The sequence below is a fragment of the Blastomyces dermatitidis genome (genome assembly GCF_000003525.1).
Source record: "Blastomyces dermatitidis ER-3 genomic scaffold supercont1.5, whole genome shotgun sequence".
NCBI lineage: Eukaryota > Fungi > Ascomycota > Eurotiomycetes > Onygenales > Ajellomycetaceae > Blastomyces > Blastomyces dermatitidis.
The window spans coordinates 2,556,082-2,694,289 of record NW_025544778.1 but is presented as its reverse complement, the minus strand read 5'-3'; the positions used below and the strand labels follow the sequence as shown (position 1 = coordinate 2,694,289).

Here is a 138,208-nt window from a genome sequence, read left to right as displayed (position 1 = left end):
TACAATGTCTATCATTATATCACTATATTGCTGTATTGTTATATTACTATATCATTCTATTACTATATTGTTATATGATTTCTGTTATTATTGTACAATTTCAGTGATGGCCACTCTCTCTTTTATCTCTTTGAGTGAAGAGTAGTCTTCTTTGAATCTGATTCACTGCTCTCATTTCTTTTCTCACATCTCATCTATTCATGTCTCATACATGACATTCACCTGGGCATGAAGTTTTCCCTCAACAAGCAAAGCAGCATCAATCAGATACTCTTTCACTCACTGCTCTTTGTACACTATCTTTTGAGATGTTCTAGAATCACACTGGTATGATAACTATGAATCACTTCATAGATGAAATTATCATGTCCTGAAGAAGCCTGCACTTCTCACTGATTTTGAGACATGCTATCAGATGTGATTCAAAGATTGCTTAAGTCAGTGTATGATTACAGGCATACACTGGCTTCTTATATATTGTAATATTATACACTAATCTAATTAGCGGCCGCTATGGCCCCTTTACACTCATACGCGTACGCTAGTAGTTCGGAAGCGGCCGCGTTATTATCCGACGGTCGTACGTTCTTCCGAACCACAATATCACCCACCAGAATATCAGGGTCAGACATGATATCAAATCTTAGATTAAATTGATATCTTGATCTCTTTCTTTCATAGATCACTACTCTTGACTTTATCTCAGACTTTTGAGGTAAAAAGCAGTAGTAGCTTGAATGAGAAATGACATATTTTTGCTCAGCATCAAAATTCGGCTCCTAAAGCAGTATAAAATCAACTTTTTATTCAAATGCAATTTGAAGACAAGAATAAATGCAATTTGAGTTTCTATTCACATTATTTTGAATAAATGTGATTTTTGAAGAGTTTTTAAACTTTTTTTATTATTTTTGTTGTATATTCATACTAAAAGAGAGTAGAGTAGAATCTAATCACTATTATCAGATAGTAGATTATAACTATTCTGAAAAGTAGAAATCTCAACTGCTTGTATTATATCTAGTTTATTATCAGAGTCATTTCTCAATTCTCTAATCTTAACAGAAGTTTGAGAATTCAAATTCTATTTACATTTAACTGAAGTATTAGAGTTTGAAGATTTAGATAGTTGAGAGTTCCTTCTTTTTAAGCTTACAGTTGTGAGTTTACTGGCTTGACTATTCTCTTCAGTTTTAAATTTGCTTTGAGTGTAAGAATAAGTGCTCGCAGGCGATTATTCGGGTGTTTGCAGCTTGGCGTGATATGTACTGTTAACTACTAGAAGTATTTGCAGTAGAAAGATAAAATGTAGAAGTCAAATGTATAATAGCATTCAAGCTGAGTTGTGAATAGTATTTGTGAACTTCAGTCTATATAGTTGTGTGTAGCCAAGGGCTGCTAGCTCTATTAATTACATGAGAGATAGAAATAGAGATAAAGAATTCATAAGAAGCAGAATTTCTTACATATTCTTCCCTCTCTAAGGCTTTGTTCACAAAGCCTTTCACTGAGTGACTTTATAGAATCAGCTCAGCACTGTAGTGATACTCACTAAAAACTCTTCATATCTATAAAAAACCTCAGTGAGGAAAAATCTCTTATTACTATAAAGAAAAAAGAGTCTGTCACTCAGTTTCTTGTTCTGTAAGATTCTTTGTGATCTACAGATTTTTCTCTGACTATTACACAGATTCATCTTACATCTTTTATATAGAAGAGTTCTGATTGACTCTCAATTATTTTCATAAGATTCTTGTGTGATTATTACACAGATTCATCTTGCAGATGAATCACTCTCTATGAGATTATTCTCATCAAAGAGAAATATTCATGAGTTAATCTTTCACTTATTCTTATGAATCATTATTCTTTAATACTGTAGAATTATGAGGAATTTTTCATTCTTTCATTAACTCTGTAGAATTGTAGAATCAAGATATTCATAGTCTGCAATCACTCTTTGTAGTCACATAGAAAGATTCAGATCTGTAATTCATAATTACTCTTATTTACTAGAGTGATCTGGCTGTTTCACAGAATCACTCACAGTGTAAGTAAATCTCTTTAGAGTAGTATAAATATCTCAGATCTGTCTATGAAATCTCATCTTCTTTTCTCTTTTTCTGTAACAGCTCTCATTCTCACAAACTGTGAGTATTCTTATTTATTCACAAAGTGTTTTCACTCAGATGATAGAGAGAGAGTGTTTCTGATAATATTCATATATTGATTTAAGAACTTCTCAAGAATAAAAATTTTTCAATTTCAATATCTTTATAACAATGTCTGATCACTGCTGAGCTTCTTGTGAGTATTTCTACAACTTCTCTGATCATTTTTTATCAGCTGATGAAGCAGAGACACTGCTGCTCACAACTGTATCTTCACTTCTTTCAGTCTCATCACTGCATCTGATCTTCAGGTCAGTGACTCATCTCATTTCTTTCTCAGATCAGTCTCTGACTTCAAGCAGTGCAGTTCTCTTCTTTACTGTAAGTCTTCTTATAAGTAATTTCTTACAGACTCTAGCTAACAGTTCTTGTAAAGCTCTCAGTGTTGTCAGTGTCTTCTGTGATTCTGCAGGCCTATGATCATTCTCTCTCTGCCTGCACAATCTCTGACAAGGCATATGTGAATATGTCTAGATTTTCTATCAATGATTCTCGTTATTATTATTATTATTATTCTTCAATTATAGATGTATGCAGTCAGAGACTATGACATCTACCTGAGAACTTTAGTTCTCAGGGTTTTTTCTATGTCTGTAAAGTTAACTATTGTACATTCATCAATTTCAGATATGCAAAATCAGAAAATTCCAGCTCAGAATACAAAAACTGTTTACAAATTGCAGTATTTTAATATCTTTTGATACTTTGAAATCATTTGACAATATCATGACAAAAGAAAAGAGAGAAAGAACACAGTCTCAAAGATAGACACATTAAATAGATAGATAGAAAGAAATTGAAAGAAAAAGATACAGAAAAAGATAAAGTAAAGAGAGACTATAACAAAATAAATTATTAAAAGAGAGTGTATAGCTGTTTTAACAGACTATATTTGATTAATTTTCTTCTCTTCATATTCAGATAATTCTGAATTTAGTCATTTTCTTATAGCTGCTTGAGTTTCTGATAGAAAGTCTATTAAGTATTTAATTCCTGTCTCAGTTGAGAATAAGAATCTCATATTTAATTGATTTAGATCATACTTCTCTTTCAATCTGGCTCTGAGACTAGTGTATAATGCACAGTGTATTATAATGTGCTCAGGATTTTCATTTGTATTGCAGAATGAGTATTCTATTGAGTCAAATCTATCATCAAATCTTTGTATATAAGATTTGAAATAGTCATATTCTAGTTTCAGCTGTATTATAGATGAGAATATTTTCTTTTTACATTTAATTAAACAAGATTTTCACTTGAGTCTTGTTTCAAATCTTGAATAATGTATACTCTTCTTTTGTTTCTGCCAGCTTTCATTTCACTTGTCTAAACAAGATTCTTTTATTTTTCTCTTTATAAAAGATCAGAACACAATTTTTTGAATAGATCTGCTTAATTCTGCACTCTTTTTTGCAGCTGAATCAGTCAATTCATTATCATGAATATTCATATAAGCAGAAACTCAGTGCAGATGAATTCTCAGCTTTGATATACTTCTCTTTTGAATTTTTAAAACAGAGTTTAAGATCAGTTCAAGATTCATTTGATCATTATAAATCTAACTATTTCTAAGTCTTTTTAAAGCAGCTTGACTATCAGAGAATATTTATACCTCTTTTAAACAATTTTCTCTTTTATAAGATTTTATTTCAATGAGTTTGAAAGCTTTCACTATTGCAAATAGTTCAGCATCAAAGACTTCACATTCAGAGCCTAGATTTCAGAAATCTGAGACAAAATTAATATTATCTTCAGTAAAAGCAATGTCTAAGCCAGCGTGACTCAGTTGATAAGACTGGTAATCAAGGCCGCACACATTAGAGATGCGTGAGTTCGAATCCCACTGCTGGCACCTGTCACTTCTTACTCATAAAAGCCCTCATGTAATAGAGGCTGAGCTTAATTAGTAAGACTTGATGCAGGGTAGAACTCTCTACTGCAAGTCAAGTTACTAGTTAAGTGAGATTCTGTGAACACTCATCAGAGCTGATATGAGATGTCAATATCTCACTATTCTACTGTGCACTCATCAAGGTTCTAATGATATAGAGTCAAGTCTAATGTAGTGATTATACACTACTTAAGCAAGTCTCTAACTAGAGCTGTCATCAGAGCCTAGCTTCCTCTTAAATACAGAGAATGATTTTGAAAATCACTTAACTAGCAGGTCTAGATACATATCTAGACTCTAGACAGAGCACTCTGATAGGCTAGAGCCTGCAAGCTCTCTGTCAAGCTCTAATACTGACAGAGAGAACTGCAGTCATCAAGTCTATGATTAGTCTCTAACACAGAATGAGGTCATGATGACTGATTAGTAGGTCTATGAGCATCTAATAAGACCGAGATCAGCAACCGGAAGCTTGATGTGTATCAAGTGAGCAGTGACAGTCACTAACTAACACCTCTGGAAATTAGTGGCTGGCTCGAGAGGACAGACACAGTGGTCGGTTAATTATAGAGGGTTAAATGTAATTAGCTTAAAATGCATTCTGCGGGTGGCTAGCATCTGTAGTCATCTTCTATTAAAGCAATGAAAATTGAAGCTTCAATTTCTTCTTCTGCTATTAGATTTGAAAAGGCCTGTATGAACTATGCTCTGAGAGTTGTAAAGATGAGCTCAAATCATATAATCAGAGAAAGAGTCTCTTCTTCATTTTTATCAATTAACTCTGAAAATGAACTGAATTGAAATAGATTTCTTGATTGAAATGAAAATAATTCTTCAAAGAAAATGCCTTCTCAACTGTACAGACTATGCTCTCTGATTAAAAATCAATTTTCTTCTTTAAATGTTGAAAAAGTTGATCATAAGAAGTTATCTCTCTGGAGAGAAAAGCTTGAATCTCTTATAGACTTATAAATAAGTGAACTATTAAAAGAGAAAGAATATGAACAGCATTTAAAGAGAATTTCTACAATCAATATAAAAGACTCTATTCTGGTTTATTCAGATGACTCAAAAAATGAGAACTTGAATAGATTAGATGCAGGCATTGCTTATACTGAAGATAATATTAATTTTATCTCAGATTTCTGAAATCTAGACTCTGAATGTGAAGTCTTTGATACTGAACTATTTGTAATAGTGAAAGCTTTCAAACTCATTGAAATAAAATCTCATAAAAGAGGAAATTGTTTGAAAGAGATATAAATATTCTCTGATAGTCAAGCTGCTTTAAAAAGACTTAGAAATAGTCAGATTCATAATAATCAAATGAATCTTAAACTGATCTTAAACTCTGTTTTGAAAATTCAAAAGAGAAGAACATCAAAGCTGATAATTCATCTATACTGAGTTCCTGCTCATATGAATATTCATAGTAATGAATTGACTGATTCAGCTGTAAAAAAGAGTGCAGAATTAAGCAGATCTATTCAAAAAATTGTGTTCTGATCTTTTATAAAGAGAAAAATAAAAGAATCTTGTTTAGACAAGTGAAATGAAAGCTGGCAGAAACAAAAGAAGAGTATACATTATTCAAGATTTGAAACAAAACCCAAGTGAAAATCTTGTTCAATTAAATGTAAAAAGAAAATATTCTCATCTATAATATAGCTGAAACTAGGACATGGCTATTTCAAATCTTATATACAAAGATTTGATGATAGATTTGACTCAATAGAATACTTATTCTGTAATATAAATGAGAATTCTGAGCATATTGTAATGCACTGTGCATTATACAATAATCTCAGAGTCAGATTGAAAGAGAAGTATGATCTAAATCAATTAAATATGAGATTCTTATTCTCAACTGAGACAGGAATTAAATACTTAATAGACTTTCTATCAGAAACTCAAGCAGCTACAAGAAAATGGCTAAATTCAGAATTATCTGAGTATGAAGAGGAGAAAATTAATCAGATATAGTCTATTAAAACAGCTATACACTCTCTTTTAATAATTTGTTTTGTTATAGTCTCTCTTTACTTTATCTTTTTCTTTATCTTTTTCTTTCAATTTCTTTCTATCTATTTATTTAATGTGTCTATCTTTGAGACTGTGTTCTTTTTCTCTTTTCTTTTGTCATGATATTGTCAAATGGTTTCAAAGTATCAAAAGATGTTAAAACACTGTAATTTGTAAACAGTTTTTGTATTCTGGGCTGGAATTTTCTGATTTTGCATATCTGAAATTGATGAATGTATAATAGTTAACTTTACAGACATAGAAAAAACCCTGAGAACTAAAGTTCTCAGGTAGATGTCATAGTCTCTGACTGCATACATCTATAATTGAAGAATAATAATAATAATAATAGCAATGCCTGCGCTTAATCTATTCAAGTTCTCATTTTTTGAGTCATCTGAATAAATCAGAATAGAGTCTTTTACATTGATTGTAGAAATTCTCTTCAAATGCTGTTCATATTCTTTCTCTTTTAATAGTTCACTTATTTGTAAGTCTATAAGAGATTCAAGCTTTTTTCTCCAGGGAGATAACTTCTCATGATCAACTTTTTCAACATTTAAAGAAGAAAATTGATTTTTGATCAGAGAGTATAGTCTGTACAGTTGAGAAGGCATTTTCTTTGAAGAATTATTTTCATTTCAATCAAGAAATCTATTTCAATTCAGTTCATTTCCAGAGTTAATTGATGAAAATGAAGAAGAGACTCTTTCTCTGATTATATGATTTAAGCTCATCTTTACAACTCTCAGAGCATAGTTCATACAGGCCTTTTCAAATCTAATAGCAGGAGAAGGAATTGAAGCTTCAATTTTCATTGCTTTAATAGGAGATGATTTGAATGCTCTCAGAATTCTTCTCAAGGCTCTGTTTTACAGACTTTGAAAGAGTTCAGTGAAATTCCCTTGATTATTTCATCAAACTTGAACTTCATAATCAGCTACTGATGTAATACAGGCTATATATAACTGTCTCATAGCCTGGAAGAATAGACCCCTCTCTGTATTTGATAGTCTGATTATGTTATTCAATAGTCTTTCTGCCTTGACAGTTCTTTGTTGAATGTGATATTTAAAATTCAACTTGGAGTTTAACCATACTTCTAATCATTTGACATTTACACTGGGTTTAATCTCTCTATTTAAAAGAGTTAGAGATAGTTCTTTCTCATTGAATCTAGGAAAGAAATGAATTAACTCAGTTTTATTCATATTAAATTGAATTTGATTGATATCTGCTCTAACAAAGATTTTCTTTGCAGCTTCTTCAATTACTTTCAAATTCTCTTTGATAGTTTTTGAGCTGTAGACTAGATCAATATCATTCACATAACTCAGAGATCACACTATTCTCATATTTCTATTTTTGAATAGATATGCAGTGTATATTGCAAATAAAATGAGTGAGATTGAAGATCTCTGTGATACTTCTATTTTTATCTCAGTCTTGTCTTGTTTCATTCCATCAAAGAAGAGTTGTGTAATTCTTTTAGACATAAAACAGTTAACTCATTTTATTAGAGAAAGTGACAGTTTTAATATCTTCAATATCTGAATTAACTTTGACTTTGAAATATAATCAAATGCTTCTTTTATATCAATAAAAACTGCAGTTGAGATCAGACTCTCATGCTTTGCTATTTGAATATCATGAACAACTGAGAGAACAGTGTCAATTGCAGAACACTGTTTTCTATCTCTCATTTGTTCACTGAATAAAAGAGAATCATCTATAGAGCTTATAAAAGATAGTCAAGTAGCTATTATCTTTTCTAAAACCTTTTCTAGGCAGTTCAATAGAGATATTACTCTATATGACTTAGAAATTGAAGTTTTTCTATTAGGTTTTGCAAGAATCACTTCAGTGACTTCTCTCCAGCATTCAGGATGATATTCATTTTTCAAGAGATTAAAAAAGAGCTCAAAATATTCATTCTTTAAGTAGAAATATGTATTTTGAATAATCAAGTGATTAATTGAATCAGGACCTGCAGCAGTTTTAACAGAACTTGAGAAGATAGCTGACTCTAATTCATCTTGTGTAAGATCAGGTCATTCCCAGTCATTTTCATCAATGTAGTTAAGAAGTGATATATTCTCTTCCTCTGAATCTGAATCTGAATCTGGTGAGTTCTGAAAGAGAATTCTTATAAAAGCTTGACATTTTTCCTCAAAAGAGTTTGCTATATATGATTCATTCTGAAACTCATATTCTAGAGCTGGAAGTTTTGCTACACTTCTTGTTTTAGTATAGTTAAAAGCTTTAAAAACTTCCTTTTCTTGTGCTTCTTCAAGAAATTTATTTCAGCAGTCTGTTTTAGCTCTTTTAATATCTGAAAAATACTCATTTCTGACAGCTTTGAACTCTTCATCAGATATTATATCATTCTTTCAATCTCTTCTAGCAGTAGCTAATTCTTTTCTTTTAGATGAGATATTCTCATTTCATCAAGATTTTGAATACTCAGAAGATTTTCTTTTTGAAATATTATCTCTAATACTTGTTAGAATAATAGATGTAATAAGCTTCACTCTATTCTCAAGCATTTCATTTGAGATATCTTGATCAGAATTCCAATATAGCTCATTCTGTCTTTCAGATTTTAACAGTTTTATGCTTTCTTCAACTGCTTTTCAATCAGCTTTTTCAAAGTTATACTGATTAGAGAGAAGAGGATTTTCACTCATTTGTTTTTCACTCAGTTCAATATCAAATTGAATAATCTCATGACCTGATCCTGATGTCTCATTTGAATTAATAAACCAGTTTACAAGTCTTCTTTTCATTAGATTTTGTGACATGAATGTTAGATCTATAATAGACTTCTGTTTCATGTCTTTTCTAAAGAATGTTTGTTGATCAGACTTATTAATCAAATCTATTAAATGTTCAAAGGTTCATTCAATCAGATTATCAGCTCTCACTGCTCTCTTGCATTCTGAATTTCATCAGAGATGATATGCATTGAAATCTCCTGCAATTATAGAGTTTCTTGATGAAGTTATGTTCAGAAATCCTCTATCAATTGTTCAGATATTGTTATTTTTCTTCAATGACTTTTCATTATAGATATTTATGAGCTGTATAGTATCAAACTCATTTTCTTTATCTATAATATCACCCATCAGAATATCAGGATCAGACATGATATCAAATCTTAGATTAAATTAATATCTTGATCTCTTTCTTTCATAGATCACTACTCTTGACTTTATCTCAGACTTTTGAGATAAAAAGCAGTAGTAGCTTGAATGAGAAATGACATATTTTTACTCAGCATCAAAATTCGGCTCCTGAAGCAGTACAAAATCAACTTTTTATTCAAATGCAATTTGAAGACAAGAATAAATGCAATTTGAGTTTCTATTCACATTATTTTGAATAAATGTGATTTTTGAAGAGTTTTTAAACTTTTTTTATTGTTTTTGTTGTATATTCATACTAAAAGAGAGTAGAGAAGAATCTAATCACTATCATCAGATAGTAGATTATAACTGTTCTGAAAAGTAGTAATCTCAACTGCTTGCATTATATCTAGTTTATCATCAGAGTCATTTCTCAATTCTCTAATCTTAACAGGAGTTTGAGAATTCAAATTCTGTTTACATTTTGCTGAAGAATTGAAGTTTGAAGACTTAGATAATTGAGAGTTTCTTCTTTTTAAGCTTACAGTTGTGAGTTTACTGACTTGACTCTTTTCTTCAGTTCTAGATTGACTTTAAGCTTCATCTTTTCTCCAGTTCTTTTGAGTTCTAGAAGCAAACATACATTCTTTTGAGCTAGATGCATGTTTTTCTTTGCAATTAGAGCACTTAAGCAGAGTATATTGACAAATTTCACCTCTTTTTGAGCATGTTTCACATTTATGCTCACTAGTTTTATGATCTCTGGCACAGAATGCACATTTTGAGTCTCTAAAACATGAGATTGCAAAGTGTTCATATCTTTGACAGTTTGAACACTGTGTTTGAGCTTTGAGATTCATTCTCAAGTCTTTGTATTCATGAACTCTCATTTTCAAACCTGCTACTCTTACTTCAGAGATCTTTGACTGTTCAAGTGTTTTTATATATACTAGAACAGAGACATTTCTTCTGCTTTGTCTGAACTCAATTGAATTTAGTCATACAGGCTTCTTTCTCAGTTGAATGAAGTTGTATTCTTTCAATTCATTTTTGAGAAGTAGCATTTCTTCTTCACAGTCAAAAATTTCAACTGAAATATCATGAAGAATGAATTTGTCTCACTTTTCATCTCTTTCAGATAGAATTGTTGTGTTTAGCAAAGATTCTACTGCTGACTTTCAGAGATTCTCATTCTGAATAAGGAATTCAGCACTGAATTCAGACATTGTAGTCAGAATGATGAAGTTTTCAAAGAATGATGGCTCAATTGAAGCTATAACTAGTTTTTGAACTTCAATATCAGTCATTAACTGAGAAAAGAACTGCTGATTAATTTCATTTCTGATTCTGAAAATGAGATTTGAGTTTAGCTTGTTTCTTTGCAGAATGTCCTGGTTTGAGACTTTGAGAATAAGTCTTCTATTTCTGAAGATTTGAAAGTTTTTCTCTTTTTACACTTTCTTTTTCACTTTTCTATGAATAGAGGCATGAGCAGTATTCTTCTCAGTTTTCTCAGGATTTTGAGCAGGTTTTGAGACAGTAGGTTTAGAGACAGCAGATTCAGCTGCTTGAGCATATGTTTTCTTCTAATTCAAAGAAGAAGAAGAAGTAGAAAGAAAGAAAGAAGAAGAGCAAGATGAAGAGTCAGTCATTGTACTGGAAATTTTCAAGGTTTTTTGAACTGTGTTTGAGATTTCAAGTTTGAACTTGATCATCTTCTGTAGTTGTCTAGTCTGAGCATGAAGAATTAACAGAACTTCTTCATTCATCTCACTCAGACACTGCTTTTCAAGAATCTTGCTTGCTTTTTCAAGTTTCTGTATTTCAAGAACTTGTTGTTTCTCTATTTCTTCTTTCTTTCTTCTCTTCAGAACTTCAATCTCAGAAATAGCATTTGAGAAAGTATCTTTTTCCACATTAACTGAGTGTATTTTTGAACTCATTGTTTTCACTTAATGAAAAGTTGATCAGACTGTTTCAATTGAGATATTTCTAAGTCTGTTTTCAATTGAAAAGTTGGTCAGACTGTTTCAAAAGAAGAATAAAAGACTTTTGTGTATAAAACACCTGATTTTTTTCACACTAGTTCAGTAACTAGGTTAGATTTTTGAAGAGAATCTAATAAACTAAAATTGATTTTTAAGATAAATTAATAAAATCTTTACAATCTCTTTCTTGAGATACAGTGAGAAAAAGTATGATATCAATTGATAATAAATCAGATGATATGACAGTTTTTAAGAGAAAAACTGACAAAAAATAAATCAATTTTTTGCAGAGAAATTGATTAAAACTATTCAATTTTATTCTAAATCATCCAATTCTTCTCACACAATAAGTGTGCAACTCAAATCAGTTAATAAAGAGTGTAAAAAAGAATTAAGTATTAATGAAAGCTCTTCAGCCACTGAAAAAGTAATTCTTACTTAAAAGAATATGAAATTATGACAGAAAATAACTCTGTTTTTAATTCTTTATAAGAATATTGTGTAAAACTCAGAGAAAAACATCTTACTTTTTCAAGAGAAGTAAAAAACTATTTCTAAGATCTTTTTTTTTTGCATTAACTGCTGCAGAAGAATGAGATAGAAACTGCTAAGATATGCACTACTGTATACTCTCTATCAAGACTTTCTCTCTTCAGAGTCTTGATATTATAGAGAATATAAGTCTGTTTCTATATAATAATATAAATATTGTCAGCGGGATGTAGAGGAACTGGTTATTTATATCTCAAAATAGAAGACTTTGTCAATGATTATATCAATATAGAGTTAATTCTCAAATTCAATAGAAATCTAGTGTTGCTGTTCTCAATCCCTTGCAGAATCTATTGAATATTGAGATATTAAAACTAGATTTAATATATCTCACTGTGCAGGGATCAAAGGCTCAGTCAGACCTTGAGATATACTGATTTTATAGTTGTTGATGTGCTGTTGACTTGTTGTCTGTTGATTATGTGCTTGATATTATCGCTGAGGTATCTTTTTGTATTTTTCTGCCGGGGATGGGCCAGATTGGGAAGGGCGGTACGAGGGTGGGACTTGGCGTTGATGTTTTGGAACATCAAAGATGGACAGGGTTTTCGCGAAGGTCGCTCCTCAGATATCTCCACAACCACAGATCGGGAATCTTCCAAAATCGAGAAGATTGGTGCATACGGCTAGGTCTCTTCACCTTACAATTTGTATGGCGATTTGGCCCGGGGTTGTGGTGTGGTAGGGGAGAATGGGGGGATAATCCCACGCAGGAGTTCCGAACGACGTCTGGTTCACGTTTGGCTGGATAACTCCACCACCACACGGGGTATGCGGTCGGCGATGGGGTCAAAATGCTCGTATGATCGAGGGCTTTTCGATGAATCTATCGGCGGGTTCTTGTTCGAAAAATCGAGCGAGTTCGTGGTGGAGCGGTTGGTTGCAATGATTCTCGTGCCACAGCGCATTTCTGCAATCTCATTGTCAATGAGAGATGAGTTCTCAGATACTCATAAAATCTGAGTAATCAAGACAATACAAATATCATGAATTTGTGATGAGAGTTGATCTGAATAGATGAGTCTTCTCTCTGTGTCTCAATTGTTTTCAGGCTGAATACTTCAGCATAACTGAGAGAGTGAACACAGCTTTATAAGAGATATCTAGTCACATGCATAGATAACCAGTCTTCAAGACTCTGCTACAACTATATACACTCTGATATCTGACTTCTCTGAAGTCTGTGCATTTCTGATAGTTTTCATATTAAATGTAACAATTGTCTGTACTGCAGACATGATACTCTCTGCTTCTTTGAAGAAAGAAATTAATAGTTATGAGAGAATTAAGTATCACAGATGATGAGAATGTAGATTTGAGTTTTCTTTATTTTTTCTATATTAATCTTCAAATTGTGTTCACAGTTCTGTTTATTTTCTTATTTTTTAGCTTTAATAAGAATATGATTTCTTCTTCTCTTATATATACTGTAGACTGTTCATCTCAGTAGAAACTCATTATCTTATAGACTAAAATTCACAAATGACAGTGTTAATATCTTTATCACAATCAGATTCTTAGTGAAGACTGTGTCATTCTGACTTATTAGAATTCATAGTATAAAAGTCATGTCTCAGCTTCTACAGATGTCTTATCTGTCTGAATAATTCTTAAGTGAACTTATTCATCTTATCAGAATATTCTTATCACTGAATCTTGAATCAGAGCTTATAATCTTGCTTCTCTGAGTTAATAATCTCTTTGATCTGATATTCTCTTTCACTCTCTAGTGCTTCATAGACAGAGTGATGAGTCACAGAATTCTCTTCTAAGAATTTCTTATATTCACAGAGTAAAGAGATATAAAAAATATTATATATCTATAACTCAGATAACAGTTTTAATCTGTAGAATTATAAACTAACTTTCTTTATAATCTTATAAGACTCTGTCTGTAAGAGATTCAGCCTCTTACTAGATCTCTATATAATAATATTTTCTAGACTTAGTCAGACTCTATTATCTTTCTTAAAACTCTTTATAATATGCTTAAAGTCATAGTATCTCTTCTGATACTCTTGAGTCTTTCTCAAGAATTTACAGACTTTCTTCTGAATCTTCTGAATTCTCTCAGTCTATTCACAGACATCATTACACTCTATAATGTACTCTTATAAGTTCATCAAGATTATCTGCAGATGAGTCTCAGTGAGTATCTCAAAGAGAGTTTTATCTGTGTTAACATGCTTTGAGTTATTATATACAAACTCTGTGAGTGATAATTAATGTACTCAGTTATTCTGATTGTAATTAACAAAGCACTGCAGATACTATTTTAATATACTTATCAGATATTCTATCTGATCATCTGTCTATTAATAAAAAGTCATACTTAGATCTTATGAGATCTTTAGTATAGTTATCAGATCAGATCAGAACTCTTCTATAAAGATTAATTCTCTATCTGAGATAATATTTATAGATAATTCATGCAACTGAATCATATTACAGATAAAGATATGAGTTAAATTCTTTGACTTCAAGTTCTTATAAGTGAGTATAAAGTGTGTTATCTTGATAAAGTAATTCACTATCATCAGCACACTGTCAAAGCAGGTATTATATATATTCTTACTTTCAGAGAGACTCACAAGAGCATTTATTTCTAGCTATTTTCAAGATTCTTATGAAATGAGTAGAGAAGTAAGTTCTTCATATAATCTGAACTACACTATCTGTGAATTCTGATAAACAGTACAAGAATTCACTATCTTCTTTACAAGTTCTTACATCTTTAGTCAGAAGTATTTTCTTATAAGCAACTCATGAGTTCTAGTATCTATAAAATGATCTGCTAGAGAAGAGTCATGATATCTTTTAATAAGTTCTATACATAGAAACTTATTCATAGATACATAAATTCAGCTCTCTCTTTATAAGAGATTATTTAAGTCTCTTTAATTCTTTATTTCTGCAGGATTGATCTCTGCTGTAAGCAGTTTCTGAATATACTGAGTATATTCATTCTTCAGTTGCAGTTCAGATAATCTGAATAGAAGATCTTATAAAGACTTATACTCTGTTTTCTCTTACATCAGATCTTCTATAATGCTTCTTAAAGTCTGTAAACTCTTCAGATTATAGATATTCTCTTCAAGAATTCTCACAGAGATTCTCAAAGTGTTAACTCTCAGTGTTGTAGAGAGTAGTTATATAGACTTCTTTTCTCTCTTCTCTCTCTTCTCTTATAAGAAATTAAGAAACTCTTCAGTCAATCTCTTTGTAACACTCAGTCTGAGTATCTTATAAAGCTTTTCTGTCTTCTCTAGTCTCTCTGTGTCTGTTGTCTTAGTCTTCTTAACATAGTCTGATCTGTGAGAGAGTCTGTCTGCTGAGTTCTTAGTTTCCTTGATATATTCTATCTTGAATCAGAACTTACTCAGTCTCTGAGCTCAGTGAATCTACTGCTATGAGAGTTTCTTAATTGAAGTAAACTGTTATAAGCTGTTATAATCAGTTCTAACAGTAATCACTGTTATAAGATTCTTAAAGTAGTGATATCAGTGATGAAAGAATTTCACTATTATAAGAAGCTTCTGATTATAAATGTTATAGTTGATCTCTGTGAGTTGCATCTTCTGTAAGAAAAAGATCACTGAAACTCAGTTTTTATTTAACTGTAGTTATAAGACTATTTCTGAAATTATAAAGAAGAAGATATCTGTCTTTAATCTGATTAAGAGTAAGAAATTAAAGTGAAATAGTATCACTGTGTTTATAAATATCTGTTTCAATCTTACAAAGACTCTGTAAGCTTCTGAAATAAGAAAGTTCTTACAGTTCTTTCTTCTTAACAATCTTTTCATTCTCTGTTTATAGAATGACTTCTTCTTATTTTCACTCTTCAGCATGTCTATAAGAATCAAGAAGATTCTTATGAATACAAAGATAAATTATCTATAGAAATTCACAAAGCTCAGAAAGATCTGAATATCATGAATACTAGTTAACTTCAGTTATAATAGAATAGTCTTAATTTACAAAGATTTCATCTGAATATCATCTGCAGTAATTACATATTCTAGAAAATTAATCTGATAGATACTGAAGTTGCACTTTATAAGCTTAATATACAGTTCTATCTTATCTAAGATCTTTAACACACTTCATACATGCTCAGTGTGTTCTTTCTTCTTCATAGAGTACATCATCACATCATTCAGATATATTACTATGAAGATATTCAGATATACATGAAGTGTTTTATTGATGAAAGACTGAAATACTGTAGAGATATTAGTCAGATCAAAAGATATCACTAGATATTCAAATAATCTCAGTGCAGTTCTAAAGACAGTCTTTCATTCATTCTCAGACTGTATTCATAGCTGTGTATATACATTGATTATATTCAGTTGTATGAATATGATAGCTTCTGTGAGACAGTTGATCACATTCTTAATCAGAGACAGAGAGTAGCAGCTCTTTATTATCTTGAAGTTTAGATTGCAGTAATCTATATATAATCTGAGATCTTTATTCTTCTTCTTTATAAATATCACAGAGACTTCTGTGAAGATCTGTGAAGATCAGATAAAGTCATTCTTTAGATTCTTCTTCATATAGATCTGCAAGATCTCTGTCTTATAGTGAAAGAGCTTATAGATTGATTCTTAGAAGAGTTTCTACTCTTCTATTAAATCTATTATCAGATTCTTCTTACAGTGAGAGAAAAGCTTAGCTGTCTTTACTGAGCTGAATATCTCTGTGAGATCTCAGTATTTCTCTGATATCTGAAGCTCAGTTTTCATAACTGTAAGATTCTCAGACACTTACAAAGTTATTATATAGATAAGCTTATCTTCTCTAATTAACTCTACAGCATCAACTGATTCTATCTCTGTGAGTGAGTCTGTTAATACTGATTGAAAGTATAAACCTGACTCACAGACAGCTATGTGTGAATTATATCTTTGAAGTTATACAAGTCTCAAGTACATGTCATCTGTAATATTCATAATAATCACAGTTTCTACAAATCTTCTTCAGATTTCAGAGAGATCTTGCAATTCAAAGATAACTCTTATGAGTTTCTCAGTTCTTAGATCTGAGTTCTCACATTCTACTTATTATAAGAGCAGGTTCTCAGTCTTCATCTTTCAGCTCATTCACTCTGTGAGCTTTAGAGACATTATAGTGATCTGAGATTCTGAGTTCATCAATATTTCTCATGCTTATGAGACAACAGTATTACAATGTAATCTCTCTTCATAAGCAAGCATTTTCATCAGAGAAGTAACAGATTCAGATGTCAGCTTTAAGACTCTTAAGAAGACTGTTGCTGTCTCTGTCTACAACTTCTCAAATTTCTATTTTAATTTATTCAGACAGTTTGTGCAGAGATATTCTGATTTAAAATAGATGAAGTAGAGTCTCTTTTTCTTAGTCTTTCTATTATACACTCTGTTTATGAAAGCTTGTGAAGCTCTCTCTCTCTGCTCAGCAGTTAGACATGAATCTCTCTGTATCTTATCATCTTTTTCTAGCAAATCTGTTCTCTGTTATTCTGACTCTCACAGAGCTGATTAATGATCTGCTCTTCATAAGTCTGTGACTCTTACAGTAATCTGTAAGTGATGAATGAGAGTTATCAGTTTCTTCAGAGTCAAGAACTTAGAGTCTTACTTAATGAGCTTGTTCTGTATATCTTTATTCAGTCTCTTTATAAATATCATCATTCAGGTCTTGTTTCAGAGCTCTGTTTTCACAGGTCTCAATTCATGTCATAATTTCATGAAGCACTGTGAGTAGTCTTCATCAGATTTCTCATCTCTTTTTCTAATATTAATAATCATGGCTCAGATGTTCTCTGTTCAGCTCATGAAGTCTCTTAACTTATTCTCTAAATAGGTCTTGAGAACAGATTAGTGAGATCTCTTATAATCATTTTTTAGATGATTCAGCCAGTTCTTAACTTCAGTGTAATAGAGATCTGTTATTGTATAGATAACAGCTTCTTCATCTTTTATATTACACAGTCAGGCTTGTAAGTCAATTTTAAATACAAACTTGTAAAAGCTTTTATAGATTGTGATTTGATAAGTGATCTTAAGTGATCACAGCTTAAGAAAGTTTCTTTTCAGTTTGCAGATGTCTCTGAAGATCATGTCTAGAGACTCAGTTTAAGAGTGTTTACAGACAGTAAGCATTTCTTGTAGAAAAATAGCTTAATTTCACAGAAGATGCTCAAGAATGTTTTTCACTGAGATTGATTTATTCATGAGTTCAGAGAGTTCCTCTGTCACAGATGCAGAGAATAATATCTTATAAGTGATTGATAAGTTCTCTGAGACTTCTTTTATAAAGATTATTCATGATTCAGGTGACTGCTTCTGAGTGTCTGCAGTAGAGTTCACAGAGATTGAAGCATGTGAGTTTCTAGTTCTTTCAGTCATAATGAGCAGTTGCTGACTGACTGAGCTTGAAATGTAAGAATAAGTGCTCATAGGTGATTATTTAGGTGTTTGCAGCTTGATGTGATATGTACTGTTAACTACTAGAAGTATTCATGATAGAAAGATAAAATGTAGAGGTCAAATGTATAATAGCATTCAAGCTGAGTTGTAAATAGTATTCATGAACTTCAGTCTATATAGTTGTGTGTAGTCAAGTTGATTACACAAGAGATAGGAATAGGGGTAAAGAATCCGCGAGAAGCGGGATTTCTTACATTGAGCTTCATCTTTTCTCTAGTTCTTTTGAGTTCTTGAAGTAAACATACATTCTTTTGAGCTAGATGCATGTTTTTCTTTGCAGTTAGAGCATTTAAGCAGAGTGTGTTGACATATTTCATCTCTTTTTGAGTATGTTTCACATTTATGCTCACTAGTTTTGTGATCTCTGGCACAGAATGCACATTTTGAGTCTCTGAAACAGAAGATTGTAAAGTATTCATATCTTTGACAGTTTGAACACTGTGTTTGAGCTTTGAGATTCATTCTTGAGTCTTTGTATTCATGAACTCTCATTTTCAAACCTGTTACTCTTACTTCAGAGATCTTTGACTGTTCAAGTGTCTTTGTATATACTAGAACAGAGGCATTTCTTCTACTTTGTCTGAACTTAATTGAATTTAGTCATACAGGCTCTTTTCTCAGTTGAATAGAGTTGTATTCTTCTAATTCATTTTTGAGAAGTAAATTTTGAGACATAGATTAACCTGGCTGAGAGAAAGCAGCAGAAACCCTTTTCTGAGAAGACAGTGAAGAGAGATTTTGAGATAATTATCATCTCAGATAAGAAGAAGAAGAAGAAGAAGAAGAATAAGAAGTGAATTATAAAGAATGATAAGAAGAATGAGAAAGAGAAGAAGTAGATTTTTTTCTTTTTATATTAATTAGTTATAAGTTTAAGTTTTTAATTATTAATAATTAAAATTGATTTTAAGTTTTCAAAAATTATTGTACAAGTTGTAATCAAGTCAGAAATGATATATATATATATATATTTTTTAATATTTAACTATCATGATTCATAAATCACTATAATGTATAAGTATCAACATTTTTTCAATATTGATATTCATAATATTAATATATTTTTAATAATATTATCTGATAATATAATTTGATAATACTCTCTTTTATAATATTAATATATTTCAAGAAATATGACAGAGATTAATCAAGATTATTTATTTACTTTTATATATCAATGATATTCAATCTGAGTTAGTACTAAAATTATAACTAAGTTAAGAAATAAGATTATTTTCTCTTATATTAATTCTTCTTATATATATCAGTGATTAGTTATTAAAAATAAATTATTATCTTTCTTAAATTATTATTATATCTTCTGAATTCACTTCTTTCACTTCTTTTACTTCTATTAAAGATTTACAAACTCTTTAAGAAATCACTGTGAATTACAAAGTCTATATTATTTACAATTTAATACAGAATACTCTTTTTCAATTATAATAAATAATCACTTCATTTTTCACATCTGATTTCAGGTTATGAAATTTATGAAAAACTTAATATAAATATTAAGATAAACTATGAAATAATTATTAACAGATTATATTATAGATTACTGAAGAGTTATCTCTCTGCTGTAATTACTATAACTTTATTTAGAAATATTTATTATAAACTGATTATAGCTCTGAAGAAATTTTCTAATATCTGAAGTCATCAGAATACAGATAATAAAAGAAAAATAATCAGAAAATTACTACTGAGCTGATAAGTTACTCTATCAGATAATAATTTTTAATAACACTAACTTTCTAATTTAAAGAAAATTATGTGAAAATAATTATATATTAGTACTCTGATTTTATAACTCTTATATGATAACTTCTGTGAATAATTATTTTATATATATATATCTCTGAATCTTTCTCTTTAATTAATTGAAAACTCTGAATTCTGAATACTTCTTTAAATACTTAATTTAAATCTTTATATTTCACATTGATTCTGTCTTCAGTTCAATCTTGAGACACACTACAAAGTTAATATATAATATCTAGAATCAGAGTTGAAGAATCATCAAAGAGTATCTCTCACAGTGAATATATAAACTAGTATAAATAATCTTATATTTATAAGAGTTATATATTATTACATTAATAAGAACTGAACTTATTAAGAGATATTAATTGAATTTGAATTATTAATCAGTAATTATACTGAGAATTATATAGCAGAGATATTAATAACTGTGATTAAAAATAACTATTAAGATATTAGTCTCAGTCTTCTTATAATTATAACTGATAATACTGTAAATAACTATACTATAATGAAGAGCTTGAAGTAAAAATTAGCTTTGTATTTCTGAAATAATAAATAAGATTATATTCTCTGTATTACTTATATAATTCAACTTGTAATACAAACACTGATAAAGAATTTTAATATTAAGATAAAGAATAATAAGATGACTGATTCTTAAGATGAGAATGAGATGAAAGTAATTACTTAAGTAACTTTTATATTCATTTTATAAAAGATAATATTTTTTAATAATACTTTTTAATATTACTTTTTAATAATATTTTTTAATAATACTACTATTAATTTTGAATAGATTAATTAATAATTTAAATATCACAGATTTAAAATATTATTAATATAATTTATATCTTCTTTAAATAATAATAATGATTTTATAATATTTAATAAATAAATAAATCAGTTATATCACTGAATATAATACAGAATATTAGAATATAGTAAAGTTTAATATATAAAATAACTATTCAGACTCTTCAATTATATCAGATAATTAATTATTAAGTATAACACTCTAATTAGAAAAAGATTCAGATATTGAAACTTTCTAATATAAAGTAAACTCAGTTAAAATATGTGATTGATTTACTGTTTCAGTTTTATAAGATAATAAAGACAGTTTTAATCACTTATACATCAATACTGCAGTCAGTCTGATAAGTGTATAACAGTTTATTTACTTATCTTAAGAAGCAGTTGAATCACTTAAAAAGAAATTCAGTCTGAAATAATGCTATAGCACAGACTATTATTACTGTAAGAAATAAACTGATATATTATTACAGTAAAACTGAACAATCTTTTATAAAGTATTATACTGTAGCAGCTCTACTAGATCTCTTTTATTAAGTTAATATTTATACTTCTCAAGATTAAATAGAGAAGAAATAAGACTTATATATTAAATTAGTCTGAGACTACTATAATATCAACTATCAGAGATTTAAATAAACAGATATTTAAAATATAAAAACAGTGAAATATAATTCTCTAATAAGTAATAATCTTTAATAATACTTTATATCTTATAGAACTATAATACTAACTTTGAAACAGAACTTATATATATTAATTATAACTGAAAATCAGATAAAACTATATACTTATAAAACTGAATTTAACTGCTATCTTCAAGATAATCTGATGAATTTATATATTAAATCAATTCTAGAGTTATAAAAAATTATTAAGAGTATATATTTAACTGTTACACTGATAATATATAATATTCTGATAATTTCATTGATAGAGATAAGAATAAAGTGAAAATTCAACTTAAGTTGAGATATTTATTACTATCACTGAGAATAATTATAAGAAGAAATAATCAAGAAACTCATAATTATAAAATATAAAATTATCAGACAGTTTAATATCTCTGATTATAATATATCAGAAAAGTATAGTTTTTATAAGAAAGTAAAGAATAAACTTGTATAAGAATGTATTTAATTATTTTATAAGTATTATTAATAATTATTACTAAATTCTGATTATATAAGTAATCACTGAATAAATTAAATGAGATTGATTTTAATCTTCAGTCTCAGTTTTATTCTGATTTTAAAAGAATAATTATCTTTCATAGTTTATTCTGAGAAATTACTCTTATTTCACTATTCTTGAATTAAATCTGATCATTTTTCATGTCATTTCTCTCAGAAATGATTCATTTTCAGATTTTTTTGAGACTTGGTTCTGATGAGACTCACGCCAAGAAATGTATGAGACCAGATCAAATGGAATCAAATGTGAAATTCATGATCCTGCTGGCCAGTCTAGCGGGATTCATATCAAGAAATGTATAAAATCAGATTAAATGAGATTAAATGTGAAATTCATGGTCTCAGCGGCCAGTCTAAGCATCACTGTGCTACAATGAGGCTGAGCATTGATAGCTTGCAGATACAACATCATGACTATCGCTGTCTCCGAGTATGTATGTGAAAAATGGTTGTTAAAGAGATTTGAGGTGTGATATTGAAATAAAAGCGGCGTAGGTTTTGAGTCACGTGGCCAGGAATGAGCTTAAAACAGCGACGAAAATGGGATGCTCTGAGTGGCCGCACCCCCATCTTACAGACTATAGAGGTATAACTATCCCTAAGCCAGAGTACAAGGTGATACGATACGTGATTATATGGCCACTGCTTCAATCTGTACGGAGTACAAAGACCAGAGGAAGGAAACTCTGATATTGGTGTATTACGTATTACAGCGTACTAGGTACAATACAAGAGACGCCATCCCAGGTCTACTACCTGGACAACTAAGAAGAATGGCGGTGGTTCTGATATTCCCTCAACAGTTCTGATATTTATCAATAACTAATAATCCCTTGATATGATATGTATGTTACATACAACTCCGTCATTAGTAAAAAACGTCATTCCCGTGCAAGCAGAGATTTCCTCAAAAGGCAGCGGCAGGCCTAGTAGTAGTGCCCAAACAGGCTAGCCCCCTCCGCGCCCGGCATTGGCCAAGTTAGTGAACGGCTGTTGGTTGGCTGTGGCTGTGGCTGTGGTTGGCTGATGCTTCCTCTTCCCCATAACATCCCCATCGACAATTAATAATAATAATCGACAACATCACACACCCTTCTCATCCTCATCCTCGCATTGAGTCGCTTGTTCTTCCCAACACATATACTTGACTCTAATACTATATATAACCCCGCTTCTTATTCCCCCTCCACGTGTTGTCCTTATCGCCGACTTACCCAGACAGCCCAGGCAGAGACAGCTTGTGGAATTGGACTAGGTCGCCTTACTCCTCCAAATAACTACCCAATCCAGGCCTCTCTCTCTCCGCACTTCTCGAACGATCCAACCCCAGCAGTTCTTCCCCTGCCGCCAACCTCTATTATAAATCCCTTCCCGCCCGTCCCCTCCCTCTCCCTCTCCCCCTCCGCTTTCCCTCTATTGTGGTGTACATCCTCGCCTGAGCGGTTACGTCTGAGATATGGCTACCCGAAAGAAGCTCCTCTTGAAGGTTCGTTTCGTTGGCTGTTTCGTCACAGCAAACCGCCTTCCAACTTGCCACCTTACTAACTGTGCTCTCTCTGTTCTTTGGAAATATATAGGTCATCGTCCTTGGTGATAGCGGCGTGGGAAAGACGAGTTTGATGAACCAATATGTCAGTTGCACTGAGCTCCTTGTCTACCATCTGCGGCAATTTCCGTTATGATATATGAATATTGGATGACTATGGGAAGAAGAACATGAAGCTTATTTATTTCATTTTATGTTGGGAGCATGGCAGGTCAACAAGAAATATAGCTCAAGTTACAAGGCGACGATCGGGGCGGACTATCTTACAAAGGACGTTTTGGTGGATGACCGATTGGTGACACTGCAGGTATGGCCTCTCCCTTGTTTACCTGTTGTCTCGCCGTCCTGCCTGGCGAACATGACTCCCTTGCGGTATGCAAGAGCTATTGCTGACTCCTTTGCTATCTCTTCTCTGAATATAGCTTTGGGATACGGCCGGGCAGGAGCGATTTCAGTCGCTAGGGGTGGCATTCTACCGCGGAGCCGATTGCTGTGTTTTGGTATACGACGTGAATAATTCCAAAAGCTTCGAGACCTTGGATAGCTGGCGGGATGAATTCCTCATCCAGGCGAGCCCGCGGGACCCTGAAAGTTTTCCCTTTGTAAGTAGTTCCAAGCAGGTCACACATATATATTATTTGCCGGTTCTTTCTACCTTCTCAAGGGTATGCGCTTACATGGTCACCGGGTTATAGGTCGTGCTGGGGAATAAGATCGACGTGGAAGAAAGCAAAAGAATGATATCTTCAAAACGAGCCACGACATATTGTCAGTCCAAAGGGAATATTCCTTACTTCGAAACTAGCGCCAAAGAGGCGATCAATGTCGAGCAGGCCTTTGAAGGTAGGTTTTTATTAAGGAGCTGCATTCCTCACGAAAGCGTTTTCATCTCTATGATCTAACTTATGATGCTTCTGAAAATAGAAATCGCGAAGAGCGCTCTGGTGCAGGAAGAATCAGAAGAGTACAGCGGAGATTTTGCTGATCCCATTAACATCCACCTTGATAACGATCGTGACAGCTGTGCCTGCTAATATTTTCCATTCCATCAAGTCTTACCCATACCCCCCCATGCCTGATAACCTTAGACTGTCATCTACGCATCAATCACCCGTTGGAAAGTATCTTGTTTTTGCACCTTTCCCAAAGTCCTGTGGAAGATGTTTTTTCAGTGAGGCGTCCTCCCTTTGTTACGTGGAAATATTGTTCTACTTTTCTCCATGAGCATTTCTCATCTTTCTTCCGTCTTTTCCTTTTCCCCTTCCCCACTTGTTCTGTTCATCTTGGTGTTCCTGGCGTTTTTGTCAATACTTTTTGATATTGCTACCTATATAGTTTCTCGCTATACTTAATTCATTCCCACCCTCTCGAGAAGTTGACAGAGCGGGGTTTTTTCTGAACATACATGTGGATATTGAACGGAGCCAGTAATGTATTGAATTTTTATTCTTTATTTTGGAAATATAAAGGCCCAGCAGGCCATGCCTCGAGAAATAGAGTTTGGAAAGTTAGATGTCTAGAGTGACTAAAGGAAACTTGTTGCTTAACAACAGCTATTTACAACGAGGGAACATGTTCCCGTACATACCTATCCTCCACTCTATTCCGTAGATGAAGGCGGATCTTTTTGCCAGTTGTTTATGAGACCTCTATACAGATTGGAGTTACAAAATACGGATCCCCGCAGATGGTTCGCGTTTGGTCAGATCTTCCCGCGCTAGTCCCAGTAGTAAACCGGGGGACGACGGCCTGCATTTTAACTCAATTGCTACAACTTTGTCCGTCAGCGTGCAACAAACAACCATGCAAGTTTTGTTGATGCTGAACTTTTTCAGCTCTGGCTAAAATCCCCACGAGCCACGAAAACAACAAATCCATTCCTCTCTTTCCCGGTGGGGAGACCAAATGTGGCATCCCTCCTCCTCTGAGAGCGATATATCTCCCCGGTCCCCACGCATTCGTTATAGCTCACTATGCACATGGCAGAGATCCCACGACCACTCACCATAGCTCTTTCTGGAGGAGTAGTTACTGTGATTCACCCTATCACATCCAGATCATAATATTGCCCACACATCTTAAACAAACGGGGGGGCGGAAGCTGGAGGGTTATTTCCATATCCCGAAACGGAGAACACGCGAAAGGAAAAAATGCAAAGGAGTACGGAGCGGCTGATGGACGGAGGAGGTGATGGAGGAGAGCTGTTGCAACAGCACCAGCAGCCGCATCACCACCATGATGGGACTCCTGTTGAGAACATGCAGGTCGATGATGAAGCTTCGGGAAGCGTCACGTCATCTGTGTCTGCTCCTGCGCCTGCACGGCCTAGGTCCAGATCCACATCCCGGTCACTGACTTCAGAGCGGAAACGGAGCGGTGCGAAGAAGTTGCCCCTGGGGATCGCCAGGCGGACATTGGGAATTATATTGCTTCTGATTGTGGTTGTGCTGTGGACGACGTCGAACTTTTTGGCCAGTGTGAGTTTTTTTTTCTTTTTCTCTTTGTATGAATGTTGCTTGCTTGCATATTTATTGCATATTGAACTGGCCGTTTCTGAGTCAGTTTAACATGTTGGTGTCGGGATTTATTTTATCTCTTCCCTTTTCATTTTTGCATACATAACAACACACCCCTATGGAACCAAAAACCGGGACTCTAACAGCTCCTTTCCCTTCTCCACGCAGACTATCTTTTCAGACGATACCTACTCCAAGCCATTCTTCGTTACATACGTCAACACTACCTTCTTTATCGTCCCCCTCCTCTCAATTCTCGGCCATAGACTCTTCCGCATATGGAGAGCCGGGAAACTATCCAAAGACACTACATTCCGCGCGCTTCTCGAGCAACTGGATTCACACGGGGCCGCGCACGAATATCGCCCGTTTCTAGCAGCGGATGATGATGTGAGTGCGCCCGGGGATTCTGTGCCGGGGGAGAGATACCAGCGGGTGCTGCAGGCGGATGATGGCGCGCTGGGTGACGACGACGATGATAAGATGGATGCTCCTCCGGAGAGATTGGGTTTTAAGGCTACGGCCAAGTTGAGCTTGGAGTTCTGTTTGGTGTGGGTAAGAAATGGCCACCCCCTCCTTTCTTGTTTTGGGTTTGATTGTTAGAACGGGTTCATTCACTAACATATCTGTATAGTTTATGGTATGTGGGAAAGCTTCTATGTATTCTGGGCTCCTTTGTTGAAAATTGGATTATTTACATGAGATAAATCTCGCAAAAATAGGCAAATTACTTCGCCGCAGCGTGTCTTCAATTCACAACCGTCGGAAGTACGACCATATTAACATCCACAAGTGGTATGAACTACACTCGTTTCCTCTAAGCTTTCCACTTTCTAGCACATGCTCTGGCTGTATTCCCCCCCCCTTCTTCCCATGCACCTTTTTCTTTTTTTGTTTTCAACTAATCTCACCCATGTATCCCCGCAGGTGTATGGACCCTGATATTCGGCGCTGTCCTGGGCGTGGAGAAATTCACCATCCGCAAAGCCTTCGGCGTCTTCGCCTCTCTAACCGGAATCGTCCTAATCTCCCGCGTCGACCTATCCGGCGCCAACAACGATGAAAACCGCGGCTCGTTCCCGCACAAATCGGCCACTGAAATCGCCATTGGCGACGCCATGGCCGCTTTCAGCGCCATCTTATACGGCGTGTATACGATCGTGATGAAGAAGCAGGTTGGAGATGAGAGTAGAGTTAACATGGCGCTGTTCTTCGGGCTGGTGGGGTTCATCAATACTGTCCTACTATGGCCGTGTATGATCATATTTCACGTGGCGGGCTGGGAGACGTTTGAGTTGCCGCATACGGGACGGATTTGGTTGATTGTGATTGTATGTGTTTTATATACGCACTCCTTTCCTCCCCCTTCTTTCTTTTGCCTTCCTGAAAAACATTTTTATGGATTTAAAAAGGCTAACGATATACCCAGGTTAATTCCCTAACCTCGCTTGTCTCCGACATCCTCTGGGCATATGCCATGCTCCTCACAACACCGCTGGTGGTCACCGTCGGCCTCAGCCTGACCATTCCACTTTCGCTTGTTGCGCAGATTTTCATCCAAGGACAATACTCTAGCGCGCTGTACTGGCTTGGTGCGGCGATTGTGTTCTGTTCTTTCCTGGTGGTTAATCATGAGGGGAAGGAGGAATCGTGACTTCCTTTATTTTGTATTTTTCCCTTTCCCTTGATGGTCATCGGTCCCTTTCTTGCGTTTAGAAGAAAGATTTTCTCACGTACATATATATATATATTTTTCTTTTTCAATTTCTGTAGATGATTAGAGAAGTTCGGGATAAAAAATTCGGGCGGTTAACTTTATACCATACTTCAAAAGTGTTTTTGATGGCTCTTCTCTTCTGCCTTTTTTTATCATTTTCGATTTTTATTTTTATTTTTATTTTTTATTTTTATTTTTATTTTTTTCGTTCACATTATTCCCCAATACTCAATCCTTGCCAAGACAGTTATCATGCCCTGCGAGGGAACACAGATGGTTTTTGATTTTTTGATTTTTGTGTCTTAATGGCTGAAAATTCGGTCCCTATATGGTCTATGGTTGTTGACTCGAGGTAAAGCCTGCTTTCATGATAGATGCCTAATGCCTATCCTTGCTTGAGTTCGTGTGCTTTTTCTATTTATGTCGCCCGTAAGCGTAATAATACATACATGTATAGGGTCGATGCTCAAGCACAAACAAACCCATAGCCTCAAAATTGAGAGAGGCTATTCCACTATGCCACACAGATATTCTCATTATGAGAAATGAAAAGGAGAAAACGCAGCGAGAGCAACTGGAAAGGGCTGATGAAAGCGCGCACACACACATATATATATAGGGGTCTATCGGTTAGCGAAGCCTTGAGCCCTGGCCTGGAGCTCTATATTCCCCTACGTGTTTTTCATGATAGGATCACTTGTGTCTGAAACCGGAGTAACTATAGAGTACTCTGTACGCTTCATTAAAAGTTCATAGCACTCGTTGGGTGGGATAACTAACACCCAACCCAACCTCCAAGATCGACTTGACCTAGACTTGGGCCTGCAACCAGATTACGGGAATAAGTCTCATCCTCCTCCTCCTCCTTCTTCTTCCTCATCCTCTGCTTCCTTTGCCTCCGAGTACATATCATCTTGCGCGCGGATTTGTGGCCCTTTAACAAGTAAACGATAATCACCAGGGCAGTAGGTGCGGCACAATTCCTTCATATCTTCGAATACCCTACAAGAGAGATATATATATACATATGTATATATTTGAGTATTAATTTCGGGGGAAAGGATGAGCGTAAGACTTCCACTTCTCACTGGTTGCAGCCTGGAATCAAGATAGCGGTTCCAATGTTGAATCCCAAGGAATTGAGCAGGTTTCTGCCACCCCAATCATCCTCTTCGCCGTATTATTAGCCTTCGGGGAATCACAACAATTTCATGTCAAGATACATACCGGCAAAGTTGCGCTTATAGGCCCTTACATAAGCCTTAGTTACTGCTCAACCGATGTCGAGATGCTCTCCAGGTTCCCACCACCTCGTACTCGTTGTGGCCGTTAGAACGAGCCGGCATCGAAGATAAATGGTTCTCCCGTCTCCACGTATCTTGCTGTATTCTCATCCCAACAGTCTCCATGAAAGGAGGCACGGCTTTATACTTCTGTCCTCGCTCTGAAGAGGATCTAGAAGTCTTGAAATGACTTTACTCAAACGTCAGATCGCAGAGCCGTTCGAATTCAGGCCAGCGTCCGTTTTTGTCGAGATCCGTCGTGAACATATGTATGGACTAGTTGTTTTCGATAAAGTGCGGCCCATGAGTCCTTCCATCTCGCAGTGACCTGAGTTGCTGTACCGTGACAGGTAGTGTGGTATGAAAGCCAAATTTGCCAGTTGGGAAACCGGACTTCTTGTGCAGCTTGGGCCAAACCTTGCTGTAAATTTGACCGCTGCTCACCGCCGACCTTCCCTGAAGTCTGTGAGCATGAAGTAACGTTCTTTCTTCTTATATTCCCCCCAGGCCCACGGCTTCGGGGTAATGGTTGGCATGACATTGTGAAGAGACTTCATGAATTCGAATTCTCCCTCGCACATGATCGAACCAGTTGGCCCCTTGAAGACCTGCATAGCACGTTCATGTCAGCAAGGAAAATAGCCTCTCACAAGAGAGCTCCGAGAACACCACTTTCAGGAAATAGTTTTTGGTGGTTCCGTCAGGCAGCTCTGCGATGATCTTGGCGCATCTTTCCCCACAAAGACCTGCCATAGGCGTAGGATGATACAACCTTAGTCCCCGACGAGAGGGTAGGCATGCTGAGTTTATCTCACTCTCTATCACAGCCTCATCGAGAAAAAAAAGTTTCCGTATGTACTAGGTTTTACGATATCCTCCTGGGGCCTCACATTGTTTGGCCGGTTAACATGGGGGGGGGGGGGGGCGGGGTGATTGGTTGACATTCCTACAATGAACGATAGGCAAGTTGTTGATGTCTTTCATTTTGTCTACCTTCTTACACTTTGAATTTGATGAGTTCCTCAGCACTTAGGACCTACTGAGAGCCGCGGGGAAGCACTCTCTGCTGAATTTATACCCCCATTAAGGAGGGGCGGGACGAGCGGCGTAATGGCAGGCTAAACTGGAACTATTAATAAATAGAGCAGAGACGGAGGTTCATGCAAGATCCCCCGCTTATTTATTTAGCTCGGACCGGGAGCACAGCTGTTCCACGGTTTATGGTGTTCAGTCCCGACTTAGAACAAGTTGCGGTTGCTTATTTATCGTGGTCAGCCCGTGTTTGTATGGTGCATCAGCCGTTACAAACGGCTGCTGCAACAGTGTATCCAACAAGGGGATGTCTACAAGAAAGAGAGAGATGTGTGGAACTCACTGGATGTGGTCATTTTGCAGACTGAGTGCTCCAATGTCTTGATCTTATTATACCAAGATACAAAGCTTGTGGATTGGAATATTCACTATGACACTCAGACTGAGCATTCTCATAGCAGGGTTCAAATGGCAACAGAGTAACTAACTACTATACTATCACTGAAGTTTATCACTTCAGTCAATCAGGACAAGTTATTATTCTTTGATAATTACAGCAGCCAATAGTGACATTTGAGTCAAATGAATTTTTGAAATGTTTTTCAGTGTAAAAGCTTAATTCCACATAATACTCAATACAGAGCAGAGAGTAACTATATATTTATTGCCGTAGATGATGAGGTTGGGTCAAGCGAAGGCAACGTCCATCCATCTCTGCTGAATCACGCATCCCTAGCCTCATTCATCAAATCAAGAATGGTCAAAGAAATGAAGCCTTTTCTCGAAAACTATAATATATTAACAATCATTGATCATTAGAATTTTGATCAATACATTTAAGATATTGAAACTGAACATTAGCTCAAACAAAAAGAACGACAAACTACGTGGAGAGCAGAGGGGCAAAATGTGTGTATATATAATCTGTACATTGGTAACATAATCCACAAGCAAGTGAGTCACTCAAGCAAGCAAGCCCACCTTAATACACATATAAATGAGTTATTTAGGAGGCTGCACCAGCAAGGAAGCGCGTTCACCAGCGACGACGCTATCTCGAACTCGTAGCGACTGGCCCAACATCAACACACGCATCACACTTTCCGCCGCATCCGTTAAAAGCCGCTCTGCATCTGCAATAGCGACCTCAAGAGGTATCGGCCCTTGCATTATACTCGCAAAAGCGTCGATGCCAATCAAATAATTGGCCGCAGCATCGGGGCCAACTGTACCCGCAAGCGCAATGACGGGCAACCCATGCTTCTTCGCACGCAAAGCGACCTCTGCGGGGATCTTGCCCTGCGGCGTCTGAGAGTCAAGGCGTCCCTCCGCAGTGAATACTAAATGGCAGTTTCTGAACAGGTCGTCGTTGATGCCGAAGTATTCTGTCACTGCCTCGTAACGGGGCCGCAGCTTGGCACCGAGGAGTAGGAGGCCGGTACCCATTCCGCCAGAAGCTCCGCTGCCAGGGACGGTGGATATGTCGCGCCCTAGCTTTCTGCTGACGGCGGAAGCGTAGGCATTCAGTGCGGTGTCGAGTAGCTCGACCTCGGCGGGGGTCGCGCCTTTTTGCGGTCCGTATACACGTGCAACGCCCTTAGGACCGCACAGGATGTTCTGGCAGTTGCACGCGACTTCAATTTCAACGTATTTTAAACGGGGATGGAGGCCGGAAAGGTCTATATCTGCAACTGTGCAAAGGGCTGCGCCGCCACTTGCCGGCGCAAGCTCATTTCCGTGGATATCAAAAAAATGTGCACCCAGGGCCTGGAGCATGCCAGCACCTCCATCGTTGGTTCCTGAGTCGCCGCAGCCGACGATGAGTCGCTCCACTCCTTCATCTAGGGCTGCGCGCATCAACTCACCGACTCCGTAAGTAGTTGTGATGGTTGGGTCACGGGAGTCTTTGGGAACCAAGCGCAACCCTGCGGCAGCAGCCATTTCTACAACGGCAGTTTTCTTCGACTGGTCCCCACCAAGGATACCATAATGCGAGATGAGAGGAATGTTAACAGGGCCGGTGATTTTCAAATGTCGAAGTTCTCCACCAGTGGTGGCAACAAGGGCATGGGCGAACCCCTCTCCTCCGTCGAATAAGGGGGCTTTCTGCACGATTACATTTGGGAGGACGCGTTTGATTCCCTTTTCGATGCAATCAGCTACGACAAGTGTATCGAGACTCTCCTTGAATCCCGATGGACAAACAAGGATGCGCAAGGGTGATTGCACTTCTGGCGGTGGAATTGGGATATTGATGGGATCATCGTTGCGCATCTGCATGGGAATGACCTGTGCTATCATTTTTGTCTTGGATCGCGGTTTCGAGGGTGTGCAAACGAGCGTATAAGATTGCTTGATAAGGGCAAATATGGGTATAACGAGAGAATAAAGCGAATGTATGATTTGTTCATGGAACAACATGTTTCAACGAGAGGATACTGATCTACTCTATGCAACAATATGCGTCCTCCGGCTCTAATTTATGTTCCTGATGGTCCTACTAGCCCTGCCACCACCGGGCTGCGTATGCAAAAGTCATCTTGCTGCGGCCCGATCTTTCGATATCAGTGTCATTTGACTTCATGTGAAATCAGTCGTACTAACTACCGTGCGCCTTGCGGAAATGATGTCTTGATAGCCTGGTTCACTCCGTTCTTCATCGATGGAAGCTTTTCACATTTCTGTTCGACGTTTAGCCTATATTCTATTCTAGCATGGAAACGGCCTGCGCAAAAGATACACGTATATAGTGACGCGTATCCGACTTCCTTAAAACCAAATCAGTCAAGCAAGTCGATGAACCAACAAAACGAAGGATTATCACTGCCAATAGGAGGAAGGCCTTGGGAATCACGCCGGGTTCGCTACCGGCTTCGGGCATGGAAGAAGAGAATTTTCAATTTTCCTTCATTGGCAGGATAACACCGAAAGCCCTACTTGAGCAAAAAAGGAAATCTATAACGTGGCCAGCAACCGAATTCGGACTCGGCCCGTTGGCTCCATCACCAGCGGCTACCTACCACTGCCCCTGCCAACCTTCTCCTCCAACAAATCATGGGCAATCTAGCTCAGCATGGGATGACACGGGAAGGTTTCAACCAGGGCCTATGCAAGGCCAGTCACCCAGCAACGCTTAAGGGTGCAGACTCACAGGTAGCTCTGGTGTTTTCGGTTGTCTCACTCGAAACGTGGGCAGTGCAATGTCGGGATCTACTGCTGCAGTTTTCTCCGAGACAAAGGTGTCTCTGACTGTCTTTTAGATACCTAGAGAGTAGCCCTTGAAGGCAGAAGTTTCCCGTTGTATCAAGAAGTATATGCTCGCAGGAGTGGTCGTCATCGCCATAGGGCTACCACTAAGGTGGACGTCCGATCATAGCATGATACTCTAGATACCAGCAAAATCTAGGGCATGGATTTCGGGTGGCCGAGTTCAAGGGTCAACTTTAGCCGAGCATCGCCGCCGGGGAAGAAAGGTAAGTCACATGTACATTACATACAAGGATAGGGCTGAGGGATGAACAATGCAGAATCCGTTGTCGCTAGCCTTGTACTAATATGAATTGCCTTGCTTCGTTACAGAGTACGGAGTAGTTGCTCCTCCATTCATTCCCAGGCTGTTGGTTAGCTGCACTGGCACAGCCACAGCCTCGGCCCCATGTCTTGCTCCACAGTTGCCCCACAGTTGCTCCACAGCTGCCCCATAGCTTGATCCACTCTAATCCAACGTCGGCTGTGGCTGCTTAACCACGTCAGCCACGAGTCGTCATCAGTTCGATGCTTTTCTAACTATAGCATGGCATGCCGCATGTCCATACATCTTCTACACATTATTATTCTCCGCACAGTCTCCGTGGGTGCTTCGGGATGTTGATTGGTTTTAACTTGCATGCATAATACGAGCGCTAGCAGAAGCTTAGAACCATTTCACCTAAAAAGCAGTGTCACCGTTGATCCTGACATTCAGGGCAAAGCTCCGACCGAGTATAGTATCTCTAATTGATCAGGTTTCTTGTTACTTGTTACAATGTGGGCATAGTAATGATGATGAATCAATTCCTAAGGCTCTCTTATGCAGGGTTACCACTCTTAGCAGTGCAGAATGTCTTTGAATCCTGCATGGTCAGTCAAATGATCGTGGCGGTGTGGAACAGTTTTCCTAGGTTCCTGAAAAGTGTCTCCGATATTTTTCGGATGTTCTGATGTCTTCAAAATGCCAGATGGATCTGCATTTTATGCCTGATCTCATCTAAGATCGGAACGCCATACACTCGTTTACTTTCACCATATTCTATTGTTGGGGCTTCTCGCAAAATTTCAATGGAAACACGCAATTCCCGCAATGGGAGGATTTCTCCTTCTATCCCGTCCGTCATTTCTCGCACTTCTACGATTGTAGATGAATATCAACTCCCACCGTTAAGCTTCACACCGTTTGCGGAATACGTCTATCACTCTCCCAACGGTAGATTCTCAAGTGACAATTTTGAAGAATGTAGTGAGTAGCTCAACCACAAGGAGTTCAAGCCTCAAGCCGTTTCCTTTATTATGAGACTCATCCTTTTCTGTATCTAAGATCCGACCCGATGTGGACAATATCAAGGATACCAAGGTGCTGAAGCCGCCAGGCTGGCATTAATACAAAGCTCAAGTAAAGATCCAAATCTGGTAAATCCCCCGACTCTTGTTTCCTCAATGGTCTAGTTTGCTGAATGGGACAGGTTACTTGGTCTGGTCCAGAAGACCCTGAAAATCCTCTCAATTGGGCTCATTCTGCGAAGTGGGCTGCCGTGCTTATCGTCTCGTCCTTCACCTTCATCTCGCCTGTGTCATCCACCATGGTGGCACCGGCGTTAGCCACGATAGGGAAGGAATTTGACATTACTTCGTCTATGGAGCAAGTCTTAGTCATGTCAATATTCCTCCTGGCATATGCTGTTGGCCCTTTTGTACTGGGCCCTTTGTCAGAGATATTCGGCAGAGTAGCCATCCTGCAGCTGGCAAACTTATTCTACTTGGTTTTTAACACTGCATGTGGTTTTGCGCAAACCAAGCAACAAATCCTGGCGTTTCGGTTTCTTAGTGGTCTTGGAGGAAGCGCACCACAAGCTGTACGTCCGTCCCTTAAAAAAAGCATGCATAATTTCCTTTCGCCCTAATTTTCTGGCAAAAATAGCTGGGTGGAGGAGTCATTAGCGATTGTTGGAGAGCTGAGGAGCGTGGGAAATCCATAGCTGTATATAGCTTGGCTCCTTTCATTGGCCCTGCTATTGGCCCTGTTGGTGAGTGAAATACACTTGACACGGCACAAGCCCTTCGAAGAATCACGCTTGAAACTAACTACCACAAAGCTGGGGGGTTTATAGCAAAACACACTACCTGGCGCTGGATCTTTTGGTCCGTCTCCATTGCTGACGCAGGTGTCCAAGTTGTGGCTTTTCTTTTCCTCAAGGAAACCTATGCACCTAAACTTTTGGCAAATAAAGCTAAAAAGCTACGACAGAGCACCGGAAATAATGCTTTGCGGACCAAATGGGAAATGGAAAACAGTACATTCAGTATCCTTTTGCGCAAAAGCCTTGTTAGGCCGTTCATTATGCTGGGCACACAGCCAACAATTCAGGCCCTCGCGTTATATCGAGCATATTTATATGGGCTCATGTATCTGGTGTAAGTAGTACTGTTTAATGAATATTTTGTTTCTCCCATACGTGAGGGAGACAAAACACATAACTAACATCTCTCTACAGCCTTTCATCTTTCCCCCTCGTTTGGGAAGGAGTATACAAACAAACCACCGACATAGCAAGTTTAAATTACCTGTCTCTAGGCGTCGGGTTTGTGATAGGCCTGCAAATATGCGCTCCAATCATGGACAGAGTCAGTAAAGAAGTTGTATATGCTTCATCTACCCCTGGTTAACCCAGATCTCCCACCTCAATCCATCCCTAACTTCTAGCGGAATCCCAAAATCTAAAATCAAAGAAGCTAACCAACCCCAAGATCTACATACGCCTAAAAGCCCACTATAACGACCCAGGCCGTCCCGAATTCCGCATCCCCCTCATGCTACCCGGTGGACTCCTAGTGCCCATCGGCCTCATGACTTACGGCTGGACCGCGCAGCCGCACATCCACTGGATAATCACCAACATCGCATCTGCCATCTTCGCAACGGGCCTCATCATCGGCTTCCAGTGCGCGCAGGCCTACGTTGTAGATGCATACACCCAATATGCTGCGTCCGCGACGGGCGCGGCTGCTTTTTTGCGGACGTTGGCTGGATTTAGTTTCCCGCTCTTTGCGCCTACTCTGTATGCTCGGTTGGGTTTGGGCTGGGGGAATGCATTGTTGGCGTTCATTTCGGCGGGGTTGGGGATTGTGGCGCCTGTGTTATTGTGGAGGTATGGGGAGTTTTTGAGAAGGAAGAGCACTTATTGTGCCGGGTGAGTGGGACTTTCGGGAGGGAGGCAGATGTGGAAAAAAGTGTATATATGGCTGATGGAAGTAGTCTGAATGGCAGGGATGTATGTATGTACATTACTATCTCTCTTTTGCGCTTCATGATGATAAATTCATTGTATCTAATGACATTTACGGAGTAAACAATGACTGAATAAGGATGATATGTTTTTTGATTCTAAGTATATTGGGCGGGGAAATTATCTTAAAGTGGAGAAATGGATAAAGATGATAGCATCCTGCGCTTAAATTTTCATTTTTCTTTTCAAACCGTTCGACCAGAGCCAGCACTTAATTAGGATTTGAGAGCATCATTTCGAGCTTGAAGCCCAGCTGAAGGAGAGAAGTAGCATAGTTATTCTCTTTGATCTTATTTTTATCCATCCCATACTCTAAACTCCTCCCGCAAGTGAGCATAGAATGTAGGCCATATACTAAATTTAGACAATTAACAAAACAAAATCCCCATCATCCTTAAAAAAAAGAAGAACAACCCCTAATTCTTCTTCCTCTTCTTCGCCAACCTCTTCTCCGCCCTAATATCCTTCTTCATCCTCGAGTCCACAATCTTATACTTCCCCTTGACCCCCCTGGGCCTGCCAGAATACCCTTATTGGCCCCCTTCGCCACACAAGCTTCACATTCTGCTTTGGCTTCTTCTTCATCGCGCGACTCATCATGCGCGCAATCGTCTGCGCATTATCCTTCTCGCTCAGCGCCTCGTCTTCAGCCAGCAACGCAGACTTCTTGCGCAGTTTCTCCAACCGCTGTGCAGCCCTGAACTTTTTGCGGCCCTTGGCTTCCAGCACCTTCTTGATAGGGCGCGCGTTTATGGCGCGCATCTTTTCGCGGATTGCGGCCGCTGCGGCGGCGGTGATTGGTCGTAGGGGTTTGGAGTGCTTGCCTTCATCATCTAGGAACCACTCGGGGAGTCCGTCGTTGTCGCGGAAAGTGTACTTGTTGAATCCGTCGTCGACGACGTCTTGTGTTGTTTTCTCGCCCGTGACGATTTGTTGGGCAAGAGCCATGGCTTCCGCTGTTATTATGTCGATGTCTGACATGAATTGTTAGTGTCGATTACTTCTAGACCCAGGAAATAACTTGAGAAGGGCAAAGGTTTACCAAGTTGTCCATTTTTCTTTCGGGGATCTTGTTTCTCCTCCTCTTCAAAGTCAGGGGATATATCATTTCCCTTCGGGTTCATTTTACTTTTGGATTCACGTTTCTCGGATGTTTGTTTCCTGTCAAGCTTTGGGGGCTGTTGGGTCTCCGAATTATCATCGTCGCTCTCAGAAACATCAGAATACTCATCATCTTCCGCTCCATTTTCTTGCTGCTGAGCTGCAGTCTCTCCCTCAGAACCTGTCTCACCTCCCTCATCTTCCTCATCTTCATCACCCAGGTCTCCTAAGCCCTGGAATATATCTTGATCGAAAAACATCGCAGCTTTGTTAGACAAGCCCTTGCTATCAACAGCAGGTCGCGGAATTGCATCGTGCAACCTAGTATCGTCGCCATCTGTATCCTCGCTACCCTCTTTATCGGAATCAGAAATCCCTTCCCATTCCTCCGTTTCAAAGTCTTTGCGAGCTTTTTTGGCGCGTAATTTTGCATCCCGATCCTCCCGATCAGCTCTGTATCGTTCGTACATGGAATCTAACTCGCGCTCTAACCGATCTTCCTCTTCATCTGAGTCCTCATCAATGGTTGACGAATCGTCCTCCTCATCGTCACTTTCAACAGGCACCATCTTGCCGCTTGTTATTTGGCTTACATCACCGGCACGGTTAACGGGCTTAAGTGCAAACATAGCGCCTTCTCCAATAGGTCCAGATTGTTCGATACCGATCTCCATGGGGGTTGTCATATGCATCTGCATCCGTACTATTTCCTTTTGTTTTCGCTCATTCTCCTTTCTTCGTTCCTTCTTTTTCCTCGACGTCTCCTTGTCCCGCATCCGTTGTAGATCCTGTTGGATTGCAAGCTCCTCATCCATTGGTTCTACCTCAGCTACCTCTTCGCTCTCATCTGGTTTACTAGGCCCTTTTTTCACAGCTAATCCAAACTTTTCCCGCACTTTTATTCGCCATCTCAACAAATTACGGAACTCTTTCTTCCCCAAAACTTTGAGATCTTCGCAACATAGTTGAATTTCCTTTGTGGTTTCTGGAAGTCGCGCGAGGGTTGCCAAAGCAAGGTCTCCACCAGTTGACTGCTCAAAGCTCAACTTGTTGTATTCTCCCAAAATTGAGATTGGATCAGTCGTGTTTATGAACTCGCTGACGGGAATTTCTTTGAATTGAGTGTAATTTCCTTCCTCGTACCCATCTCGCTTCCGCTTCTTTTTCTCAGGATTAAACACTTTTGCCTCGTGGTTTGGAGTAGGATCTTGCAACTCGGCGAAGACATGTCTAGGATCAAGGAATTTTGGGTCGATGTGTTTGGGGGCCTTGAAACCTTGGCAGACAACGAAAATTTCGGCAGAAACGTTTCGTGACGAAGGGGGCTTTGTGGCCTCCACGTTGTTAAAAAGCTGTTTAAATACCCACAATAACGGATTATAATCTTTTGACCTGAAGACTTTGGTAACGAATGTTCCTCCTGGAACCAGGAATTCGGTGGCGAGCTTCAGAGACTGAAGTACGAGCTCTGCTTGAGAGAAAGCATCTTGAACCCACGCTACACCAACGTTTGGTGCACCATCATGGAGAACAGTATCTGCTTTCCACGTTTTAAGATGCTGACGTATCGTAGCACGACATTTATCCGTGGTAATATCGCTCTGGAAAGTAATGACTTTGGGAATCGGTTTTATGGGCGCCAGGTCGACGCCGATAATTAGAGACTGTGAGGGCATGCATTCTGCAGCAACTTGACACCACGACTACAATGGTCCAGGAACATTGATCAGTATACATGGAGCAACAGGGAGCCGGAGGGGCATGGTTACAGGAACTTACGCCAGGTGCAGCACAAAGATCGATTACAACTTTGCTCTTCTCCAAGAACCCATACTTTTTGTTAAGCTGGATCAACTTGAAAGCAGCACGAGCTCGATAGCCCTTCTCCTTTGCTAGCTTATACCACTTGTCCAAGCGGCCTTTGCCATGCTAGTAGTGACTGTTAGAATGCGATCAAAAACTAAATGCGCGAGGAGCTTTCGCATACCTACCTTCTTCTGGATGGCCATGGCTGACCTTTGCTAGGCGGATCAATTAAACCGAAACTGCAGGGATTGGAAGACAATCAGGAACATGAATCCAACCAGTGCTGCCGAACAAATTGGCCGTTGCGGTATGTTTTTCGACCGTTGTGGCTGCTGTTGTTGCTCTCCCGCATTTCTTCCGATGTTTTTTTCCAGATGAGGCTGGTGCCTGCCAAGACATCTCGCTCCAGCCACAGCCCTCAAGCCCGATCACATGACAAATGCAAACATATTACATCATGGTCATTCCGCGCCAAGCCCCTTCCTGAGCCACGAATGCGGCGCAACAGACAACAGACAACAGATCGAACAGCTTCCACGACTCTCCTCCAACGGTTCTTTTCTCGCCCTCCTTGCCGACCCCAACACTGCCGCAATAGTTACTTGTCATATTGACTGTTTTCTGTGTTATGAGTTCCCTCTCCTATCGATGGCGCCCGCGGGACCGCGAAAGCGGGTGAATCCAAACGACGAAAACGGCGAGCCAGCAGCCGCCTCTCAGGCTGGCCCCGTGGACTCTGACGCTTCCGCAGAGACGCGAACGCTAGACATTAAAAATGATAATAGGACGGTAAGAAAGCCAGATTTTGCTACGTTGTGTAGGAAGTTCTGTGGTAATTTTTGAGTAATTGATTAGACCTGGTATAACCCATCCTGGCCCCGCAAGCCCAAGGCACCCGCGGTCACGGAAGTTGCTCGTGAGAGCATTTCTGCTGAAGCAGCTTTGACGCCGGAGCGGAACTCGTCAGTTTCAACGCCTCATAACCAAAGTCGACCTGTTAGGCCGCCCTCCATCGGACTTACGAAGAAAATCGGAGGATCCACGAGGTCACTGCCTGCGGAAGTAGCCACCACACGGATCAATATTGCTTCAATTGGCTCCGCTTCCGTTCCGGATATGTCGATATCCGACAAAAAAGTTGAAGGCGACACACAGCATAGTATAACTGGTGGCTCAGCGCCCATGTTACCGACTGTTTCGATAGACGCCCAAAACGGCAAAGTTACCAAGAAACTCAGTGATCCGGCGGACACCATTCCGGATAGTAATCAAGATAAAAAAACAAATCAAAACACACAGCCTACTCAGACGTCAGGCTGGCTTGGTTGGATTCCGCTCCCAAGAATCGGCGGCGAATCCACTCCGAAGCCAGGGCAAGCAGATCAGTCGGCCAATGCTGCTGGAGTAGCCATACAATCTAACAAAGATGAACCGTTACCCCGTGCAGACGAAGAAACCGAACAAAATGATACTGAACAGCCTACAATTACAATTGAGCAAAAATCTACTGCCCCTGAGGACCCAGCTCCTACAAAGCGAGCCTGGTTCTTGTGGGGTGGTAAATCCGCTTCCTCGCAACAAGCGGAAAACTGGCAAAATGAGAGTCATGCGCAAGAGAGTAGAACAAGTGCGGACACTCAAACTCCCGCTGCAGAGTCTAGTGATATAGATCTGCAGACCGACCACAAGGCACTCCTATCGGACAGCAGCAATGTTGATATGACAGTCGCTCCTTCAAGGGCAGCATCGTCATATAGTTGGTTCTTTTGGTACAGAGAGGTACAGACAAGGCCTGCTGGGACAAGCACTAAGAACCTAGAACGAACAGAGGATTCAACTGGCACTGCGGAATATCAAAACCAGGCATCGGCGTCGATTAGGGTTTCGGAACCTGAGGTAGCGACGCCAACTCCAGCAGAAGCAGTATTGCCCGGCCAACAACCCAACTCAAGCATTAAAAAGACCACTGCACCTACGAAGGAAAGGTCTCCTGCTGCTTCGACAACGAAGATTTCGTTCCCTAACCAGGTGCTTCCCACATTAAAGGCTAGCTTCCCTGTACCCGAGCGGCCTAGTATTATTCGGCAACTTGGTAGTTTGCTCTTCTCTTACAACTACCCCGAACCCCGCCATGTAACACTGACAAATGACCCACCACGTGTGAAACGTGCGCTTGCGATCGGGGTACATGGATTATTTCCAGCACCGTTAATTCGCACTGTCCTTGGGCAACCGACAGGCACATCCGTCAAATTTTCAACTATGGCAGCGAAGGCTATTTCCTCATGGACGGAGTCCCATGGATATTCGTGTGAAATCCAGAAAATAGCTCTTGAAGGTGAGGGGCGCATCTCAGAACGTGTAGATTTGCTTTGGAAATTGCTCCTCAATCATATCAATGATATCAAGAAGGCCGATTTCATCTTGGTAGCTTGCCATAGCCAGGGTGTTCCGGTCGCGACCATGCTGGTTGCGAAGCTGATAGCTTTTGGTTGTGTGAGCTCTGCACATATTGGCATATGCGCCATGGCGGGTGTCAATCTAGGGCCATTTCCCGAGTATCGATCTCGCTGGATTAGTGGATCAGCTGGCGAATTATTCGATTTCGCGAACCAAAAGAGCAAGGTCTCACAGGACCACTTGGCAGCGCTTGAAACTGCTCTTGACTTCGGCGTGAAGATTGTGTATGTGGGAAGCATAGATGATCAACTGGTGTCATTAGAGGTATGTACATTCTTGTAGGAGTGTTGCTGTGCATATGGGAAGCATAGAAAATGCTGATTTCATTCAATTCCAGTCATCTATTTTTTCAACTATTTCGCATCCCCATATTTACCGAGCGGTCTTTGTGAATGGCAGAGTCCACGCTCCCAGTTTGTGAGAAAATATCTATATCCTCGGTCAAAAAGGCAACATTTTCTGACAACACCCCTTCATACAGCCTATCACAACTCGTTGGTTTCGCGATGAAACTACGTAACCTTGGAATATCTGATCACGGGCTTATTCGGGAGCTTAGCTCTCCCCTTGCTGGAAGTTTATATTCTGGCGAAGGCCATTCCCGTTTATATGACGACGAAACACTTTACCGGTGAGATTTTACAGTCTCCTCTCTTCAAACAAAGCGCCAAAAAAAAAAAAAAAAAAAAAAAAAAAAAAAAAAAAAAAAATACATGAGATACCCTCAGCAAAATGTGCAATCTATTGACAATTCGTTTTCTTTCAGACTCGCTATCGAGTTCACGCTCGAAACGCTTCCCGTTCCCAATGCCAAACTAGAAATAAACACATCGAGCCGTTCACCAAACGGAAACCCATACATCCTCCCTTTCGCCATGCGAGGTGTCCTGGAGGAAGAATACGTGCGACGCGAATTATCCGAGGAAACTTCGGAGCTCCTGAAGCTGTTTGACGACTGGAAGCCTTCCAGCAAGGTACTGAAAGATGTCAAGTTTCGCCTTGAAGGGATTAGGTCTAAGCTTTGAGCGATGCCTCTTTGACCTTCTCCTGTCTATATCTATTTTACAGCGTGGTCAGTGAATGGCGTTGTTCTCGTTTCCCAGGAAAAGCGGTGCGTTTGGAATGTCGCTGCTTTCTATTCTTCTGAATTCTTCATTTGCCCACTGCTTCTTTCTTTAGCGGCATTATAGATAGATTTTGTCCTGTGTACGCACACGTTCTACTATCTTGTTGATGTGTGTCGTTTATTCCGTCCTGGTTCCTGCCTGTCTTGGATATGATATTCCTTTGTCGAGCTGTTCAACGCGGGGGGGGGGATGGTGATGTGATCTAATGTAAATAGATAATGTAATTTAGTAACGGTAACCAAATACGCATCTTATAAGTTACAGAGGAACATGTCAGAAAGTGAAGAAGCTACGTGGAATGTGTTAGGGTTAAGGGAAACAAGGGTGTATAATAAGTCCGAAAAAAATACGCCACGCATTATGCATTGATTGCTAACTGAGGGACTGTGGCGACTAACGATATTGGTATATAGACGAGAAAAATTGCAAGAAATAAAAGGCAGAAAGATGTGTAATATACAAGGGAGAGAGGTATCCGGGAAGAAATATGACCTCTAGGCCAACCTAAATAAATGGACAGGCGACATCCCAAACAAAAAAGTGAAAAACGAAAATGAAGACGAAAAAAAAGGGAGGTGGTAAGGAGAAGGAAGAAGAAAATTGGCGGGTATGATGAAAAATGAGGCTAACATATCCAGAAAGATTATGTATATGAAGGGAAATATATCCTGGAAATAAATATATGTGAAATCAGGCGTAAAGTGAGGGTGGGTCATGGAATCATTCAAATCCGCTGCAAGTGAGGAGAGAGCGAAAAAAAAAAGAGGAAAGAGAGAGAGAGGAGATAAGTGAAATGTATCCGCTGCAAATTTAGCATCCCGCTTGGTCGTTCGCGATAGCCAGAGAGCGGGAGCAGAGGCTTGACGTGATTTCCGAGATGGGAAGACTAGATTTAAGATAGTCGAAGAAACTCTGCGGGCTAATTATGGCTGCGGGAAAGCTGTCATGAAAGCGCCTTCAATTTCGTCTAGCACGACCAAAAGAGGGCAATGATTAGATTTATTCCAACAAAGGAGCTTTCAACAAAAGTGTAAACTACTAACCTCTCATTCCATCCAGCGCCTCAAACGCTATTGAATAGTTTCTAACGGCAGATATCACACACTCCAAACCATACTGAAGCTCATCCGCTAAGTCGTCAGAGGGTTTTAGTGGGTTTCCTTCTACACTGCTAGTGTGGTCTATGACTCGAGATTTATAATAAAGCATGAGCATGGCATAGCTGCTCTGCATGGCACAGCAAGCAAAAGAAGGCATAGTCCGTGGAAGGGCGGAAGCAGGATCATCCGAAGGCGATCGCGACCTTGGGGAGATACTTACTAGATCCTTATCATCGTATATTGGGGTCGGATACGGGAGGGTGCGGAACATGTGAGCGATGGTGAGAGCGGAGTTTAAACAGATCTCCGTTGATTCGTGATTCGTGAATGGAAACGCATCCTCGTTAACCCAAGTTGAGGAGGATGTGGTGGCGCCAGAGACATCTGATGTTGTCGAGCAAGAGGATGGAGATTGACCCGACGGAGGTATTGTAGGAATATTAGATAAGTTGGTTGAAGCGCAGCAAAGCTTTGAGCTTCCTTGTGCGTCGGCCTCATGCCCTAGGTACCCTATGCTGGCGCAAGTGAGGTCGCAGTGTTTTTTGATAAAAATGGGGATATCCAAGAATGCACGGAAACGGTGAGTTTTGATGTGGGCGCTGTTACCATCAGTTCCGCTGTTCATGTACACTAAAAAAAAGGAGCGCAATTATACGGAGTGATCTTACCTCGAAAGCTTGAGAAGGGATATTTTTCGGATACTTTGCGCAGTTATTGATTCAGAATCAGTCATCCCATTCAAGGGAGGCATAGATGGGGTAGTCGTGGCGTGGGCCAAAACGGGCCGAATCCAAGCGTCAACTTTTTTCATCCGCTCGTATATATATGACATGTTGCCTCGGGCTTTTAGGGCTTGATTAAGATCAAGAATGAATTGAGTCCCAGCAACAAGAGCGTGCTGGGCTCGCATTAGGATTGACCAACCCTAGACGGTAGATGAATTAGATCACGGACCTGGGTATTAAAATATGAATTAATCTTACCTCTGGGTCCGAAGCGAAACGCGGAAACGGGGTCACAAATCGCGGGTCGTTGAGAATGATTGTAGGAGGCTTTCATCGAAAGATAAATCTCAGCCACAGCATTCGAAAAATATATATCCTAGCGTCTTTAGTAAAACTTACAGTCGTGCTCACGATTGAACCTTGGCAAACGCTGTAATACTGCAGGGCCATATATATATTAGTTCAATGGATATGATAAACTTCCATGGGACTAGAGTTTTGCATACGGTCATCCACCAAGCGCGTCGTTTCGCTTCAGAATAAATGTTATCTTCAGGTGGCAACGCATGCAACGACATATTCATTGCCGTAACAAAAGCCTGACCAGCACGGTGCCGCATTTTGACAAGATTTCCTCGCTGGGCATACTCGTAAACACTAAGAATTAGAAGTGCTAGAACGGCTTCTAATTCAACAGGTACGTGCGGGTGAAGCGATGGTCGTTTAGGGACGGGATGTTCATTGAGAAGGGCCTGAGAAGGGTTGGCGGCGGACTCCGCAAGATCGGATTCCGCCTCAACGCTGTCCAAGGAGGCTTTAGAAAACCACTGAGCATACGACCTTCGAAGGAGCACTGACTCTGGTGAAGAAGGATTTGGGTCTTTTGGATGGGGAACGAGTGCAAGAATGGCTGATATTGCAAGGCTTATGGGCGACTTCGGTATATAACCCAAGGGTGTTTCTGTGGCCTGTAATTTTGGATTAGAAGATTTCCCTGGGGAATCCAGGGGGCGGTCCACTGCGATGGGAGCATGTGCAGGAGGGAATATCGGAAAATATTGATGGATAAATATGTAATATCCATTTAATCTGCAAACCAGATTAGCAAAATTTCTATGGCGCCTAGAAGAGTGAACGCTGTATCATCTATCATTCCTACATGGAAGGCATGGAAACACCTACATGTCATGTTCGTTACCGTATACCCTTACCCGTGAGGGATCCTGGCTAGGCATATTAACGGGAACGGGCTCTGTAGCTAGCGTAGCACGCGATACATCTCCACTAGCAGGTACCATTAAATCTTCAAACATCGACTGGACTTCCGGAGAAAAGTCAAGATGTCTCAATCCAGCTCCTGGCACAGCAAGGGAGTCGAATTGATCAAACACCGCTAATAAAGATAGGTCCATAAGTACTTTTAGTCTTCCGGCCACAAGTAAAAAAAAAAAAAAAAAAACGCAAACATAATAGTTAACTATCAGATAGTGCTCATTTACCTTCATGTACGCGGGTAAGAGGGAATGTTGACACCCATGACTTATCATGGGGTTCCAAACCCAGGGACGAGGGCTGTCCCACTTTTTTTTTCCGTGGGCCTCCCCGTTTGCTAGGGAGATAGCTGCATTCTTTCCCCTTACTGGCGCACTGGGTTTAAAAATAATAGTGTTTAGCAAAAAAAATGCTTCCGCTCTGCTTGTCCATACATCGCTGGGACTGGGGGCAGGGATTGGACATACCCCTGAACATGTCTCTTTTCCATCGCATCTTACTCTGGAAGCGCGGCTAATGGCGAATTTCGGGTTATTCATGAGAGTCCATCAAAGGTCATCAAACGTATGAAGTGTGAGCGGGGGGGGGGCAAAAAAAAAAAAAAAAAAAAAAAAAAAAAAGCAAACATGCATCATCCACACTTTGAAAAGGGCTGGATCAAAATGCCCCAAGTGCAAGAGGAGGACGAACACACTCACCAGGACAGACAAGCTACCTTGACAGGCGGTTTGGCAAACTTCTTGCGCGCCGTTTGCTTTTTGATTTTTTCAAATTGGGCCTGGCTATTCTGGTGGTCATGGAGTGAAGCCATCACCATGTCCTTGCCGGTGCCGCTATCCATCAAGGAGCTAAGAGGCACACGATATGGCAGTCAATGCAATTAATTGTAGCTTTTCCTCCCCCCTGGAAAGCAAGCCAAATCGCTGCCCAACTATACCCGGTGAATTCTGACTACACTGAGGCCAGTAGAGATGATAAAAGCAATAACCTCGAATCAGAAGAACAGCGTATGTATACTGTTTTTTCCTGTGCAAGCACTGTGGGTGGTTATGGTATGTATGGTCGATGTTAGCCTGCGGGAAGGTCGAGCGTTGGTCACGGTCATGTGTTGGCGGTTTGCCGGCTTATTCAGCAGCGCCGAAGCCATGGGTGCTGCAAACCCCGATGTGGCTGATCCGGGGTTTGCTCTATACTCTCTGAAATGGCGGACGCTTTTGTGAACAACAACAGCTCGAGAGCACCATGCTTGAGCAGAGGAGACGCGGGCATTGAGAGTATCCATAAATTGATGTGTACGGAGTACAGCCCGTAGATTTCTTTATGAACTCCTCGACCCGACCCGAGCTTGCTATTATTGGTTATTTTGCAGAACTACATCCCATAAGAATACATCATTATGAATAGTTACATGTAATAATAAATCAAAGGTATCGGAATCTAGCTAGTCCCGGGAATGTGAACACTATCCCATACACTCTGGGAGACGTTAATTGGAAGCTTTCGTCCTTTCAAACACTGGTCGACTAGCCACATGCCCACCACGAATTCCTGGCGAGTGAGCATCCTCCTACTGTCGTGGCAGACAAGATCCCAAATTTGCCCAAGGATGATGGGCTGTAGTCGGCTCCGGGACCATATATCCTTCACCACGAGATTCAACACCATATCTCGTAGCGGGGCCCCTGAGGCCCCAGGGAGGCTGCGTTCATCAATCAACAGGCCTCTGTTCGCAGCCCATACCCCTTCATACCGTTTCCGCTCGCGGTCCGTAATTCGATCTCGCCACCGTTTTCGATCGCCCTCACGATGCTTGTTTGGATGCGTTTTGATTATACGATGACGGTGGAACTTTTTCAGCCGTTTGGCTTCATCGTCATTTTTTGGTTCCTGGCGCAACGTTTGTCTCATTCCCTTGGCGGGACTGGACGTACGAGACTCATTCTTGTGAGGGCTATGTAGGGGGTTTAGTGAAGCGCGGGAGCGAGAACCTCGATGTGGTGGTGGTGGTGGAGGAGTCTTTTTGGACGGGGATGGTGCTCTTGAGGATGCTAAAGATGAAGCTGCTAAAGCACCAGCCAATGAACTTTCAGACAACCCTGAATGGTGGGGTCGCAGGCTCGATCGGGAAGATCGGGAAGGTAACAATTGGGATCTTGGGTCTCCGGTGTTTGTAATCGCGGAACGGATACTCATAGGTCTTGCTGTGTTGGCAGAATTTGGCTCGTTTCCAATGGTGATGGCGGCCTTGGTAACTAGATTCTTCGCTGGGATCTTTTGTTGTGATGGGCTGGGTTTATTCGCAGTAGCCATTGGCAGCCTTGGTGGTAACGGAGGGCCATGGTTGCCCGGAGAAAAAGAAGGCCTCTTTTGTAGGTCTTGCGGTGATGGCTGTGATATCTCCCTGTTAACTGAGCTGGAAGGTAAAGAGGATCCCGTAGGCTCCTTCCTTGGCAGGCCATCCGGTCCCCCGGGGCCAACATTCTGAAGCCCGCGAGGATCATTAGACTGCTTGTTCTTATCTGCAACGACTGGCGATGCCCTCGTAGGGCTATTCTGTCCACCAAGGAAGTCGTTTCGGCTCATCAGATCCGGTAAAATACTTGAAGCAGATGGTCCATCATAGAGACCTTGGCTGTGGTCGTTTTGCTGAACTGGTGAACTAAGTCCCCGATTTCCCCTAGCCGGTACTGCTGGTGAAGTCCGCGCTGTAGATTTGCCTACAGCCAGCTCGGCAGCGATCTGCTGGGGACCAACCGTTCCTGGGCGAGATGTGTTTGAGTCGCGATTGGATCCAGTCTGTGATAATGTGGACTCTTGAGCTTCGCTAAACAGTTTAATCCGGTCCCCGACTATCCCCGCAGAACTTTGGGGGAATGTATCCTGCTGCATATCGTCATCCTGTGTTTCGAATCTATGGGGGCCCAGATCCATCGCGGCAAGCCTTCTCGAATTCCTCGTGCTGTTGGCAGATTGTGTTGTTGTGAGCTTGCCTGATCCATTCGCATCAAAGGCTAATGACGCTCCACGCAGAGCGGCGGATTGAACATTGGGTTTGGATGGGACTGCAGGTGGCTGTTTGGGCCGTTGAGACCCTGCTCGTGAGCCCAAGTCGCGATTGAGATCGTCGTCCGTCATGGGGGCATCTGATTGGTGGGCGTACTCGATGATAGGGCGGTTCCAAAACTTGAATATGTATCTTTCTACTGGCTCATCATAGTTGTTGATGTGCGCTTCACGGCACTTGATCGACCGGAAGGAATTCGCGATGTGAAACGCTCCACGGTATTTGATATTAGATTGCTTGAAACTGAGAAGTTTGCACGGGCTATATATAATAGGTAACTGCTTATGTGAGGCTGTATGCTGCCTGAAGGGACTCGACAAGCGTATCATACCATACCGTCGAAGCAGTCAAGCTATCTTGGGAGGTCGCATTGAGCATTGTTGTTCAGGGGTAGGATGGGACGTTGGTTAACTCAGCTAGCCTGGCCTCTCAGCCCTATCCCATACCAGATCGGGTAATCCATGAAGTTTCACGGTTGGATTATTTTTGGATCACCCGTAACATCCGTATTAAATAATAATTTTACCACCATTGTTCCGCAATGATAACCTGCGATTTTTTTCTCTCCAATATAATTTACTTCCTCTGCTCTATTTACAAGTAACAAGAATGAAGGATCGACAGAGTGAGTGCTTTCGAAATAAAAGCACTGAGGAAAGAGGAAAAAAAAAAAAAAAAAAAAAAAAAAAAAAAAAAAAAAAAAAAAAAAAAACCGAAACTTAAAGAAGACAAAGGATAACAAGTGCTCAGTTATAATGATTTGATGCAATAGAATAGGTGCCGTTATTTTATATATTTGAAGTTTTTCCTGAGACAATTAATTGTGAATTCATGTGGATGACATCAGATCACGTGCGTTGGCGCGACCTTCGCGATGTGCTGCCTGGAGACCATGTACAGAGTATATATAGAGGGCGCCGTCGTCCACGGTCATTGCTCCATGGCAATGCTTGCCAGAAACTCTGTAACCCAACCATCAACATATCCTTTATATTTATTCTCTTGTTTTCGGGATGGATTCGGATGGAGAACAAGAACCAGACGGTCTACGACAGGCAGACCCGAACGGCGAAGCTGACCTGGACGAGAGGTAAGCCTCATTAAATACACATAAAAATAGGCACCCCTTGAAAATGACTGATAACACCTTCCTAGATATCCCAATCGCCCTCGTAACCACTCACCCACCCTACCATTTCATGACTTATTCCTAACCCTATTTAACCCTCTCAATGAAAACAAAAAGCGTCCAACCGGCCCGGCGCTTGCGCGAAGAAAGGTCGGCCCTCATGGACATGGTGCTGCCGTCCATCTAAGCCCACAAGAGCGGCGAAGGGACATAATTCAGAGGTTCATTTCGCGATGGAAGAAAGAAGTGGGTGACGATATATTTCCTGCATTTCGCTTGATCATTCCAGAGAAAGACAGAGATCGAGCTATGTATGGATTGAAGGAGAAAGCCATCGGCAAGTTGCTGGTGAAAGTCATGAAAATCGACAAGAACTCCGAGGATGGGTTTAGCTTATTGAACTGGAAAGTTCCCGGGCAGATTTTTGCGAGCAGAATGGCTGGTGACTTTGCCGGACGCTGTTTCGAAGTCATATCAAAGAGGCCGTTGAGGACTGAGGTGGGCGACATGACCATCGAAGAAGTTAATGAGCAACTAGATAAATTGTCCGCAGCTTCAAAGGAAGATGAGCAGGTGCCTATTCTTGCATATTTTTACAGAATGATGAACCCTGAGGAGTTGATGTGGCTTATCCGGATTATTCTACGACAAATGAAAGTCGGTGCCACAGAACGGACACTTTTCAATATCTGGCACCCGGATGCAGAGGCATTGTTTAGTATTTCTAGCAGTCTTCGCCGAGTCTGCTGGGAGCTTTATAACCCAGATATTCGCTTGGAAGGGGATGAAGCCAAGGTCACTCTGATGCAGTGTTTTCAGCCTCAGCTCGCTCAGTTTCAAATGCAATCGTTTGAACGTATGATCCAAAAGATGAGGCTGGCCGAAGACGATCCAACTTTTTGGATTGAGGAGAAGCTTGACGGAGAACGTATGCAGCTCCATATGGAGTCCGACGATTCGATACCTGGAGGGAAGAGGTTTGTATTCTGGTCGCGAAAGGCCAAGGAATATACGTATCTGTACGGTAATGGATTCTTTGACGAGAACGGGGCGCTCACGAGACATCTCCAGAAGGCCTTTGCGGATGGTGTTCAAAGCATCATCCTGGATGGAGAGATGATTACCTGGGACCCTGAGCATGATGCGATTGTTCCTTTCGGGACTCTCAAGAGTGCCGCACTAGCCGAGCAAAGGAATCCATTCTCGACAGGGCAGAGGCCATTATTTCGTATATTTGATATCCTTTTCCTAAACGGCCAACCACTCACGAGATACACGTTGAAGGACCGCAGAAGAGCACTTGAAGCTAGCGTTATTCCTGTGCATCGCCGTTTCGAAATTCACACTTACGAAATTGGCCACAGTGCCGCTGATATCGAACATTTACTCCGGAAAGTCGTCGCCGAAGCATCTGAAGGCCTTGTTCTGAAGAACCCCAACTCTCCATACCGTCTAAATGAACGTCACGATGACTGGATGAAGGTTAAACCCGAATATATGACTGAGTTTGGTGAATCTCTCGACTGCATCGTAATTGGCGGATATTATGGCTCTGGTCGTCGAGGCGGCGCTCTATCAAGTTTCCTATGTGGACTAAGAGTAGATGAATCACATGCCAAAAAGGGGGATCATCCTACAAAATGCTATTCATTTTGTAAAGTTGGAGGAGGTTTTACTGCTGCTGATTATGCAAATATTCGCCATCATACCGATGGGAAGTGGATTGATTGGGATCCAAAACGACCCCCCACTGAATACATTGAACTTGCTGGAGGTGATCTACAATACGAACGACCTGACGTATGGATAAAGCCTGAAGATTCTGTTGTTCTCTGCGTAAAGGCCTCATCAGTTACCCCAACTGACCAGTTCCGCCTCGGCCTGACGGTGCGGTTCCCGCGCTTTAAAAGGCTACGCATGGATAAGGACTGGCATAGTGCCTTGTCGATCCAGGAGTTTATGGACCTCAAGTCAAATATCGAAAGGGAAGTGAAAGAAAAGGAATTCAAGGTTGACGATTCTCGCAAGCTACGGCATAGGAGAACTACGAAGAAGCCCTTGACAGTTGCCGGTTACGACGGAGGCAAGAAGACTAAATATGCGGGTCCATCGGGGAAATTGTTTAATGGACTCAATTTTTGTAGGTGGCCCCAGTTCCTTGCGTTTGGATGATGTGCTCACAAGCTCATTAGTTGTCATGACCGAATCGGTTCACCAGCCTAAGAAAACCAAGGCGCAGCTTGAACAACTCGTGAAAGCAAATGGCGGCAAGATATATCAGACAAATACAGCCGCAGAAAATACAATTTGCATCGCTGATCGCAGTAAGTAGAAGATGATAATGTAATCTGAACATGGCATGCGGGAAGGCTTATGTTAACGTATCCCAGGGACTGTTAAGGTAGCTTCACTTCAAAAGAACGCGAAGGAGAACGTCATCCGGCCATCATGGCTCTTCGACTGCTTATCACAAAACGAAAGGGATCATGGCCTTCCGGACCTGCTTATTCCGTTGGAACCAAAGTTAGTTCATATCCGCTCTCCTTCCTTCGTTTCCTGCCGTACATATTACCTGACCAGAAATTTATCAACTCTGGAAGACACATGTTCTTCACAACGGTAGATCAAGAGGAAGAAATTGCCGGAAACGTCGATAAATACTCCGATAGCTATGCTCGAGATATCGATGCCTCGGAACTCAAAAAGGTCATTCCATTCCTTATTCATGTCTTCCCGTTTGTAAAAGATAAACGTCTCCCTTCACAAGGAGAAACAATAATATGTAACTAACACCCCCCACAGCTCCTCGACGCTATGGCCCCAGCGCCAGGTCTACCCCCTTCCAATATATCCCAACTAGAATCCCAACTCGAATCCCACAGCCTGAATGAACAAGAATCACCAACCGCAACAGTATCGAACAACCCATTATCCCCCGGCTGGCTTTTCAAAGGACTAGTCATATACTTTGCCACGCCTCCATCCAAGTCCAACGACGAAAAAGGCAAAAAACCACATATCCTAGCACAGCGCCTCCAGCTCGCTTCCAACCTTGTGGAGTTCGCCGGCGGCGAAGCCATCACGGACGACAGTGACATGAAGGATCCACGTATCACGCATATTGTAGTCGACAGCAAAAGTTCCGGCGATAAGGCTGGCATGCTAGTGACAAACGTTGCTGAAATAAGGAGGGCGATTTCATCCCTGGCTGGGGTTGGGAAGCAAATTCCGCATATTGTTGGGGTTGAGTGGGTGGAGGAGAGTTGGAGGGAGAGGACGTTGGTTGATGAGGAACGTATGTAGAGATGTCACTTAAACCCCCCCTTTTCTTTTGTGTAGAGATTTTGGAAAAGTGGGATACTAATATATTGGTGGCAGTTTATTCAGGATACGTACCAAGGTGAAAATGCAGTATATCCATTAGAGGTGCTGAACGCATGGACCTTTGGGATCAAGAATAGAGTGCCCCTTTACGAAGATTTCTATGCTCGCTTCATGGCCTACCTCTACTGGGAAGAGAAAGAGAATGAAACGTTTCATTCGAGCTTTACAAAAAACCTGGATACGCATACATATCTCGATGGCTAGCTGATGGCCTGAATTATGATCTTATGATGTGATGAAAATCTTTTGAATACAGTTATATTTTGAATTCTCTATGGTCTTTAGCAGCTGGAGCAGTGGTTAGATGACTCTTGGGAATGAAAAATTGTACCATTTTACTCATAGCATGGCAGTAAACAGGGTTCATATTCAAGTTGAAAATTGCTCGTTTTGGGGACAGCTGAGCCGATGTAGGAGGTGTAGAAGGCGTATGGCAATAGCGGAATGAAGGAGTGAACGGGTTCCAAGTTTTAAGCATCTAAACGTACCCGGCGGTTTGGCTTGGGTGGGAACCCTGTATATCTATGAGCTTTTGATTCCTTTTCCTCATTTGCCTTGTCCCTTGTTACAGCTCTGTATGGCGATGGTCGTGGTGGTGGTAGTTATCAAGGTGCTTTAGAATCCTCCTAGTGGCGGTCCTCTGCCTCTTTCTGTATTCTTTACGGGTTTCATTCATTTCTACTGCCTATAGGAAGAAGATACTAGGTATCTTCAACTCCGTAGCTCCCGGAAGTTGACAAGTGGTGTGCTGTCATGGGACTCTCTTGCTCCCTTTATAACATGTGGAAGCTGGATTGGATTGTGACGGCGGTCTCCTGTACTTCAGCTGGCTTGGAACCAGGACTGTGGCCATGAGTTCAGTCGGACTCGGATTAACTGCATGCGTAGTCAGTCCATCGTGGGGCAGGGTGCCCGTGATAAGGAGACAAAGTTGGATAGCAGTTATGCAATGGCTATTCAGACGTACATGTACATGAATGAATGAAATGTTTTTACTTCACCTCTACCCAACTAATTATTATTATTTCAATTTTTCTTTTTTCTTTTTTCTTTCCCAGACACCTTATGGCCATCCCTGTTTTCAACCGTCCAAGGAAACACCTCAGTAAAATAAGGGACTCACAAAGATAAGTCAGATTGTAAGCTTGTCTATGTAAATAGAGTTGTTCCGCGCGGTGCCTTTAACCTCCACGTTTCATGAAAAAATCGCTAAAATACTAAAATAGCATGTCCTATCTATCACCACAGAAAAAAACCCCAAAACCAAACCCTCTTGAACACCCACTATAACCCAAAGAAATGTATATAAAAAAATCCAGCCTTGTAGTATTCGCCAACCCGCTCGACATATGAAAACGTCAAGGTAAAAGTGAAAAATGAGTTAAAGGAAAACAAGGGAAAGGAAAATGCGCATGGGCTGCGCGGCGTATGGCCAGTCAAGCGAACGAGGATACAAAAGTAAGGGAAGAGGAGAAGAGAAAATCAACATAATTCATCTGCAGATACTGCAATCCACCTTCGTGGAATCTTGCAGCCAGCGCATCCACCACCACCACCACCACCTGCACTCATATAAACAGTCACAGCAGATGATGATGGCGATGACGACACCACCGTCTTCCTCGGCGGAAGCCAGACTTTGGCTCGACCGGGGATATCACTTCGAAGTTTACCACGACGCCGCATGTTCATTTCTAAGACGACCATGCGGAGGAAATCGCCGTTCTCTCTGGGCTCGCGCTGGCGGTGAGCCGGGGATTGTGGAGGGTCTTCTTCGCCTTCCTCGTCTTGGTAGTCAGAGTCGTTGTATTCATCGCTATTCTCAGCGTGCGAGCCATCTGCGCCTGTCGGATTAAGAAACGGGCGATTTCTGCGCACTTTATTGACCACTGGAGAGCTGTATGTCTGCATTTGAATGGAGGCTGTGCATCTGAGCGGTTGGACGGGAGTTCCTCGCGGGGATTCGCTGTAGATGTGAATATCAGCTGCGGAGATGGTCAAGGGGTTTAAATAGCGACGGAGTGCCGGTGAAGGGGGGTTCTTCATTGGAACAGGATGTTTATCGTCGGTTAGCTCGGGAGAAAAGGAGAAGAAGGATCGCGTCAGAAAATCTTCGGAACGGACTGAGGGGGCTGTGAAATTCGAGACGCTTTGGGCGGCGGATCTGAGTGCTCGAAGTGAGGCTGTGAGGTTTGACTTGACTGTTGCTCCAAGTTTTGGAAGAGAGCGGAAGGAGTTTGAGCCATATGCTGGTAGCTTTGTGGGAGTCTCATCGATGTGTATGTGATTATCTGGTATAGACGAAGAAAGGAGTGGGTGGTCCTGAGGGCAGGCTTCACAGGGCGAGAACAGACGCTGTTTCCGAACAAACGGCAATCGTTGAGTGGGAAAATATGGAGTTGCCGGGTCACTGAATGGGGTGGGAACATCATCATCATTATCTAAAGAAGGAACAGAGTCCAGCGATAAGGATTCTACTGAATCCGGAGTCTCTGATCCGGCCGGGAGGTTGCTCTCGTCATCCGCCAATTCGTTTGGAGGGCTCAAAAGAACGTGGAGAGAGGATTTTCTTGATGCTCGAACCATTCTGCCAGACTCGTTTCCTGCTATACCCTCCGCAAACAAGCCACCCAGATATTCTGCATTGTTATAGTCCAACAAACGACGCTGTTTCCGACCAGCCCAAGTCCGCGGCACCGGAATTGCCGTCGCTTCTAACAAGTTCGAAACATGAAGAGGAACAGAAACTTCCGGTCTTGTCGATGAACTGGAGCGCATTTCCGCGTTTCCTTTTGGAGGATTTCTTCTTGGTGTGGTTTGGAGAGGGCGGATAGATGGTCTTTGGGTTTTTCGCTGCGGAGCGATGAAAACGGGATTTGTCGGCGGGTCGAAAATTCCAGCCGAAACTACGGGAGCGGCCTTCTCATCCTGTAACTGGACGTTCGTATTTCTCATCGTAGAGTTGAATCGAAAAGTCTGGGGAGGCATCGCCGCGGTTCATCACCTTCGCAAGGGCTAGAGAGTAATGGGAGATAGTGAGTGGTCTTGGTGGATAGAGGTTGGAGGTAAACCGTCAACGCAAACACAGAGATGCAGGTAGTCAATCCTAAAGCACAGTTCCCTATAACCTTGGCAGACTGACTGCCCACTCTACTTGTTGTGCTTGTGTCAACGATTGCTAGATCAACTCTCTAAGCCTTGTAAACGGATGTCAACGACAATGAAGCCAATATGATCTGCCAAGTGCATAAACATAGCAGGCTTGTGAACAAGAGCGAATCCTAAGAAGGAAGAAAAGAGAAAAGAAAAGAGAGGACAGGAGTCGAGAGAAGGGATGGGGAGCGAAGAGGGTTGGTGATGAGATTGAAGAGATCAGGTTTGCCGTGGGTATTGGGAAGTCGGGATGTTCCTGTACATGTATTATTATACTCCGTACCTCACCGCACAAAAACGGTGGCGCGGTACTTCCGCTCTCCAGAGGACGGAAACGGCTGACGGCAACCTGCGCTGGTTGGTTGGGCGAGACTTGGCGCTGCGACGTCATCGCCGCCAATCGTTGAGCGCGAAGAGTTTCCGTTTGCTGCCCAACAACTTCACCATGTCAACAACCAGCACAGCACAGCAACATCGCCAGGATGGGATCGGGGGCCACTTGGGGACGCATGCGTCTGCATCGTTGGAATTATTATTATTGGCACGGGAACCGTGTCACGGGCTAGCTAACACAGGTTCCACTGGCTGGATCGTGGAGACTGGAGACAGCTGTACAACCCATTCCTCATACTACTGCGTAAGCTGACGCCGCTGGTCCAACCACGCTGCGTAAACCAATTACTCTGCATAGAGGTGTTTTGAACGTCCGGATTTCCCTCTTGAACGTGTTTTGCTGTCCGCAAATCATCCCTCTTTGCATGTCACGCGATTCGTCCCGTGGGGGAAATCAAACCACCGCTAACGGGCCGTGCAGTCGCTCTCACTAACGCTGAGAAATGTCCGCGTACCTGCAGGCACCCTATTTTCGAGAACCAGGAAAGCAGCATTTGCTTGATCGGGGGTCAATAAGTGCGACGTACCAAGCTAGCCTTCAGAGAGTACGGAGTACAGCGTACGGATTGAAGACCCCATCGACCTTGTTCTCAACAAGCATTTTTGACAGGATAGGTCAAAAAGTACGGAGATACATGTTGTGCGAATGGCTTAAACTACGCTGCACATGCCTGCCTGTCCACTCCAATATTATTAATGAAGACATGAGCCTCTTGCTTGGTTCAAATGCTTTGGCTAGGATTGAGGAGCACTGAGGGCATTCCATGGAAATCTTAGAGTCGTTTAACGAATATTCATTGTGCTCTACAACACTTTAGGTAACGCTTGAAGGAATCTAGGCGGGCTAGAGCGTTTGTTGGGGAGTTAAGTTCGGGGTAGGGTAGGATCTTGAACATCAAAATCTATCTAGGATATCGAGAGGACCATCTCAGAACAACCGACACTTTGCTCATGGGAATGACAAGTAATTAGTTATGTAACGCTACCACCTCATAAAAGAGGAGGTTCTACAACACCCGTCTGCGATGAGAGGATCCCATACGCTTCGATCCTTCGATATCGGTCGAAATCAAACGACTACAATTGTACAGCCCAGCACATTAGCACACTATTTCCTCCCATCGGATAAGTATTATTAGGAAGGGGGGTAACCGAGGAAGACCCAAAATCATAAGAAAAAAAGAAAAAAAGAAAATCACTCACCGCCTTCTTCCCATACCGACACATCGCGAGATCAATTTCCGCCACAACAACCTCGTCCCCCGTCCCCTTCGCTTCCGCAATCGTCTGTCCCATCGGATCGACAATCGCCGAACCCCCAATAAGCCCATACTTCCCATCGTCCAGTCCTGCACGTGCCGCCGAAATAGAATAGCAGCTATTGGCATAACTATTATACTCCATGACGAGTTTATGATAGAAATAAGCCTTCCGCTCCGCCGCTTCGCGATCCATTTCTGGGTCACCGTATAGGTCTGGTGCGAAACTGGGCGTGTTGTACCCGCACAGCACAAGTTCTACTCCTTGCAGCCCGTACGCGCGCCAGGACTCGGGCCAGCGGCGATCATTGCATATGATCATTCCGACAATTGGGTCACCTTTGCCGGCGATGTCTGTTTTTGTCATCGTCGTTGCGGTCGTGTCACTCTTTTTGAGTGCATCCGGGACAAGATCTGGGACTCGGAACGCCATGAAGCCCAGATTCCCCGGTCTGAAGTATCTTTTTTCCAACTGGTTGATTGCGTTGGGGTTCTCGTACGGTTCACTCGTGCCGGGAAGGTGGATTTTGCGGTACTTGCTGAGGACTTTCCCTTGCTTCCCTGAATAGTAGACGCATGTGTTATAGTTTTCTCCGGCACTAGTAAGTTCCCCATATCCAATGCAAACATCTATGCCCAGTGAGGTGCTGCGTCAAAGAACTCCTTGACATTCTCGCTCTGGGTTATGTCATCACCCTTCTCGAAGAATCTCTCCACCTCCGCCTGGCTCATTAGGTGGCGCGGGAAAAAGGTCGTGAAGGCAGTTTCTGGGTAGACGAGGAGTTGTGCGCCGGATGATGCGGCAGTTTTCATGAGGGCGATGAGTCGTTGGAGTGTTTCTTTGCGGTCAGAGTCGATGTGGACTGAACCAACTTGGGCCGCTGCGACTTTTATTTTTCGGGACATTGTCGATGTAGGATTGTACACGAACTGCTGATACAACTGCTTCGCACGTACAAACTTAGGTTACAAAATTCCGTGTTCAAAATAAAGAGAGAATGGATTGGTAAACCATCGTATGTTAGGCGGGACTCCATTGCTATACTCATTTATATAGCCTTCAGCAAATTCCCATTCCCCGACACGATTGCATGTGTATCAGAGCACTAGCGCTCGCTGGAGCACAAACCAACACAACTGTATCCATTCTGCAACTGCCCGAGCGCACCCCAAGACGTAAAATCTTGCTCCATAACTGGGCAAAATACAGTGTTTACTTGCAATTCCTGCGAGGAGAGCGGGGGCTATGCGGGGAAAGCCGGTTGGGGGTGGTATATGATATTAGCAATTAGTTGTGGATGAGGCCATAGAAGTAAGGACCCCCGCCGAGAACCGATGTTCTTAACTAGTTCGGTTTCTCAGCGCTCCCACTCTTTTGCCAAGCTCACAGGCACAAAGTTTGCTATTGACAGAACTTGCAGATGTAAAGCTTTGCTCCATAATTGAACAATAGAGTGTTTACTAGCAATTACTGTGAGGGGCGGGACGGATGCATGGAGAGCTGATCGGAGGGGTGTATAACATCAGCATCTGGTTGCAGGATGCGGGCGGTAGGAGCAAGAATCCCACTGAGAACTGATATTCTATGATCAAATTGCTATCATCTGGAGTGGAGGGAGACATGCGGGGGACTCCGACACAAGTAGGTACATACCGTATGCTGTGGACCTGTTATCTAAGTTAATCGGGACGTTGGACAGGTGTCGGCTATGTAGTAATTATGATTCTCCGAAGCTCGGGCTGCCGAGAAGAGACATGGAACTCCAGTGCAATTTCTACGTATGAAACAGCAGATAGCACGTGGCATTCGCAGAAGAATTTGTGATCTGTCTCCTTACCTTGAGATAAATGGTTCAGACAACGAGGCCTCCTTCTTTCCACGCTGCCGTAGATTCTCTGTTGGATTGTCCCTGGGGGGATATTTAAGATAGGATCCGCGGGGTAGGCGGGATAGGCAGCGCTACGAGCCTGGTGCAGATCTTGTATGATGTAGTAGAGTATTTAGTGGGCGGACGACCATGTCAATTATCACCACCCTTCTCACCAATAATTCTTATTTCTGTTTGATGTCTCGTCCTAGAGATCATAAAGGACCCAGTGTCACTCTGCTGCTGGTTAAAGGGACTCTTCTGCAAGTTTCAGGCCGGCTCATCACCATAAAAGCTACTCCACTCCGTGGGTTTCCTCTGTAAAGAAGCCACAAAATAGCAAACTGCACTATCTGATGGGAGCCATATTTCATGGCTCTTCCATCCTAAATATTCAGCTTGTAGGAGAGCGAATTTGTGCTTGTCCCCATCCATGGTCATCGACCTTCATTTTTTGTATTTCGCCATTCACGATGCTTCTCTAGTATGGCATTGACGGGTATCCAGTATTCCAATTTTAAAACTATGTCCCCGGAGGAGGGGGGTTGTTGAATGCGGAGCAAGGCATTTTCTGATTCACAAACAGATCTCTCACAATGGATGGCCAGGAGTGAATTTAGACGTACTGGCTGTCATGCCACCAACCCAGATCTCTTGCGGTCCTTTCTTTCGCCTTCACAGCGGCGTTCACCTTGGTTTGCTCAACCTCCAAAGTAAATCTCTCCCACGTCAACGCACCGTCCGGCCCAGCATTTCAAGACAGATTTACCCAGAGCAAGTTGTAGTGTGTCAGGAAAAGCCATTATCACAAACAAGCCTTCCTTTTCATGATCATATTTGTCAAAAACTGCCCTCACTCAAACCAAGATAGACCTCCAAAGCCCCAATATTTGAAAGTGTTCTCAAAAGGTCCTCTTACTTTCACTTCATCTGCTTCATTCAGTCTGATAACCAGTACTCCTGCAGAATGGAATTGATAGGATAGGTATGATATCATCTGGTTCTCTCTGGGAGATCAGCCTTGGAATTTGTGTGTTTGAACGGTATTTTCTTCCAAGCGCTGAGAACCATGACTGTGAGTTTATATTAGACTCAAGGCCCGCATAAAGTTCCCTTGTTTGCAGAGGTCTCCTGAATACCATTATCCTGCACCGGAAGCATTGGCAGTTTAGATCCCGGAAATGCGGAGCCCATGCAAGCGAAAACCGGGGCCTGGGGAATCAGGCTGGGATAGCTCCAGCCTAGCATGCAGCACCAATGTTGGTCGCCGCCAGGAATGCCGATCATGTAGGAGCTTGACGACATATATACCCCTGGGATTAAGCTGTGTGTACTGGAAATTCTAGGTTCATAGTCCACACACAAAATGATATTGTGTTGGATAAGCAGAACGAGGCAACTTGCACAGACGGCAAGGCTCCAGCGGCATGGAACTCGGGTAGTCAACTTCACGAAGCAATATTTAACGGAATTACGAGCTTGAATGCTCAGAGCCAGAGTTTGATGGAGGCTTCCTAGGCTGCCGGCTTTCTCTCGGACGCTGGAAAGGTTTCCAGGGTTGAACTGGCGGACACTGCGAAGTAGCAATAGTTAATAAGTTAATAACAATAATCGCACACTTAACTCTGTACGCCGCATGGCCGCATGTCACCTGACTGCTGCTGCTCGGTCAGGCAAAACCACTCGCGACAATAGTCTTATTATTATTGCGGACTACAACATCACCCGCTTCCGCCGCAGCAGACTCGCATCACCGCTGCATACCCCCAGTCATTGTGGGATCTTTCCGCCCTTCTCAAACAGCCTGTTTCCATGAGTGCAGTTCACGTGGGAATTTGGGTCCGCAGCGCGATTAACTTACCAACCATCAATTCGAGCAAATCTGGGGTCTATCTTCCGCCCCCCGCTCTCTCTAGATTGCGAGATCACGGAATCCCTCGCTGATCATTTTTCATAACCTCTTGCCTTTTCTTTTGCCCTCAAAACTACCAATACTACTACCAGTTCTCAATTCCGCAGCAGGGGATCTTAGAAGTTCCGCCACCTACCGAGCAGCTCAGGGTCTCCCGCGCTTAAATCAACAAATATTTCCCACCATATGCGAGCTCTATCCAAGCGGCCCTTTGCTCCGTAGTCCATCTTGCGCAACCGAAGGTCGGTGTTTGCGCCCAGTAACTAATTAGGGAGGTGAGGACGTGTGTGACGGTGTATTAGGCCTCAAGGTACAGACAGCATTTCATTTCCTGTCATCATTGAGCATGTTTAAATTTGACACTGGAGCGAATTTGTTCTAACCATGACTATAAAATCACGATTAGATTGCCGTTGTTCCTTATATTCACGTTTTGCATCCCGACCATCCTTTCCCCCCTTACAACCCCACCCTGGTCACAATCATCCGGCACCGCGCGCAAATTACACCCGCTGCATGATTGTGCGCTAGACGATCTTGTTACAGGGTTTCTTTAATTATGTCACTAAACCGTTGACTTTATTCTACGTGCACTTCTGTCCCCGTGGTGGAAGCTTCAAATGGCCGGCGAGCAGCCCGCCCGCCCGGATTCCGCTACTCAAACCGGCAAGTCAAAATCCAGGTTAAAGTCTCGAGACGGCACAGCGGCGGTGAAACGACGATGTGTCAGTACTGCATGCATTGCCTGTAGGAAAAGGAAATCTAAGGTATTACCCGGCTTGCGTTGATCGTATAACAGCAGTGAAATCTTCTGGCTGATGGGGTACTTACACAGTGCGATGGAAATACACCTACTTGTGCTGCGTGCGCATCCGTCTATCATACACCATGTTTGTCTCCCCTCACGAAATTCCAAGATCGAATACTAATTCCTACAATCAGGTATATACGACCCCAACTCAGATCACCGTCGAAAGGGCGTCTATAAGCAAGACATCGACAACTTGAAAAATCGCAATACCACTCTGCAGACGCTAGTTCAGGCAATCCTCAATTATGATGAAGCCGACGTGCCGGAGCTCGTCCGGCAAATACGGTCATGCGAAGATCTAGAGCAAGTAGCGGAGTCTATTATAGCGCGAGAAAAAACGTCGGGCAAAGACGTCACTCGGGAGGTGTTTACAGAAGACGATAATGAACAGTCCACCGAAGTCCCCCAATTCGAGTCTGAACTTGCGGGGAAGATGAGCGAACTGATAATGGATGGTACTGTGAGGTTTGTTGGAGGCACTTCGAATTTAATATTCTTGCCCGCTGAGTTCTACCTTGAGGAGCCGGATGCCTCGTTCGCTCTTGTGGAGCAGAATCAAGACACGGGCGATGCTATCACTGGTTGGACCCGAGTAACGAAAAGTAAAGAACTTATCCGCCACTTGTTGACCATGTATTTTACATGGCATTATGCATATTTTACGACAATGTCGAAGAAGCTATTCTATCGCGATTTTATTAAAGGACGGTCGACCCAATACTGTTCATCGCTTCTTGTAAATGCTATGCTAGCGCTCGGTTGCCACTTCAGCTCATGGCCTGCTTCAAGGAGTGACCCGAACGACTCCGCAACTGCTGGCGATCACTTCTTCAAAGAGGCTAAAAGGTTGATATTGGAGAATGATGAACATGAAAGGGCAAAACTATGCACCGTGCAGGCTCTTGCCTTGATGTCAGTGCGGGAAGCTGGCTGCGGGCGAGAGGGCTCCGGTTGGGTATATAGCGGAATGAGCTTCCGAATGGCTTACGATCTAGGTTTGAACGTCGACGGTACTGGGATTGCTTCTTCCCACAGTCTGACTGAGGAGGATATCGACGCACGAAGGATGACGTTCTGGGGGTGTTTCCTTTTTGACAAGTGAGTTGTCTTTTGTTATATCTTCCTAGCTTGTCGTTGCCGTTGGCTAATAATCTGTATTTGTAGATGCTGGTCTAACTACCTAGGACGTCAACCCCAGTTATTAGGTTCCAGTATCTCCGTTCCCAAATTTGATGTCTTCCCCGACGAGGATGCGGAAACATGGTCCCCGTACACGGATTCGGGAGTTACGCGTGAACATATACAGCCTTCTCGAACAAGGGCCATTTCGCTTCAAATATTACGTCTGAGTGAGATCAGTAGCGATTTACTATCGTACTTCTACCATCCGAAGCCGCTCGAAAGACATATTGGAAAGCAAGAGGAATTAAAGCGGCTAAGTCAGCTTCACACGAGGCTAGAAGCCTGGCGAAAAGGCCTTCCCAAAGAAATGGAGCCGAAGGAAGGCCAACTACCCCAAGTCTTGCTTATGCAGTGAGTCCTTCGGAAATGTCCAAATTCCAACTAAGTAATAAAAGTCTCCGACTAACCAAAAACTCCAGCATGTTCTTCCAACTCCTCTTTATACACCTCTACCGCCCATTCCTCAAATACACAAAATCCACTTCCCCACTTCCCGCCCATGTCTCACCAAGAAAACTGTGTACACAGTCCGCATCTACGATATCCAAATTACTTCGACTATACAAACGCACCTATGGATTCCGCCAAATCTGCAACCTTGCCGTGTATATTGCACATTCTGCTTGCACAATTCATCTGCTCAATCTACCAGACAAGACTGCGAAACGAGACCTCATTCATGGTCTCAAAAATCTGGAGGAGATTTCTGAAAGCTGGCTTTGCGCACGTCGGACTTTACGGATCCTCGATATCTCAGCGCAAAAGTGGAATGTTGACTTGCCAAGTGAGGCCTTGGCAATTTTTGAGCGTTCACACGCCAAGTTTGGACCTTGGGGTTCCTGGGACCAGGTACATTCTCCCTCGAATTCGGACGCATCTGACAAGGACAGAGGCCACAGACCAAGATCAGCAAATTCTCATGTAACGCCCGAACCTATTTCACGTCCTTCGAAACCCAGTATGCGCGCACGCGTGAAAGAGGCCACTACTCATGTACTCAATCCGTCATTCTCGCAATATCAGTCGTTCCCTACCGCAACCCCTCAACTTTCGCAAAAACAGCCCATTCTCCCAACAAATTTACCATCATCTCTACTACCCGATCATGCCTTCTCTATGCCAGTATCAAAAAGATCTTACCGCGCTAGTTTCGATACGGTTCCAAAACACTATGCCTGGACAAGGTCCCAGCAGGCCCATGTGGACATGTCCACTAGTAGCAACAGCCTGTCTAATATGAATGCGCCGCAGCTGGCAACTATAGGAGGTATGGAAAATTTAGTTGAATCAAGCCAAGATTGGTGGCTAAAGGATCAAAATGCGTTAGCATTGGGACTAGACAACTGGGGCGAGAGCTGGAATAGTCCTGCTGGACCGGTCTGTACTAGTATGGATTTTGAACACAGCATACCAGCGGTTGCTCTCGGGGGTAATAGCGAACAAATGATTGGCAGTAGCAGCCACAGTCTGGGCCCCAGCCAGCTGTCAGATGCCACCGATAGCATGGGAATCAATATGCCTTTAACCCTACCGGGATTCGACGCTGAATATACTGATGAAAACGGGCTGTCCCAGACGAGAACGGGTGTGGATCAGGACACCACGCGGCCGGACCAAACATCGACGGCGGATACGGGATCCGGGGCTCTCGGTCAAATGTATTACTAGTCATCACCGACCCATGATGCGATTAAGACCCAAGTAGATGGAAGCGATTCCGAAGGAGACTCGACGGCAACTTATGTCCATACTCATCGCTGGCCCTGATGAAACGCTTCAATGTCTTATCATCTAAAAATACGACGTCACGTTCATTTTCTATTCTCTCTTTTCATCGTGAGCTATAGCGTACCCACTTTTGCCTAGAGGTAGAGATTCTCCGCACCTAAATTTCAGCCACCTTTTATCGACCCAAACCTGCATTGTGTATTTGTCCTATACACATGTATCTGCCCTCACATTCCCCAAATAATGGAACCGGAAAAGAAAACAGAATCCTTTTCCTGGAATTCCCCCTCATCTCTCTACGGATGAACGATTTTCAGTGGCGCTTCATCAGCTACGTTTCCTACTGCCAACCCCAACCAAGACTTATCAGAAAACAAGGGAGTGGGATTTCATTTTGCCTTGAACGCGCCAATAACCCGCCAACGAAGAGAGTTTCAAATCTTCTCCCCATCCGTCCTTCCCTGCTGGAAGCTTGAAACTGGCGACTGGTTGGCGGAGAGGGCGGAAAGGACGTCAGAGATATGGCGTAACCTCTTCTGGCGCTCTACTTACGTTTGTCATACATATATCTACATAATCTTTTTCCTATTTTTCCGTCGCTGGATCTCGAGATACATACAGGGATACAGGGAAAGGTTCCATGACCACGGTCATGATAGAGTCGGTATTTACGTTTTTTTGCGATATGCTGGTATTTGGCTATTCTTTTCCTTCCTTTTTCATTCTTTTCCTTCCTTTTTCATTCTTTTCCATTATTTTCCGCTTTTATTCTTTATTATCTTGTCTATTTGTCGTCTCCCACCTCAGTCAACTGCTTTTGTGTATCCTCTGGATTTCGTCAGCATCCATTGGGGGAGCCTGGTTGCGGACAACAGGGTGGTGATTTCTCATCCTTCCCTTTTTTTTTCCCGTTTTATTCTTTCATTACCCCTTCAACTTGAATAGCTGGCATAAATGTATATAGATATAAGTGTATACACACAGAGGTAAATAGACAGGTAAGTTTTTAGGTTATATTCTATTTAGTTGGGCTTTTGCATTCATGCTGCTAGAGCAGATCTCAATGGAGGTGCTCTGGATCAAGGGGGCTGGAGGATGATTAATTAGATGCGGAGGGTGAACTGATGATGGCGGTTTGGACAGTCACACAACACGGTCTTAGAACTTAACGTGACAAGAATACAGGCACAGGCACATTTCATTCTGCCTGAGACACCAAACATGTTTCGCAGTTTAACATGTAGTTGTTTCGAATAAATTGGGGAAAAAAAAAAAAGAAAAAAAAGAAATTAAATGAACATAAGAAAAAGACCTAGATCCCGTTTCGTTACGATCTATATATTCGCTCTCTTTCTTCTACTAGCGTACAACCCCCGTTGTTATGCGGACTTCTTTTCCATAAGCAAATTGTATATACCAAATATTTCATCCCGGTATGCGCCAACGAGGATAACAGGCTAGGCCTTATTAGAATTTAGCAGATGGTACACGGAGAAGGGAGTGTGTGGGTGGTTGAGGGAAATTGAGTGACGGCCGGGTTGGATATAATGAGATTTGTATTTGATGGTATAACGGTATATGGTATCACTATTTATTAGGTGTCCGTTAGAGAGCTGTTCCTTCAAGGATAAAAAGGTGGGAGAACGAGATAGGCCAGTGGGATGTAGGGACCAGGATCACAATTAACAAGGTTGCAATAACCGAAAAGAAAAACATACCAGAAAGTAATCAGCAACCGGTTTCTTCGCCGGCATCCCTCTTGTATCCTGCGCCGCCGCATCGAACACCCTATACCTCCTTCCAGGACCTAGTATCCCCCCCTGCTGACCTTGCTGCCTCATATCAGCAACAGCGCCAGCACTCCGTCCATAGTCGCCATTGCTCCTCGCAATTGTTCCCCCGTTGCTCACATCCTCACCCAGCTCCAATATTGCTGCCACATTGCCGCACCTGTAGCAATAATTCGGCGCAGACCAGACTGTCACAATGCCACCGTCGAACATCTCTTTGAACCCTTCCATGACGAGTTGATGTGCCCGCGCGATGAGCGAGAGGTCGTTTCTGTGGCTAAAATGCTTGACGATGTCACCTCCGAAGAGAAAGCCTGCTCCCCGTGGAGATAGACCCCAGCCTTCAATTTCGTCTGGATCGGACCAAAGAAGGTCGCACATGGCACCTTCGTGCGGCACTTCTTGTTTTCGGTCGATAAGGCGGATTTTATCGATGCTGTCCACCAGTGGGGACAGCCCGCCATGAACGCAAAAGACAGCACCGGTACTACTTCCAATACTGCCCATGCTATCAGCTGTGGCTCCGGTGCCTGCGGGGCCAGATCTCCTGGGGGTACCGGTGGGTCCCGACGAAGATGGGTCCCTGGAGGGGGACACATCCCGAATATCAGTTGAGCTATCTTGTGAGTCGCCGTCGCTACCGCCGCCCCTTCGTCTATATGTCGAAAATGTAACTTCGCCTTTTGAATTCAACACTTCAGACTCCAGCTCTTCATCCCCAGTAGCCGTGGTGGATTGGGTGTGATCGTTTATCACGGGGCCTGATGGTTCCAATTCAGAGCTGGCACCCAATACCAATGCGCCCAAAGCCAAATAATCAAATACCTCGCAACAATAACGCCAAACATTAGCACTGCCATATTTCCGAATACATTCGTCGTAAAAACCATAAACGGTCGTGATCTGCCTCGATTCGTGATTACCACGAATCAAGGTTATGCGGTCAGGGTATCGAACTTTGAGACAAAGGAGGAGAAGGAAAGATTCGAGAGAGTAAAAGCCGCGATCGACAAAATCGCCCATGAACAGATAATTCGTATCTGGCACATCACCGCCCACGCGGAATAATTCCATCAAATCATGAAACTGGCCGTGGATATCACCGCAGATGGTCACCGGCGCGTCGACGGAGACTACATTTCCCTCCTCGATGAGAATCTCGCGTGCTTTGTAGCAGAGTTCTCGCACTTCGTGTTCTGGGATAGGGCGGCAAGCGCGGAGCTGCGCGATAGCTCTAGACGCAAGAAATGGCTAGTCAGTAAAATGTTTTGATAGGTGGTGTTAGGAGACGGAGCTCCCTTCCACTGACTTGTCTAGATCACTCATGGTGAAACTTCCTCCGCGCACACAGAACGCACGCCCTAGCCACCCGCCTTCTCTTCTCCAACTAAACCGCTGGCGTTAAGAAGCGTACCAAGGGAGGCGGACCAGGTGGCGGAGGGCTTGCTGCAGTATCCAAGAAGCTGATGATCTAGCTTGGCGGGCGCGATGAGCTGACGGATCTGCGTGTTTAGGGCCACCGGGGAAACGAGCACTGGGTTATCTCAGTAGGACAATGAAGGTCATCTTCGTTAGAAAACTGTACTTGAGGGCGTTAATGAAGACTCTCGGGGAGGTGGTGTGTTTTTTGTCGTTCGGTCCCTCCCTCGTTGACAAAGGTTGTTTGAATGCGCTTGGGCTCCAAGAAGCGGAAGATCGCTAACTAAGCGCCCCACACGACAGTGTTATGTCAGCATGTCGCGCGGGTGTTGGCCTGTGCTCGACGCTCATCGAACTAGTAAGTATTGGTTATTTATTAAGAGCGTTTTATGGTAATGAGAAGTTCATTTCAATTGTTTAAAATCTAAAATATACATACTTACATATTAGAATACAAACTTCATAGAATTCCAATTTACCTGGAAGCGGCCACTTCTATTGGCCTGAGTTCAATTTACTCAGCTCATGCCAGCAACCACATCATACTAGCACTCCGTATCTGTCGTGTAATGCGCCGTAGCGCTCAATTCTGAGATCAAGTTCTCAATGCAATTATGAACACGAGTTTCACATCCAGGATGAATACTTTCAGTCCGGGTAGAATATCACTTTGTTGCTTGCAGATGACTCTACCGGGAATCAGAAGTGCGCACAAGGACGGTTGCGGAACGTCTTGCACGGTTTATACGGTGGGATGCCAGGGAAGACGAATTTTCGAAGAAATGAGAATGTCCACGGTGAAAATGTGGATATTATTTTCCTTATCACCGGCATGGGTCAACCCTGCATGCATGGGTCTAAATATAGATATTATTAGACTAAAGAACTATCAATTGCGAATCATACCAGGAAAGGTAGAACATGTATCTCCCTCCATGTGCCATGTCAGCCGCAGAGCAGTCCGTTGTTGATGGGGCCACAACTATTAGAAGTGCTACAATATATGGGTCCTGTTGAGGATCTGAGGGAGTGACTATCTTTAACTTGAGTTTGAGTAGGGTACTGGTGGGCTTGCTATACCGCCATTTTGATGGGATGTCTTCTCACGACGTAGTCCGTGTATAACTAATTTGCGGAGCGAAGCGAAGCAAATATATGATGAAAACCCTGGTCATTAAAAGTGGAGAATTTCCTTTTTGGGGTTCTTGGCGCGAATACAGCCCACTGATTGGTGTAGAATTAAGCGAAGCGCAATCCCGTGACATTGTACTATCATATCATCTACCTACTCTGTACAGATTCTTGAATAGATAATATATCTGATCAACCATCTCTCATAGATTCTCAAGAATGAATAATGTGTCAAAAGCCTGTGTTCACTGCTTATAAAATCAGTCTCTTGATTAATTCATTTCTTTACAGTATTCTACTACTTCTACAGCTGTCTGTCTTCAATACTACATTCAGAGAACTCAGATATTATAATCTTCTCTTATTATATCTTTTCTATTACTGTGTAAGAATAAGTGCTCACAGGCAATTATTCAGGTGTTTGTAGCTTAATATGATATATACTGTTAACTACTAGAAGTATTCATGATAGAAAGATAAAATATAGAAATTAAATGTATAGTAGTATTGTAAGAAATCCCGCTCCTCGCGGATCCTTTACCCCTATTCCTATCTCTCGCGTAACCAATAGGGCTAGCGGCCCTTGGCTACACACAACTATATAGACTGGAGTTCGCGAATACTATTCATAACTCAGCTTGAATGCTATTATACATTTAATCTCTACATTTATCTTTCTACTGTGAACACTTCTAGTAGTTAACAGTACATATCATGTCAAGCTATAAACATCTAAATAATCACCTGTGAGCACTTATTCTTACATTTCAAGCTCAGTCAGTCAGTAACTGTCTGTTATGACTGAAAGAACTAGAAACTTGTATACTTCAATCTCTGTGAACTCTACTACAGACACTCAGAAGCAGTCACTCAAACTATGAATAATCTCTGTAAAAGAAGTCTTAGAGAACTTATCAATCACTTATGAGATATTATTCTCTGCATCTGTGACAGAGAAACTCTCTGAACTTATGAATAAATCAATCTCAGTGAAGAACATTCTTGAGCATCTTTCACAGAATCAAGCTATTTTTCTATAAGAAATACTTACTGTCTGTAAACACTCTTGAACTGAGTTTTTAGACATAATCTTCAGAGATATCTATGAACTGAAAAGAAACTTTCTCAAGCTGCAATCACTTAAGGCCATCTATTGAATCACAATCTATAAAAGCTTTTATAAGTTTGTATTTGAAATTGACTTATAAGTCTGACTGTGTGATATGAAAGATGAAGAAGCTGTTATCTATGTAATAACAGACCTCTATTACACTGAAGTCAAGAACTGACTGAATTATCTAGAAAATAATTATAAGAGATTCTGATAATCTATTCTCAAGATCTATCTAGAGAATAAGTTGAAAGACTCTATGAGTCAGACAGAGAACATCTGAGCTGTAATCACTAATATTAGAAAAAGAGATAAGAAATCTGATGAAGACTACTTACAGTGCTTCATGAAATTATAATATAAATTAAAATCTGTAAAAATAGAGCTCTGAAATAAGACCTGAATGATGATATTTATAAAGAGACTGAATAAAGATATACAGAATAAGCTCATTGAGTAAGACTCTAAGTTCTTGACTCTGAAGAAACTGATAACTCTTATTCATTACTTATGAATCACTGTGAGAGTCACAGATCTGTGAAGAGTGAACTATTAATCAGCTCTGTAAGAGTCAGAATAATAGAGAACAGATTTGTCAGAAAAAGATGATAAGATATAGAGAGATTCATGTCTGACTACTGAGCAGAGAGAGAGAGCTTCATAAGCTTCTGTAAATAGAGTGTATAATAGAGAGACTAAGAAAAAGAGACTCTGCTTTATCTGTTCTAAACTAGAACATCTCTGTATAAACTGTCTGAATAAATTAAAATAGAAATTTAAGAAGTCACAGACAGAGTCAGCTACAGTCTTCTTAAGAGTTTTAAAGCTGACATCTGAATCTGTTACTTCTCTGATAAAAATACTTGCTTATGAAAAGAGACTGTGCTGTGATGCTGCTGTCTTACAAGTATGAAAAGTATTGATAAACTCAGAATCTCAGGTCACTGTGATGTTTCTAAAGCTCACAGAGTGAATAAGCTGAAAGATAAAGACTGAGAATCTACTCTTATAATAAGCAGAGTGTGAGAACTCAGATCTGAGAGCTAAGAGACTTATAAGAGTCATTTTTGAATTATAAGATCTCTCTGAAATCTGAAGAAGATTTGCAGAAACTGTGATTATCACAGACATCACAGATAATATGTATTTAAGACTTATATAACTTTAAAGACACAATTCATACATAGCTGTCTGTGAGTCAGGTTTATACTTTCAATCAGTGTTAGCAGACTCACTTACAGAGATAGAAGCAGTTGATACTGTAGAGTTAATTAGAGAAGATAAGTTCATCTATATAATAACTTTGTAAGTGTCTGAGAATCTCACAGTCATGAAAACTGAGCTTCAGATATCAGAGAAATACTGAGATCTTATAGAGATATTCAGCTCAGCTAAGATAGCTGAGCTTTCTTCTCACTATGAGAAGAATCTAATAATAGATTTGATAGAAGAGTAGAAACTCTTCTGAGAATCAATCTATAAGCTCTTTTATTATAAGACAGAGATCTTGTAGATCTATGTGAAGAAGAATCTGAAGAATGACTTTATCTAATCTTCACAGATCTTCATGAAAGTCTCTGTAATATTTGTAAAGAAGAAGAATAAAGATCTCAGATTATATATAGACTACTATGATCTGAACTTCAAGATAATAAAGAGCTGCTATTCTCTATCTCTGATTAAGAATGTAATCAACTGTCTCACAGAAGCTGTTATATTTATATAACTGAATATAATCAATGTATATACACAGCTGTGAATACAGTCTGAGAATGAATAAAAGACTGTCTTTAGAACTGTACTGAGATTATTTAAATATCTAGTAATATCTTTTGATCTGACTAATATCTCTGTGATATTTCAGTCTTTTATCAATAAAACACTTCATACATATCTGAATGTCTTCATGATAATATATCTGAATGATGTGATAGTGTACTCTGTGAAGAAGAAAGAACACACTGAGCATGTGCAAAGTATGTTAAAGGTCTTAGATGAGACAGAACTGTATATTAAGCTTATAAAGTACAACTTCAGTACTCACTGAATTAATTTCCTAGAATATGTAATCACTGTGAATGATATTCAGATGAAACCTTCACAGATTGAGACTATTCTATCATAGTCAGAGTTAACTAGTATTCATGAGATTCAGATCTTTCTGAGCTTTGTGAATTTCTATAAACAGTTTATCTTTGTATTCATGAGAATCTTCTTGACTCTTACAGACATGCTGAAGAGTGAAAATAAGAAGAAGTCATTCTGTGAATAGAGAATGAAAAGATTATTAAGAAGAAAGAACTGTGAGAACTTTCTTATCTCAGAAGCTCATAAGATCTTTATAAGATTGAAACAGATATTTATAAATACAGTAATACTGTTTCACTTTAATTTCTTACTCTTAATCAGATTAAAGACAGATATCTTCTTCTTTATAATTTCAGAAATAGTCTCATAACTACAGTTAAATAAGAACTGAGTTTCAGTGATCTTTTTCTCATGAAAGATACAATCTGTGAAGATTAACTATGATATTTATAATTAGAAGCTTCTCACAATAGTGAAATTCTTCTGTCACTGATATCACTACTTTAAGAATCTCATAATAGTGATTACTGTTAGAACTAATCATAACAGCTTACAATAGTTTACTTTAATCAAGAAACTCTTGTGATAGCAGATTCACTGAGCTCAGAGACTGAGTAAGTTCTGATTCAAGATAGAACATATCAAGAGAACTAAGAACTCAGCAGACAGACTCTCTTACAGATCAGACTATGTTAAGAAGATCAGAGTGACAGATATAGAGAGACTAGAGAAGACAGAAAAGCTTTATAAGATGCTCAGACTGAGTATTATAAAGAGATTGACTGAAGAGTCTCTCAATTCTCTGTAAGAGAAGAGAGAGAAGAAAGAAAAGAAGTCTGTATAACTACTCTCTACAACACTGAGAGTTAACACTCTGAGAATCTCTGTGAGAATTCTTGAAGAGAGTATCTATAATCTGAAGAGTTTACAGACTTTAAGAAGCACTGTGAAAGATCTGATGCAAGAGAAAATAGAGTATAAGTCTTTATAAAATCTTCTATTCAGATTGTCTGAACTGTAACTGAAGAATGAATATACTCAGTATATTCAGAAACTGCTTACAGCAGAAATCAATTCTGCAGAAATAAAAAATTAAAGAGACTTAAATAGTCTCTTATAAAGAGAGAGTCAGATTTATATATCTGTGAATAAGTTTCTATGTATAGAACTTATTAAAAGGTATTATAACTCTTCTCTAGCAGGTTATTTTATAGATATTAGAACTCATGAGTTGCTCATAAGAAAATACTTCTGACTGAAGATGTGAGAACTTGTAAAGAAGATAGTAAATTCTTATACTATTTATCAGAGTTTGCAGATAGTGCAGTTCAGATTATATAAAGAACTTACTTCTCTACTCATTCTGCAGAAACCTTAAAAACAGCTAGAAATGAATACTCTTATAAGTCTCTCTGAAAGCAAGAACATATATAATGCCTGCTTTGACAGTGTGCTGATAATAGTAAATCACTTCATCAAGATAACACACTTTATACTCATCTGTAAGAACTTGAAGTCAAAGAATTTAACTCATATCTTCATCTATGATGTGATTCAGTTGCATGAGTTATCTGTGAATATTATCTCAGATAGAGAATTAATTTTTATAGAAGAGTTCTGATCTGATCTGATAACTATACTGAAGATCTTATGAGATTTAAGTATGACTTTTCATCAACAGACAGATAATCAGACAGAACATCTAATAAGTATATTAAAACAGTATCTGTGATACTTTGTTAATTATAATCAGAATGACTGAGTATATTGATTATTACTCACAGAGTTTATATATAACAACTCAAAGTATGTCAGCACAGATAAAACTCTCTTTGAGATACTCACTGAGACTTATCTGTGAATAATCTTGATAAACTTATGAGAGTACACTATAGAGTGTGATGATATCTGTGAATAGACTGAGAGAATTCAGAAGATTCAGAAGAAAGCCTGTGAATTCTTGAGAAAGATCTAAGAGTATCAGAAGAGATACTATAACTTTAAGCATATTACAAAGAGTTTTAAGAAAGATGATAGAGTCTAACTAAGTCTAGAAAACATTATTATACAGAGATCTAGTAAGAAGCTGAATCTCTTATAAACAGAGTTTTACAAGATTATGAAGAAAGTTAGCTTATAGTTCTATAGATTAAAACTGTCACTTGAGTTATAGATATACAATGTTTTTCATGTCTCTTTACTCTGTGAATATAAGAAATTCTTAGAAGAGAATTCTGTGACTTATCACTCTATCTATAAAGTATTAAAGAGTGAAAGAGAATATCAGATTAAAGAGATTATTGACTCAGAGAAGTGAGATTACAAGCTCTGATTCAAGGTTCAGTGATAAGAGTATTCTGATAAGATAAATGAGTTCACTTGAGAATTATCTGAGTAGATAAGATATCTACAGAAGCTAAGACATGACTTTTATATTATAAATTCTGATAAGTCAGAATGATATGATCTTTACTAAGAACCTGATTATAATAAAGATATTAACACTGTCATTTATAAATTCTAGTCTATAAGATAATAAGTTTCTACTGAGATGAACAGTCTGTAGTATATATAAGAGAAGAAGAAAACATGTTCTTATTAAAGTTAAAAAACAAGAAAATAAACAGAATCATAAATACAATTTAGAGATTAATAAAGAAAAAATAAAGAAAACTCATACTTATATCATTAATATCTGTGATACTTAATTTCTTCATAACTATCAATTTCTCTCTTCAAAGAAGTAGAAAGTATTATATCTGTGATACAGACAATTATTACATTTGATGTGAAGATTGTCAGAAATGCACAGACTTCAGAGAAGCTGAACACCAGAGTATACACAGTTATGACAGAGTCTTGAAGACTGATTATCTGTGTGTGTGATCAGATATCTCTTATAAAGCTGTGTCTGCTCTCTCAGTTATGCTGAAGTATTCAGTCTGAAAATAATAAAGATATGAAGAGAGAGCTTATCTGTTCAGATTAACTCTTATTGTGAATTCATGACATTCACATTGTCTTAATTATCTAGATTTTACAGGTACTCAGAGACTCATCTCTTATTAATAATGAGATTGTGAAAATGCACTGCAGTGTGAGAATCATTGATAGAGAACCTAGACATATTCACATATGTCTGATCAGAGATTGTATAAGCAGAGAGAGAGTGATCATAGGCCTGCAGAACTGCAGAAGACACTGATAACACTGAAAGCTTTATAAGAACTGTCAGCTAGAATCTGTAAGAAATTACTTATGAGAAGACTTACAGCAAAGAGAGAGACTGCACTGCTTGAAGTCAGAAGCTGATCTGAGAAAGAAATGAGATGAGCTGCTGATCTGAAGATTGAGTGTGATGACAGAGCTGAAGAGAATGAAGACACAGTTATGAGCAGCAGCACTTCTGCTTCATCAGTCAGTAAAAAGTGATTAGAGAAGTTGCAGAGACACTTATAAGAAGCTCAGCAGCAGTCAGACATTATTTATAAAGATATTGAAATTAAAAAAATTTTTTATTCTTGAGAAGTTCTTGAATTAATATACAGATATTGTCAGAAACACTCTCTCTCTATTATTTGAATGAAAATACTTCACAGATGAATGAGAATACTCACAGTTTATAAGAATAAGAGCTGTTACAGAAAAAGAGAAAAGAAGATGAGATTTCACAGACAGATCTGAGATATTTATACTACTCTAGAGAGATTTACTTACACTGTAAGTGATTCTGTGAAACAGTCAGATTACTCTAGTAAATAAGAGTGATTATAAATTATAGATCTGAATCTTTCTATATAACTATAAAGAGTGATTGCAGACTGTGAATATCTTGATTCTACAATTCTACAGAGTTGATGAAAGAATAGAAAATTCCTCACAATTCTACAGTATCAAAGAGCAATGATTTATAAGAATGAATAAAAGATTAACTTATAAATGTTTCTCTTTGATAAGAGTAATTTCACAGAGAGTGATTCATCTGTAAGATGAATCTGTGTGATGATTATATAAGAATCTTATGAAAATAATTAAGAGTCAACTGAAACTCTTCTATATAAAAGATATGAGATGAATCTGTGTGATAGTCAGAGAAGAATCTGTAGATTATAAAGAATCTCATAAAATAAGAAACTGAGTGACAGACTCTTTTCTCTTCATAGTAACAAGGGATTTTTTCTCACTGAGATTTTTTATAGATATAAAGAGTTTTTAGTGAGTATTACTGCAGTGCTGAGCTGACTATGAAGTTACTCAGTGAAAGGCTTCACAGATAAAGTCTTAGAGAGAGAGAAATATGTAAGAAATCCTGCTTCTCATGAATTCTTTACCTCTATTCCTATCTCTTGTATAATCAATAGGGCTAGCAGCTCTTGGCTATACATAACTATATAGACTGAAGTTTGTGAATACTATTCATAACTCAGCTTGAATGCTATTATATATTTGATCTCTATATTTATCTTTCTATTATAAACACTTCTAGTAGTTAACAGTACATATCATGCCAAGCTGCAAACACCCGAATAATCACCTGCGAGCACTTATTCTTACAAGTATTTAAGCTGAGTTATAAATAGTATTTATGAACTTCAGTCTATATAGTTATATGTAGTCAAGGACTACTAACTCTATTAATTATACAAGAGATAGAAATAGAGATGAAGATAAAGAATTCATGAGAAGTGAAATTTCTTATACACTGATTATCTCTTTACACTGTGTAGAACTGTAAATAAATATATACAGTAAAATCAGATTCTTCTACAGTTATAGATTCTGTGATAAATAAGTCTGAACTCTCTCTATTATTCTAGATATATTAATACTTTATATAATTAACAGCAGTCTCTTAAGTCTGTGTAAGAATAAGTACTTACAGATAATTATTCAGATATTTACAACTTGATATAATATATACTATTAACTATTAGAAGTATTCATAATAGAAAGATAAAATATAGAAGTTAAATATATAATAGTATTTAAGCTGAGTTATAAATAGTATTCATGAACTTCAGTCTATATAGTTATCAATCTTGCAGAGTCTTCTGTTTTGAGCTTAGCTCTGCAATGTCTTTGTACACAGAGGCTCGTGTGCATTAAGATATTTTAAATGCAGCGCCCGCATGGCTAAACGAATCTCCCTGAAGAAAGTACGAAGTTTGGCAACACAGCGTTCATCGAAGCAAAACCCAGGACTTTGAATCAAAAGGAGAGTAGGAGAACAACAGCACAACAGGGCTGCAAATGGACATTCGGGAGCTGAAAGATCCCTATGAATAATGTACTCCCGCCCTGGATAATTTCTAAGGTCAAAAAGTCGTTAATTACTAAAAGCATCCAATTGTGCTATTAGGCATTCCAAACGTGGTGCTTCGAAAGAGCATCATAATAGCTCAACATTACGGTTTGTCCACAACAGAGGGTGAATGATCAGCTGTTCTCGACAGGAGAGTAGAGCAAGTTGATTGATAGAAAAGACTGCAGTGTCTGCGACTGAGGTAGAACCATTGGAAGGCCGCCGAAGCCGAAACATCTACAGCACATTCATTCTTGCACTGTTCGCTAACAGGGTCATGAATAAGCGCGTCCAGCATCCGGCATATTGGGACGGTCTTCACTATCTTCCTCCACACCTGCGTCCTATATACATAGAATGCGTAGATATCGAGGAATACAGCTTTTTCCATCTGGTTTGCTTCAAAATAACATGAGGTGAGATCAGAGATAAGATAAGATTAGATCAACCACAGAAGCGACTCGCTTGGGGATCAGGTACAGTACAATAAAAAACCAGCCAAACATGTTCAACTACCAAAAAGGCTTCCGTCCTGCTCTCTCGCGTCGCTGTGCCTAGGTATATCTACTGACCAAGGCAAGATAGACACATAAACTCTAAATCACGTATCTAACGAGATTTTTTGCAAACTACAAGTGTTTCTAAAGAGGTATTGGAGTGGAGCAGGAGAGAGATCCGGGTTGATATTGCAAGGTTTATCTCTCCAGAGACTGGGAACCGCCCACAGATATCCATGGAAATAATCTTTGGCTGGGGTCCTGCCACTTGTCTGTTCATTTCGAGAACGATCTCCAGCCCCGGGAGAGGTTCCTCGGCCAAGTCCGCCAAGTCTTTAACCACGTGAGAAAATAATCTGCGTGGTTTGATTGGCCATCGACATGACATAATTCCCGGCCGCCAGATCCCGCTCACACACTTTTCGGGATTGCTGATATTAGGCGCAAAAGAGGGCTACCAGTGTCCGATCGCGCCATTGAACAGTATGCCGATCTAAGAAATCCCGTCCGGACAGCCTAATGGATTTAAAGGTATGCAAGCCATTGTCCCTTTCAACATTGGGTCCCAACCCGCAGCCACTAACATTCTAAGTGCGCATCTTCCAGGGATAACAGAAAACGAACAAAAGAAAGGCATTTCGTACTAGCTGGGCTCCTCTCACGTCCCTCCCTCCCCACGGCCCCATGACGTCTACGCCCCTTTTGACATTACAATAACAAGGACGAAGTAACCTATTGGGCAAATTCCCTTTCCAACAATGCCTCCTCATCTCCATCCGCGGTCACGCTCGACCGTCTCCCTCTTCACACTTACCCTCATGTCGTCTCTCGTCATTGTGGGCATACCACATCTCTTCCCCTGCCCCGTGCCACGACACGCATACGCCGACTCCGAAATGATCATGTCCGCCGATGGACAGCAGAAGATGGTACGGAAACGAAGAAGAAAGCCTGTTGAAGCCCAGCCGGCCGGTGAAAGTGATGTGAATTCAACTATGATAAATACCACCCCACCTCGCACGATGAAGCCGGGGTATTCGTCACGACGCCAACAAGAGGGACTTTTAGATGATGACATTGTGAAATTCCGGCAGATGGAAGAGGAGGCAAGGAATTTACAGAATGTTAAGAGGGAATGCCCCGTGCCGAAGCCCGGGGGTATGGTTGGGGAGCTGCTGGGTTTTAAGAATCAAGATCAGGGGAGAGGGAGAGATGGGATCCCAAGAGCGGACATTCCGGGGCGGGGGAACGGGTCTTGAATATTTGATTTATTAAAAAAAAAATTCATTGCAGGCAGGAGGAAGGATACTGTAACATATAGACATCGCGATATGCGGGATTGCATGTGGACCCTTGGATATGTCTTTATATGGCTTTGTTGGGCTTATTCTCTGCTCGTGTCTTTATTTATTTCGACCTTGAAATGGTGAATGGGTAAACATGGATTGTATAGTTAAACATTTACATTGTATATTAATATTGCATTTACTGGGGACTGGAAGCCATGCAAGAACTCGAAAAGGCACGGTATTTTTTCCCCACTCTCTCACTCATCAGTGATTCTTCATCTCTAACCAAGCCCGCCCTACTGGTGATTTTTATATACTTAGACATTGCCTCCACCAATCTGCATCGACCCTAGCTTCTATTTTTAGAGTTCCCAACCAAAACTTGAAAATTTTGTGAACCGGTGTCCAATATCTGAATCTCCGAAGGATGGTCAAGCTTTCTCTTCGGGCGCACACGAAGAAGGGGGTGAGTTTCAGAGTTGAAGATGTCCAATTTCATTGATGGTTTGTATGCCGAGTTCACCTGGGCAGACTTTGGCTTGCCGGAAACTGAGTCAAATGGCTGGGTTTGTTTTGGAGGAGACGTCATCAACACAGTCCGCTAAATAAGGCGGGAGGGAAGCCTTGTAGACAAAGCTATTGGGAGGTTTGTGTGCTCTTGTTCGCGCAGGATCTGGGATGGGGCATGAATTTCAACGCCAGCTACCGGTTAGCGCATCTAGCGGAAATGACCACGCTCGTAAGATGACGAAGCCTAAATAAGCTTCCATTCATGCTCTCGACTTTGAAATACGACGGAGCGCACAGTACGCCAGATGAAAAGAGGAATCAATCAACGGGTCCACTTGATAGGTGACGAATCGATCTTGGTTTCCAATGCTGGATTTGGGATATCCTCGCAACAATTGGCAATTGGCGCCATCATGAGGGGGAGAAATGATCTCTCCATCGGCCAGAGTGCGTGCCCGAGACAAAATCTGAGGCCGAGACCTGAGGCTTGTTGCTGCCGGGTTGCTTGGGGGCTGTGCCATCTTCACCATCCCAGTCTGGATGAAAAACTGTCAAGGCCTTATTCTAACTTAGTCATTTAGGCGCTCGAATAAGCATAAATAAATCTATGCCTGCTCCCGACTCGCGCTCCGCGTGGAAAATTCAACTCTCATTACAAACCAAGAGTGAAGTTTGTTTTGCGCTGGATGCAAATGAGACTAGCTAAATATCCAGTCCCACCTCAGTTCGTACAAATAAAGCGGCCAAGCCTGTAGCTCTTTCGCAGCTCATAAGCCTTATTCTTGTACCTGAGTCGTTGTCCACGACCGACAGCAACCTTTGGGATTCACCGAATGTGCAATTGAAACGTAATTGTGCACTTTTCCCAGGAAAAGTCTACAAAACCGTTACACCCTTGAGATAGCAGCTTGAAAGCAGCCTGCGCTGCTTTGTCCAGCCGTCAGCCTCGTCTTGTTCGCTGAACTCAATTGATATCTCTCGAAATAATGTATCAAATCCCACGGAAACCGGTGTTGTCTGCGACACAAGCCTCCCCAACAACTTCAATTTCACCAATTGCTCCCCCCGAGAGTAATGAAGGTGACTCCTCAATCCACAGGCAATATTCAAGGTAGGCACTGAAAATGATTCCCGCCCTTTCCAGTGCCATTGTTAAAACGTTGACTCTCGATATCTAGCGAAAACAGCAGCATCCAACCACATACCCCCGCACAAGCAGAGCTGTTCTCGACCCTTGAAGTCCCGACCAATGGACCAGAAATCGCCTCAGGCTTTCCATATAACCAACGACTCTTCCAGTTGCATGTCAGCCCAGACGAATGGACGCAGTTCTGCGACGAGCTGGCGTACGCAGTGAGGCTTACACTTCTAGAAAAATGTGCTGTCTGGTCAGTGGGTGTTGGAGTTGGGATAGTCGCCACAGGTGCATTGGCTATCCTTGGGCCAATCCCCGCATACTATGCTGGAAAGAGCGTCAAAAAGAGTCGCGTGGCGAAGAAAGTGAGACGGAGTCAAAAGGGAAAAGGAGATCTTGAAGTAACACTGAACACCTGGAACGAGAATGTATTTCGAGACAAGGGCATCAGAATATGGCTCCGTTTACCTAGGCGCAAACAGGAGAAGCTGGAGCACAAGATGGAAAAGAGGGAAGGAAAAAAAATGAACAAAGAAGACGGCGACGACATCGGTGACGACGTTAACGGCAGCACACCTTCACTCTCCTCCAGAAGCAACCCTCACGCCGACTGCAGCCCCCTCAGCCGGTCATCTAACTCGAAACTAGGCTTCAAAGTTGAGCCGAAGGAATCGATGGCTGCAAGGAACAAGCGAGAGAAGCTGGAGGCGAAACGGTTGGAAACACATTATACATTAATGGTGGAGGATATCAGAAAACCTATTGGCGAAGAAGAATTACTTCAGATTGGTGTTATAGAAGTCGAAGAGCCTGAAAGCGCCCGCTCCTCAGCTTCATCTCCAGTATCTTCTCGAGGGGATCCACCCGACTATGACTCTACTACGGATAGTCGCGGCTCAGTAGCAGAGCTAGAAGAAACATGTCTTCCTACGGGAGTCGTGCTACCCTCCCGAGGTGTCTATGAGCTTGCATCGTGAGCACTAAGGCCGAGCGTTTCTTTGCTTTATGACAGGGGAGTTTAGGAACCATGATACCATTGTCTTCTTCTTTTTTCTTTTTCTTTTTTTCTTTTTATAATGAAACGGACGTATTTGGGCAAAACATGAATGATATTCCCCCAACTCTTCTCCATTTCTCTTCTTTCTAATTCTCTTTTCTCTCGGTTTATTTTCCACACGCTATCCAATGGGCTTCTATGCCGGCGAATAGTATTAAGTTGGCTCCTATTGTCGAGTTCCTGGAGAGTTTCTACATCAAGTATTCTCCTTGCCCTTTAATGTAAGCAATGAAAATTCATAATTATAATCTTCGAGAAATAGATAAATAAATTAAGTTTCTGTTCATTACTCCCAGTAGGTGTGCAAAGTAGCTGGGAGCATGAGCACCATAGCATAGCGGGATGCCTGCGCTAAATATTTGGCTGAGTAATCTGTCATGTTGCCAACGTGAAACGCGGCGCCCGATGAAGCTGCGGTGATTCCCGAAATATGACAGGTTAGAACGAAAGAGTTGGAAAGATAGTAGAGAGAATTCGCGGCAAGGAGAAATGCTGAGTGTTGAATTTATTTTCCCGACAGGAGCTCAACACGCCCACACCGAAATATGAACATCTATGAACGCGCCGTCGACCTTGCTACAAATCCAAAATACTCAAAATGGATCTGGCCATTGCTTCTGCTCGCAGAGCTTTTCCTCTGCACAGTCATTGTTTGGAAAGTCCCGTGTATGTATCAAAAACGCATAAATGGAGCATGCGGTTAGGAACGACAGCTTACCTCTTTTTCCCATCGCAACAGACACGGAGATAGACTGGTCAACGTACATGCAACAGGTATCACTATTTTTGTCCGGTGAACGAGATTACGCCCTCATTAAGGGTTCCACGGGACCGCTTGTCTACCCTGCCGTACACGTCTACATCTACTCGGCCCTCTATCACATCTGCGACGATGGCAGGGACATCGCCTTTGCACAGGTCATATTTGCGATTCTATATCTCGCGACGTTGGTGATTGTGATGTGGAGCTATCGCTCTGCAGGGGCGCCGCCATATCTATTGCCTCTGCTTGTGTTATCGAAGAGACTTCATAGTATATTCCTTTTACGGCTATTCAACGATGCAGTTGCGACCTTTTTCCTGTGGGCGGCTATTTTGATGCTACAGAGGAGACAGTGGGCTGTGGGCGTTGTATTGTGGTCAATGGGTGTAGGGGTTAAAATGACCGTGCTACTTGTCGCACCAGCTATTGCAGTGATTGTGGTGCTGGGTGCTGGTATCATTAAAGCTGCTGGCTCTGGTGTAACGGCGTTGTTACTACAGGTATGTTTCCCAACTTACGGCTGGAAGTTACCCATACGAAGGCTACTTTAACTACCCATTGAAAGAGGCTATTGCGGATGCGACAAGTCTCCATTTTTTGCGACTAACAAGAGCTATATATAGGTGCTTTTTGCAGTCCCGTTTCTTCAAGACCATCCCAGCAGCTATATATCAAGAGCGTTCGAATTCACGCGGCAATTCCTTTTCACGTGGACGGTAAACTGGCGATTCGTTGGTGAAGATGTCTTTCTCTCCAAATCCTTTGCACTTGCACTGCTGGTTGTGCATGCATCGATACTTGGGGCATTTTTCGTATTTCGTTGGATTGCCCCATCAAACACGAGTTTAACACAGTTTATCAACAACATTGCCCGTGGAAAACAGTCGCCAACCCAAATCACAAGCTCCTTCATTGCCACGACCATGTTAACCTCTCTTGCGATAGGGCTCCTCTGCGCCCGCAGCTTGCACTATCAGTTTTTCGCTTATCTTTCGTGGGCAACGCCTTTCCTTCTCTGGAAATCTGGATTCCACCCGTTGCTTATTTACTTGCTTTGGACCGCGCAAGAATGGGCTTGGAACGTCTATCCAAGCACAACTATAAGCTCGATCACTATTGTCGCGTGCCTTGCAATACAGGTTCTTGGGGCATTTTTGAATGGGTTCGAGCGCGTGCCAAAAAGAACACGAGGATTAAAAGGTGGCCTGGCTATGAGTAGACGATGAGATGGTGACGGACCGGTCGATGTATGCGATTAACCTTCACGATCTAAAAATCCTCCTGTGCGGTAGTCCTCCAACCCAAAATGGCCTACACAGCTTTGATCAGGGTTACGAGACAAAAGCTCTATCGCCCTGGAAATCATGCGGACTGGAATACCACTAGTCCTGATCATCATCATCATCTGAAGGCGGCAACTTGCCCGCAATTGAATCTTCATCATCCTCCCTCGAGGGCTTTGCAAATTCCTTTGGCCTGAACAATACGATCAGCGAGAGCACACATTATTGGCATGCGTGAAAAGATGGGATAACAAACCAATAAGACGCTTTCCGCCATGCCTTTTCATCTCTGACAATGTTTATGATTTCCCCAGACAATTTGTTCCCCCTCTCCTCAAGCGCATCCATGTCGACAAGCACATAGGAGCCCCGCTTGACCCAGATCGTCGAACGAAATTTTGCCGCCAGCTCTACTAATATGCTCTCTTTAGAGGGTAGCTCTACAGAGTAGATATTATTTCCCGTGGCCCTGACCACTTTGGCGATTTTCTGACTATCCGTCAATGAATCCGGTGCAACTAAAGTTTCCTCTACTGTCGCTAGTAGTTTTCTTCTTGGAGGGGCCATCTCGAAATGACTTTTTCCACGTAAAGGAGTTTCTTTAGATTGCAAGTTATTGTTACGCTGCGCTGTTGGTTTCGCTAGATTGCGGTTGATGTTTGTTTTGAATGTGGTCTGCAAATTTATGCTGCTCATGGAAACGTTGGAGGTTATCTCAGCATGCTCAGCCTCTCTTCTCGATATTTTCGGATTAGCGCGACCAACTAAACTCCTTTAGACTTCTGCCAAGTCCTGCTAACTTCTGAACCAATAAGAGACTTCACATGTGCTCACAACCTAATATCTCATAGAGAGTCTGAGAAGAAATGATTTCATCATGTATGAAAAATCAACTTCACTCATATAAAATATTCAATTGACTTTGAAATCATACATCTACTCTAAATATCTGCCTGATCATCATCAAATTAATATTTTTTAAATCCTCAGTCATTCTGCTATCATCTCTGCTATTTTACAACTCACTACTTCTTCTCATTATATTACAATCATTGATAAAAGACAGTATGTCTTTTGAATCTCAAGACACTCAATGTCAGATGTGCTTTAGTCAATATTCTTTATCACTTAAAGATGAATTCTCTCTACAATCACTACAGTCTCTCAACAATATAGATGATGAATATAATACATCAGATAGTGATTTAACAGAGCTTAAATCTATTAATACTTCTTCAGAATTTGAGATCACTGATACTGATATCAATATCTCATAAGCTTGTTCACAATTGAATCACTGTGACTCACAGCATCTGTCTACAATGCCTTATAACTGACAGAAAAGACAGTTAAAATTATCTTACATTGTCAGAATATTACAGTAAAACAGTTGAGAAATGAAGATTTTTATAGAGACTTAAATTCAGAGTTCTGATATCTTGACTTATCAATAATACAGTACTTCTATGAAGTGATGAAATACACTATATTCAGTACTTTTCAAAGTAGAGATATTCAATGATAATTAATATTATACTGTCTTACTTAAACAGAAGCTGAAATATCTTATTAATACTCTCTTCTTTGTAAAATTCAATCACAATTCTGATCTGAATATCATCAACTTTCAGGCTGCTTTTAAGATTATTCAAACTGATATGTCAATCTGGTTTAATCTACTTACTCCTGTTCTAAAAAATAAATATATCAATTGAAAGAGCTATGAATAAGACTCAGATAAAATAACAGCTATCAAACAGCTGTTTATTATTATGAGTATTATATATTACTCTTATTTCTTGAAAAACTTGAACTTCTTCAGCTCTATTCTCTCTGCATATTTTCATAGCTCAGAAGTAAAATGATAAGTAATAGAAATCATTTCTGACTTTGAACTCTGTCACAGCTATGTGATGAGAAATAGATTGATAATGAAAATTACTAAATAAGAGAAGATATGACTTAATATTCTTAACTTATTAATATTTCTATCTAACATCTCAAACTTCTAGTAATCTCTGATAATATCTGTCATTTTCTGATATATTCTTTGAACTTCTATCAACTTCTAAGTCAATCACTTGACTAATTCTTACTGTTAGATTAAACTTCAGCAGCTTGTCAAAGATTCTTGAGCTGTTATAGTCTATGATAATATGAACTTCAAGAAGACTGTACAAGATGAGATAATCAGATATAATAATTTCATAACTGCTGTGACTACTGCTGCTATGATTATTTTCTCTGATATTTCAGAAACTGATCTAACTCAGATTATGCATGATTTCACAAGACTGCTAACATTGTAAGAAATCATTGATACATCTGATATGACAGACAATGATAATAAGCTTTGAAAGCAAATAACATTATGTCTTATTTCAGATGCTGTTTGAAAGATTTATAATGATGAGATTAAAAGTGTTTTCAGTACTGTAAATAATTTATTATCTCAAATGTCTGTTATTAATACACTTTCTATGCATAGAACATATTTTCAGCAGTTGAGTACTATTTTTGAAAATGAGAACATTATTACAGAAACTATGAGAGTTTATGAGAAGATATTTAATGATTTTCTTAATTTATTAAGAGATTATACAGCATTTTCAACTCATCTCTTTTCAGTGTATGAAGATGCTTTGACTACAAAACTCATTCAGTTAGTCAAGATAAAGTAGTTAAAATCTACAGATATCTTTGAACAGTGCAACTGGCTTCATTCTATTTCTGAATAATTTTATATTTAAATGAATTTACTCTTTATTATTATCTGTACTCATTTTGAAGCTGAAGTCTCTGAGAAGACTTATCACTGTATTCAGTTCAATCTCACTCATTGAAATCAAAATTCTATGACTATCATCAATCTGAAATATCATCTTCTTAAGTCAGTGATTTCTCAGAGCTTTGTATCTTGAAGTCTTGCTCTATTTTATACTGTCATACAATATCAAGATTATTCAGTTAGCAATCTTAAGCACTCAGAAGATATTGATTCTATTATATAATAGCTTAGTTCTTCACAGTATCTTCAGCTTATTGAAGATGTATACATTAAAACATTTACTCTTAATATCTGAAATGAAATCAACTCTCAAATCTCTCAGCTCACTCAAGATATTAAATTCTGTATCATATGTCATCTTCTCTGAGAATGTGAATTATTCATTCAAATACACTATACTGTTAAGTATAATGATATTGAACTTCTTAAGTACTTCATTTCATCTCTAATTATCTTCTTTCTTAGTGCTGATCAATATAATTATGTCACTGAGATACTTCATTATTTTTGAATACTTCAATCTGTCAAAATCTCTTCTCTGTATTGAGTGATTATAGCTGCAGATCTTATTAACTGATCTGAAAAACTCAGCTTCTTCAAAGCAATTGATCTAGGCATGAAACATCTCAATGATAGCTGTAAGCTGAAGATGAAATGCTATAAAAATTCAACAAAGAATACTTATCTTATATTTGATTAAGTCTATCTGTTAAATACATGAGTTCATCAGCTATAGCAGATTTTAGAGTCTATTTTTGAGTATTCATTTACTGAGAAATATACAAGTACTATTACTAAGCTTAAGATATTCTCTACTGTTAAAAGTCTGTTGAAGAATGATTATATCTCATCTCAAGATTTACTTTTACTGTCAAAGAAATGTATATTTGACTTCTTGAATATACTTTTAATTGAAGTGAAAGATCTGAAGAAGAAGATTAAGCACTTTAATCAAGTATGAATTCAGCAGCAGTTGATTGCAATGAACTTGAATTTAAATGATATAATTATTGATGCTGAAGTTGAGTCTTATTCTGAGAAATTCAATGATAATATAGAGTAAGATTCTATTTTCATTGAAAATACACTATCTTTATCTACTATAAATAATCTATCTGATACTTTGAAAACAATTCTGAAGAAGAATAACTAAAATTGATGAATATACTGAAGCTTTACTTACTTCATCTTTCTTTGATATACAATGTTACATTTTCACTGATAAATATATTAATAATAGAACTTCTGCATTATTCTGTCAACTTGTGAGTTAATTAAATATCAAGATTTAAAATAAATATGACTAATATCTGACAAATTTTATTTTTGAGATATCATTTTTCAATATCAACTAATTTACATTTATAACTGATACTTGTAAAGAATGTCTGTATAGAATCTTCAACATATTCATCTGTACAGATTACTTATTTATTAGAGTTCTACTTGAAATCTTCTTTACAAAGCAGAGCAGTATAAATAAAACAAGAATCTAAATCATCAGAGCACTGCTTCTCAGTGAAGAAGAAGATGATCTCTTTAACAGTAACTGATATGACTGTGTTAATAAGAATGTGCTGAGATTCTTGAGCTTGTATTTAAAGATACTATACTTATTCTTGCATGCAATAACTCAGTAGTGAGAATAAGAATTTCTGAACTTGACTATCTGAGCTCTTTCCTTCTCAGAGTATGCTCAACATTTCTCATTATTCTCTTGACAGACAGTATATCTGTTCTTTCTCAGCAGCTGCTCACTCAGCTTCATCTTCATTATTCAGTTAATATAGTCTCACACTCTCTGCTTCTGTGAAGAGAAGTACTGAAACTTCTCATAAAAGACTGATCATCATTTTCCTGATTTCTGAGGCTGATAGAATGATGAGCTCTTACTCATTATTCAATTTCAATCTCATCTTGACTGACTTATCAGCTGTGCCTGCTCTCAACAGACACAGCTGATGAACAGAGTGTTGAGAGAGAGAGAGATATTATATAATATTGTTAACAGTGGCAGCAGCAGCAGGGGGAAGAGAGTGCTCAACACAGAGAACAGCTGAGAGAATGAGAGAGATAAGCTCATCAGTACAGAGAGTGAAGAGAGTTATAATGACTCTGAGAAGAAGAAGGGAAAGCTAATGTAACATGTCAGTGATTGATTCTTTCTCTATCACATATATCTCATTTATATTCATATTGCTTACTTGATTGATTTCAATGAAACTTCTTCCTCTGCAAAGAACAGAGAAGAGAAGAAGTCTGAGAAAGAGAAAGAAGAATAAGAGTAAGAACTGCTATGTAACAATATTAACTTCTTATTCTCTTATTATATTGCACTTATTTAGAGAGAGCTTTTCACATCTATCTGAATAAGTTCAGCTCATCATCTTCATTCTTCAAAGAAGGAGAAGAAGTCTCAGACACTTTCTCACCCTCACTCTCATGAGTGAGAGTGAGGGCAAGAGTGAGGACAGAGAGACAAGAGCAGGCACAGACACAGACACAGGCATGAGAGAGAGAACTAATTGTCAGAGTTAGTATTTTATTTCATTCTCATTATACTTTTCATACTGAATAAACATATACAGTGAATGATGAACTCTGTCAGAGTGAAGTTGTTCATATGAAATAGCTGCAGCAGTAGTAAGTATGTTCTTTTCACTGATGAAAAAGCAGGATGAGTGCATCTGTATCAATGTTGCTGAGAGAGGGAATATCATATTGATTTTTTTAAATCATGAAGAAGAAGAAAAGAAGAAGAGAAGAAGAGAAGAAGAGAAAGAAAGAAAAAAAAGATTCAAAAATATCAGTATAGTGTTATTCATTTCTTCTTTAATATAATGAATTTATCTTCTCACTCATTAACTAATTTGATAGGCTCAGAAGTTCATACAACTTCAAAGAAATTCACAGATGTTTACAAAAGATCAGTGAAGTTAAAAAAAGATCAAAGATTTTATCATCTTACAGCATCATCTTACAGCATCAATTCTCTTAAAGATCTCATTATCTTGCAGTATCAATTCTCTCAAAGATCTCATTATCTTACAGTATCAATTCTCTCAAAGATCTCATCATCTTACAGTATCATCTTGCAGTATCAATTCCCTCAAAAATCTCATCATCTTATGACTGCATGATGATCAGCATTTTCTCATTCTCATTCTTCACTAGCAATGAGAAGCTTTACATACTCTTCAAGCTATATACTGTTTTTCTCAATCTCATTGATCTGAAAGTTCACAAGAGACAGAGAGTATAATAATCACAAAATTTAATGATGCTTTTTTAATTGATCTCATATCATCTGTGAATGCTATACTTCTTCTCTTATTCAACACAGTTATACTTGAACTGCTTTCAGACTGCAGTATTGAGCATGTGAACTGCTAGAGCAAGATGCTATTTAAAGCTCATTAAGCTTAGAAGAAAATCTTTGATAGTTATTGAGTCAGTTATATGAGCTATATTCACTTTTTAAAGTGAAGTTCATATCTTTAAGATATCAAGATTCAAGTGAGAAAACAATCTCATCATTCTGCAGTATCTGAGTTCACATATTAATTATCTTCAAAAGATAGTTTCAGATTAGAAAGAAGCTGAGCTTTCATAATCATCATAGACTCAGAAACCTTGAAGTCATAGTCATTGAGAACTTTGTCAGTTGTGTAAGTAAGATTGAGTTTTAACTCTTCAACTGCTTTGTAATATTCAATCAGATATATAATAGCAAATTTGATCATTAACACAGTTTACAGCTTATTAAGCTTAAAAGAAAATCTTTGATAATTACACAGCAGGATTGAAATAATAGTATCTTATTAATCATTTAAAATAAAGAAAAAAAGAAAAAGGAAAAGAAAGAAGATATTAAGAGAAAAAAAAAATAAAAATAAAAACAAAAATAAAAGTAAAAGTAAAAACAAAAATAGCAATAGTAACAGAATATAAAACTACTTCTCAATAATTTCTCTATCAATCTTACAGTCAACAGGATTCATCAGGTATAAAGAAAAACTCATTGACAACTTCTCATTGAAAAAACAGCTTGCATTATACAAGTCAACATTGTGATCTGCACTGACAATAATCTGAAGATCTTCTTCAACAAATGATTTCAGTATATAATCATGATAGAACCTGATCAATCAGTTATTTATTATCAACATGCTCTGCAACTTCTTCATAATATGATAATAATCATCATCATCTTCTTGCTTATAATACATCATCTTCTGTAATCTTCTAATATAATATTTCACAATGATATAAGACTCTCTGAGAATCTATAATGATATCTGTTAACATCTAAGCTTTCTCTAGAAATATAGTGAACATACAGCACAGTATATTAAATCATGAAAATGATAATTATTACATACCTTTCTAACATCAGAAATAATACATTTACACAACAGCTCAAATTTAGTTATATAAAGACAGCATATGCAGATCTTCTCAGGCTTTGTTGTATAGTAAGTGTTATAATGAGCTTTGAGAACAGTGAACTCAAGCTTGTGAATAGACATTGTTATTTAACTAAACTGTTTAGTTAGAGATTGGTTTATATATCATCTATAATTAAGATTTAACTTACTTTCATTCAATTGAAGAACAGGTGAGTGAGTGAAGCAGTAGAAGCAGTAGCAGAGACAGTGACAGATAATGTAACAGAGAAATTTTCACATTGATAAGTAAGTAGATTGTTGCTGATTGAAAGAAAGATGAAGAAAATGAAGTAAGAAGCTTATATTTATACTTACAATATAAGTAAACAACACATGAGTAAGTTAATAATGTTTAGATAAGTATATTTCTATTCACTTCTATAACTCTATAATTCATGATTGATTCAGAAGTTAGTAGAAGTTGTTAGAAATTGCAAGAAGTTTACAGAAGATTTATTATAGAAGATATCTAACTACTTAATAGTATCATTTTCTATAGAGAAGTTGTCTCTTTCTCTGTGAGAAGAAGTTTGAACATGATCAAAATGAGATATCTTTGTGAATATAATATCTGTGTTTGCATTCTGTTCATCAAATGATGTTCATTTATAGAAGGTTTGAATATCAATACTATTATTGTTACTTTGTCACTTGAATGAAGTGTGAACTTGAGCAGTTATAGATATGTGAACTCATGAACTTGAAGAAGAATGAACTTGAGAACTTGAAGAAGAAGTGAACTGCAGAGTAGTGAAAGCACTGATAATAAATATAGCTAGAGCAGTAGAGACTTCAGCAGCAGTAATAGCAGCTGAAAGAGCTGTAGAGATCTCAGTGAAGATCTTATTAAGTTGCTGTGCTCTTTTTACTGTGTGTTGAGCAGTTATCTGAGTCAGATTATTGTCTTTCACACATTATACAGCTGTGAGCTGCTGAGCTGCTGTCATTTCACTGATTAAATCACTACTTGATATTGTTATTATAAGAGTGACTTACAGCTCTTGAATACGAACTCGCTCGATTTTTCGAATAAGAACCCGCCGATAGATCCATCGAAAAGCCCTCGATCATACGAGCATTCTGACCCCATCGCCGACCGCATACCCTGTGTGGTGGTGGAGTTATCCAGCCAAACGTGAACCGGACGTTGTTCAAAACTCCTGTGTGGGAGTATCCCCCGTTCTCCCCTACCACACCACAACCCCGGGCCAAAGTGCCATACAAATTGTAAGGTGAAGAGACCTAGCCATATGCACCAATCTTCTCGATTTTGGAAGATCCCCGATCTGTAGTTGTGGAGATATCTGAGGAGCGACCTCCGCGAAAACCCTGTCCATCTTTGATGTTCCAAAACACCAACGCCAAGTCCCACCGTTGTACCGCCCTTCCTAATCTGGCCCATCCCCGGCAGAAAAATACAAAAAGATACCTCGGCGATAATATCAAGCACATAACCAACGGCCACTTCTGAAGTGCAACCTCCGCGGTCTGTCTTCAGTGTATCTGAACATCAACGCCAAGTCTCGCCCTTGTATCACCCCTCTCAATCTGGCCCATCCCCGACAGAAAAGTACAAAAAGATACCTCAGCAACTGTACTCAATACATAATCGGCAGACACGACAACTATAAAATCAGTATACCCCAAGGTCTGACTGAGCCTTTGATCCCTGCACAGTGAGATATATTAAATCTAGTTTTAATACCTCAATATTCAATAGATTCTGCAAGGGATTGAGAACAGCAACACTAGGTTTCTATTGAATTTGAGAATTAACTCTATATTGATATAATCATTGACAAAGTCTTCTATTTTGAGATATAAATAACCAGTTCCTCTACATCTCGCTGGCAATATTTATATTATCATATAGAAACAGACTTATATTCTCTATAATATCAAGACTCTGAAGAGGGAAAGTCTTGGTAGAGGGTATACAGTAGTGCATATCTTAGCAGTTTCTATCTCATTCTTCTGCAGCAGTTAATACAAAAAAAAGATTTTAGAAATAGTTTTTTACTTCTCTTAAAAAAGTAAGGTGTTTTTCTCTGGGTTTTACACAATATTCTTACAAAGAATTAAAAACAGAGTTGTTTTCTGTCATAATTTCATATTCTTTTAAGTAAGAATTACTTTTTCAGTGGCTGAAGAGCTTTCATTAATACTTAATTCTTTTTTACACTCTTTATTAACTGATTTGAGTTGCACACCTGTTGTGCGAGGAGAATTGGATAATTTAGAATAAAATTGAATAGTTTTAATCAATTTCTCTTCAAAAAATTGATTTATTTTTTGTCAGTTTTTCTCTCAAAAACTGTCATATCATCTGATTTACTATCAATTGATATCATACTTTTTCTCACTGTATCCTAAGAAAGAGATTGTAAAGATTTTATTGATTTATCTTAAAAATCAATTTTAGTTTATTAGATTCTCTTCAAAAATCTAACCTAGTTACTGAACTAGTGTGAAAAAAATCAGGTGTTTTATACACAAAAGTCTGCGATTCTTCTTTTGAAATAGTCTGACCAACTTTTCAATTGAAAACAGACTTAGAAACCTCTTAATTGAAACAGTCTGACCAACTTTTCAATTCAAAAGAGTTTAATAAATATCTCAATTGAATTAGTCTGACCAACTTTTCATTGAGTAAGAACAATGAGTTCAAAAGTACACTCAGTTGATGTGGAAAAAGATGCTTTCTCAAATGCTATTCCTGAGATTGAAATTCTGAAGAGAAGAAAGAAAGAAGAGATAGAGAAACAACAAGTTCTTGAAATACAGGAACTTGAAAAAGCAAGTAAAATTCTTGAAAAGCAGTGTCTGAGTGAGATGAATGAAGAAGTTCTGTTAATTCTTCATGCTCAGGCTAGACAACTACAGGAAGTGATCAAGTTCAAACTTAGAATTTCAAACACAGTTTAAAAAACTTTGAAAATTTCTAATACAATCACTGACTCTTCAGTTTGCTCTTCTTTCTTTTCTACTTCTTCTTCTTCTTCTTCTTTGAATCAGAAGAAAACATATGCTCAAGCAGCTGAATCTGCTGTCTCTAAACCTGCTGTCTCTAAACCTACTGTCTCAAAACCTGCTCAAAATTCTGAGAAAACTGAGAAGAATACTGCTCATGCCTCTATTCATAGAAAAGTGGAAAAGAAAATGCAAAAAGAGAAAAACTTTCAAATCTCCAGAAATAGAAGACTTATTCTCAAAGTCTCAAACCAGGACATTCTGCAAAGAAACAAGCTAAACTCAAATCTCATTTTCAGAATCAGAAATGAAATTAACCAGCAGTTCTTTTCTCAGTTAATGACTGATATTGAAGTTCAAAAACCAGTTATAGCTTTAATTGAATCATCATTCTTTGAAAACTCCATCATTCTGACTACAATGCCTGAATTCAGTGCTGAATTCCTTATTCAGAATGAGAATCTCTGGAAGTCAGCAGTAGAATCTTTGTTAAACACAACAATTCTATCTGAAAGAGATGAAAAGTGGGACAAATTCATTCTTTATAATATTCCAGTTGAAATTTTTGACTGTGAAGAAGGAATGCTACTTCTCAAAAATGAATTGAAAGAATACAACTCTATTCAACTGAGAAAGGAGCCTGTATGACTAAATTCAATTGAGTTCAGACAAAGCAGGAGAAATGCCTCTGTTCTAGTATATACAAAAACACTTGAACAGTCAAAGATCTCTGAAGTAAGAGTAGCAGGTTTGAAAATGAGAGTTCATGAATACAAAGACTCAAGGATGAACCTCAAAGCTCAAACACAGTGTTCAAACTGTCAAAGATATGAACACTTTGCAATCTCATGTTTTAGAGACTCAAAATGTGCATTCTGTGCCAGAGATCACAAAACTAGTGAGCATAAATGTGAAACATGCTCAAAAAGAGGTGAAATTTGTCAATACACTCTGCTTAAGTGCTCTAATTGCAAAGAAAAACATGCATCTAGCTCAAAAGAATGTATGTTTGCTCCTAGAACTCAAAAGAACTGGAGAAAAGATGAAGCTCAAAGCCAATCTAGAACTGAAGAGAAGAGTCAAGCCAGTAAACTCACAACTGCAAGCTCAAAAAGAAGAAACTCTCAACTATCTAAGTCTTCAAACTTCAACTCTCCAGCTAAATGTAAACAGAACTTGAATCCTCAAACTCCTGTTAAGATTAGAGAATTGAGAAATGACTCTGGTGATAAACTAGATATAATGCAAGCAGTTGAGATTCCTACTTTTCAGAACAGTTATAATCTACTATCTGATGATAGTGATTAGATCTACTCTACTCTCTTTAGTATGATATACACAAAAACAACAAAAAAAGTTTAAAAACTCTTCAAAAATCACATTTATTCAAAATAATGTGAATAGAAACTCAAATTGTATTTATTCTTGTCTTCAAATTGCATTTGAATAAAAAGTTGATTTTATACTGCTTCAGGAGCCGAATTTTGATGCTGAGCAAAAATATGTTATTTCTCATTCAAGCTACTACTGCTTTTTACCTCAAAAGTCTGAGATAAAGTCAAGAGTAGTGATCTATGGAAGAAAGAGATCAAGATATCAATTTAATCTAAGATTTGATATCATGTCTGACCCTGATATTCTGGTGGGTGATATTATAGATAAAGAAAATGAGTTTGATACTATACAGCTCATAAATATCTATAATGAAAAGTCATTGAAGAAAAATAACAATATCTGGACAATTGATAGAGGATTTCTGAATATAACTTCATCAAGAAACTCTATAATTGCAGGAGATTTCAATGCACATCATCCCTGATGAAATTCAGAATGCAAGAGAGCAGTGAGAGCTGATAATCTGATTGAATGAACCTTTGAGCATTCAATAGATTTGGTTAATAAGTCTGATCAACAAACATTCTTTAGAAAAGGCATGAAACAGAAGTCTATTATAGATCTAATCTTCATGTCACAAAATCTAATGAAAAGAAGACTTGTAAACTGGTTTATTGATTCAAATGAGACATCAGGATCAGATCATGAGATTATTCAATTTGATATTGAACTGAGTGAAAAACAAATGAGTGAAAATCCTCTTCTCTCTAATCAGTATAACTTTGAAAAAGCTGATTGAAAAGCAGTTGAAGAAAGCATAAAACTGCTAAAATCTGAAAGACAGAATGAGCTATATTGAAATTCTGGTCAAGATATCTCAAATGAAATGCTTGAGAATAGAGTGAAGCTTATTACATCTATTATTCTAACAAGTGTTAGAGATAATATTTCAAAAAGAAAATCTTCTGAGTATTCAAAACCTTGATGGAATGAGAATATCTCATCTAAAAGGAAAGAATTAGCTACTGCTAGAAGAGATTGGAAAAATGATGTAATATCTGATGAAGAGTTCAAAGCTGTCAGAAATGAATATTTTTCAGATATCAAAAGAGCTAAAACAGACTGCTGGAATAAATTTCTTGAAGAAGCACAAGAGAAGGAAATTTTTAAAGCTTTTAACTATACTAAAACAAGAAGTGTAGCAAAACTTCCAGTCTTAGAATATGAGTTTCAGAATGAATCATATACAGCAAACTCTTTTGAGGAAAAATGTCAAGCTTTCATGAGAATTCTCTTTCAGAACTCATCAGACTCAGATTCAGATTCAGAGAAAGAGAATATATCACTTCTCAACTACATTGATGAAAATGACTGGGAATGGCCTGATCTTACACAAGATGAATTAGAGTCAGCTATCTTCTCAAGTTCTGTTAAAACTGCTGCAGGTCCTGATTCAATTAATCACTTGATTATTCAAAATACATATTCCTACTTAAAGAATGAATATTTTGAGCTCTTTTTCAATCTCTTGAAAAATGAATATCATTCTGAATGCTGGAGAGAAGCCACTGGAGTGATTCTTGCAAAACCTAATAGAAAAACTTCAATTCCTAAGTCATATAGAGTAATATCTCTATTGAACTGTTTAGGAAAGGTTTTAGAAAAGATAATAGCTACTCAACTATCTTTTATAAGCTCTATAGATGATTCTCTTTTATTCAGTGAACAAATGAGAGATAGAAAACAGTGTTCTGCAATTGACACTGTTCTCTCAGTTGTTCATGATATTCAAATAGCAAAGCATGAGGGTCTGGTCTCAACTGCAGTTTTTATTGATATAAAGAGAGCATTTGATCATGTTTCAAAGTCAAAGTTAATTCAGACATTGAAGATATTAAAACTGCCACTTTCTCTAATAAAATGAGTTAACTGTTTTATATCTAAAAGAATTATACAACTCTTCTTTGATGGAATGAAACAAGACAAGACTGAGATAAAAATAGGAGTATCACAGAGATCTTCAATCTCACCCATTTTATTTGCAATATACACTGCATATCTATTCAAAAATAGAAATATGAGAATAGTGCAATCTCCAAGTTATGTGAATGATATTGGTCTAGTCTACAGCTCAAAAACTATCAAAGAGAATTTGAAAGTAATTGAAGAAGCTGCAAAGAAAATCTTTGTTAGAGCAGATATCAATCAAATTCAATTTGATATGGATAAAACTGAGTTAATTCATTTCTTTTCTAGACTCAATGAGAAAGAACTATCTCTAACTCTTTTAAATAGAGAGATTAAACCCAGTGTAAATGTCAAATGATTAGGAGTATGGTTAAACTCTAAGTTGAATTTTAAATATCACATTCAACAAAGAACTGTCAAGGCAGAAAGACTAGTGAACAACATAATCAGACTATCAAATACAGAGAGAGGTCTATTCTTTCAGGCTATGAGACAGTTATATATAGCCTGTATCACATCAGTAGCTGATTATGGAGTTCAAGTTTGGTGAAATAATCAAGGGAATTTCACTGAACTCTTTCAAAGTCTGCAAAACAGAGCCTTGAGAAGAATTCTGAGAGCATTCAAATCATCTCCTATTAAAGCAATGAAAATTGAAGCTTCAATTCCTCCTTCTGCTATTAGATTTGAAAAGGCCTGTATGAACTATGCTCTGAGAGTTGTAAAGATGAGCTCAAATCATATAATCAGAGAAAGAGTCTCTTCTTCATTTCCATCAATTAACTCTGGAAATGAACTGGATTGGAATAGATTTCTTGATTGGAATGAAAATAATTCTTCAAAGAAAATGCCTTCTCAACTGTACAGACTATGCTCTCTGATTAAAAATCAATTTTCTTCTTTAAATGTTGAAAAAGTTGATCATGAGAAGTTATCTCTCTGGAGAGAAAAGCTTGAATCTCTTATAGACTTACAAATAAGTGAACTATCAAAAGAGAAAGAATATGAACAGCATTTGAAGAGAATTTCTACAATCAATATAAAAGACTCTATTCTGGTTTATTCAGATGACTCAAAAAATGAGAACTTGAATAGATTAGATGCAGGCATTACTTATACTGAAGATAATATTAATTTTATCTCAGATTTCTGGAATCTAGGCTCTGAATGTGAAGTCTTTGATGCTGAACTATTTGCAATAGTGAAAGCTTTCAAACTCATTGAAATAAAATCTCATAAAAGAGGAAATTGTTTGAAAGAGGCATGGATATTCTCTGATAGTCAAGCTGCTTTAAAAAGACTTAGAAATAGTCAGATTCATAATGATCAAATGAATCTTGAACTGATCTTAAACTCTGTTTTGAAAATTCAAAAGAGAAGAATATCAAAGCTGATAATTCATCTACACTGGGTTCCTGCTCACATGAATATTCATGGTAATGAATTGGCTGATTCAGCTGCAAAAAAGGGTGCAGAATTAAGCAGATCTATTCAAAAAATTGTGTCCTGGTCTTTTATAAAGAGAAAAATAAAAGAATCTTGTTTAGACAAGTGGAATGAAAGCTGGCAGAAACAAAAGAAGAGTATACATTATTCAAGATTTGAAACAAAACCCAAGTGGAAATCTTGTTCAATTAAATGTAAAAAGAAAATATTCTCATCTATAATACAGCTGAAACTAGGACATGGCTATTTCAAATCTTATATACAAAGATTTGATGATAGATTTGACTCAATAGAATGCTCATTCTGCAATACAAATGAGAATTCTGAGCATATTGTAATGCACTGTGCATTATACAATAGTCTCAGAGCCAGATTGAAAGAGAAGTATGATCTAAATCAATTAAATATGAGATTCTTATTCTCAACTGAGACAGGAATTAAATACTTAATAGACTTTCTATCAGAAACTCAAGCAGCTACAAGAAAATGGCTAAATTCAGAATTATCTGAGTATGAAGAGGAGGAAATAAATCAGATATAGTCTGTTAAAACAGCTATACACTCTCTTTTAATAATTTGTTTTGTTATAGTCTCTCTTTACTTTATCTTTTTCTTTATCTTTTTCTTTCAATTTCTTTCTATCTATTTATTTAATGTGTCTATCTTTGAGACTGTGTTCTTTTTCTCTTTTCTTTTGTCATGATATTGTCAAATGATTTCAAAGTATCAAAAGATGTTAAAACACTGCAATTTGTAAACAGTTTTTGTATTCTGGGCTGGAATTTTCTGATTTTGCATATCTGAAATTGATGAATGTATAATAGTTAACTTTACAGACATAGAAAAAACCCTGAGAACTAAAGTTCTCAGGTAGATGTCATAGTCTCTGACTGTATACATCTATAATTGAAGAATAATAATAATAATAATAACTACTTGATATTTCAGTAGATACTGTTATCTCTGCTGCTCTCTCTCTGTTTCTGATTGTCTGATATTGACATCTTTCTATGAGAATAGCTTCATACACTTTATTTACAGCTGCAATTTGACTTGATAGAAAGCTGTGAAGCTGATCTTCAAATTCATCTTAATAGCTTCAAGTCTGAAGAAGATTGACAGCATCACATAATTCATTTCAATTGAATTCAAAGATAGATGTCTTCTGATGAAAAAGAGCAGCTATCTGCCACTGACATTGAGTAGACATAAATCATGAAGCTGATACTGAAAAGTCTCAATTATAATGATACTGTTTCTCTGTATATTTGATACATCAGTTCTTAAGTTCTGACAGCAGAATGACACTGCAACTATTGCCTTGAGATGCCTTGATAATATTTGTAGTGAGTGACTGTTTAAATATAGATATACAGCTTGAATTGCACCTGCTGTAGCATTTCTTCACAGAAGTGTTCATTCTATTCATATTAAATGAGAGTTAATTCTTCTCAAGATAGGTCAGAAGAGCTTTTCAGTGACATGAATTATTAATAATTCTCTTTCAGTCAGTGAAGAGATTAACTTATCTTTGTATTTCATTCTCTATTTATATCTTCACAGTGATTATTCTACATTGACTTTAACTCTGACTTATCATATTTAATGCAATACTTTCAGCATTAGATATGTTCTTCAAGTTCATGAACTGTGATAGCTGACTGATCTGATATTGAGTTCTTTACTGAGATCTTTGTTTTACTGATAGTTGAGAAGATTGAACAGCTTTCTTGTCATAATCTTCAGAGTCAAATGCTCAGTAGAGAAGAAGAATCAAGATATAACTTTTTCAATCTGATTCATGATCTCCTTGCTTATATTATTACTAAATATTCATGATATTATCTTTCTTAATAGAAAATTCTCATACAACAGTACACTTGACATCTGAAATATTTATACTCATACTCAGTGAGATTATTATCACTATAATTCATATTTTTAATATTGATTTCATGAACTTCTCAAAGTGAATATTCTGATTCACTTCAGACACTTGAGATGTGAAATACTGAATGATGTTATTGATGAAAGAGATGTTAGTATTATTGATATTCTGTCTGTTATTCTGACAGATCTGAAGAAGTATTAATTGAAAATATTGCACTGCTTATTGAACCTTGACATGACTGTCAATAAAGATAATAGTCTTTAAAATATATTAAGATATAATCTTTTCATTCATATCAATGATCTTATTCAATAAAAAATATAATATATTATAGAATACAAGTTTACTGCATGAAATCAGATATATACTGATAAAGATATCAGAATAATTAATGAAAGTTTAAATAATCTGAGTCTATTATGAGTTTACATTAATAGAATGAAATTCAGTCTCTTAAAGAATGATATTCTCAGTTTTACTACTGAGAGTTATAGAACAGTCAAATCAGACAATATTCTTATAAAGAAGTAATCTCAGATATCTTAGTCTGACAAACTGACTACAGAATTGACTTCACTGTGTAATAAGATAACACTTATTAATAGCTACAAGCTCAATCTTTTCTTATAAAGTAGAGTCTTGAAGAACATGCTGAAATCACTTATAAAAAGCTTACTCTGAACTGAGCAGTATATATATATACTCACTCTGTTAAATGTATTTGAGTAAGTCTTCTTATCTCTGAAGATTATCAGCACTGATCAGATAAGAATTGATACTGAGAAACTATGCTATATCTCTTATTTACTGATTACTAAGCTTGTTTAGAGAAATCAGTTGAATGATTATCTTTTCTATCAGAATTGTATAGAATTGAAGAATAAGACTCTTTTCATAGCTAGTTCTGATAATGAATAAAGTATCACTATATTTATATATCATGCACTGAAGTATACAGACTTGTTCTATACATAACTGAAGAGTACACTCAGAATCTGAATATAAGTCTTGAAGTATTCATTGAAGATAATACTGAATAATATTCTATTACTTATCAATACTATCTGATCTGATATAGCTTATAACAAGTTATAATATATCTTCAATATTCATTGAAAGTATTTACTTTAATAATGACTTTTAAAGCTGTCATTATAGCTGACTTACACATTTTCTTCAATCTCTCTTAATCATATTTAATGCAGTTGATGAGATATTGTTCAACTCAGCTGTTAAAAAATAACTCAGCTGTTAAAAAGAAGTGTTATATAATTGATTCAGAAGTTGTTGAAAGATTTCAGAAGTTATTAGAAGTTATCACAAGTTAATATACTGTGTGAGATTGTCAAGAGATCAGAAGTTATCAGAAGTTGTTAGAAATCACTGAAAAATACACTCAGTGCTTTGACTATAGTCTCTGATAACTGAATAGATGTTTTAATAGCAAGATCAAGATATTGAATGACTAGATATGATTATGATTGAAAAATTAGCAAATTATTCTCATATTTAAAATCATAGTAGCAGTTTTCAATATGATACTTCATACTCAGAATATATATATTTTCAGATAAAAATTACATCAATCAACAGAAAATTGAAAAATTAATTTCTTAAGATGATAGAGAAATAATCTATAAGTAATGTTATACAGTGATTCTATCTCAAATATTATGATTGAAGTAAATCATTCTCATGTTACTAATAAACAGAAACTGTTTTTTCTCAGATGCTCTATAAAGAGTTTGCTGAGAATATCTCATTTAGGTTTAGTGTAAGCCCTGTGACAGTTGATTGACTCAGATGTTAGCAGGACTTGGCAGAAAGTAGCAGTAGTTCGGATTGAGTTAGCTCGGAGTGGAGTGGCTGAGTTTACTGAGATAAGTTGGAGGGGTGGTCAAGTTGTGTATCACGTGATCTTTGAATCCGGCCACCGTGCCGAGGATCGAGTCCCGCCCTCCGTCTTGAGGCAACGGACATGACATACGGAGTACATCCGTTCTATCATGCCTTAAGCTTTGGTTATAGCTTACGATGCTGCGGGAATTTCCAACGCATCTGTCGGGATGAGCTGATCACGTACCGGGCCCCCAATACCCATTACGCACGGAGATAGAAGTTCGAAGCACCTTTCCAACTCACCACAAGTTCGAACACGGCCTTGTACATGGAATGCGCACCTCCTCTTCTCCAGCTTCGGGGAGAAGGACCGCATTAATGTGAGGTGACGATAATAAGTGTGATGCCTTTAAAGGAAAGTGTGCTTTCTTATGCGTGACGGTGTAATTGTGACCCGCGCAGTAACTAAGTCAACCCGCCTGTCATGATGACCTAGATCAGGATTTTATCCTCTCCACGGTGAAGTCTAGATTCCATGTATATTTTCAAATGTTTCGAGTCATATGTACCCGAAGAACTTGTATAATAGCTATAATACCTTTGTATATCAACTTTGGAGGAAAGAAAGAGAGTAGTATTGTGGTCATAGAGCTGCAAGTATGTAAGCTATGCCTGGGAACGCAAGAGGGATTTGTTAGAGGAGCAAGGATGCATCTCTCCCCGATCCTCAAAACGTGCAATCGCCGATTGCCCTAGAAGCAAGAGAGAATCAAGCAAGAATGATGACTGCAATATCTCACTCTGGACCCCATCAACCAGGGCTGTTCACGCGGTCTCGCCTCACAAAGCTGCTGGCCAATAATCGCCCCAGAAGAATGTGTCGGGGAATCTGCGGGTTTGTCCTTGGGTTTTTCCCTCTGTCTATAGCCTCAAAGTTTGTAGAGCGCCGATTTTCTCGAACAACTAAAGAAAAAACCTGTAGTTTTCTTTGCTCCGAGAACAACAGTTGTGCTGCGGCATATCCCATTGCTGGAGGCGGACAAAGCATGATGTGCACATTGTGAGCTTGTTGTGCAAGGAAAAAGGCGTCAAACTAATTCCTCCCACAGGGCATTGAAGGCTTTTTTTTTTTTTTTTTTTTTTTTTTTGGGAGTGAAAACGGCAAAGTAGTATAAAAACTTTTTGTGACAAACAATACACTTTTTTCTCCTCGGGAGGCTGCCAACCTTCCTGCTGTTGTTAAAGTCAATCTCAGTGTCTGGCATAAAATATTTAAAAAGAGATAAGGGCATATTAAGAGGTTGAAAGTACTCATCCCAAGCGCCTTGCAAGAATTTAACCCTTTTCCCTATTTCCTGTTGTTCTTGTTAAATCCGAATGCCTGTTGGTTCGCGCACAGCGCGCCAGGGGAGTCCAAGAGATAAATAGTTAGCCACAAGAGGAGAGAATGCTTAAAGAAAAGAAGAAAGACACATGTACGCAGCGTAAAAATTGTGCACAGAAGTAAGTGTCCGCATAGTTCCAATTCAGTAGCCAACCGAAGCACCATTTGTTAAGTGAGGAAGTCCTGCGCAGGGATCGCGGATGGATGGGACATTGTTTTTTCTTTCTTTCTCTCCCCGTCTCTTCCCCCCCCCCCCCACTGCGGCTCATTTTCCCCTCTCCCCACTCAGTCACCACCGCCACCATCAACCACCGCCACCACTACCACCAACCATATCCATCGCTCCTCTTCCACTCTATCCCATTCCCCCGCCAGCTCATCCTCACCACACACGGGCACACGAGCGCAGAATCAAGGATTGTCTAGCATTCGTTTTCTCCACATCCTCAATCCTATCCTCTGCTCACCTGGCCACCAGTTTTGACACGGCTGAAACTCGCCACAAACGTACACTACCTCCATAGACTTTATTCAGCTCCTTCATGCTCTTTCGACTGAGTGATACATAGTTATGTTCTTTCTTCTTTCACATTTGCTAAGATAACTGTTTCGAAAGCGAACCCGTCCGCTCTCTTTGTTGCAAGGGTCTCCTCACTCTAACTCTCCCACCAACAGCGCAGACGAGACCGGAAAAAGAACTCTATATATTATTTCAATCTACTTCAATCCACCCTTCCTTCGCCTTTGCCTGGGCGACAGTCCGTTACTCCACGATTCCCGTACCCTACGCAAGGAAGAAGAAACTAGCCCGCAAAAATGGACGGGGACGATGAACTCATGGCCACGGTCTACAAAAAGATCGAGCGGGAAAAGGCCCTCATTACCGCTGCCACCAACATGCGACAATCAACAGATAACCCCCTCGTGCAACAACGAGTTGACGCAAATATCCGCGACAGTCGCAAGAATATCGTCTACCTGGAAGAAAAGATGCGGGAACTCCAGATTCGCAAAATGGGCCGTGATGGCGGCCAGTCCCCCGAGCAGCCTGGCTCTCCAGCCAGTCCTCGCGGCGCTTCCCGTGGCTATGGCGGTGGCCCACCGCCTCCTCCAAAAGATGATGGTGGTCGTTATACCCCAAATGATAGGGGTGATTATGGAGATGTCGGCCCACGGGGATACAGCCAAGGTGGAACTGGAGCTATGCCACCCCGTGCTCCATATGGTGACCCCAGGCCTGATACCGGCGTACCAAAAGCACGACCAAATTTTAGCAAACTAGGCAAGTTGCCACATTACGTCCCTAACTACGGATCCATCGGATTTATCCTATTATAAGTTTCGCTAACTTAACTTGCTCCCGGGTACCAGATTTGATTAAATACGACACGCCATATCTTGGACCGAAAATTCAACTCATGTTATCGCAGTTAGAATTCAAACTAAGTGTTGAGAAGCAGTACAAAGATGGCATTGAGAAGATGGTGCGATTATATCAAGATGAGGGAGACCGGAAGAGCAGAGCGGATGCCGAGGGTCGACGAATCGAGAGCATCCAAAAAATCAGGCTCCTAAAGCAGGCCCTGAAAAGATATGAGGATCTACACGTTGACATCGAATCCTCTGCGGATCATCCCGACGGTTGGTTTTCACCTAAACTGGTTTATTCCATCATTCTCCCCTTTCGTTCACTAGGTGGCTAATCTAGATGCGTTTTAGATGAGAGTCTAAATTCGCCTAATATCAGAAAGCCCCTTACCGGCCATTTAACGATGCGCATCCACGCAGTGAAAGACGTTGATCACGCAGCAAGCTCTCGGTTTTCACGAGGCCCTGAAACATTCGTTATCATGAAAGTGGAAGATGCGATTAAGGCAAAAACTAGAGCCACTAGGAGTGATAAATGGACTGAGGAAACTTTCAACGTGGATATCGACAAAGCCAACGAGATCGAACTTACAGTTTACGACAAAGCTGGAGATCGACCAACTCCAATCGGAATGCTTTGGATCCGAATATCCGACATTTCCGAAGAGATGCGACGGAAAAAGATTGAATCAGAGTTCAATGCGTCCGGATGGGTGTCCGCTGATAAAATGGAACACGGAGGGGCAGGTGGGATTAGACCTGATGCCCAGTTCCATGGCGTTCCTCAACCCTCTTTTGGTGGGGGATCACAAGCAGAGCCCAATCCTCAAATAAATCAGAATGCAACCGTTATGATTGATTCATGGTTCGCTCTAGAGCCTGTCGGGAGAATACATCTCACGATGAGCTTTGGTAAGTTTCCGAGAGGCACTTTTGACCACATATTGCTAACCAGTGTATAGCAAAACAATTGAAAGATCGACGGCCGTTTGATATCGGTCTCAATCGGCAGGGTGCCGTTCGTCAGAAGAAGGAAGAGGTTCACGAGAAGCAGGGACATAAATTCGTTACACAGCAGTTCTATAACATTATGCGCTGCGCTCTCTGTGGAGATTTCTTGAAGTATGCTGCAGGCATGCAGTGCTCAGATTGCAAGTACACCTGTCACAAAAAATGTTACCCAAAAGTCGTCACCAAGTGTATCAGCAAAGCGAATTACGAGACCGATCCAGACGATGAGAAAATCAATCATCGTATTCCACATCGGTTCGAGGGATATTCGAACATTTCTGCCAGTTGGTGTTGCCATTGTGGCTACCTGTTACCATTCGGGCGGAAGAATGCCAAAAAATGCTCAGGTATTACGAAGCTTTCGCAATAATTTGTGCTGTTTTGCCTATTCTATAATTGCTAACATCTTCACTAGAATGCAGTCTTACGTGCCATGCGCAGTGCGCACATCTCGTCCCGGACTTTTGTGGGATGTCTATGGAAGTTGCCAACCAAATTTTGGAGACTCTCATCAAAACCAAAAATCATAATAAATCTGCGTCAGTGGGAGGTACAGGAATAAGTAGCCGTACTTTACGTCCTCCTGGCCGGCCACAACCAGCGGCCGAGAGCGGACAGCAACCGCAAGATGTGGCATATGGGCAGCCCCCGAAACCCGCTTCCGCGGAGGCAGTTAGTGCGGCTCATGGTTCCTACACTCCTCAGTCACCAGTCGCGTCACCCAGACAGAGTCATCCTCCCCGTGGCTCCTCGAACGCGGCCGCAGCCGCTGCTGCTGCAGCTGCAACGGGCATGCGTCCATCTTCGCAACTGGGACCTCCCGCCCCCTACGACAGGATCCCGGATTACTCTGGTAATAGACCAGCCGACAGGTATCCAATTGATTCTCGCAGCGACGCAGATGCAGCCCGTCAGCCTCAACAGCAGCAGCAGCCGCCGTCACATACTCCCTATGATCCTAGTGCCTATGCGAGCATAAACACATACGGCCAGGCACCACAACTCCCCACTCTACAGGCCGCCCAACCTCCCGGTCCCTATGGCCACGCCCAGCACACACCACTTACGTCGCAGCCCCCCATGTCGACACTCCCTATGAAGGAACCCCAGTCAGGGCCAGTCGCCACCCAGCAACCGCCACAACAACCGAAGCCCAAAGTTGGTCTGGATCATTTCAACTTCCTCGCAGTTCTTGGAAAGGGAAACTTCGGCAAAGTTATGCTTGCCGAGACGAAGGCTTCCAAGAAACTATACGCTATTAAAGTCCTGAAGAAGGAATTCATTATTGAGAATGATGAAGTGGAGAGTACGAAGTCTGAAAAACGGGTGTTCCTGATTGCTAATAAGGAACGGCATCCGTTCTTGCTCAATCTTCACGCATGCTTCCAGACAGAAACTCGTGTCTATTTCGTCATGGAATATATTTCTGGTGGTGATCTCATGCTCCACATTCAACGTGGCCAGTTCGGCTTGAAGCGCGCACAGTAAGTCTCTCTGATATTTCCATGTAGTCAAAATAAACCTAGACGGTGCTGATATTATTATCCTAGGTTCTATGCTGCGGAGGTCTGTTTGGCGCTAAAATATTTCCACGAGAATGGCGTGATCTATCGTGATTTGAAACTCGATAATATTCTGCTAACGCTAGATGGCCACATCAAAATTGCTGATTATGGCTTATGTAAGGAGGAAATGTGGTATGGATGTACTACCAGTACGTTCTGTGGTACCCCAGAATTCATGGCACCAGAAGTACGACTCCCCGTTGGCAGCTTGCATGTAATGAGTTTATACTAACATGATGTGTAGATTCTCTTGGACAAAAAGTACGGCCGCGCAGTTGATTGGTGGGCATTTGGCGTCCTGATTTACCAGATGCTTCTTCAACAATCCCCTTTCCGCGGCGAAGACGAGGACGAAATATACGATGCAATTTTAGCGGATGAACCTCTGTATCCAATCCATATGCCCCGCGATTCTGTATCGATTTTACAAAAGCTCTTGACTCGAGAACCGGAAATGCGACTTGGATCTGGCCCAACGGATGCACAAGAGATTATGTCGCATGCATTCTTCCGGAACATTAACTGGGATGATGTATACCATAAGCGCGTACCTCCGCCATTCTGCCCGACTATCTCTAACCCGACGGATACAAGTAACTTCGACCAAGAATTTACAAGCGTCACTCCCGTGTTGACTCCTGTGCAATCAGGTAGGTCTAGGATATTCCATTCGATAACAAACTCCCTTAAGATTATATATGCTGACGATTTTAATAGTCCTCTCCCAAGCGATGCAGGAGGAATTCCGCGGTTTCTCATATTTTGCCGATTTTGTTTGATTGATTAGCTCCAGAGCCTAAAATAAATTGATCACGATCCTCTTTATCGGGGCTTCTAGACGCTCTCAATCATCTCCTATATTTTGGTCTCATGCTTCTTCTCTTGCTTCCCCTTTCTTCTTTTTCTTCAAGGTCTTTTTTGAAATGAGGATGACTGATCCTTTTACCACCACATCTCTGATCAAAACTTAACTTTCGTCTCTCCAACCAATGATAGACGCTCCATTTAAACGAAAACCACTTCTCCTGGTTCGAAACAAGAAAGTATGTACCTGCATATATACATCCCGCCGGTGGAGAGAAGAGCTGGACTCCAGACCAAGAACACTGCCGGACTTGTTCGAGTTAACCAAAATGTCATATTTCTGGGGTAGGTGGCGATATACAAGCTTCTTTTTAATAACAAGATTGCCTTTTTAAGAAAAAGAACGAATAAAACAGATTTATGGTAGCGAGATAATGTGGTGGTGGAGGACTTTTCTTAGGCCTATTTTTTTTCCCCGCTTTTTGCCTTCCTTTTTGTGCTTCTAGTCTTCTTTTTATCTCTCCATCTTCTCAAAATCACCCTCTCACTTAATCATTATTTATTCTGTTTTGTTCTACACCTATACCTTTATTATTATTAGTTCATATAACTGTTTTCCTCCTTTCGCTTTCCTCCTTTTGTTCGTCTTTGGTTTCCCTACTTCCAAATGGGATGGGGGTGTGGGTGGTGTAGGATGGCCAGACAAGGGCTTGGATTTTCATTGTTCAGCTGTAGTATCTAGACAATGGATATCTATTCCTTGGTCGCGACCTGCTGCGAAGTGATTGCATCCAAGGATACGGGTAGGGAAGGGAAGGGAGGACAAAACGAAGTAGTTACTAGCCCTATTTTGCTTCTCTCTCTTTAAGTTGCCCTTGTTATGTAGTCGTTTGAATTATACCCCTCGTTGCTATTCATATACGTATTACTATTATTGCTATGAATGGTCTTGTTTACTTAAAAATACGCAATGGATCTGTGGATGGTGACATTTCTCCAGAGAGTTTGGGATGCTTTTATCTCAGCAGACTCTCTGTTCTGCTCAGTTCCAGCATATTGCCTAAAAATTACATATTTTCAGAGAATATTAATATTATATAACTTTGAATTTCAATTTCTTATTCATTATACATTTTTAAGATTTATAAATCATCTTAGATTATAGCTATAGATATTGATTTCTCTAGATCTTAAAATAGTATAGATATAATAAATAGATGAATGCTACTTTTATTTATAATTGAAACAAGCATCAAATGCTCGCTTACGCTCGCTTTGCTGCTTGGCGCAGCCCCCTCTACCACTTCCACTACTTCCACCCCCTACCTCTACCCCCTTACCCCCCCTTACCACCTCTACCACCTCTACCACCCCTACCACCCCTACCACCCCTACCACCCGGCAACCCCCCCTATCACTTCCACTCTCTACCTCTACTCACTCTTACCACTTCTTCCACTCCTTTCACTCTCTATTCTCTCTATCACCATCATCATCTCTACTCCTTCTACTACTCTCTTCCACTCTGTATCATCTCTATCACCATTATCAGATTAATCAGAGCTGTACAGACTGCAGAGCCAGCTATTCAATCTCATTCATGAATTCAAAGAGATGCACATGACATCACATGAGACTTTATTACAGAGTACTTAGCAGTAACTATATACTATAAACACAGAGATCAAAATGTGGTAGAGATAGTAAGAGAGGAGTAGAGATAGTGAAAGTGATAGAAGAGACTGCAGAGCAGTAGAGATAGTGGTGGTGATAGAGAGGCTAGAGGGTGGAAAAGGTGATAGAGAGAGGTGATAGAGAGAGGTGATAGAGACAGTGATGGTGATAGAAATGGTAAGAGAGGGGTTGGTAAGATGAGAGTAGAGATAGAGAGTGGAAGTGATAGAGAGTGCTGTGAGGCGGTAGAGGCAGTGATGGTGGTAGAGAGGGTAGGGGTGGTAGAGGTGATAGGGGTGGTAAGAGAGTGAGTGGTAAGATGGGAGTAGAGGTATGAAGTGGAAGTGATAGAGGAGAGGCTGCGGGGCGGTAGAGGCAGTAGTGGTGGTAGAGGGGGTAGAGGTGATAGGAGCAATTGCTAGGACAATGCCACTGAGCAGGCGTCACTACATATCCATGGATTTTTTGTAGGCTACTGGGGCAAAAGAGCTCAGTCACCACCAGCGCACTGCTGGTAGAAGGGCCGATCAACCCCCGGGACCCCCAACAGAGAGATATAGAGAGATTTAGCTTATTGTCTATTTTGGTTTAGCTTCAAAGAGTGACTAATCATCAATTCAACTGTTAAAACAGCAATGGGCTGTGCAGCGGCTGAGCCTGCTGAGATAAGGATGCTTCAAGGAACCAGGGGTTACATCATGTGACCTTGAGTTAATTCAGCAAATGTGGCCCTAAACCATAGTAGGTTAAGTTAAATGGGTGGTTGCCTGATGAGCCGCCTCTCGCGTCGTTCCAGAAAAGGGAAAACCGCGTCATTGCAATATATATCCCACCCTCAGAACTCTCAACTCTACAACACATCAGCAGCGTCAATTTCTTCACTTGAGCCCTTGCAATCCCCTTCTCATCACTCTTCGTGGACAACACCAACAGCACGTGGTATTCTCCTCTCATAATGAACTCCTCCCACCTACCTGCAGCCCATGTCCGATGCACACTTTCGGACAAAGCCAACCAAAAACAGCAACCCTCGATTGCAACCTGCTAGTTCAATCTAGCTCTGCCCCTCGCTTTCTTCGACAGAAATCTCCAAGGGAGCGTTTCTCCATTGTTTATCTTCTTTCATATCTTACCTTTCTTTCAAAAAAACTCGACTCTTTAAGGACCTTGGGATTGAACCTGCCATAAAGATGGGCTACTTCTCAAGTTTCCGCCAATCCTTCTCGTCCTTCCTGGCCCCTCAGAAATCCCCTCTCGAACGACCGCCATCACAAACTGGTCTGCCCACGCCTAGCGCAGTCGAGCCGCGTGCGCAATCATTTTCAGAAGTCTTACAACACCGTTCAATGAGCCCTACGTCCAAAATGCAGGATTGGCTTTCATGCACCGCGTCCAGCCAATTCGATGGAAGAAGTGGAGAGGGAAGCGAGTCTGTAAATCGACGAGGGAAAATGGCATTCCATCCTTCCATGATGAGAGGAATCGTGGAGACACCCCGGGACGCGTACAGGAACTTTATGCAACTTCCCACTCCGGCTGAGTCCGGGTCGAAGAGGAAATTGACGTTTGATCGTAGTTACGCTCAAGCGGAGAATCAAATCAGTGCCCATGAGGATGATCTGGAGGGAGATACGCTTGTGGTGGGTGAAGCTACTCCAGCTAAACGACGACGGGTTCGTGAGGGCATGATATATATGGGCGAACGAGAGACTATGGAAGTACAGCTGTTTGAGGGTGATACTCTTGGTGTGGAAGATACTGAGGCAATGACGGGCTCAGGAGCTGAAAGCGAAGCTGAAGATTCAGATATAGTCAATGAAGAGTCTACATTGAGCGATAATGAAGACGCGGCGTCCCTGGTTGCCTCGGATGATTTTGGAACTGATGGTGATGAGGTACTGCTAGTCCCTCCGCATCCACGTAAGGCGAACCGTGGCTCGAAAATCTCGCGTGACATAGACGATGTTTACCGCCCTTCGTCAACGGCTGTGGACAAGAACCTGAATCGGGACCCGAGCATGGAAAACGACCTAAGTGAAGATGAAGTTGTCGGGAAGTCGCACGTTGTGAGCAAAAATGAGAGGAAGGAAGTGGCATTTGATTTCTCTGTGGAGAGAGCAGAACGCTGGGTTGCTGCTATCAAGTTGCCGAAGGGGCACTGGGCGGAAGCGGAGAAGGACCTCTTCTATCGCCTTGCAATGCGAGGATTCGAACCTCTCGTGCCTAGCAATTGGCAATTGGATTTCAGCACCCTTCCCGAATCGCTGCTTGGTCACCCAGAGGATATCACCCCTCCTTATATCGATGCGATTGGTGCATCGGAGTTTCGTGGTAAGTGTATTCGTAAGAGAAACTTTATGGCATACAGCCGTTTTGTCACCAACGACTCAAACTAACAGTATGTCAGCTATCAACGCCCTTAGCGATCTCTTTGAACTTGGAAGTCAAGTCAGGGACCGCCAATCGGTCTACCTTCGGCCCGAGCCAGTTATCCGTCGCGCCATCACGGGTTATATCAAATGGGCCTTGTACGATTCTAACCTCCTCAATCGTCCAAATGCAATCCCCATATACGCAATATATTCTCTTAAACCATCCGAGTCCACTCGCGATGCCCTTCAAATCCTAAACCAACGGTTAGTCATGTTGGCGAACCGTTACCGCGAAGCCTGGCGATTAACGCCTAGTATCGAGACCAGCTTCAATGGAAAAACCAACGACGCCGAGAATAACGAAAGTGGTCAATGCGACAGCATCAACCAATATGCGACTCGCCCATTCCCAGTTATAACCGGATTCCTGATCTGCGGGCCCATCGTTGCACTTCTCACCCTGAACTCGGACCCGCAGGTGCATCCCGTCTTGGACTCAATGTTTTCCGCCAAATTCATCTCGCAGTTTGATTTTAGCGAGATTGCGCAAGATGTGTGGAATTCGTTCGCTGTTGCCATTGCTGTTGTTCGGATGCGAAAGACGATGGCTCAGTTGGAAGCGGAAGGAAAAGGGGATGTTATGTGGATGACTGGCGACGAGGCCCGTTCGGGGGACCCGGATCTCTAGGCATCTCGTCAACTTGATGTCGAAGGCTATGAGTATAGTTTTCCCGGGATGGTTAATTGGTGTCATTCAGATGGGTGGTTGTGCCATTGATGGACCACTGATGGCGGTTGTGGTACTGCTGCTGCGTACTAAATAATCGGGCCCAATTTTCCATCTGCTTGAGCTGTTACTTTTCTTCTCTTTTTTTTTTCCCCTTTTGTTTGTTTTTATGCAATATATGTTTTACGAATTGTACGTGCTTATGATGGAAGATATTGAAACCAATACTCACGCTGGCATGGAACTGGGAGATACCCTTTTTGTTTATACCCCTTAGTTCTTTCTGGCGTCCTTTGCTCTGTAGATTATCCGATTGCTGAATTTATTCCCTTGAATTTACTTCTCTTTTCGCAGTATTCTTCTCAAGCATAGGATCCATTTTGAACACATTTGATGACGGTGAGTTATTTAGAAAATCATCGCAACCTGGTGATGTTGATCACGTGCAGTCAATGTCAACACCAGCAACCTCTGTAGGCTACTGGGAACCCCTACGGAGTTACTCTTAGAATGAAGTAGAAGAGGAGGACAGAGTGACTTGAGAATAAGAATGGACGCCCCTCAGGACAGAGATATTAAACTTCAACGTGCTTCTAGTGATTTAATACGAGAGACTAGATCAAAACTTTCCCCACTCCTCTGGAAATCGCGGCCTCATGGCAATCACAATGCCAGCAGCCGTCAAGTACACCGTCTGGCGCAAACTCGCAAGGCATTAAAACTAATAGATCTCGTAAGTCTACAACTCCCCTTATCGAATTAATTGTGTATATATGTATATGGATATATAAGCTATGAACTGTTCTAACTTTTTCTTGCATGGGCTTGTGGCCTTTTCCGCATGTTCGAGATATTAGTTGGAGCCATTTCAAGAGTGGCCACAACTTCTAGATCCCTATCTGCAAGAAGTACTTTCAAATTTAGTCGATGCATTCTTAGAATATCTGACAGTTCACCGAGATCAATATGTGCTTGCGTCATCGAAAGCTTCGGTGCAGAAAAGTGCCGAAAGTGGAGGTCTCATCCCTCTACCCAGAGCAATATGCATGCTCCTATATACGCTCTGCAAAATTCGCGGCGTCAAAGTCATCAGCCGGTTTCTGAACAATGAACCAAAGTACCTGGAAGTCATGTTGCGTGCGTTTATTGAGTGGGACAGCAGTGCTACCACGGCAGAAGCAGCCCCCACCGAAACCGCGGGTACGAAAGCTCAGCCCAAGACGTTGATTTGGGAAGAGAGATATATAATGCTTCTTTGGCTCTCTCATCTGCTCCTTGCACCGTTCGATCTGGCGTCGATTTCATCAAAGACCTTACCAGTGCCATATGATAATCTTTCTGTTGTGCCTGATCTGTCACCCGATATTCCCCGCGTGTCTATTTCGATTCTTTCGATATGTCTTAAGTATGTTGTGCTTCCTGGTAAGGAGCGGGAGGCGGCGACCGTATTGTTGGCGAGGCTTGCTCTGCGGGTAGATATGCAGCGACTGGGACTTTTGAGCTCTCTCATGCGGTGGGCGCTGGATATTCTACGCCCAACGGCTGAAAGTACCGCGCCGCCGCCAGTGTATACCTGTATCGGAGTGCTTTCGTTTATCTCTAGGCTTGGGGTTTCTGGGCAAGTTGGGGATTTAGCGCCATTCATCGTGCCGATATTTAATGGGATCCTGCAAATATCTGAGGGAGAGTCGCCTCTTGCTGAGACAATTAGGTCCTCTGCATCTGCCAGGAAGTCGATGATAAAAATTCTGCGGACTATCACGACTCTAGTGATATCTCTAGACGAGAGCTCTGGACTCCACCAAATTCCGGAAGATACGGTGTCGATGATTCTGGAGAACGCAATCGATTACTTCCTGGTCTCTCTCGCTGATAAAGACACACCGGTACGATTTGCAGCGAGCAAGGCACTTAGCATGATAACCGTCAGACTCGATCCGAGCATGACGTCTGATGTCATAGAAGCAGTCCTTGGTTCTCTAGATGAGAATATTCTCTATGAGAAGCAGGATGGCACACTAATAACACCGTTCGAAGCCCAGAACGTCGACGTCAAGTTGAGGAAACGTAACATAAGTGCCGTAGACCCTCAACGGTGGCAGGGTCTTATCCTCACTCTTGCGCATTTACTATTTCGCCGCTCGCCACCAACTTCTCTACTTCCCAGTGTGCTTCAATCACTCGTGTCTGGACTAGACTTTGAGCAACGGTCATCGACGGGAAGTTCTATCGGAACTAGTGTTAGAGACGCTTCGTGCTTTGGAATTTGGGCCTTATCTCGAAAGTACACGACAAGTGAACTACTAGACCTAGACTCCCAGGAGCTGAAAGTAACGACAAACCAGGAGGGCGGGAGCACATTGCAGGCCCTTGCAATAGAGCTTGTCTGTGCCGCATGTTTGGATCCTTCGGGGAATATTCGACGAGGTGCTTCTGCAGCACTGCAGGAACTTATTGGTCGCCATCCCGATACTATTTTTGAAGGTATCCCCTTGGTTCAGGCTGTTGATTATCATTCCGTTGCTCGCAGGTCGAGGGCGATGATTGAGGTTGCCAAGGGTGCTTCAGATATAGGAATTGTTTACTGGAACCCCCTCGTGAATGGCCTTCTACGATGGAGAGGTATCGGCTCTCCTGACGCTGAATCGCGACGGGTGGCCGCTCGCGCCCTCGGAGATTTAAGCCTTCAGGAATCGTATAAAAGCTTAAGCGTAGTGCTTGAACGGCTTGTGGAACAATTGTCTACGACGCCATTACAGGCTGTTGAGGCAAGACATGGTCTATTTTTATCTATTGCTGCTACTATTGATGCATTCATCACTCATAGAAAAAATGGGAGTGGCACAACATATGCACCTGAGTATACCAAAAAGCTCAAGGATCAAATTACAGTCCTTTGGGGCGTTGTCTTCGATTCCGCTATAGCTCCCACGCCCGAAGTCCTGACGGATCCTACAATGCGACCCGACCTCACTGCTGAGGCTTGTGCGCGCCTTATCTCTTCTCTTTCTCGCTCCTGCGCCCCGGAGGAGCAACAAAATAATGTACACCCCACGCTCTCTTATCCGTCTTTTCGATTGCTCGATAGAGCCATTGAAATCTTGCTTCTATGTATGTGTCGACCAGACGATATCCCGATTGAAGCTTCATCGCAAGCGGCATCAGACTTGTTCATGCTACTTCCTAACTCTAGGAAATCGGAAGTTGTGCAAAAGTGGTTCAGTAATATCCACGATAGCTGGCGGTTGGTAACTGGGCGTGGGCAAATTGCGGCGTTAGGTGCGGTTTTCAAACGAATGCCGAAATTTGGGGAGGGGAGGCAGTTCATTATAGATAAGCTCATCGATTGTACTGGGGCAGAAGAGAAAATTGCTAAACGGTCGTCAGCTGTGAACTGTCTTGCTACTGGTGTGTTGCCGGAGATAGGTATGATAATAATATTCTTTTCATTGACGTTAAAAGCTAGCTTTTGGCTAACATGTTGCGATACGGCAGATGATGTGGAACCTATTTCTGGGCACTTCAAGGACTTTCTTAACGATTATACGACGGACAGAAGAGGGGACGTTGGTTCGTTCATTAGGCTTGAAGCAATAGAGGCTGTCAATATCATTATTGAATCGAAGGTGCCACCTGGCCCAACACCCATGTACCTGAAGGACTTGATGGGCTGTGTTGTACGCCTTGCAGCAGAAAAGCTTGACAAAGTTCGCTTTCACGCTTGGAATTGCCTACAGACTTTCTGGGAGATATCCACAGACTTGCCTCCATTAGCACAGTAAGTCATCCCAAGAGTCTCGAAAAAAAAAAAAAAAAAAAAAAAAAAAAAAAAAAAAAAATTATATATAATGGCTCTAACGAAGTCCTAGAAAATACGAACATTTCAGCGAAGTCTCCTCGGCAGACTATTTTTTACAGCTTTTCAGCCTACTCCAAGTTGAGTGGCTGCGTCATTCTCTTTCGAGAGGCCTGGTAACCTCCGCTACTACAGGCACTGAGGTAGTAGTTCGATCCGCCCGCGTCGCACTTTTGCAATACATCAACAACCATGATGAGCAGCGGAGGAACATTATATGCGTTAAACTTATAGAGGATTGGCTATCGATACTGGAGAGCGATAACGATGACGACCGTTACGCCATCCCTGTTGTGGAAATGACTGCGTTTTTGCTCGATAATTGCTTCTTACATAATTCCCCGGATCCAAATATGAAGTGAGTATTTTCACCTTATATCGAGGTTGCAACGGTGGTATGACTAATTTTTTCTTGTTTTTTCAACCTCAACAGCTATCACAAACTCTTTGTTCTGGTTCAAAAGTTCCATTTTAAATCGGCCAATATGACCCGGATTGAAGCTGCAATAAAGATATACTCACTCCTGTGGAGGATGGGTGTTATCAAGGGAGATGCCATGAAGAAGCTGACAGGAATGCTCCTGCATCCGTATCCGAAGGTAAAATTCCTCTGCTAATTTCTATTTCCTCTTTCTTCTGATCGCTACTTTTCTCCCACTAACCAAATATAGATCCGCACCATTGCCGCGGACTGTTTATATATGGAGAGCCACGTCGAGGAGATGAAGGGTGAAGACTGGTCAAGCCCTCCAGAGCAATTGAAGGCGAAGGTTGATAATTTACGTGTGGTTCTCACTTCTTAGGTGATAGCTTAGGATATATATAGCTGGGTATAAATAGATATTACAAAAATATAATGATTATTTTACGATGTTTCCGCGTTCACGAGGACGGCCAGGGAAGATATATATGTATGTATTGTAGGACCCCAGGGCGAAAACGCTTGATCACCGCCAGCCTTGACTGGTAAGTTATGTCAACATGTATAATATTATACCAATTAAATGTGAAATTTACTGGCAACTAGTTTGATTGTGAGGACCTCAGATATATATTTTTGAACCCAACCCAGTCTTATTGTACTGTACAATTCAAAGTAGTGTTTTGCACCACAAAAAATGTAATGAGTGCATCCGCATCAACTACGTAGAAAACCTAGAACAAAAATATTTCACATGTCATGGGTTCTCTCTACAGCCAGCAACATCTAATAATAATAATAATAGAATAAAAAAGAAAATAATGGTAAAACATCTTCAAAGAAGGGGAGATGCATCATCCGTGAATCGAACACGGGCCCCATCGAGTCACATTATGACCAATCATGTCATTGATCAGGGGATATGGCAACGATGGATTCTACCACTAGACCAATGATGCTCTTTCTATGATGAAGGGAGATAATATCATCCCTTGATATGATAACACTTGCTTCAGTCCGGACTAAGAGTTTCGCCGACAGCCTGCAGACCCAACCCAACTACTAAGCTCTCGCATTGCTGGGGCGGGCATTTCTCGATTCTTCCAGCGCGGATGAAATCCAATCGATAACTTGAGGCACGTTAATTCATTCACCATGGCAGCCGTAGCTGCTTCGGCGTCTGGCATAGCCCCCAATTCAACGTGAGTTTCCTCGAACCCTTTTTTCCTGATCTAAAATTCCAATTTTACTGACCTTGTTTGCTGCTATTCTTCTAGTGTCTATGTACGTCAGACGAAACAGTTCGAGCTACTCCCCAGTCGCAATACAAGAATAATTGGAAGGCTAACGAAACAAATCGCAATTTTTGTCTCTCATGTGCAGGTCCGCAATCTCGAAGAAAGAATCAAAGTCGAGCCCCTCAAAGAAGCCCTGGCCGAAATCTTCTCCGAATACGGCAACATCATTGATATCGTCGCGAAGACAAACCTAAAAGCAAAAGGCCAGGCCTTTATCGTCTTTGATAATGTAGACTCTGCCACGCGCGCAATTGAGGAGATCAACGGGTTTGAGCTTTTTGAGAAACCTATGGTGTTGGACTATGCCAGAACGAGAAGCGATGCGATAGTGCTAAAAGAACATGGGGAGACGGAGCTGGAGGCCCACAAGCGGAAGAGGTTAGCGGAGAAGGGTCAGTTCATTTTTTCCTTTTCGTTCCGTCTCGTTGTGAGTAAAGCTCTGATGGCTGATTTTCACTTTTTTGGCGCTACAGAGAGGAAACAAGCACAGGAAGCGCTCGAGGCGCAGAAGAAGCTGAAGCGTGGAGTTGCTGCACCAGGAGGCCCAGAAGCCCGCCCGTCAAAGGTTACTAGAGGCGCTGGCTTGAAACCCTCTACTGCCACCGCCGCTCCGGTTATCCAAGATGAATACCTACCGCCCAATAAGATTCTGTTCTTGCGGGAGATCCCTGATTCGTTAGACCAGGACGGCCTTACCGAGATATTTGGTAGATTCGAGGGATTCAAGGAAGTGCGTATGGTGCCGGGCCGGAAAGGAATTGCATTCGTGGAATATGAGGCGGAAACGGGTGCTATCAGTGCTAAGGAGGCTACGTCTGGCATGCCGTTGGGGGAGAATGGGAAACCCATTCGGGTGACGTTCCAGAGGCAGTGATGACTTTTTTCTTTTCTTTTCTTTTTTTACTTTGTTCATCTTATACTCTTTGTTTGGTGGGAATTTTCTATGTGCTTTATGACATCGCTGTGATATGTTTTTAGGCGTTGGGTTTTATGAATAAATGGGATAATGTGCTCCTGAATCTTCATCCAATTATTATAGGCAATGGGTAGCGGTATGAGATATTAAGGGGAAAACGTTACTGCATATATCGTTCTACGAATGACGCGCATGGAAATTGTACAATGGCCCAAAAAGAGCGGTGAAATTAAAAAATAATATCCTTATCCTCATGCTCTCCAAGAATATCGGCGGGTGCCGGGGTATCTGCTGACTCTGACTCTGCGATTTCATCCTTCTCCGCTGCTTCTCGTTTGGCCTTCATTTCGGCATCGGCGGCTGCAGTTACTTGGTGTTTTTTGTTGGAGACCTAATAATAAGTTGGTTACCGGTTAGCCTCACTCTAGTCTGTCACGAAACGGATTCGGGTTAACATTGGCTACCTTTTTAAGCCGGTAAAATTCTTCTCGATCGAGCTCGTCTAGCTCTGAGTTGATATCTGGCGCAATGTAAGCCATTTACATCGCTTTTAATTTTCATTTTGAACCACTTACATTTAATAGTATTTTCGGTTCGGGGGATGATGACATGTTCACTAGATGGATGCGATGGAATCAGATCCTTAGTTCAACACCAAAATAAGCCATACCCGAAAAGGAAATCAGGAGTGCCCCAAAAGAATATGGCGTAGAATACGGAGTACTTAGGGTGGCGCCTAATTGCCAGTCGACCAGAGGGGAAAGGGGAGGTATTTCATACATGGCATTGACTAAGGTGACAAGGTGTTAGCAACTTAGCCCGTCCAATAGCGGAAACAGGACAACATACCGCGTCTGTTAACCACTTTGATGACTTCATCTAATATTACAAATGCCGTCTAATAATAAAGTATAACATTTGTCAGTAGTTGAATGTGGTCGTACTAGGTGGTGAGGGGTCACGAGGCTGTACCTGTAAGCTAGCAAGCTCGACGAGTGTTTCAACGGCCCTTGAGTATGTCTCTCGGCACCGCTGGACTTGCTGTCCTCCTTTTCCTAGGCCTGTCAAGCCAAAATCATTACTACCCTCGGCCGTTATGCTTTCGAATTGAGGTAGCATCACTCCCGAGACATTCTCTTGTTTTGTCTGTATGCGGAACCGTGCCTGTTTCGCAGATTCTTGGATCTGGAAACCGATATCTCCTCCAACAGCATATGTAACTTCTGCGAGGGAAAAGGCCGCTATCTGCATAACGCGACCCATTTTCCGTTTTGCCTCATCGATTCGTTTAGTGATTTCTAGTAGTAAGGTAAGACGTTAGACTAGATATTAGGGTACATGGGCTCTTCCACAGTCTTCATACCTCGAAACCGCCTATTTGGGAGTGAGAATAAATATTAGTAAACAACACAATATTTATTAGATATTATTTGCTGATAAACGTACTTTGTCAAAGCCTCACTTTTCCTCTTTAGAAGACTGTGGCCTGTTTCCGCGCCCTTTAGCTTCCCCTTCATTATCCCCAGCGACTGCCGGGTTGGAAACACAGCTTCTCGGTCCTGAAACGATTGGAAAAGTAATTAATGACGAGCATAGACACGGCGGCAAGGCGTGAGACAAAACATACCCCTGTTCCAGACATCGTGAAGAGAGTTGATAGGACGGGGCCTGCAAATGAGGCCGCACAACTCGCATTAAGTTGTTTCGACTTGCTGGTCGACGGCGCTTCGAATTGAGGCAGTTCGTCATATCCAGCGCCCTGGACGCTTGGACCATCTGATGCTGATATAATGCCAAGCCATAATTGCCATTTGTAGACTAGTGCAGTCAGATGACCCGACGCGACTCCAAGACGGACGGCAGTATCAAGACGGCGAACGACTCCTCCTCTCTTCAACCCACGCGGCGGCAATGACTCTGCATGCCCCTCGCAGACTATCTCTTCGTATACCGGCACAGTGGCGACCTGCGTAAGGTCCCGCTCTTGTGAGTGGTGAGATGCCCGGGACGCTTTTAGACAGAAGGCCCCAGGAAGGGCTCCAGCCAAAGATGGACAAGGCCGCGCCTGCTCGGCCTGATTTCTACTTGATTGTAAGCAGCTATCATATTTTGTTTGGTCCATTGACCTAAATTTTGAAGACATTTGCTGACTTCTTTGAAGGGAAATGAGGATACTGTCTATGAACAAGACATTCTGCGCGACCCGCACAGTATCAAACCATGGCTGTCTTACATTGAATTCAAGCAACAGCAGGGCAATCCCTATGAACAAGCCTTTGTAAGTGAATGACTTCTCCACCTCCCCTTGGGGTAACGCAGACTGCTAATAAAGTTGACAAAGGTTATGGAACGTGCCTGCAAACAACTACCCAGGTCATATAAGTTGTGGAAAATGGTGAGTCCTGACATGCACTCCCCACTATATCCGATCCCGCTCACTGGATGATTCACTTTCTTCTTTTAGTATCTCGAATTCCGTGTGAAGCACCTCAGGGGCCGCAACCCATCGATCCATCGTGCAGAATATCTCAAAGTCAATGGCCTATTCGAACGCGCCGTGATCCTGCTCAACAAAATGCCTCGAATCTGGGAGATGTTCCTCACATTTCTACTTCAGCAACCAATAATAACGCAGACGCGCCGTACTTTTGATCGGGCTCTTCGCGCGCTACCAGTCACTCAGCATAATCGGATCTGGAAACTTTACAAGGCCTTCGCATACTCAGCGTCCGGAGACACTGCCGTAAAAATATGGCGTAGGTACATGCAAGTTCATCCCGAGAACGCCGAAGAGTATATCGATGTTTTGGTTGAGATGGGCAAATACACAGAGGCTGTGAAGAAATATATGGAGATTCTGGACAATCCTAGGTTTCAGTCAAAGAACGGCAAAAGCCAATTTCAACTGTGGACTGATATGGTTGAATTACTCGTCAACAAAGCTAAAGATATCGAAGCGGGTCCTGAGACTGGCATCGATGTCGATTTGATCATTCGCAGTGGAATTGATAGATTCGCTGACCAGAGAGGCAAGCTGTGGGCTGGTTTAGCTACCTACTGGATTACCCGGGGCAATTTCGAAAACGCGAGAGATATTTTCGAGGAAGGAATTACAACTGTCATGACTGTTCGAGATTTCACCATGGTATTCGATGCCTACGTGGAATTTGAAGAATCTATCATAGGACACCTGATGGAGGAGGCTGCTTTACGATCCGACAAGGGCAAAATTGATGAGGCCGCCGATTTCGATCTAGACCTTCGAATGCTGAGATTTGAACAACTCATGGATCGTCGGCCTTTCCTAGTTAACGACGTGCTTCTCAGACAGAACCCCAATAATGTGATTGAGTGGGGGAAACGTGTTGCGCTGTGGGGCGATAATAAAGCCGAAATTGTTCAAACCTACACCAAGGCCATTGCAACTATCCATCCGAAGAAAGCCCATGGAAAGTTCCACGAGCTCTGGGTTAACTATGCCAAGTTTTATGAACAGGGCGGAGATTTGGATACGGCTAGAGTCATTATGGACAAAGCTGTCAAGGTTCCTTTCAAGACGGTTGCCGAACTGGCTGAAACATGGTGCGAGTGGGCCGAGATGGAATTGCGCAGCGAAAACTTCGATAGAGCAGTTGACATCATGGCAAAAGCCACACAGGCTCCTAAGCGATCCACCGTGGACTACTTCGACGAAACTCTTTCGCCTCAGCAGCGGATCCACAAGAGCTGGAAGCTGTGGAGTTTCTACGTTGACCTCGTCGAAAGCGTTGGGACTCTCGAAGAAACGAAGAAAGTGTACGAACGCATTTTCGAGCTGAGAATTGCAACACCGCAAACGGTCGTTAATTATGCGAACCTTTTGGAAGAAAATAAATACTTCGAGGAATCTTTCAAGATTTATGAGAGGGGCCTTGACCTCTTCAGTTACCCAGTCGCTTTCGAATTGTGGAACCTATATTTGACCAAGGCAGTGGATCGCAAAATCTCAATCGAACGATTACGAGACTTGTTCGAACAGGCTGTGGATGGATGCCCACCGCAGTTCGCCAAGCCTCTCTACTTGATGTATGGCAATCTGGAAGAAGAAAGGGGGCTTGCTCGACACGCCATGAGAATATATGAACGCGCAACTCGTGCAGTCTCCGACTCCGACAGATTTGAAATGTTCAACTTCTACATCACGAAGTCGGCCTCCAATTTCGGGTTGACATCAACGCGCCCTATCTATGAACGCGCCATTGTAGCGTTGCCAGACAATGAGGCAAAAGAAATGTGTCTCAAATTCGCTGAAATGGAGCGTCGTCTGGGTGAGATTGATAGAGCTCGCGCCATTTACGGCCATGCGTCACAATTCTGTGATCCACGTACGAATGCCGGGTTCTGGCAGAAATGGGAAGCTTTCGAAGTTCAGCATGGCAACGAAGATACATTTAAGGAAATGCTGCGCATCAAACGCAGTGTTCAGGCTCAGTACAAGTATGTTTTTCCCCGTTGCACTTTTACATTGTTCCATATCCGTTCTACCAGTGAAACTAACATGAAACCTTACAGTACCGATGTCAACTTCATTGCGTCACAGGCCATTGCTCGTAGCAAGCAGCTTTCCAAGGAAGCTGCCGGGGCTGAGGAGGAAGAGGAGGGAAAAGACCGTGCCGATGCGATGGCAGCTTTGGAAAGACAAGCCCGAGCCCCTATGGGTTTCGTCCCCGCAAGCACTGGCCCAGAAGGAGGAAACATGCCATTGCCTGCTAATGGTGACAAACAACAGGCACAACAGCAACAAGTCTCTCCTGCAAATCCCGATGCGATTGATCTTGATGAAGACATGAATGGGGAAGACTAAAAAGTGCCATAAGAATCTCAGCTCACACTAGATACCCTCTGTTATCCGAAATTTGTCGAAGACATTTATTTACCCACCACATTTCAGTATTTCCTATTTATATCTTTTCGCGGATTCGGCTCCGTATTTGCATATCACATTACATATTTAGTCTCTTCTCTCTTTCATACGGAGTTTCTCTTGTGTCATTAGGTGCATCCAGGAACGGTTTTTACATCCAGCTAAGACCACACTATCTCCAATTGCTTTTATTTCCAAATCTCATCGTTTTGTCTCCACTGTCCTTGACAAATCTTCCATTTCCTTTGTGTTTTCTCCTTTGTATTGCTCTTTGATTTCTTTTCCTACCCAACTGCACTTCATGCCAACTAACCTGGATGAATATATTGGTTCTCCGACCTGTTGATCAAGCAGGCGCAGGATGGCATTGGGGCAAGAAAGGAACCATTAGAGGGAAAAAAGGGTTTTTGTCACCTTTTCACCGGAGTTTATCGGTGTTCGTTGGCCACATAGACATCGGGTGCGCAACATGCCACTTTTTCCTTGACCATATTTTGAGATTTTTTTTTTTTTTTTTTTTTTTTTTTTTCCTTTCCTCTTCAATCATTGGCTCTCTCTTTACTTTTTATTCAAAACCTTTCTGCTTGATCGTCTTCGAGAATGAAAACATGTCGTAGAGCCATGTGGGCAGCTGGACTCTCACCTTTATCTGCGTGCCTTAACCTACCTCGTTATCCGCTTTCCAGCGCGGTTCTGTACCATCTACTGTATTGTAATAACTTATTTCCCGTGCCCAAATTATGACAAGTGTTTATTGAATTTGCCAAGTGAAGTCAATCCCCCAAGCCGCAGTTATAGTATCATACAAAATATGAAATGTCAACCCCGCCAACCCTCCTCTCCTTGTTTTTTCACTTGTGAGTTTAACCGAAAGCTGCTCTCCAATATAAAGCAATATGACGAGTGCTAGATGTGGCTGTGACTCTGCGGCCCTGCTTAGCCTGATGAAAAGGATTGCGACAATATATCCGCCTTGCCCACTCTCACTATGCGGCAATTTTTCCTGTCTGTCCTGATACCGAAAAATAGGACAGCGTACCTAGGAACCATTTCATATGATAGTTCGCCGCTAACCAACCGAGAGCACTTATTTACCTCATGACATAATTCCCTCTTCTACATGACGCAATGCTGGTGCTTTGTGTGCCTAGATTGACCCTAGTAGCAACGATGAAGAGCGTGGAAAAGGGGTTCTACTGGATCCCAGTGTCGGAACTGAAAAAACCATAGATATACATAACGCCGCATTTAATAAGTAAACCACGCTTTGCAAAGGAGTTCGCTACACCACTACACCGATTCCCACCTAGCTGTAGGTAGTTACGCTATGTTTGAACTTGAATTGCGACTTGAAAATAAGCACCTGTGCGCTGCCTCAATATGGGCGATCATTTACCTTTCCATCTCCTAGATTGAGGTTTGCTGAGTTTCCGCTCGATTTTTATCTCTCATAAGGCCATAGCTCGGTGCATGAGGAGGGAACTTGACTTTCCCTTTACTTAATATTGTTCAGACCTTGTTGATGGAGTTACACCGGGTCAATCGAGTTTGAACAGTCTATCAGATCGCAATATATTAAATATTTAAATGATAAAACACAGTCATTTTTTGATTGTGAATTTAATTGTTTACTATTCAAGTCTCTTCTCTACATACTTTATAAGTCTCGGAATATTTAGAAAATGAAAGAATTCTCTATCTTTATTAGTCAATTTCAGATATGAAAAACCAGAAAATTCCAGCTGAGAATACAAAAATCTTTTACAAATTACAGTATTTTTAACATCTTCTGATACTTTTGAAATTATTTAGAAAATAATATGATAAAAGAAAAGAAAAAAAATCTTAAAAATAACCATATTAAATAAATATATAAAAAAGAATAGGAAAAAAATATATTTAAAAATAATATATAATTCTTTTAATAATAAAGATGATATTGTAGAGTAGTTAATTGTATTATTAAGATTTAACTATTATAAAGTCTTTTATATATAATAAGTATTTACTGAGTGATCAGTGAATATCTTACTTATACAGAAGTAGTCAGTCTGTAGAGAGAGAATCTGATATCTCTCTTAACTACTACTTTACTAAGTAGATATTTACAACTCAGCAGAGTGATTCTATAACTAAAGAAGAAATATTATATATAAAATAGTAGTGTCTTTCATCAAAGATTTCACAGAAGATTAATAAGAATTAAAGAATTAAAGAAAATTAGCATAGAGATATTAACCTGATTAAATCTTATATATATTAAGATATTTGTAGAGCTTTGCAGACTATGAGCATTTAAATCTTCATATTAATTAAAGTATTTTTATAAATCTTGAAGATTAATATCTTTGTAAAAATGTCTGCAGTTATATTAGTAGTATTCAGCTCTGATAACTAAATAATTAATACAGTTATCTAATAGCATCTTAGCATGAGAAATCAAGATATGTGAGTTTTAGACTGGCTGCTGAGACTATGAATTTCATGTTTAGTCTCATTTAATCTGATCTCATACATTTCTTGATATGAATTCTGCTATGACTAATTATTAAATAAATATGCAAAGTGACTATATATCAGATCTTAAAATGAAATCATGACTTGAAAAAAATGAGAAAGTGATCTTATTTAATCTCATTTAGTCTCATTCTTGATATAAAGTTACTATTTTTAGACATTTTAAGATTTTTTTAGACTATTTTTAATTTTTTAAAAAGTAACACTTTTTAATAATACTTAAATAAGATTTAAAGTCATTTAAAGTAATAAAAATAATTTAAATTGAGAAGTGAAAATCATAATCTTATAATTCTTATTTGAAAAATATAATAAGAGTAGACAGTAAGTTTCACTGAGACAGTATAAAACTACTATCTAATATTAGAACTGTGTAATGAGATCTGTTAAATTAGTAATAAAACTATTAAAAATTCTGGTCCTGGTCTCAGACACGGTTACACGGTGTCACGGTCAGTCTAGTGAGTTTGAACCCCGCAGAGAATACATTAAATCCGGAACTCAAGCACCTTAGGTTTCTAATAAATACAGAGGTGTATAAATTACTTCAATAAATCACTCTATATTCCTGAGCTGAGAAGTTATTATTGCATGTATTTAATTATCACTTCTTTGTATTTTTCTATATTCTTATTATCTTGACATAATCTCAACATCTGTATTTTCTTCTGTATAATTAACACTTAACCTGTATTTAATATCACACAAGAACTCATCATAAGCTCTGCTTGTATATGAGTATAATGAAAGAATAATGATAATAATAATAATAACTTATCAGTACTTTGTATATAGTGTAATATTATTGTTATAATCAGTGATTATTATAGTGATAACTTTACTATATAATTTGAATTAAAGATCTGCTCAATGTATTTAATATTTTAATTCAACTACTTATTATAGTGTGACTGAGCATCTTATCTTAATAATATTATAATTATTAACTTAATTCAGTTTTAATTAAATAAGTATTTATAGCTCTATTTTTATTGAGCTTTATATACACTCTTATAATTTATCTTCTTTATAGTATTAGATCTTCAAATCTTTATCTGTTAATTAGAGATCAGAGAAAAGCTCTTCATCTGCAAGAATGTAAGATATGTTAATTAAAACTGCTTTTAATTTGATTTTACAGTATCAGACATTATAGTCTTTTAGCTCTGAGAGCTTTGTAATAATTTTCATTTCAATATAACTGTAATTATTCTTGAATTTGTGAAACTTATCTATTCTAATAACTGAATTCACAGCTGTGATAAGATTGACATTTATTCTCTGTTTTTATAGTTATTACTCACAGATAATTTTTATTATATCTATCTTAGATAGACTGACTATGTGACCGTGTCTAAGACCAGAATCAAACTTTACAGTTATTATATTATCTGAAAGTATTACTTCTGATTATAGTTTGTATTTATCACATTGATCTCAAATCATGTTATTTTAAATATTAAAGATCTCAGATTCACTTTTCAAATAAAAATCTAGTCTTAAATAAAGAATATATTTAAATTCTTAGTTACATTTTTATTCTGATTTCATTATTAAGAATGTCATTAAATAAGATTGTGATTCAAAGGTTGCTTAAGTCAGTGTACAATTACAGACATATACTGACTTTTTATACATATTATACTAAATTAATTAGTGACTTCTATGATCTCTTTACATTTGTAAGTATGTTCAGAAGCAGCTGTGTTATTATTCAACAGCTATATATTCTTTCAAATTACATTCTTCTTCATCAGATTCAGTCACACTTATATAATCATGATATAAGCTCTAGCTTTATACAGATTAGCATGCTGCTAGTATTTATAATTATAAAGTCTATTTCTGATCTGACTAGTATTCTTCTTACACTCTTACAAAGAAACTTTCACTATATTATATTACTTATTTACTAACTTTTTCTATTCTTCAATCATCTTCTTTATTATTATTATTATTGAATATTATTATCTTATTCAAGATTTCTACTTCTTCTTCTATCTCATATCTTCTGTTTATTCATTTATTATATTATATATGTTTCTGATAATAACTCTCTATTCTTATAATAAGTATCATTATAGTATCTATACTGAGCAGTTTATTAGTAGTAAGTATAACACATTGTGAAATATGACTAGAACTTGTTTTCTTCTAACAATTATCAGAATATATTATTATAAATGATACATCTTCTTCATCTTCTTATACACTCTTAACTGTTTTTCTTCTTAGTAAGCTTCTGATCATATTTTCTAACATAATTTTATATAAACACAGATACTGATATGTTTGTTTTTATTTATATAGAATCTTTATATGTTGACAGATCTACATCTGCTGATAATAGTGAACTTAATATTGAATTATTAATTAAGAACTTAGAGAATATGATAATGAAGAAATTATCTATATTATATATAACTGAGTTTTCTGTGTTTTCTTCTGCTTTCTCTGTTTCTTTCTCTGCTGCTCTCTTTTAATCTTCTACTCTTATCTCTATATCTGATTCTTCTACTTCTACTATCTCTGTTTTCATAACTTTTACTTCTGCTACTTCTACTTCTGCTACTTCTACTCTCTCTCTCTCTGCTACTTCTACTATTATCATCAGCTCTTCTCATTTTGAGAAGATATTATATAGACTTAGTAAATTATGTTTTTCAGTATATACACTTTCACTTTTTTTACTGATCTCTAGAATAATTTATTATATAAAGACTGTATATAACATGACTATCTGAAGTGCAGTCACAGACACTGATTATTATATTTACTTTAAGTATTTATAATGAAGTAATTATATATTTATATCAGAGAATTATCTCTCTCTTTAATAGTATTAAGAGTGTAAGTCTTTTCTTTTCTATCTTTTCTTCTAATACTAATTTTTCTAGAGAAAATTGTTATGAGTTTTATTATATACAAAGTCATAATGTCTACAGATATCAAGAAACTTTTTATAACTATTAAATTCAATATTATCAGTATATCTGCTCTGATGAATATCTTCAGAATAATTAATTTATATCAGTCTATTCTCTGATATTTATTATCTGACTTCATGATGCAGATAAAGAATATCTATGTTTTCAGAAACAGAAATACAGATATTATACTCTTTTACACTTACATGTGATTCAAAGGTTGCTTAAGCCAGTGTACGATTACAGGCGTACGCCGGCTTCTTATATATTGTAATATCATACACTAAATTAATTAGCAGCCGCTATGGCCTCTTTACACTTGTACACATATGCTAGTAGTTCAGAAGCAGCTGTGTTATTATTCAACAGTTATATGTTCTTCTGAATCACATTCTCTCTCATCAGATTCAGTCACACTCACATGATCATATCATACATTCTAGCTTCATGCAGATTAGCTCATCACTAGTGTTTTACAATTATGTAATCTATTTCTAATTTGACTAGTGTTCTGTGTATATTCTTACAAAGAAACTTTCACTATATTATATTACTTATTTACTAACTTTTCTCATTCTTCAATCATCTTCTTCATCATCATCATTATTGAATATCATCATTATCAAAGAGAATTTGAAAGTAATTGAAGAAGCTGCAAAGGAAATCTTTGTTAGAGCAGATATCAATCAAATTTAATTTAATATGAATAAAACTGAGTTAATTCATTTCTTTCCTAGATTCAATGAGAAAGAACTATCTCTAACTCTTTTGAATAGAGAGATTAAACCCAGTGTAAATGTCAAATGATTAGAAGTATGGTTAAACTCCAAGTTGAATTTTAAATATCACATTCAACAAAGAACTGTCAAGGCAGAAAGACTATTGAATAATATAATCAGACTATTAAATACAGAGAGGGGTCTATTCTTCCAGGCTATGAGACAGTTATATATAGCCTGTATTACATCAGTAGCTGATTATGAAGTTCAAGTTTGATGGAATAATTAAGGGAATTTCACTGAACTCTTTCAAAGTCTGTAAAACAGAGCCTTGAGAAGAATTCTGAGAGCATTCAAATCATCTTCTATTAAAGCAATGAAAATTGAAGCTTCAATTCCTTCTTCTGCTATTAGATTTGAAAAGACCTGTATGAACTATGCTCTGAGAGTTGTAAAGATAAGCTCAAATCATATAATCAGAGAAAGAGTCTCTTCTTCATTTCCATCAATTAACTCTGAAAATGAACTGAATTGAAATAGATTTCTTGATTGAAATGAAAATAATTCTTCAAAGAAAATGCCTTCTCAACTGTACAGACTATGCTCTCTGATCAAAAATCAATTTTCTTCTTTAAATGTTGAAAAAGTTAATCATGAGAAGTTATCTCTCTGAAGAGAAAAGCTTGAATCTCTTATAAACTTATAAATAAGTGAACTATCAAAAGAGAAAGAATATGAACAGCATTTGAAGAGAATTTCTACAATCAATATAAAAGACTCTATTCTGATTTATTCAGATAGCTCAAAAAATAAGAACTTGAATAGATTAGACACAGGCATTGCTTATACTGAAGATAATATTAATTTTATCTCAGATTTCTGAAATCTAGGCTCTGAATGTGAAGTCTTTGATACTGAACTATTTGTAATAGTGAAAGCTTTCAAACTCATTGAAATAAAATCTTATAAAAGAGGAAATTGTTTGAAAGAGGTATGAATATTCTCTGATAGTCAAGCTGCTTTAAAAAGACTTAGAAATAGTCAGATTTATAATGATCAAATGAATCTTGAACTGATCTTAAACTCTGTTTTAAAAATTCAAAAGAGAAGAATATTAAAGCTGATAATTCATCTGCACTGAGTTCCTGCTTATATGAATATTCATGACAATAAATTGACTGATTCAGCTGCAAAAAAGAGTGCAAAATTAAGCAGATCTATTCAAAAAATTGTGTCCTGATCTTTTATAAGAAGAAAAATAAAAGAATCTTGTTTAGATAAGTGAAATGAAAGCTGGTAGAAATAAAAGAAGAGTATACATTATTCAAGATTTGAAACAAAACCCAAGTGGAAATCTTGTTCAATTAAATGTAAAAAGAAAATATTCTCATCTATAATACAGCTGAAACTAGAACATGACTATTTCAAATCTTATATACAAAGATTTGATGATAGATTTGACTCAATAGAATGCTCATTCTGCAATATAAATGAGAATTCTGAGTATATTGTAATGCACTGTGCATTATACAACAGTCTCAGAGCTAGATTGAAAGAGAAGTATGATTTAAATCAATTAAATATGAGATTCTTATTCTCAACTGAGACAGGAATTAAATACTTAATAGACTTTCTATCAGAAACTCAAGCAGCTATAAGAAAATGACTAAATTCAGAATTATCTGAATATGAAGAGGAGAAAATCAATCAGATATAATCTGTTAAAACAGCTATATACTCTCTTTTAATAATTTGTTTTGTTATAGTCTCTCTTTACTTTATCTTTTTCTTTATCTTTTTCTTTCAATTTCTTTCTATCTATCTGTTTAATGTGTCTATCTTTGAGACTGTGTTCTTTTTCTCTTTTCTTTTGTCATGATATTGTCAAATGATTTCAAAGTATCAAAAGATGTTAAAACACTGTAATTTGTAAACAGTTTTTGTATTCTGGGCTGGAATTTTCTGATTTTGCATATCTGAAATTGATGAATGTATAATAGTTAACTTTACAGACATAGAAAAAACTCTGAGAACTAAAGTTCTCAGGTAGATGTCATAGTCTCTGACTGCATACATCTATAATTGAAGAATAATAATAATAATAATAAGAATATCATCATTATTCAAGATTTCTACTTTTTCTTCTGTTCAACTCTTTCTATCTGTTCATCTATTACATTGTACATGTTTCTGACAATGATTCCCTGTTCTCATAATAAGTGTCATTGTAGTGCTCATATCAGGCAGTTTATTAGTAGTAAGTGTAATATGTTATGAAATATGATCAGGACTTGTTTATCTTCTAATAATCATCAGAATGATGTATTATCATGAATGACATATCTTCTTCATCTTCTTATACATCTTTAATCATTTTCTTCTCAGTGAGTTTCTGATTGTGTTTTCTAGCATAATTTTACATGAACACAGATGCTAATATATTTGTTTTTATTTATGTAGAATCTTCACACATTGACAGATCTGCATCTGCTGATGATAGTGAACTCAATATTAAATCATTGATCAAGAACTTGAAGAATGTGATAATAAAGAAATTATCTGTGTTATATATAACTGAGTCTTCTATGTCTCTCTCTGTTTCTTCTGCTACTTCTTTCCCTGCTGCTTTCTCTCAATCTTCTACACTTATCTCTGTGTCTGATTCTCTCACTCTCTCTATCTCTGTTCCTGCGATCTCTACTTCTGCTACTTCTGGTTTTACTGTCTCTGCTTTCATTACCAGCTCTTCTCATTTCAAGAAGATATTATATAGACTTAATAAATCATGTCTTTCAGTATATATACTCTCACTCTTCTTATCAACTCTCAGAATGATTTATTATATAAAGACTGTGTGTAATATAACTATCTGAAGCTTGATCACAGATGCTGATTATTATATTCATTTTAAATATTCATAGTAAAGCAATTATTTATTTATATCAGAGAATCATCTTCTCTCTTAACAGTATCAAGATTATAAGTCTTTTTCTTTTTCATCTTTTCTTTCTGACACTGATTTTTCTGTTCTTAGAAAAAATTATTATGAGTTTTACTGTGTATGAAGTTATGATATTCATAGATATCAAGAAGCTTTTCATGACTGTAAAGTTTAATATTGCAGAGATATTTACTTTGATAAATTTCTTCAGAATGATAGATCTGTATCAGTCTATTCTCTGATATCTGTTATTCAACTTCATAATGCAGATGAAGAATATCTGTGTTTTCAGAAATGAGAATACAGATATTATACTCTTTTACACTTACAGATGTGAGACTTATACATCTTGTCTGAGATGTTATTATGAGAATGAGCTGTTCACACACTGTGTTCTGCTTTCTGTATTTCTCTGTATCTCTCTCTCTCTTTCTGAGAAGTCTTGTATGTGTTGTAATTACATATACAATTCTAAGGTCAGTGAGTGTTTATTCAGTAATTATTATTCCTACTTTTGTAGTTTTATATGCTAACAATAGTTCTTAGTTACTTCAGTGTCAGAGATTATTTTAATCAAAGATGATAATACTGCTGAGACTATCTTCTCTCACTCTCAAGCTTCTTCTATTGCTTTCTCTCTCTCTTCTGCAGAAAAGATTGTGTACATATCAGATTATAAGTATTCAGCTCTGAGTGACTCTTACTGTCATTTGTTCAGTTCTGTATCTTCTTCTTCTTCTGTTTCTTTCATCTCTGCTCTCTCTGTTCTAGCTTCTGATTCTGCAGGTCTCATGCTCTTCTTCAATTTCTCTATGTATACATGTGTGCATTTGTATATTAGCATTCCAGTCAATCTTGTGATAAATGACATTAATGTTATACACAGAGTGATAGAGAAATCAGAGACATGCACAGTATTGTTAAAAGAGCAGCTTATAGCTCTTGAATCTCTTGCAAATCTCAAGTTTTGAGATTTTCTTTGTTTTTGATGTTTTTCAGAGAACATGACATTGGAAATAGATTAAACATGTAGTGTATGAAAATAAATGACATATATATAATAATATTTATCTTTTACAGTTAACTCTTACAGTTAATAATCAATTCATTATTTCTTTTCTTTTCTTACACTTTTTCTTTATCTGCTAGTCACTACTCTTATATGATCTCTATATAATACAGTATTCAGTGACTAGGTTCAGCAGCTTCTATCTTTTATAATTCTGTCTCATACATTATACTATCTCTCTTCACCTGCTCAGATCACTATAGTGAACAGCTCATTGAAACTAATCTTGCTTAATCTCTGAGCATTTTCAGAGATTGAGATGGCTTGATCTCACATATCTGTGAATGTTTCAGATAGTTCATCCTCTGTGATCTCTGCAATTGAACTGATGTAAATAGTTGAATTTAACTCTGAATTTCTTTTTGTTCTATAATCTGACTTATATACAAGTCTGCTACTCTGAGACTGCTCTTTACTATGTTATACTCACTGTCTGTGATATATTATCATATAACTGACTACAGTCTCATCACTTATTAAAGTGTGATATTTATCTGATTTCTTCATTACTTCTCATTCTTTTCTTATAATTGTGAAAAGATCAGAATAAGTGAGATCATCTGATTTATAAGTGTCTATGATTTCTCTTACTTTGTAAGACTTTTTAATTATAAGTCTCTTCTTTTTCAACACTGACAATAGTGCTGTAAATAACTATAATTCACTCAGATCTTACATCTTTGCTTTTATAAGTTATAAATCATTGATTAAGTTATGTAAGATCTGTCTCTCTGATTATTATTATTATTATTATTCTTCAATTATAGATGTATGCAGTCAGAGACTATGACATCTACCTGAGAACTTTTAGTTCTCAGGGTTTTTCCTATGTTTGTAAAGTTAACTATTATACATTCATCAATTTCAGATATGCAAAATCAGAAAATTTCAGCTCAGAATACAAAAACTGTTTATAAATTGCAGTGTTTTAACATCTTTTGATACTTTGAAATCATTTGACAATATCATGACAAAGGAAAAGAGAAAAAGAACACAGTCTCAAAGATAGACACATTAAATAGATAGATAGAAAGAAGTTGAAAGAAAAAGATAAAGAAAAAGATAAAGTAAAGAGAGACTGTAATAAAACAAATTATTAAAAAAGAGTGTATAGCTGTTTTAACAGACTATATCTGATTGATTTCCTTCTCTTCATATTCAGATAATTCTGAATTTAGTCATTTTCTTATAGCTGCTTGAGTTTCTGATAGAAAGTCTATTAAGTATTTAATTCCTGTCTCAGTTGAGAATAAGAATCTCATATTTAATTGATTTAGATCATACTTCTCTTTCAATCTGACTCTGAGACTATTGTATAATACACAGTGTATTACAATATACTCAGAATTCTCATTTGTATTGCAGAATGAGCATTCTATTGAGTCAAATCTATCATCAAATCTTTGTATATAAGATTTGAAATAGCCATGTTCTAGTTTCAGCTGTATTATAGATGAGAATATTTTCTTTTTACATTTAATTAAATAAGATTTTCACTTGAGTTTTGTTTCAAATCTTGAATAATATATACTCTTCTTTTATTTCTGTCAGCTTTCATTTCACTTATCTA

The 138,208-nt window shown here is 39.7% G+C and overlaps 25 protein-coding genes and 1 non-coding gene across 31 annotated transcripts; 14 read left to right on the top strand and 12 right to left on the bottom strand.

Moving 5' to 3' along the window:
- Positions 1-22,788: 22,788 nt before the first annotated feature.
- BDCG_05207 (Ras-like protein Rab7) lies at positions 22,789-25,055 on the top strand. The gene is made up of 6 exons (XM_045420871.1): positions 22,789-23,484; positions 23,576-23,629; positions 23,756-23,851; positions 23,967-24,146; positions 24,240-24,387; positions 24,469-25,055. Exons 1-6 carry the CDS (start codon positions 23,455-23,457, stop codon positions 24,576-24,578), a joined length of 618 nt encoding a protein of 205 aa, XP_045276884.1. The 5' UTR covers positions 22,789-23,454; the 3' UTR covers positions 24,579-25,055.
- A 4-nt stretch (positions 25,056-25,059) lies between these two features.
- On the top strand, positions 25,060-28,379 carry BDCG_05206 (uncharacterized protein). The gene is made up of 6 exons (XM_045420870.1): positions 25,060-26,022; positions 26,230-26,616; positions 26,696-26,701; positions 26,784-26,856; positions 26,989-27,392; positions 27,491-28,379. Exons 1-6 carry the CDS (start codon positions 25,696-25,698, stop codon positions 27,713-27,715), a joined length of 1,422 nt encoding a protein of 473 aa, XP_045276883.1. The 5' UTR covers positions 25,060-25,695; the 3' UTR covers positions 27,716-28,379.
- A 247-nt stretch (positions 28,380-28,626) lies between these two features.
- Positions 28,627-29,814, bottom strand: BDCG_05205 (uncharacterized protein; the record flags this gene model as incomplete). Its single annotated transcript, XM_045420869.1, has 6 exons — positions 28,627-28,780; positions 29,096-29,233; positions 29,258-29,337; positions 29,404-29,482; positions 29,506-29,669; positions 29,731-29,814. 6 exons carry the CDS (start codon positions 29,812-29,814, stop codon positions 28,627-28,629), a joined length of 699 nt encoding a protein of 232 aa, XP_045276882.1.
- Positions 29,815-30,551: 737 nt separating this feature from the next.
- On the bottom strand, positions 30,552-33,672 carry BDCG_05204 (glycerate kinase). Its single transcript, XM_045420868.1, has one exon. It carries the CDS (start codon positions 32,512-32,514, stop codon positions 31,096-31,098), a length of 1,419 nt encoding a protein of 472 aa, XP_045276881.1. The 5' UTR covers positions 32,515-33,672; the 3' UTR covers positions 30,552-31,095.
- BDCG_05203 lies at positions 30,780-36,990 on the top strand. Of its 2 annotated transcripts, none has more exons than XM_045420867.1 (9): positions 30,780-31,047; positions 31,104-33,566; positions 33,673-34,588; positions 34,667-34,758; positions 34,812-35,201; positions 35,267-35,372; positions 35,442-35,760; positions 35,841-35,970; positions 36,094-36,990. In XM_045420867.1, exons 3-9 carry the CDS (start codon positions 34,411-34,413, stop codon positions 36,538-36,540), a joined length of 1,662 nt encoding a protein of 553 aa, XP_045281166.1. In that variant the 5' UTR covers positions 30,780-31,047; positions 31,104-33,566; positions 33,673-34,410; the 3' UTR covers positions 36,541-36,990. The 2 variants fall into 2 exon arrangements, with proteins under 2 accessions (XP_045281166.1, XP_045281167.1); XM_045420866.1 differs by having other exon boundaries at positions 35,841-35,982.
- Positions 36,512-40,085, bottom strand: BDCG_05202 (AdoMet-dependent rRNA methyltransferase spb1). The gene is made up of 4 exons (XM_045420865.1): positions 39,725-40,085; positions 39,513-39,662; positions 37,675-39,436; positions 36,512-37,606 (listed from the first exon to the last, which is right to left on the bottom strand). The coding sequence occupies exons 1-4, from the start codon at positions 39,740-39,742 to the stop codon at positions 37,122-37,124; spliced, it is 2,415 nt and encodes an 804-aa protein (XP_045276880.1). The 5' UTR covers positions 39,743-40,085; the 3' UTR covers positions 36,512-37,121.
- BDCG_05201 (uncharacterized protein) lies at positions 40,034-44,050 on the top strand. Its single transcript, XM_045420864.1, has 5 exons — positions 40,034-40,328; positions 40,395-42,263; positions 42,337-42,416; positions 42,481-42,630; positions 42,766-44,050. Exons 1-5 carry the CDS (start codon positions 40,188-40,190, stop codon positions 43,022-43,024), a joined length of 2,499 nt encoding a protein of 832 aa, XP_045276879.1. The 5' UTR covers positions 40,034-40,187; the 3' UTR covers positions 43,025-44,050.
- Positions 44,051-47,660: 3,610 nt separating this feature from the next.
- Positions 47,661-49,665, bottom strand: BDCG_05199 (increased rDNA silencing protein 4; the record flags this gene model as incomplete). The annotated part of the gene is made up of 2 exons (XM_045420863.1): positions 47,661-49,548; positions 49,619-49,665. The coding sequence occupies 2 exons, from the start codon at positions 49,663-49,665 to the stop codon at positions 47,661-47,663; spliced, it is 1,935 nt and encodes a 644-aa protein (XP_045276878.1).
- A 311-nt stretch (positions 49,666-49,976) lies between these two features.
- On the top strand, positions 49,977-54,899 carry BDCG_05198. 2 transcript variants are annotated; one of them, XM_045420861.1, is made up of 7 exons: positions 49,977-50,377; positions 50,443-52,556; positions 52,609-52,740; positions 52,807-52,939; positions 53,017-53,122; positions 53,219-53,711; positions 53,795-54,899. In XM_045420861.1, exons 1-7 carry the CDS (start codon positions 50,301-50,303, stop codon positions 53,818-53,820), a joined length of 3,081 nt encoding a protein of 1,026 aa, XP_045281165.1. In that variant the 5' UTR covers positions 49,977-50,300; the 3' UTR covers positions 53,821-54,899. The 2 variants fall into 2 exon arrangements, with proteins under 2 accessions (XP_045281165.1, XP_045281164.1); XM_045420862.1 differs by having other exon boundaries at positions 53,804-54,795.
- BDCG_05197 (uncharacterized protein) lies at positions 54,059-57,732 on the bottom strand. Its single transcript, XM_045420860.1, has one exon. It carries the CDS (start codon positions 56,786-56,788, stop codon positions 55,283-55,285), a length of 1,506 nt encoding a protein of 501 aa, XP_045276877.1. The 5' UTR covers positions 56,789-57,732; the 3' UTR covers positions 54,059-55,282.
- Positions 57,733-58,111: 379 nt separating this feature from the next.
- BDCG_05196 (N-carbamoyl-D-amino acid hydrolase) lies at positions 58,112-59,811 on the bottom strand. Its single transcript, XM_045420859.1, has 3 exons — positions 59,267-59,811; positions 58,550-59,204; positions 58,112-58,423 (listed from the first exon to the last, which is right to left on the bottom strand). Exons 1-3 carry the CDS (start codon positions 59,509-59,511, stop codon positions 58,337-58,339), a joined length of 987 nt encoding a protein of 328 aa, XP_045276876.1. The 5' UTR covers positions 59,512-59,811; the 3' UTR covers positions 58,112-58,336.
- A 172-nt stretch (positions 59,812-59,983) lies between these two features.
- On the bottom strand, positions 59,984-62,287 carry BDCG_05195 (the record flags this gene model as incomplete). 2 transcript variants are annotated; one of them, XM_045420857.1, is made up of 4 exons in its annotated part: positions 59,984-60,106; positions 60,260-61,546; positions 61,613-62,046; positions 62,238-62,287. In XM_045420857.1, 3 exons carry the CDS (start codon positions 62,285-62,287, stop codon positions 61,467-61,469), a joined length of 564 nt encoding a protein of 187 aa, XP_045281162.1. In that variant the 3' UTR covers positions 59,984-60,106; positions 60,260-61,466. The 2 variants fall into 2 exon arrangements, with proteins under 2 accessions (XP_045281162.1, XP_045281163.1); XM_045420858.1 differs by having other exon boundaries at positions 60,260-62,046.
- BDCG_05194 (nitrogen assimilation transcription factor nirA) lies at positions 62,158-68,376 on the top strand. The gene is made up of 6 exons (XM_045420856.1): positions 62,158-62,695; positions 62,792-63,152; positions 63,221-63,275; positions 63,328-64,294; positions 64,361-64,729; positions 64,798-68,376. Exons 2-6 carry the CDS (start codon positions 63,006-63,008, stop codon positions 66,044-66,046), a joined length of 2,787 nt encoding a protein of 928 aa, XP_045276875.1. The 5' UTR covers positions 62,158-62,695; positions 62,792-63,005; the 3' UTR covers positions 66,047-68,376.
- BDCG_05193 (serine/threonine protein phosphatase) lies at positions 66,841-69,565 on the bottom strand. The gene is made up of 3 exons (XM_045420855.1): positions 69,206-69,565; positions 67,825-69,130; positions 66,841-67,693 (listed from the first exon to the last, which is right to left on the bottom strand). The coding sequence occupies exons 1-3, from the start codon at positions 69,220-69,222 to the stop codon at positions 67,691-67,693; spliced, it is 1,326 nt and encodes a 441-aa protein (XP_045276874.1). The 5' UTR covers positions 69,223-69,565; the 3' UTR covers positions 66,841-67,690.
- A 9,889-nt stretch (positions 69,566-79,454) lies between these two features.
- BDCG_05192 lies at positions 79,455-81,132 on the top strand. Of its 2 annotated transcripts, none has more exons than XM_045420853.1 (2): positions 79,455-79,975; positions 80,051-81,132. In XM_045420853.1, exon 2 carries the CDS (start codon positions 80,203-80,205, stop codon positions 80,701-80,703), a length of 501 nt encoding a protein of 166 aa, XP_045281161.1. In that variant the 5' UTR covers positions 79,455-79,975; positions 80,051-80,202; the 3' UTR covers positions 80,704-81,132. The 2 variants fall into 2 exon arrangements, with proteins under 2 accessions (XP_045281161.1, XP_045276873.1); XM_045420854.1 differs by having other exon boundaries at positions 79,853-79,975; positions 80,037-81,106.
- Positions 81,133-81,166: 34 nt separating this feature from the next.
- Positions 81,167-83,768, top strand: BDCG_05190 (uncharacterized protein). The gene is made up of 2 exons (XM_045420852.1): positions 81,167-82,354; positions 82,422-83,768. The coding sequence occupies exons 1-2, from the start codon at positions 82,230-82,232 to the stop codon at positions 83,353-83,355; spliced, it is 1,059 nt and encodes a 352-aa protein (XP_045276872.1). The 5' UTR covers positions 81,167-82,229; the 3' UTR covers positions 83,356-83,768.
- A 212-nt stretch (positions 83,769-83,980) lies between these two features.
- Positions 83,981-85,424, top strand: BDCG_05189 (alpha-1,3-mannosyltransferase; the record flags this gene model as incomplete). The annotated part of the gene is made up of 3 exons (XM_045420851.1): positions 83,981-84,101; positions 84,175-84,698; positions 84,822-85,424. 3 exons carry the CDS (start codon positions 83,981-83,983, stop codon positions 85,422-85,424), a joined length of 1,248 nt encoding a protein of 415 aa, XP_045276871.1.
- Positions 85,425-85,580: 156 nt separating this feature from the next.
- On the bottom strand, positions 85,581-86,048 carry BDCG_05188 (uncharacterized protein; the record flags this gene model as incomplete). Its single annotated transcript, XM_045420850.1, has 2 exons — positions 85,581-85,674; positions 85,738-86,048. 2 exons carry the CDS (start codon positions 86,046-86,048, stop codon positions 85,581-85,583), a joined length of 405 nt encoding a protein of 134 aa, XP_045276870.1.
- Positions 86,049-93,409: 7,361 nt separating this feature from the next.
- On the bottom strand, positions 93,410-94,165 carry BDCG_17086 (uncharacterized protein; the record flags this gene model as incomplete). Its single annotated transcript, XM_045426245.1, has 2 exons — positions 93,714-94,165; positions 93,410-93,585 (listed from the first exon to the last, which is right to left on the bottom strand). The coding sequence occupies exons 1-2, from the start codon at positions 94,117-94,119 to the stop codon at positions 93,410-93,412; spliced, it is 582 nt and encodes a 193-aa protein (XP_045281160.1). The 5' UTR covers positions 94,120-94,165.
- A 1,001-nt stretch (positions 94,166-95,166) lies between these two features.
- On the top strand, positions 95,167-96,995 carry BDCG_17085 (uncharacterized protein; the record flags this gene model as incomplete). The annotated part of the gene is made up of 5 exons (XM_045426244.1): positions 95,167-95,636; positions 95,733-96,329; positions 96,408-96,435; positions 96,545-96,690; positions 96,717-96,995. The coding sequence occupies exons 1-5, from the start codon at positions 95,376-95,378 to the stop codon at positions 96,993-96,995; spliced, it is 1,311 nt and encodes a 436-aa protein (XP_045281159.1). The 5' UTR covers positions 95,167-95,375.
- An 8,330-nt stretch (positions 96,996-105,325) lies between these two features.
- On the top strand, positions 105,326-111,381 carry BDCG_05186. Of its 2 annotated transcripts, XM_045420849.1 has the most exons (9): positions 105,326-105,669; positions 105,742-106,832; positions 106,922-107,191; positions 107,270-107,830; positions 107,881-108,276; positions 108,345-109,413; positions 109,480-109,681; positions 109,739-110,144; positions 110,212-111,381. In XM_045420849.1, exons 2-9 carry the CDS (start codon positions 106,367-106,369, stop codon positions 110,271-110,273), a joined length of 3,432 nt encoding a protein of 1,143 aa, XP_045281158.1. In that variant the 5' UTR covers positions 105,326-105,669; positions 105,742-106,366; the 3' UTR covers positions 110,274-111,381. The 2 variants fall into 2 exon arrangements, with proteins under 2 accessions (XP_045281158.1, XP_045281157.1); XM_045420848.1 differs by having other exon boundaries at positions 105,397-106,832.
- Positions 111,382-112,750: 1,369 nt separating this feature from the next.
- Positions 112,751-115,427, top strand: BDCG_05185 (uncharacterized protein). Its single transcript, XM_045420847.1, has 2 exons — positions 112,751-114,303; positions 114,380-115,427. Exons 1-2 carry the CDS (start codon positions 113,163-113,165, stop codon positions 115,030-115,032), a joined length of 1,794 nt encoding a protein of 597 aa, XP_045276869.1. The 5' UTR covers positions 112,751-113,162; the 3' UTR covers positions 115,033-115,427.
- A 109-nt stretch (positions 115,428-115,536) lies between these two features.
- BDCG_05184 (beta-tubulin cofactor d) lies at positions 115,537-119,849 on the top strand. Its single transcript, XM_045420846.1, has 6 exons — positions 115,537-115,804; positions 115,929-118,497; positions 118,567-118,849; positions 118,941-119,285; positions 119,361-119,526; positions 119,599-119,849. Exons 1-6 carry the CDS (start codon positions 115,622-115,624, stop codon positions 119,728-119,730), a joined length of 3,678 nt encoding a protein of 1,225 aa, XP_045276868.1. The 5' UTR covers positions 115,537-115,621; the 3' UTR covers positions 119,731-119,849.
- A 349-nt stretch (positions 119,850-120,198) lies between these two features.
- Positions 120,199-120,307, bottom strand: BDCG_17084. Its single transcript has one exon. It is a non-coding gene; the product is annotated as a tRNA-Gly (tRNA).
- A 1,484-nt stretch (positions 120,308-121,791) lies between these two features.
- On the bottom strand, positions 121,792-123,204 carry BDCG_05182 (V-type proton ATPase subunit D; the record flags this gene model as incomplete). Its single annotated transcript, XM_045420845.1, has 9 exons — positions 121,792-121,953; positions 122,027-122,082; positions 122,138-122,178; positions 122,343-122,352; positions 122,412-122,460; positions 122,535-122,860; positions 122,926-122,936; positions 123,009-123,121; positions 123,190-123,204. The coding sequence occupies 9 exons, from the start codon at positions 123,202-123,204 to the stop codon at positions 121,792-121,794; spliced, it is 783 nt and encodes a 260-aa protein (XP_045276867.1).
- Positions 123,205-123,560: 356 nt separating this feature from the next.
- On the top strand, positions 123,561-126,405 carry BDCG_05181 (pre-mRNA-splicing factor syf1; the record flags this gene model as incomplete). Its single annotated transcript, XM_045420844.1, has 5 exons — positions 123,561-123,653; positions 123,724-123,840; positions 123,904-123,957; positions 124,027-126,038; positions 126,114-126,405. 5 exons carry the CDS (start codon positions 123,561-123,563, stop codon positions 126,403-126,405), a joined length of 2,568 nt encoding a protein of 855 aa, XP_045276866.1.
- Positions 126,406-138,208: the final 11,803 nt, after the last annotated feature.

Bases quoted from the DNA above. Each gene is read 5' to 3' on its own strand.
- BDCG_05207 (XM_045420871.1), top strand. From the start codon at position 23,455: ATGGCTACCCGAAAGAAGCTCCTCTTGAAG. The intron at 23,630-23,755 runs GTCAGTTGCACT...GGAGCATGGCAG, and splicing joins CGAGTTTGATGAACCAATAT to GTCAACAAGAAATATAGCTC. The intron at 24,388-24,468 runs GTAGGTTTTTAT...TTCTGAAAATAG, and splicing joins TGTCGAGCAGGCCTTTGAAG to AAATCGCGAAGAGCGCTCTG.
- BDCG_05206 (XM_045420870.1), top strand. From the start codon at position 25,696: ATGCAAAGGAGTACGGAGCGGCTGATGGACGGAGGAGGTGATGGAGGA. The intron at 26,857-26,988 runs GTATGAACTACA...GTATCCCCGCAG, and splicing joins CATATTAACATCCACAAGTG to GTGTATGGACCCTGATATTC. The intron at 27,393-27,490 runs GTATGTGTTTTA...CGATATACCCAG, and splicing joins GGATTTGGTTGATTGTGATT to GTTAATTCCCTAACCTCGCT.
- BDCG_05204 (XM_045420868.1), bottom strand. From the start codon at position 32,514: ATGTTGTTCCATGAACAAATCATACATTCGCTTTATTCTCTCGTTATA.
- BDCG_05203 (XM_045420866.1), top strand. From the start codon at position 34,411: ATGGAAACACGCAATTCCCGCAATGGGAGGATTTCTCCTTCTATCCCG. The intron at 34,589-34,666 runs GTGAGTAGCTCA...TCTGTATCTAAG, and splicing joins TGACAATTTTGAAGAATGTA to ATCCGACCCGATGTGGACAA. The intron at 35,202-35,266 runs GTACGTCCGTCC...TGGCAAAAATAG, and splicing joins GAGGAAGCGCACCACAAGCT to CTGGGTGGAGGAGTCATTAG.
- BDCG_05202 (XM_045420865.1), bottom strand. The intron at 39,437-39,512 runs GTAAGTTCCTGT...GGACCATTGTAG, and splicing joins ATCTTTGTGCTGCACCTGGC to TCGTGGTGTCAAGTTGCTGC. The intron at 37,607-37,674 runs GTAAACCTTTGC...AATTCATGTCAG, and splicing joins AAAGAAAAATGGACAACTTG to ACATCGACATAATAACAGCG.
- BDCG_05201 (XM_045420864.1), top strand. From the start codon at position 40,188: ATGGCGCCCGCGGGACCGCGAAAGCGGGTGAATCCAAACGACGAAAAC. The intron at 40,329-40,394 runs GTAAGAAAGCCA...GTAATTGATTAG, and splicing joins TTAAAAATGATAATAGGACG to ACCTGGTATAACCCATCCTG. The intron at 42,264-42,336 runs GTATGTACATTC...ATTCAATTCCAG, and splicing joins ATCAACTGGTGTCATTAGAG to TCATCTATTTTTTCAACTAT.
- BDCG_05198 (XM_045420861.1), top strand. From the start codon at position 50,301: ATGGATTCGGATGGAGAACAAGAACCAGACGGTCTACGACAGGCAGAC. The intron at 50,378-50,442 runs GTAAGCCTCATT...ACACCTTCCTAG, and splicing joins GAAGCTGACCTGGACGAGAG to ATATCCCAATCGCCCTCGTA. The intron at 53,123-53,218 runs GTCATTCCATTC...CACCCCCCACAG, and splicing joins ATGCCTCGGAACTCAAAAAG to CTCCTCGACGCTATGGCCCC.
- BDCG_05197 (XM_045420860.1), bottom strand. From the start codon at position 56,788: ATGCCTCCCCAGACTTTTCGATTCAACTCTACGATGAGAAATACGAAC.
- BDCG_05196 (XM_045420859.1), bottom strand. From the start codon at position 59,511: ATGTCCCGAAAAATAAAAGTCGCAGCGGCCCAAGTTGGTTCAGTCCAC. The intron at 59,205-59,266 runs GTTCTTTGACGC...GGAACTTACTAG, and splicing joins CAGAGCGAGAATGTCAAGGA to TGCCGGAGAAAACTATAACA. The intron at 58,424-58,549 runs GTGAGTGATTTT...GTACAATTGTAG, and splicing joins GTCGGTATGGGAAGAAGGCG to TCGTTTGATTTCGACCGATA.
- BDCG_05194 (XM_045420856.1), top strand. From the start codon at position 63,006: ATGGCCGGCGAGCAGCCCGCCCGCCCGGATTCCGCTACTCAAACCGGC. The intron at 63,153-63,220 runs GTATTACCCGGC...GTACTTACACAG, and splicing joins GTAGGAAAAGGAAATCTAAG to TGCGATGGAAATACACCTAC. The intron at 64,295-64,360 runs GTGAGTTGTCTT...CTGTATTTGTAG, and splicing joins GGGTGTTTCCTTTTTGACAA to ATGCTGGTCTAACTACCTAG.
- BDCG_05192 (XM_045420853.1), top strand. From the start codon at position 80,203: ATGCCTCCTCATCTCCATCCGCGGTCACGCTCGACCGTCTCCCTCTTC.
- BDCG_05190 (XM_045420852.1), top strand. From the start codon at position 82,230: ATGTATCAAATCCCACGGAAACCGGTGTTGTCTGCGACACAAGCCTCC. The intron at 82,355-82,421 runs GTAGGCACTGAA...CTCGATATCTAG, and splicing joins ATCCACAGGCAATATTCAAG to CGAAAACAGCAGCATCCAAC.
- BDCG_05186 (XM_045420849.1), top strand. From the start codon at position 106,367: ATGGACGGGGACGATGAACTCATGGCCACGGTCTACAAAAAGATCGAG. The intron at 107,192-107,269 runs GTTGGTTTTCAC...GATGCGTTTTAG, and splicing joins CTCTGCGGATCATCCCGACG to ATGAGAGTCTAAATTCGCCT. The intron at 110,145-110,211 runs GTAGGTCTAGGA...CGATTTTAATAG, and splicing joins GTTGACTCCTGTGCAATCAG to TCCTCTCCCAAGCGATGCAG.
- BDCG_05185 (XM_045420847.1), top strand. From the start codon at position 113,163: ATGGGCTACTTCTCAAGTTTCCGCCAATCCTTCTCGTCCTTCCTGGCC. The intron at 114,304-114,379 runs GTAAGTGTATTC...ACAGTATGTCAG, and splicing joins TGGTGCATCGGAGTTTCGTG to CTATCAACGCCCTTAGCGAT.
- BDCG_05184 (XM_045420846.1), top strand. From the start codon at position 115,622: ATGGACGCCCCTCAGGACAGAGATATTAAACTTCAACGTGCTTCTAGT. The intron at 118,498-118,566 runs GTATGATAATAA...GCGATACGGCAG, and splicing joins TGGTGTGTTGCCGGAGATAG to ATGATGTGGAACCTATTTCT. The intron at 119,527-119,598 runs GTAAAATTCCTC...AACCAAATATAG, and splicing joins TCCTGCATCCGTATCCGAAG to ATCCGCACCATTGCCGCGGA.